This window comes from Lithobates pipiens, unplaced genomic scaffold (genome assembly GCF_037356315.1).
Source record: "Lithobates pipiens isolate NorthernLeopardFrog02 unplaced genomic scaffold, aLitPip1_a1.2 Scaffold_22, whole genome shotgun sequence".
Classification (NCBI taxonomy): domain Eukaryota; kingdom Metazoa; phylum Chordata; class Amphibia; order Anura; family Ranidae; genus Lithobates; species Lithobates pipiens.
Genome location: NW_027507784.1, coordinates 173,136,249 through 173,280,427, shown reverse-complemented (window position 1 = coordinate 173,280,427; position 144,179 = coordinate 173,136,249). Strand labels below are relative to the sequence as shown.

Sequence of the window (144,179 nt, the reverse complement as noted above, 5' to 3'; positions counted from 1 at the left end):
CACTACTGCTGACTGCTGCCCTACTGCTGCTGTAGTCCTTTATCAGTATAGGGACTGAGGTACAGTCTGCTAATCATTCACAAGCTACTTGTTCCACAAAGGTCCTTATAAGGACTGGTAAGGTATAGGGTACTACAGTACATAGGGTTGAGTGAGGTACAGTCTGCTATTCCTTAAGGACTAGTATAGGTCCACAATACATAGGGTTGAGGTGCACTACTGCTGACTGCTGCCCTACTGCTGCAGTAGTCCTTTATCAGTATAGGGACTGAGGTACAGTCTGCTAATCATTCACAACCTACTTGTTCCACAAAGGTCCTTATAAGGACTGGTAAGGTATAGGGTACTACAGTACATAGGGTTGAGTGAGGTACAGTCTGCTATTCCTTAAGGACTGGTATAGGTCCACAATACATAGGGTTGAGGTGCACTACTGCTGACTGCTGCCCTACTGCTGCAGTAGTCCTTTATCAGTATTGGGACTGAGGTACAGTCTGCTAATCATTCGCAACCTACTTGTTCCACAAAGGTCCTTATAAGGACTGGTAAGGTATAGGGTACTACAGTACATAGGGTTGAGTGAGGTACAGTCTGCTATTCCTTAAGGACTGGTATAGGTCCACAATACATAGGTTTGAGGTGCACTACTGCTGACTGCTGCCCTTCTGCTGCAGTAGTCCTTTATCAGTATAGGGACTGAGAGTTTTGTCACAGGGTCATTTAAAAAATGACAGGCAGAGGAAGAGGCAGGCCCTTCCGCAGGGGTGGTAGGGGTAGGGCAGGAGCAACAGGCTTGAGCCAAAGTGGGAAGTTGCAGAAGGTGCGTTCAATTACTTTAAAGGACGCACCAGACTTGGTTGAGTGGCTCACTCAGCCTTACTCTTCTGCACCCTCCTCATCCTCTCGATATGCGCCCTCTTCTTCACTCTCTGCTATGTGCACCCCCAAAGACACTACCACCAACAACACCACCACCACCACCACATACCTTCCGCTTGAGTCACAGGAATTATTTTCCGATCCATATCAAGACATTTCTGATGCGCAGCCACTCTTGGTATTGGATCAGGAAGAGGAGGTAGCAACAACCGCTACTCAGCAGTCTGACGACAGTACCCAGATCAGCCCAAGGAGGAGGTTGGTCCCCGCTGTTGCTGCCTACTCCGAGATCTCTACTTATAGCGGTGGGGAAGGTGACGTCGATGATGACGTGTCTAGTGATGTCACGTGGGTGCCCACAAGTGAGGAAGAGGAGGGGAGTTCAGAGGGAGATATGGACCAGCAGATAGGGAGGAGAAGCAGGAATAACTTACATTGCACAGGAGGGACAAAGCAGACTGCAAATGTATCAGGAGCGAGTCATCGACCGTGTACGGTCACATCTGGCGCTCCCAGGACACCGGCACATGGCTCCGCAGTGTGGGCTTTTTTTAACGTGTCCGCTGCTGACAATAACGTTGCCATCTGCAATCTTTGCAGTCAACGCATTAGTCGCGGTAAGTCCAACACTCACCTAGGGACGACCGCCTTAAGAAGGCACATGAGCAGCCATCACAGAGCCCATTGGGAGCAACGGAACACACAAAGCCACACTCCAGGCTCTCACCATCCAGCCTCGTCTTCTACTTCTCCTTCTCCTCTCTCCGCACAATTGTCCTACACTCCACCTTCCATCACGCCAAGCTCACGTTTTTCTGCAAAAAGGCAGGCTTCCGTGGGCCTAATGTTCGAGCGTAAAAAAATGATGACGCCGGATAACACTCTTGCCCAACGGTTGACGGCTGGTTTGTCATAACTGATAGCCCGCCAACTACTGCCATATAAACTGGTGGACTCCGAGGCCTTTCGAAAATTTGTGGCCATTGGAACACCACAATGGAAGGTCCCAGGAAGGAAGTATTTCTCACAGAAGGGCATCCCAGAGCTATATGGCCATGTTCAGCGGCAAGTGAATGTATCTCTGGCACACAGTGTCGGTGCCAAGATACATCTGACCACAGACACGTGGTCTAGCAAACACGGGCAGGGAAGGTATATCACTTTTACTGCCCACTGGGTGAACCTTCTGACGGCCGTCAAGCATGTAACCCGTGGCACCCGTGTAGATTTGGTTTTACCGCCACGGATTGCATGCAGGCCTGGCTCTTCTTCTCCTCCTCCTCCTACTCCATTCTCCTCCCTCTCCTCCTCGGCTGACTCCTCCTTTTCCGCTGCTAGCGTCTCTTCGGCTGCGCCGCCCAAGCTCCCCAGAACCTATTCGACATGCCAGGTGAGACGTTGCCATGCCGTGCTGCGTCTGTTGTGCCTGGAAGCCAAGAGCCACACTGGCCTGGCACTCCTTTCAGCTTTGCGTTCACAGGCAGATCAGTGGCTAACACCGCTCAATTTGACAGTTGGTAAAGTGGTGTTTGACAACGGTGCCAATCTGCTTAGCGCATTGAAACAGGGCAAAATTACGCACGTGCCATGCATGGCACATGTCTTAAACTTGGTCGTGCAGCGATTCGTTGCATCTTGCGGCAGGCAAGGAAAATCTCAGCCCATTTCAGAAGATCTTACACGGCCATGGCTCGCCTTGCTGACATTCAGCGGCGAAACAATCTTCCGGTCAGACGTCTTATTTGCGATTGCCCGGCGCGATGGAACTCAACCTTCTATATGCTTGATAGGCTGCTCCAGCAGAAACGTGCAGTTAATGTCTACCTGTATGAACTCTGCGGCAGAACAGGTTCTGGGGAGCTGGTTTTTTTTTCACCGCGCCAGTGGCTGCTCATGCGCGACGCATGCAGACTTTTGCGGCCATTTGAGGAGATCACCAAACTGGTCAGTCACAGCCATGGCGCCATCAGTGACATGGTACCTTATGCCTTCTTTATGGAGTGTGCATTGCGTCGTGTCATTGATCAAGCTGTGGAGGAGCAGGAGCGGGAAGATGAGGAAGTCGCAATGCTGGATGAATTCCCAGGGGGGCTACTCTATCTGAGACAAGTGAACAACAGGAGTCTGAAGAGGAGTCAGAGGAGGATGGTGCCGGGGCGGATGAGGAGGAGCAAGAAGAGCATGCTTTAAACCTTTCTGGGATCCCTGTTGTTGTGCATGGATGGGGAGAGGAGAATGAAGAGGACGACATTATCCTGGATGATGAGCAGGAGCCAGGCCACCACACCACTTCCAGTTTATTGCAAATGGGGGCCTTCATGCTCCAGTGTTTTAATAGGGACCCCCGTATAAAAAGCATAAGGGTCAAGGACCAGAACTGGGTGGCAACGTACTTAGACCCTCGGTACAAACACAAAATGGAGGAAATGTTACCGCCGTCACAGAGGGCTGTCAGAATGGACTACTGGGTGAGCAGGCTTGACCTCTGGCCAGAGCTTGCCCAATTTGCAATCGAACTGTTGGCTTGCCCCTCGTCCAGTGTCCTGTCCGAAAGGACGTTCAGCGCTGCAGGGGGGATCGTGACCGACATTTATTTCTAAAAATGAATGAGGCATGGATCTCGGAGGAATTCAACACATGTGACCAGTAGACCATGTATATGTCTATAAACAATTTTTTTAATCGAGCACACAGACCTTCTTTCTTCATTTGGCTCACTTCCTTGTCCAAAAAAAGCACACCGTACTATATGCCCGTACCCTCCTGTTTGAAAAGGTTGAGCGGTGTCATATTTCTACTGGGGCTGCTTATTATGAGGGGCTCCCACCATCCCTGTGCTGTGCTGACTTCCTCCTGGGGCTGCTTATTATGAGGGGCTCCCACCATCCCTGTGCTGTGCTGACTGCCTCCTGGGGCTGTACCTCTGCTGTGCATATTATGAGGGGCTCCCACCATCCCTGTGCTATGCTCATTATGAGGGGCTCCCACCATCCCTGTGCTGTGCTGACTTCCTCCTGGGGCTGCTTATTATGAGGGGCTCCCACCATCCCTGTGCTATGCTGACATCCTCCTGGGGCTGCTTATTATGAGGGGCTCCCACCATCCCTGTGCTGTGCTGACTTCCTCCTGGGGCTGCTTATTATGAGGGGCTCCCACCATCCCTGTGCTATGCTGACATCCTCTTGGGGCTGCTTATTATGAGGGGCTTTCCCCAATTCCTGTGCTGTGCTGACTTCCTGCTGGGGCTGTACCTCTGCTGTGCATATTATGAGGGACTCCCACCATCCCTGTGCTATGCTCATTATGAGGGGCTCCCACCATCCCTGTGCTATGCTCATTATGAGGGGCTCCCACCATCCCTGTGCTATGCTGACTTCCTCCTGGGGCTGCTTACGCACCGTAAGGTAAGTGCTGTATATCACGGTGCTGGTGTCTGTGCTGTATATCACCCTGCTGGTGTGAGTGCTTTATGTCACGTTGCTGATGTCAGTGCTGTATATCACGGTGCTGGTGTCAGTGCTTTATGTCACGCTGCTGATGTCAGTGCTCTCGATCACGGTGCTGGTGTCAGATGACTCTATCACGGTGCAGGTGTCATTGCTGTATGTCACGCTGCTGATGTCAGTGCTTTCTATCACGGTGCTGGTGTCAGATGACTCTATCACGGTGCAGGTGTCATTGCTGTATGTCACGCTGCTGGTGATCATCTCCTGCACCCTCTTCTTTGCCTACCCTGACCTTCCCTCTCCTCCATTGCCTTCATGCGCTCCACAGTCCTGAATTGTCACAACAATTTCACATATAAAAAAAGAATGCTTGTAGTTGTCGATCCCAGATTCACCTCATACATATGTTATGTCATTGGCCATGTGGTGGGACTATGTTTGCACAGCTAGTAATTATTTTGTGGCTGCAAATTTGACCTGTAGGTTTGCAAAGTTCGCCTCCCATTGAAGTCAATGGGACCCGCCGCAAACGTTACGGTTCGCGAACTATCGGCCGCGTTCGCGGTCCGCGTTCGCGAAACGTTCCGTCAGAAGTTCGTCCATCACTAGTTGCCGCCACACGCTTGACACCATTTGAACCAAATAAGTTTATCTTGCTCTCATTAGACCACAGAACCTGGTTCCAGTAATCCATGTCCTTAGTTTGTTTGTCTTCAGCAAACTGTTTGCAGACTTTTTTGTGCATCATCTTCAGAAGAGGCTTCCTTCAGGGACGACAGCCATGCAGACCAATTCAATTCAGTGTTCGGTGTATGGTCTGAGCACTGACAGGTTGACCCCCACCCCTTCAACCTCTGTAGCAATGCTGGCAGCACTCATACGTCTATTTCCCAAAGACAACCACTGGATATGACGCTGAGCACGTACACTCAACTTCTTTGGTCCACCTTGGCGAGGCCTTTTTCTGAGTGGAATCTGTCCTGTTAAACTGCTGTATGGTCTTGGCTACCATGCTGCTGCTCAGTTTCAGGGTCTTGACAATCTTCTTATAGCCTAGGGCATCTTTATGTAAAGCAATCTTTTTTTTTTCAGATCCTCAGAGAGTTCTTTGCCATGAGGTGCCATGTTGAACTTCCAGGGACCAGTATGAGAGATGGGGAGCGATAACACCAAATTTAACACACCTGCTCCCTATTCACACCTGAGACCTTGTAAGGCCGCGTACACACGGGCGGACTGTCTGACGGACTTGGTCCGCTGAAACGTGTTTCAGCGGACAGTCCGCTCATGTGTGGGCTTCAGCGGACTTTTTCAGCGGACAGTCCACTCGTGAGTAGGCAAGTTGGACGGACTAAGTATGGCGCATGCTCAGAAAGGATTTACACGGCCGAAGGTTGCATTGCAGTGTATTGGACGTCGTATTTCTAGTCCCGTTGTACGTGCTGTACACGTCATCGCGCAAGCTTTCAGCGGACTGTCTGTTCATCGTGTGTGGTCAAGTCCGTTCATTCAAAAGTAGGACGGACTGTCTGTCGGATTGTCTGACGGACTTAGTTGGCCAGACAGTCCACCCGTGTGTACGCGGCCTAACACTAATGAGTTACATGACACTGGGGAAGGAAAATGGCTAATTGACCATAATTTGGATATTTTCACTTTTTACAGTGCCTTGCAAAAGTATTCACCCCCTTGGACTTTACCTATTTTGTTACATTTACAGCCTTTAGTTCAATTCAGTTTTTTAATCTAAATTATATGTGATGAAGAATACAATAGTCTAAGTTGGTAAAGATACCGTATTTTTTGTGGATAGCCAAGGCAGTCAGGCTGATGAAGAGATGTGTAAGCTTCGAACTGCAATCTGACTGTGCATGCGCCACCAGTGATGTTGAGCAGATGAGATTCCTGTCTTGTGGCTCCACTTCCAGGTTCCATTTATTAGCAACAGCGGTTACAGCAGTCTTTTAGAGTAGTGGCTCCAGAGGTAACAAGGTCAAGTCCTATCTCATTTCAGTGATCAAAGCTGGGATTTGTGGATATCGCCCTACTGCTCTCCTGTTTCCATCTGATCTATGCCCACCTACTCATATGTTGTCACCTTTGCTAGTACATTTTTAATCTTTAATACATTTGTATATTTTTGCTACACTATGGAGATGTTGCCCCTTGTTTTTATCTTTTAGTTCTTTTTTTGATTTTAGTTCTTTTTCCTTCTTGTTGTTTTAGTTAGGCCTCTGTCTGATTCTTCATTGCAGCTACTACATGGTAAATGACAGCATTAGGAGCTGAAACAGAAAATTAATTTGGGTTATCTCTGGGAAAAAAAAAAATTCCATGTCCTAAACACTGCTCAGCCATTCACAGAAAGCATTATATTTCATCAATGAATACAAGGCTTCCTCTGATTGGCTGAGATGAAGATTATGATATCAATCCCCCACCTCTCCAACTCAGCCAACCAGAGGAAGCATTTTGTTCATTAATTAAATACAAGGCTTCCTGTGAATGGTTGGCCAGTGCTGAGCCTGGCTCAATTTTGTTCCTGGGAATGGGACAGCAAGTCTTTTTCCTGCTGCTGGAACACAGCACTGTATACTGTATGTGGCTGAAGATACATACTGTTTATATAGCACTGACAGTAGGCACATCTGTCAGTGAGGCTAATGCCGCATACACACAATCAGATTATCCAGTGGACTTGATGTCACAGTCCTGGAGGATGCTGGAACTGTGACATCATAAGGAGCAGGGTCACCATGTGACATCACCCGGTGACCCCACGCCCCTTATGCTTATATAAGTCGCTGCACAATGCGTCCCTGCCATTACAGCCGGAGAGAGCATCGTGTCAACATCGGAAGGAAGAAGAAGAAGAAGGAAGAAGAAGAAGGCGGCGACAGCGTCAAGACGGGGCCAACGCTAGTAAAAGAGCTGTAAGAAGATAGCGGTGGCCCGGCAGAAGAAGCAAAGGGCGGGACAAGACCCCCGAAATCGGAAGAAGACCCCCAAAGTCGGAAGAAGACCACCGGACAGTGGCGACGACAAAGAAGAAAGCCAGGCTCCTCCGTTAGTTAAAGAGTGGCAAAAGAGAAGAAGATAGTGGAGGAGCCTGGCGAGAAGACCCCCGAAGATGGAAGAAGACTCCCGGAGCTATCTAATAAAGTACTTTAAAACCTGTGTTGTGTTTTTTTATTAACACTTATTAAAACTTTTTTCCCCCAAGTGAATGGGTAGGGGTACATTGTACCCCATACTCATACACATAGGGTGGGGGGCCGGAATCTGAGGGCCCCCTTATTAAAGGGGGCTCCCAGATTCCGATAAGGCCCCCGCCCGCAGACCCCGAAACCAACGGCCAGGGTTGTCGGGAAGAGGCCCTTGTCCTCATCAATATGGTGACGAGATTCTTCGGGGTGGGGGGGCCGCAGGGCCCCCTCTTCCCCAAAGCACCCCCCTATGTTGAGGGCACGCGTCCGGGTACGGTTCAGGAGGGGGGCCTCGCTCATCCCCACCCCCTTTCCTGACTGGCCAGGCTGCGTGCTCGGATAAGGGTCTGATATGGACTTTGGGGGGACCCTCAACCTTTTTTTGGCGTAGGGGTTCCCCTTTAAATCCATACCAGGCGATGGAGCTCGTGAGGTGTCAATCTCGCTGATGGAGGTGGCGACATTGACTTCCTTCGCTAGTCCCGTCTACCTGGAGTCACGTTCAAAATGAACGACTTTACTCCATGTGTGGGAAAGTCCGTTCATTTCAAAAGTCTGGCAGACCTCCGCCAAAAGTCAGGCGGATTGTCTGCCGGACCTAGTCTGCCGGAAAAGTCCGGTCGTTTGTGGGCGTGTGTGGGCAGGTCCGCTCGTTTGGAAAGTCCGGCGGACCTCCGCTGCAAAGTCCGGCGGATTGTCTGTTGGACTAAGTCCGCTGGATAGTCTGATCGTGTGTACGCGGCATAATAGTTTGTTTGGACCGGCTTGGTCCAACCAAACTATTTAAAGTGTCATTAATCCTCCAAAAATTCTTTGTATGTGCGTCTTTAAAATTGTGTTTTTTACCTGCGTTCATATGCAAGTTTTCATTCATCTGTTTTTTTTTTTATTTGTTTATTTTATAAATATAAATAACTGGTTGATCCTGTAATTTACATGAACTGCCCCCTTGATGTCCACATCATTGCGGCTGATCATATGATCCCTGCATTGCCACTCTTATTGTGCATGTTCTTCCAACTGACTGTTGGGAGAGGGCTTTCATTTTCTTATTTTGCCTAGTGAAATAATTAATTTCTAACCCTGCAAAACATTATTTATCACAAAAAAACAGAGATATACAATAAATTAAATAATGTTTTAACTGATAGAGGTGGAGTTTGTTCTGAATGCCAGCCACAGTCATCACATAGGGTGAATAGGAGGAAAGAGGAAGTGAATGGGGAGACTCCAGGTGTTGAGTGACATTTGCGTGCACTTTCCTCCTATGAGCCCTACATGATGACTGGGGATGGCCTTCAGTAGGGATGAGCCGAACACCCCCGGTTCGGTTCGCACCAGAACTTGCGAACGACCCCCGCGTTCGGTACGAACGTTAGAACCCCATTGAAGTCTATGGGACTCGAACGTTCGAAATGGAAAGTGCTAATTTTAACGGCTAATATGCAAGATAGTGTCCTAAAAAGGGTTTGGGGACCTGCCTCCTGCCTCAGGGGACATGGGTCACTGCAAAAAAAAGTTTTAAAAACTGCCGTTTTGGCGGGAGCACTGATTTTAATGACGATTAAAGTGAAAAAAAAAGTGAAATATTCCTTTAAATATGGTGCCTGGGGGGTGTCTGTAGTATACCTGTGAAGTGCCACGTGTTTCCCGTGTTTAGAACAGTCCCTGCACAAAATGACATTAAACGGAAATAGCACCATTTAAAACTGCTTACGGTTTTAATGTTATATCTGGTTCCTGCAATATGGTTGAAAATCATTGAGAAACATGGCATGGGTAGCCCTCCCTGCCCATTACCAACCTATTTGGGTCTTGTACGCATATTAAGGGGAACCCCGTACCCATATTAAAAAAAGGAAATGCGTGTGGCCCCCAGGCCCTATATACTCAGAACAGCAGTATACAGGCGGTGCAAACAAGACAGGGACTGTGTAGGCTTGTTGTGTTAAGTTGAATCTGTTTGTCATTTTCAACCGGTACATTTTTAAAGTGTAGCTCCAGTCAAAAAAACGATTTTTAAGCTTTTTGGAAAACATAGGGAAGGGTTATCACCCCTGTATAATTTGTTTTGTCGTCCATCTTTTTTCATCTCACTTGCTGCTGTCTCCTTGCGTTTGCAAGTATGAGATGTTTGTAAGTTGGATGTTTGAAAGTAGGGGCCTGCCCTATATTATAGCGGTATGTACTGGGTACAGAGCACGCAGATAGCACGCACTATCTCCTAAAACTACTGACTGCAAGCTCTATTATTAACCACTTGACCACTGGGCACTTAAACACCCTTAATAACCAGACCAATTTTCAGCTTTCGGTGCCCTCACATTTTGAATGACATTTACTCAGTCATGCAACACTGGACCTATAGGAAATGTTTGTCCTTTTTTCACACAAATAGAGCTTTCTTTTGGTGGTATTTAATCACTGCTGGGTTTTTTATTTTTTGTGCTATAAAAGAAAAAAAGACCGAAAATTCTGCGAAAAAATGAATTTTTCTTCGTTTCTGTTATAAAATTTAGCAGATTAGTCATTTTTTCTTCATAAATTTTGGCCAAAATTCATACTACTACATATCTTTGGTAAAAATAAGTACAAATTGGTGGATATTATTTGGTCTTTGTGAAAGTTATAGAGTCCACAAGCTATGGTGCCAATTACTGAAAATTGATCACACCTGAAGTACTGACGGCCTATTTCCTTTTTTTTTTTTTCCACAAAATTGTCATATTATCAGGTTATTTCACACACACAGCATATGCATACCACAAATTACACCCCAAAACACATTCTGCTATTACTCCAGAGTACGGCGATACCACATGTGTGAGACTTTTACACAGCGTGGCCACATACAGAGGCCCAACATGCAGGGAGCGCCATCAGGCGTTCTGGAGCACCCAGGCCAATTCTGACATTTCTCTCCTACATGTAAAAATCATCATTTATTTGCTAGAAAATTACAGAGAACCCCAAAACATTATATATATATTTTTTTTTTTAGCAAAGACCCTGGAGAATACAATGGTGGTCGTTGCAAATTTTTATCTCACACGGTATTTGCACAGCAATTTTTCAAACGCGTTTTTTGGGGGGAAAAAACAGTTTTGTGCTTAAAAAACAAACAAAAAAAACAGTAAAGTTAGCCCAATGTTTGCATAAAGTGAAAGATGAAGTTATGCTGAGTAAATAGATATCAAACATGTCACTCTTCAAAATTGCACATGCCCGTGGAATGGCGCCAAACGTCGCTACTTAAAAAATCCCCATAGGCGACGCTTTACATTTTTTTTTACTGGTTACATGTTTTGAGTTGCAGAGGAGGTCTAGGACTAGAATTATTGCTCTCGCTCTAACATTCTCGGCGATACCTCACATGTGTGGCACATGCGAGCACATGGGGACATGGGCGCTTTAATTTTTATTTTATTTTTTTATTGTTCATTTTACTTTATTTATTTTAGTTTGACATTTTTTTCCCCAAAAATATATTTTTGATCACTTTTATTCCTATTACAAGAAATGTAAACATCCCTTGTAATAGGAATATGGGGTGACAGGTCCTCTTTACAGTGAAATCTGGGGGGTCAATATGACCCCACATCTCACCTCTAGGCTGGGAAGCCTGAAATAAAAAAAAAAAAAAGGATTCTGGCTTTGATCGTACTGGCGAGTTGGTAGAAGCACCGGAGGGCGGTGAGGGGTGGGGGCGTCTATGGCTGGGTATTTCAGGGTATCACCGAGTATGGCTGGGTATCTCTGAGTATGGCTGGGTATGGCAATTTATGACAGGGTATTACAGAGTATTGGCGGGGTATTGGCGGGGTACTACAGAGTAATAGCAGGGTACTGCAGAGTATTGGGGGGTACTACAGAGTAATGGCAGGGTACTGCAGAGTATTGGGGGTACTGCAGAGTAATGGCGGGTACTGCAGAGTAATGGCGGGTACTGCAGAGTATTGGGGGGTACTGCAGAGTAATGGGGGTTACTGCAGAGTAATGGGGGTTACTGCAGAGTAATGGGGGGTACTGCAGAGTAATGGCAGGGTACTGCAGAGTAATGGGGGGTGCTGCACTGCAGAGTAATGTCAGGGTACTGCAGAGTAATGGCGGGGTACTGCACTGCAGAGTAATGGCGGGGTACTGCAGAGTAATGGCGGGGTACTGCAGAGTAATGGCAGGGTACTGCAGAGTATGCACTGGCATTGCAGAGTATTGGCAGGGAATTGAGGGGTTAAATTCGGTGAGCAGCGATGTGGGCACTGCAGATGCAGCCCACATCGCTGCTGACACCGATCTCTTTCCCCTCCGCTGTACCGATCGGTACAGAGAGGGGAGGGAGGAACCGGCGTCATAACATGACGCCGGTTTGTTTCCAAGTGATCACTCCGTCATTTGCTCATAGCGGCCGTTTACCGTGATCCGTGATGCGCCGGGTCCTGTGGACCCGGCGGTCACGGATGCTCTCGAGTGCGCGCACCTCGGGGCACGCGAGAGCAGAATTCTGGGAGGCCGTTAATTAACGGCCTCTCAGAGTTAAACAACCGCCCTGAAGCCGTTAATCGGCAATGGCCAGTTGTTAAGTGGTTAAAGCTAGATCACTAGCTATATAGGTGAGGTGAATATAGTGGTGTATACTGCAGTCAGGGCACAGACAACAACCACTACACAGCAGCAAGATAGGAAATCAGCCAAAAACGATTGGTGTGTACTGTGTTGAAGGTACACAGAACACCCACTGCTTCAGATGCTAAGTAACACACTACACGAGGCCGCCTCAAAGGCGGCCTTATATAGTGTGGGGCGTGCGCTACACAGCCTGAGCTATGATTGGCCACAGGCAGGATGCCTGTGGCCAATCATGGCTCTCCTCGCTGCCGGCGCTGCGATTGGCCAAGCATGCGGGGTCACAGTGCATGCTTGGCCAATCATGGGGCAGCAATGCACTGCGCCACCGCAGTGCATTGTGGTCCGCGCGTGCGTCACTCGAATTTTGACGCGAACGGGCCAAACGTTCGGAATTCGCCGAACGTCCGAACAGCCAATGTTCGAGTCGAACGTACGTTCGACTCGAACACGAAGCTCATCCCTAGCCTTCAGAACAACTCTGTCTCCACCAGTTAAAATATTATTATTTAATTATTTGTATCACAGCTAGTTATTATTTTTGGGATGAATAATGGCTTGCAGGATTGGCAGTTAATTATATTTTACCAAATGTGGTATACTGTTTTTTTTTTTTACAATGAAACCATGTGACTGCAACACCGCAAATGGTGCTGGGCAGAAAGCTTGCTGCAGTGATGTCTCCAGGATACATCAGAAGCTTACCACTGGCTCTACCTGCCGATTGCACACTGTGGTGCAGAGCAAATGAATAAAGGTCACATAACCAGCATCTATAAAGAACAAATTAGGGTATGTGGACATTTTTTTAAAAGTCTTAATTACATTCGATTATATTGCTACGTTAACTTAAACCATACATGTGAAAGGGTGACTGTGGGTTTAATGGCACTTTAAAGTCACAAGAAAACTGGAATTAGGCCTTAAGAGGATGAGTAGAGGTGCAAGCACTTTTGTTAATATACTTGAGTGCAGAGAATGGGTCAAATGGCAGTATGACAGATTGGAAATATTTGTCTCCTACTGCAAAGCCCAGAAAGTGCTGAGGTAGGTAAATGGGAATATGGTGGTAGACATCTTGAATTTATACTAATTCAAAGTAGTTTCCTTGTCTCAAAGAGGCAATAACTGACCTTGCAGAATCCAGGTTGCTTATTCCAAGCTCTTTCCCCCAATGCAGGATAGAGAAACCGGAACTGAAGATTTGCAGCTGTAAATAATGAGCCATCGCTTTCTTTTTAAAAGGCCTATTTCATCATCATTTATCAACACTACCGCCGGGAGCATCTCATGGTTCCTTTTGCTTGGTTAATCTTTTAAGCGAACACCCACACTCTGTCAGTTAAGATTAACAGATTTGTATTTCTACCTTGAACAGAGATATTTAAATCATTACATTTTTCAATAATGTCTGTAAGATAGAGAGCATTGCCAGCAACTCTTCACCCATAAAATATTGGGAAATAACTAGATTATGTTATAGGAGATAAATGACAAACTTACCTTTAAATTTTCCATTTACATTGGCTAAATACAGTCCAGGTAAATCTAAGCAAAAGATGTGAACATTTTTTTTTTTTTATTTATTTTTTTTTAAAAGAAGCTACAGCTTGGGTAGAAAAGCCTGTCTTCTGCTAGCATGAAACAGGGAACAACCCTTGCTCTGTGTGTATTCAGTGTTCTGACATACATCCTGCTAACTGCAGATTTATAGGTCTAATTTAGCAGGGGTTGTGTCAGACCTCTGCAGAGAGACTATTACTTGCACATAGAAAATGAGGGTTCCACTCTACAGTGTGTTTACTAAAGCTTTAAAAGGATGGGAGCGCCACACCAGCATAGACCTTGAAAAGATTTGTATTTATTTTGTAACAGCCAATGTATTTCAGGGGTTCAGAACTCCACCTTCCTCAGGGCTAAAAACTAGACGGAAAAATATAAAAAGTCTTTAAAATGTGTTAAATGCTATATATAACTATATGCACTATATTGTCAAAAGTGTTGGGACACATTCCTTTACATGCACATGAACTTTAATGATGTCCCAGTCTTATTCCATAGGGTTCAATATTAAGTTGGCCCACCTGTTGCAGCTATAACAGCTTCAAACCTTCTGAGAAGGCTGTCCACAAGGTTTAGGGGTGTGTCTATAGCAATATTAGACCATTCTTCAAAAGCACATTTGTCAGATCAAGCACTGATGTTGGAGGGGAAGGCCTGGATCGCAGTCTCTGCTCTAATTCATCCCAAAGGTGTTGGGGTCAGGACTCGGGTTGTGCAGGCCAGTCAAGTTCCTCCACCCCAAACTTGCTCATCCATGTCTTTATGGACCTTGCTTTGTGCGCTTCTGGAAGAAGGACCAAGCATTCCCATAGACACCCCTAAACCTTGAGAAAAGCCTTCCCAGAAGAGTTGAAGCTGCTAAAGCTGCAAAGGGTGGGCCAACTCAATATTGAACCCTACAAACTAAAACTGGTATGTCATTAAAGTTCATGTGCGTGGAAAGGCAGGCGTCCCAATACATTTGGTAATATAGTGTACATCACCATCAAGAACTATATCCCATAAACAAGAAGTTGTGACAGTAAGAACATATTTACTTATATATAAGTGACCAGAAATCAATCAGCGCAATCCATGTGTGAAAAACATGAAAATATTGAAAAAAACAGTAGCCGCTATCATTAAAAGTGCTTTCACTCCACTTATAATAAAACAAGTAAAAACAGTGCTGCATGACTCAAATTAAATGTCTCAAAACTTTGTAATCAGGTGTTTAAATTAACTACAATCCTAATAACCATAAAAAATGTATAATAAAGTGAAAAGTTTATAAAGTTATATAAAGTCCAGAAATATAATAGATGACTGATTGCAGTAAATTGGTTCACCAAACAAGTGCAAACAATGATTCCAAAAAGTGCTCATGCTCACCTCCACCAGTGTCAAAGGCTGCTCACCTCACATTTTGATCCCTGTTTCACCAGCGGATCAAAAACAGCAGTTTTCCCCTCTGGGGATGACCAATATCTCTGGCGTGGTGCTGCTGCTTTAAATCCTCCATCTCTCACACTCCCTTCAATAGGCTCAGGGGAGCCCCAATACCTCTCACCCAATGAAAGATATATAAGGAAAGAGAATGGCAGAATCTAGTGCTTTCCGTTTTTAAAACATTTATTTCTCAGAGCAGAAATAGGTAAAACACTTCAAGCCGTGCTAGCTGAACAAGCATAAAATCAAAGATTCCACAAGATGGCGAGATGTGATGTCAGTATATAGGCTCCGTCCCCCCCCCTATACGCGTTACGTCAAGGCATAGACTTCTTCAGTAGTAGTGCCTGCGCTAACTAATACATGTATTGTTTGTGCTCAAATATGACACAGGTATTCTGAACAAATGTAAATATTATATCCAAACATTATAGCTCAACACTAGGGATGAGCTCTCATGTTCGACTCGAACATTGTCTGTTCGCCTGTTCAGCGAACAGTGAACAATTTGGGCTGTTCGCAGCAAATTCGAAAAGCCGGAACACCCTATACAAGTCTATGGGAGAAATCTAAAGTGCTCATTTTAAAGGGTAATATGCAAGTTACTGTCCTAAAAAGTGTTTGGGGACCCGGGTCCTGCCCCAGGGGACATGGATCAATGCAAAAAAAAGTTTTAAAAACTGCAGTTTTTTCAGGAGCAGTGATTTTAATAATGATTAAAGTGAAACAATAAAAGTGTAATATTACTTTAAATTTCGTAGCTGGGGGGTATCTATAGTATGCCTGTGAAGAGGCGCATGTTTCTGGTGCTTAGAACTATCCCTGCACAAAGTGTCATTTGTGCAGGAAAAAAGTCTTTTAAAATCACTTGCGGCTAAATTGTCGGCTCCCCGTAATACAGAGAACACTCAATGAGTGTTCTCTGTATTAGCCGACAATTCATTCATTCATTGATAAAAAAAAAAAAAAAAAAGCGTGGGGGTTCCCCTAAATTCAATTACCAGGCCCTTCAGGTCTGACATGGATATTAAGGGTAACCCCGTGTCAAATTAAAAAAAAAATTGACGTGGGGGTCCCCCTAAAAATCCATACCAGACCCTTTATCCGAGCACGCAACCTGGCAGGCCGCAGGAAAAGAGGGGGGGCGAGAGAGCGGCCCCCCCTCCCTCCTGAACCGTACCAGGCCACATACCCTCAACATTGGGAGGATGCTTTGGGGGTCTGTGACCCCTCAAAGCACCTTGTCCCCATGTTGATGAGGACAAGGGCCTCATCCTCACAACCCTGGCCGGTGGTTGTGAGGGTCTGCGGGCGGGGGGCTTATCAGAATCTAGAAGCCCCCTTTAACAAGGGGACCCCCAGATCCCGCCCCCCGTTTGAAATGGTAAGGGGGTACAAAAGTACCCCTACCATTTCACAAAGAAAGTGTAAAAATGGTTAAATAAGACAAACACACATTTGAAAAAATCCTTTATTAAAAATAAAAAAAATAAAAAAAAGATTCCAGCGGTGCTAATCCACTCTTGCTATCCAGCGACGAATCTCCGGGGTCCAGCGATGGATGATCATATCCAGCGACGGGGGATCTCTCAGTCCAGCGCTGTCCATACATCGATCTTCTGTCTCCACTCCGGAGACACTGCAGAGATCCCAGCGCTGACGTTTCTTATATTAGGAGGGCGGGGCCAACCGTCACCTGACCCCGCCCCCTCTGACGCTGGTGAAGGGAGCCAGGGGTTCCCCAGTGACGTATGGGTGACCCCGCCCCCTCTGATGTAACGGAAACCTGCGTTACATCAGAGGGGGCAGGGTCACCCACACGTCACTGGGGAACCCCTGGCTTCCCTCTTTTGTACCCCCTTACCATTTCAAACAGGGGGGGCGGGATCTGGGGGTCCCCTTGTTAAAGGGGGCTTCCAGATTCTGATAAGCCCCCCGCCCACAAACCCTCACAACCACCGGCCAGGATGAGGCCCTTGTCCTCATCAACATGGGGACAAGGTGCTTTGAGGGGTCACAGACCCCCAAAGCATCCTCACAATGTTGAGGGTATGTGGTCTGGTATGGTTCAGGAGGGAGGGGGGGCGCTGTCTCGTCCCCCCCCCCTCTTTTCCTGCGACCTGCCAGGTTGTGTGCTCGGATAAAGGGTCTGGTATGGATTTTTAGGGGGACCCCACGTCAATTTTTTTTTTTTATTTGATGCGGGGTTCCCCTTAATATCCATATCAGACCTGAAGGGTCTGGTATGGATATTTAGGGGGACCCCCACGTCAATTTTTTTTTTTAATTTGACACGGGGTTCCCCTTAATATCCATGTCAGACCTGAAGGGCCTGATAATTGAATTTAGGGGAACCCCCACGCTTTTTTTTTTTTTTAATCAATGAATGAATGAATTGTCGGCTAATACAGAGAACACTCATTGAGTGTTCTCTGTATTACGGGGAGCCGACAATTTAGCCGCAAGTGATTTTAAAAGACTTTTTTTCCTGCACAAATGACACTTTGTGCAGGGACAGTTCTAAGCACCAGAAACATGCGCCCCTTCACAGGCATACTATAGATACCCCCCAGCTACCAAATTTAAAGGAATATTACACTTTTATTGTTTCACTTTAATCATTCTTAAAATCACTGCTCCTGAAAAAACTGCAGTTTTTAAAACTTTTTTTTGCATTGATCCATGTCCCCTGGGGCAGGACCCAGGTCCCCAAACACTTTTTAGGACAGTAACTTGCATATTACCCTTTAAAATGAGCACTTTAGATCGTGAACGTTCGAGTCCCATAGACTTTAATAGGGTTCTAAAGTTCACACGAAGTTTAGGTCTGTTCGCAGGTTCTGGTACCAGAAACAAATATTTTCATATTAAACAAAATAACAAAAGTAAAAAAGTCTATTGCAAAGTTCTTTCCAGCAAAGGTTACTCCGTGCCAATGCTATCTTTCATAAAATTGCTTCTATGGGGATTCACCCAAATTAGCCATGACTATATCCACCCCCACCTTCCAAAGTTCACACTCGCCAGATAGCAATGTAGTTTGAGCCTGGTTAATTTGTGGGTCTATGGTTCTCTATTTAGATCTTATCCTTTGGCTCCAGATATATGCATCGTTATTCTTCTGTGTCCTATATTCACTTCACCAAGCTCCCCTCTCATGCATTCATGTAATCATATAAATAGCCATTAGGGATGAGTCAAACACCCCCCCGGTTCGGTTTACACCAGAACTTGTGAACAGGCAAAAAGTCCTCATTGTAAAGGGTTATATGCATGTTATTGCCATAAAGACCCAGGGGACATGTATTGATGCAAAAAAAAGTTTTAAAAACTGACATTTTTTCAGGAGCAGTAATATTAAGAATGCTTAAAGTGAAACAATAAAAATAAAATATTCCTTTAAATATCATGCCTAGGGGGTGTCTTTAGTATACCTGTAAAGTAGCGCATCTTTCTCGTATCTAGAACTGTACCACAGTAAAATGACATTTCTAAAGGAAAAAATTTAAAACTGCTTTAGTACTACTAAATTTAATACTACACCACAAACTAGACACCATATTGTTGCCATAAACCAGAACTCAGCTTGGAGGGAGTCTATACCACATTTTCACAGCTCTTACTGTGAAAACAACTTTCCATATTTGGAGATGAAATCTCTTTTCCTCTAGACGTAAAGAGTGCCCCCTAGTCCTCTGTGATGACCTTAAAGTGAATAACTCAAAACCAAGTTCACGATATGGACCACTTATGTATTTCTACATGTTGATCATACCCCCCCCCCCCCCCCCCCCCTAATCTCCTCTTCTCAAGAGGGAATATATTCAGTTGCTCTAATCTTTCCTCATAGCTGAGCTGCCCCATGCCTCTTATCAGTTTGGTTGTCTTTCGCGAACTGGTGCCCAAAACCGAACTACATATTCCAGATGAGGTCTTACTAATGATTTGTATAGAGGCAAAATGATATCTCTCTCTCTGGAGTCCATACCTCTCTTAATACAAGAAAGGACTTTGCTCACTTTGGAAACCGCAGCTTGGCATTGCATGCTATTATTGAGCTTATGATCTACCAAAACCCCCAGATCCTTCTCCACCATTGATTCTCCAAGTTGTACTTCCCCTAGTATGTATGATGCATGTATATTATTATCCCCAAAGTGCATTACTTTACATTTATCAACATTAAACCTCATTTGCCACTTAGTTGCCCAATTAGACAGAGCATTGAGGTCGGCTTGTAAATTGGAGACATCCTGTAAGGACGTTATTCCACTGTATAGCTTAGTGTCACCTGCAAAGATAGAAATTTTACTTTTAAACCATCAGGAATGATCATTAGATTGATATACATAAGTCATTAATCTCAATAAAACAATTTGTGTCTAATTCCACGTTCAATCCATGTGGATTCATTGTAAATTAAATATCCAGTAATTTTCTTTACGTGAAACTTCCCTTTTTAATTTGAATTTCTTCAGTGTTGATCTACTTTATCTATAGCATAACATTTTAAAAATTGTGGCTCCCTGTTGTGTTTATGCCTGAAATGGTTTGACACACTATGGTGTCTAAACCCTATCTTTATGTTATTAACATGCTCTCCTATCCTGGTGGAAAGTTTTCTGGTTGTCCTACCTACGTACTAGAGCCCACAACTGCACTCCAGTACATGTGTGTTTTCCGGAAAATAAGACCTACCCCGAAAATAAGACCTAGCGTTATTTTCCAGGAGGGCTGCAATATAAACCCTACCCCAAAAATAAGCCCTAGTTTAAAATGGTTGTAAAATCCTATAATCCACTCTATTACAGTAGTATATAATGTACAATGTGTGTGTTTCTGTAATATAACTGCGGGGAAGAGCGCTCTGGGGAGTCACAGAAGCACAAAGCGGCGCTATAACTAAGGTATTTGGCACAATTATATTACAGAAACACACATTGTACATTATATAATACTGTACATTATAAAATGCTTTTACAAGCATTTTAACTCGGTTCACACTGGGGATTCCTGACAGGCAGGAAGGGAGAGGGGAGGGAGGACAGCACATTACATGGTAAGATCTACCCCGAAAATAAGCCCTACTGTGTCTTTTGTTGCCAAAATTAATATAAGATCCAGGCTTATTTTTAGGGAAACACGATAGGTAACATGGGAACTATGGCATGTAAGAAGTTTTTTACATCATATATTAGCTTGGTTTTGTTTGACTGAAATTGTGATAGTCTCCCAACTCCCTTTTTAGTGGTCTTACAAGATTTGCATTTACCGCATTTGAAAAAAATGTTTTCATTAACCACCTGTCGACCAGCTCACGCAGATATACTGAGGCAGGTTGGCAGCGCTACGACGGCATGTTCTCGCCACGTGCTGCGGTAGCATGCCCATGGGTCTGGCAGACTCGGTGTCTGCCAAGTGCCCGCGATCGCCTAGTACAGAGGCAGAACAGGGATCTGCCAGTGTAAACAAGGCGGATCCTCGTTCTGACAGGAGACATGACAGAGATCTACTGTTCCCAGTGATCAGGAACAGTGAGCTCTGTCATGTCCCAGTGATCTCACCTAGGGAACAGACTTAACCCCTTGATTGCCCCCTAGTGTTAACCCCTTCCTTGCCAGTGTCATTTTTACATTGATATGTGCATTTTTATAGCACTAATCAATGTAATAATGTCACTGGTCCCCAAAAAGTGTAATTTGGGGTCAGATCTGTTGCCGTCATTACTAGTAAAAACTAGTAATTACTAGTATAAACAATAAAAAATAAATTAAAGTCCCCAAATCTATCCCATAGTTTGTAGACTTTTGCGCAAACCAATCAATATACACCTATTGCGATATTTTTTTTTAACAAAAATATGTAGAAGAATAAAAATCAGCCTAAACTGATGAATAATTTTTTTAGAATTTTTGCTTTTTTGGGATATGTATTATAACAAAAAGTAAAAAAAAAAAGTATTTTTTTTCACAATTGTCACTCTTTGTCAATAGCGCAAAAAATAAAATCCGCAGGACGTGATCAAATACCACCAAAAGAAAGCTCTATTTGTGGGGAAAAAAGCATGAAAGAAGGACATTTTGTTTGGACACAGCGTTGCTCGACCACGCAATTGTCAGTTAAATCGATGCAGTGCCGTATCGTTAAAAAATGGCCTAGTCATTAAGGGGGAAAACCCTTCCAGGTTTGCAGTGGTTAAAAAAGATGGTCATTTTCTTGGGTGGCTGTGGTACATCTTTTACTATGCTATCTCTAATTCTTCTTGCCCTCCTGTAAATAAACTATGGTTTATGTGGCAGTATTTTATTTAAGTGGGGATCTATACAATTGGCCAATACTTTTTTATGATTTTCTCCAAAGTTTTATATTCGGTGTTAAATTCTGTTTTGTTTCTGTATGTTTTTGATCAGTTTTTCTGGTTTGTTTCTAAGCAATCTCTCTTCCCATGTTTTCTATCTCATCCCTTGTGTGTCCAACATATTCCTTTTGTACCCCTTACTGACAAACCTCTCAATTAACATGTCAGTCTGGGTGCGATAGTCCTCTAATGGGTCACGATTTCACTTTATTTTAATGAATTAGCCCTTGGATATAGCCCACTGGAGGTGGTGGCAACTGTTGTAGGGGATATTCCCATTCCTATCCGTATATTTAAAATGTGTACAGGTATTTAATTTATTTCCATTTTTGAAAAATTACAAATCCAGGCAATTGATGCTGTTCCTGTGTGTATTCACCGTAAATTTTATTCCATATTTGTTGGTATTTATGAAATGTATAAATTTATTTAATTCTTCCTGGCTACCTTTCCATATAAAAGTAATATCAACTATAAATCATCTGTGGCCAGGGCTTTCCAAAAATCTCCTCCTCCTCCCACTTGTTAAGGAATATGTTGGCTACACTTGGGGCATATTTATTAACAATCCCTGTCCCGCCCACATCTAATTCCCCCATCTGCCCCTTCCTTTTCTGAATGGACACAGTAAGCAATTGGTACCAATTGTTCCTGTGTCCATTCAAAACGGAAGTTTTGAAACTGTGTTTACTATGCTTCAGTTCATGAACGAGCAGGAGCCTCTGTCTCCTGTTCATTCATCTTCAGTGCAGCTGAGGCTGCAGAGAAAAGAATTTAAGAATCTGCATCCTTAGCTACTTTCTATGTCTCAAAGGTGAGGTCTAAACAGACCCCTAATATTTCACCCAAGCCCCCCCCCCCCCCAAGAGCATTAGAGCATTTTGAAAAAAAAAGTAAAAATATTTCAAGATGCATACGTGGTGGCTCTTGAGATGGCACTCTGATCCACCCTGGCTGTTTAACTGCCTTCCAGACAACTACCATGAGCGGCCCTTTCTCACACCTGTGCCCCGGAAGCCAAGGCACATCTCCCACATGTTGGGTGGCTCGACCACAAGGCAAGTTTCTTGCCATCTCAGTTTCGGCAAGCCATCCCCAGAGACAGCCAAGATAGTGGTCGCGGCTCCGCCATGTGTGAAAGCACACTGACTCCATTGTGATAACCTCTTCTCCACCCTGCGCCATTGCCAGCCTCCACAGAGTTTCTCCTAGACAACTTGGAAAGCTGCTAAGATCTCCTGCTGGGGACAGCACTGCATGCCTTGTTGCGTTAAACCAAGCCTCTCCCACACATCCAGTCCATCAGCCTGATATGGCCCACATCTTTGCTAAATTTTCTGAAATGTAAGCTAATGACTTAGCTCAAACAGGGGCTCAAATCACAACTACCATCAAAGCTGATATACAGAGCCTGGGTGCACGGGCTAACTAGAATATAGTATACAGAATTTTCAAGATCAACTTGATCCTGTAAAAATTGACGATCACGAAAACAGGAATAGATGTTATAATTTCTGCATCAGGGGTCTTTCCGAATCTGTTACAGATGTTCACATGACAGTTAAATATTTTATCAAAGATCCTATTCTGAACATCACAGACCACAGGCTGGAACTGGACACAGCTCATAGAGCCTTACAACCCCATTGTCAGCACGGTCTTCCCAAAAACATTGTGATGAAACCGGATTTCTATGTAGTGAAGGAAGACATTATGAAACTCTCCCAAGAAACTGAGCAACTTACCATGCAGGGTCATCCCATTCAAATCTTTGCGGACCTTTCTACCATCCAAAAACGGAAGTCCCTGAAGCTATTACTGACAGCCTTATCTCAAAAGGCAGTGAATAACTGGTGGTCTTTTCCCTTTTGCCTGCAATTTCAATTTCCGGAAAACAAATCCTATAGCTGCTCAACTTTCCAGGAGGGAGAACACCTGCTTCCTCAACTGTGTATCATCTCTCAAGCTCCTTCATCGCTGTTTTCCAACAGACACCACGGCTTTGCTAAGCGCCCTCCTCTGATCATCCCTTTCACTCCAGTCTGGCAAAAATAGAAACCAAAGAGATCCAGAGACTCTCATCCTCCTTGATAGTGGTTCTCACCTGTGGATGTTAGTCAGTTCATCCATTGACCCCATCTAATTGAAAGGATATTCTTCTTTCCACCTCCTTTCAGTTGTGATTCCATGACTTACTATTCCCTCAGTGGGGATACTCAGTAACACCTGGTTTCCCCACACTGCTTGTGGTTCTCAGTTTTGCTAATGTTTTCATTTTAAACATCATTGGTTTTTCTTGATGTAGTATTTACTCTTCCTTCATCAAGATTTTCGCTCTTTACGTTGTGACCTTGATGGGAAGTTATTTTTTTTTCATATGAATTTTTATAGAACATTTTTCAAAATATAATTCACAGTGGAACACAATATAAAACGATTGTCAGTACAGGTATTGCATTGTAATGCATAGCTTAACTTATAACAAGGAGTTAAAGGCTTTATTCCACGTGGAATGAGTTAAGAAACCGTTTGAATGTATATGCGATTTACTACACTTATAACAGTATGTATATAAACCAAGAGACTGCAATCTTAGAAATATAAAAACAACAAAAATGAAAGGCATAAGTACTCACTACCAAAACTTGTTCTTGAGGCTTATTTGACATATTACCATCATTTTTTCAGCATTGTGATCTACGCACCGGGTTCCCACTGTTTGTAGAAGTGGGCTGCGGTTCCATATTTTGCTCATATCTGTAGGTTAGCTGCGTAGTTACTTCAATAATGTTTGGGGACATATCAGATTTCCATTTCCTGGTCACTATTAATCTGGCTGCTAGGAGAATGTGTGTCAGGGAACTCACCATACGTATGCCCGTCCCCGTATAGCGACAGTTTCCCTTCGTTCCAGGCGGCATGCGCGGTGTCCCCGTCAGAGGCGTACGAATTCCAGGACGAACGGATGTATGCTAATCCGAACACGTGGACGTACGCCAATCCGAACACGTGGACGTACGCCAATCCGAACACGCGAAGACACCCGCGCAAACTGAACGGATGTACGTATTCACGCACGGACGGCCACTTCCACCAATCCTGGCTCACTCCCCTCTATATAAACAGGATCCTGGCCTGACATCAGTGCTGGATCGTCTTCAGCTACTCCTGTAGACCTGATCGTTGCTCCTGTGACCTTGCTCCCGTGATCCTTGTTCCTGTGACCCGTTCCTGACACCCGCTCTTTGGATACCCTGTGCTACTATCTCCTGGACTACCTTTGACCCCGGCTTGGACTTCGACTTTGGCTTGTCTCCTGAATCTGTACCTCGTTTGCTTGCACGTTGCCAGACCCTTGCTTGTTCCTGATTACGCACCTGCCTCCTGTTATTGTACCGCATTGCCTGCCAGTTGCCGACCTTGCCTGTTACAGACACGCAGTGCTTCCTGCACACCTGCTGATCTTCCGGTGCCTACCTACAACATCTCTTCTACCGTGAGGACCCAGCATCTCCAAGGTCTGCTACTTCCACCTTCAGGCACCTGCACCCTTTCGTGTCCTCACGCGCCCTGTCCCCATCCTCAGGGGCGTGGAGACCGGAACCGTGCGAGAGGCCACCCTCAGCAGTCTGACTCCACTGTAAGGTACGTGACAATGTGTATTACTGTTGGTCTAAATGTCGGCGGAAATTACCCACTAATGTCCCAGTAGACGACTTTGCGGTCGAAACGCGTGGGGATAGCGTTTCCTGCTCCCTATATTGCTTTTCTTTTAAATTTATTTATTTTTGTATCACGTGATTCTATGCATATTTGTGCATTTTTTTTTACAAATAAACCTTCAGTGGTTGGACTTCACTATGAGAAGCACTTTTTGTGCTTTCCCCCCTATGGTGAGCCTTTTTGGAGTCATTCCGGATTAGGCTCTGTGGAGGTCTGTGGATATCTGTGGAGGTCTGTGGAGATCTGTGGAGGTCTACACCCTGGAAAGCCGACCGATTAAAATTGGAGATCAAGGAGAGTGACGGTCAACCCTGAGGAGATTCATCATCTGCTGCGAATTTGCTTCATTGGGCCATCAGAGCCCCTCTGAGCCTTCATGACAAATTTCTATACGGTATTTGTGTCCACCCTCTCTGGTAAGAGTACCTACCTCTTTCAGTGAATATCCTGTAGACGATTATAAGTTTTGCTGTGGTCTGGGTACTGGAGTATCTGAACCACCTGTTTTCAAACTGACATCAGTGGATATTTCATAGTTATTATTTTAGAGACTTTCGTCACTGTTATTTTCATATTTTGATTGATTTCATTTTTGCTTGTTGATTGCATATAAGCATACCCAAGCATTTATCTTGAGCTTGGGGTATAGTATTCACTATATATGATATCACTCAAGAGAATTTTTATGATTAATCCCATCTGGGATAAGAGCCACCTATCACATTGATTTCATACACACTTATTTTTATGTATAGGTGTATTTAGTGCTGCACTTTTTGTTATATTAAAAATTGGTAGTACTCGTCCCCGACCGCAAATCGCAGAAACCTCTGATGCTTGATGCATATGAGGACATGCAAGTATGCATCCTTGATGTCCAGGGATGCCAGAAAATCCCCCTGATGGAGTGCAACGACCACTGAGTGAACTGATTCCATCCTCAACCTTTGTACCTTCACAAAGATGTTGAGGGCCTTGGAGTAGAATCCCTGAAACCTTTCTGGCATCGGTACAGGTACTATCACCCCACGCAACAGCAGGTCCTGTACTACCCCGAACAGGGCCTCCCGATGATTGAAGAAGATGAAGGTTGGAGGGAAAAAATATGTTTGGCAGACAAGAAAGAAACTCTATCTTGTATCCTGATGAAACCAGTTCGCAGACCCACTGGTCGGAAAGCAGGGAGGACCACTGGGCTACAAACTCCTGAAGGTGACCCCCCCACCTGAGAGTCAGGTGGGGGCAAACCTTCATGTGGTAACAGATTTGCTTGCAGTCTTGTTTGGCTTGTGAAACCAGGGAAGCTTTTGTCCCTCAGCAGGCACATTGTCGGACTGGGAAACGCTTACCTGCCGACTCGGGCAGGCGAAAAATCTGCTTCCAAATGGAAAAGGAGGGCCCTTGCCTATGGCATGGCTCCTTACATATTCTGGACTGTGGGAGCAATGTACTCTTGCCCCCAGTAACATTCTTAATAATGTCATCCAGTGAGGCTCCAAATAGCCTCTCTTCCTGGAAGGGCAAGTCCGCCAGTGCTTTCTTAGATGCCTGGTCTGCAGACCAGCATTTCAGCCAAATCAGGCGACGTAGCACTACTGCTGATACAGGGGCTCTAGAGAGCAAGGGGAGCGTATCTAAGGCCGCATCACAGACATACTTAAGGCACTGCACCAACTGGTCAGCCAGCTCCACGCAGACCGGGGAAGCCTGTTGCTTCTCCAACTCACAGTGCAACAATTTTGTCCATTCAGTAAGCGTCTGTGACACCAGGGCCATGGCTAACACTGGCTGCAATGCTGACCCCACCACCGTAAACATGGACCGAGCAACCGCCTTGGCCCTTCTGTCGACAAGGTCCTTGAAAGCAGGAGTCTCTTCCACCGGAATCGTGGTTACCTTATTTAACCTGGATACCAGGGGCTCAACAATCGGAGGAGATGTCCATTTCTTCAGGAAAACTCTCCTCAAAGGGCTAACGCACCACCATGCATTTTGTGACTGAAAAGGCCAACTGTGGTTTTCCCCTCTCCTTGTAAATAAACTTATCAAAATAAGTTGGGTAAGGAAAAACCTTAGCTGTGGGGGCCGGCTTGTGGGACCCTAAAGGGACCGACACCTCTGTAGATGCCCCCGCTGTATCCTCCATCACTAGGGTATCCCGCACCACTGTAATAAGTGCTCCTACAAGCGCATCCTCTGATATGTTAGAACAGGGGTCACCTATCACAGCAGGGCCCGAGTCTGAATCAGAGCTTTCCCCAGAAGATGGTGGGTGGAGGGGCCACTTTTTAACCCCCTTGCGCCAGCACGCTGCTTCCACCCTGGCAACAAAGGCCTCCAAGACTGCCGACAGAGCGTCCATAGGCACCGCAGGTGCAGGGTAACCAGTTGCAATAACAGGGATGTCTGGGGAAGAAGCATCAGCTTCTGACGTCATGCTGACCCACACTCGCCTGTCACCACTTAGGGACCTAAGGCAAGTCACACAAAATGTCCACCCTCCTAGCTGCCACAGACTGAGGGGCCCCCGAAGGACTCACCACCCTGACCCAGGTACTTGCGCTGTGCTGTTGCTGTTCGCTCTCCAATGACAAAGAAAAGGGAAAGTGGTCAGCGGGACTTTAAATTAGGCCAATCACTGTATAAAGTAAACATGTAGGATATAAAACAGTGTTGCTTTTATGGGTTCCAACAAAAAAGGGGGAAATTTGAGTGAGAGATGTATACCAAAAGCATTCTTGGCAAAGAACATTTTATTATACCATGTAAAATCATGTATAACATATTGAATACCACAAAAATGCATTTTCAGAATCGCATATACGCAGGGTATGCTGAAAACTGCATATAGATATAAAGTAAAAACAAGTCCTGCACAACATGGGCCACTGGAAGGGCTGAATGATGTTAAAAAGTCTAGAATAAAACAAAATCATCTGTATGGACATCATGCATCTATGTAAGCCTGATGTGTTTCGTTGGGGTATACCAGTCACTAACGGCTCTGATCCTCTGTTCACATCTATGCAGCAGATGTGACTACCTATAGGGATGTTCATCCTGTCCCTTACACATTATTTATTCCTATTACCCAGTTACAATATTAAACCATATGGTTATGTTTCTTTATAGATCACCATTGCATTCGTCCCTGAAGAGATGGTATACCCCAATGAAACACATAGGGCTTACATAGGTGCATGAAATTTTATACAAATTTTGAGCTTGGGGTAGTCAGAAATATCCCCAGGTATTGTATTGGCTAAAGCCCCGTACACACGAGCGGACTTTTCAACATCCAAAGTCTGACGGACTGATTCCGTCAGACTATTCGATCGTGTGTGGGCTGCAACGGACTTTTGACTCGCCAAAGTCCGAAGGACTTTAGAACATGGAACATGCTTCAAATTTTTCCGAAGGAACTCCGCCGGACCCGGTCCCTTCGAAAAGTTCGCTCGTGTGTATGCTATTCCGACGGACTAAAACCGACGCTAGGGCAGCTATTGGCTACTGGCTATGAACTTCCTTATTCGAATCCAGTCGTACGTCATCACGTTCGAATCCGTCGGAGTTTAGTGTGATTGTGTGTGGCCAAGTCCGCTCAGCCGAAAAGTCCGTCAGAACTCTGTCGGAACTCCGGCAGAACTCCGACGGAACTCCTTCGGAAGTCTGTCGGACATAAGTCCTCTCGTGTGTACGGGGCTTTATTGGGCCGGGGTAAGGGAATTGTAACATTAGGTTTTGCTTAAATGTATGCTCTGTAGCTATTGCTAATATATTAGATTTAGAAGTGTTCATTTTATAGTAGGATGATCTGCTGAACTGACCCAGAATGTAAAGCACTACAAGAAGGGGTTACTTGGGTTTGTTATAGAGAGAATCACATCATCTGCGAAAAGCGATATATAATGACAATGGTGTGAGGAGGCAATACCACTAACATCTGGGTGGGATCTTATTTTTTCAGCAAGTGGCTCCATTAGTAGGGAAAATTTCAGTGGTTACAATGGGCACCCCGCTTCGTTAGTTACGTTGTTTATGCGAAAATTATCCGAAAACATGCCCTCTGTGAATACCATCGCTGATGGGTTAGTGTATAAAGCTGTTGTGACAGACCTAGCCGGCATACAGGCTTTTTGAGAGGACTGAGTGCGAGCCTCTTGCCGATCGATTATGGGCCCTGGATTTTAAGGGGCACAGGGTGAATGAGAACCCCACTATAATCTGTGCTAGTCAGATTCAATGCTGTATATATGTATATATAATGTGTGTTGTCCCATGCTGTTGGGACACACGCTGTCATGCTAATGTCATTAACTCCAGACACCTGTCTCTTGTGTAAATGAATCTAGTCTGGCTTGTAAGGACATTCCAAACATTGTTGTTTGTGCTAATTAACCCTTTGTTTATGTTTATAGTAATGTTTATTGAATTGTGAGCTAGGAGCCGAAAAGTCATATCCCTTCAATCAAACTAGTCTGAGTGTTGAATAGATAATTAGCTCATGCTAATTAGGTTAGGTTTTAGTCACCCCACTGTATATATATTGTGTGTGAGATCTCAAATAAAGGTCATTCCTGATGTCCTCCAAGGCTGGTGTCGTCTAGTGCTTGGGGGTTCCTATAGCCAGATCCATTGGACTTGTGTTCCAGGACTTAGGAAGCGGTATATAGACGGAAGCACTCAATCGGAGTGTGGGATCGGTTCCGTCACAGCTGTGATAGCTGAATTAATTGATCCCAATATGCCTAATTTATCTAGGACTTGCTGAAGGTCTCCCCAATGTATCCTGTCTAATGCCTTCTCTGCGTCCAAAGATAGGAGCAGAGAAGGCATTCTGGGCGACTCCGCTACATGCAGGAGGTTGAGAATTCTATGTGTGGCATCTGGTGCTTCCGGACCCGGTATGAAGCCAACCTGATCTTGTCTCACCAGGGTAGGCAAAAATTGGGCTAATCTGTTTACAATGATTTTAGCGTATATGTTTAAATCCACATTTAGTAGTGAACTAGGTCTGAAGTTTTTGGGAGAATCTGGTGTTTTACCTGGTTTAGGAAGCGTTACAATTGTGGCGGTCAACATTTCTGGTGGGAATGAAGTTTTGGAAACAGCAGCTTCATATATTTTCAATAAGTAAGGTTTCAATATATTTTGGTACAGTATCTTACAAAAGTGAGTACACCTCTTACATTTTTGTAAATATTTTATTCTATCTTTTCATGTGACAACACTGAAGAAATGACACTTTGCTACAATGTAAAGTAGTGAGTGTACGGTTTGTATAACAGTGTAAATTTGCTGTCCCCTCAAAATAACTCAACACACGGCCATTAATGTCTAAACCGCTCCCAACAAAAGTGAGTACACTCTTTAAGTGAAAATGCCAAAATTGGGTGCAAAGCGTGAATATTTTGTGTGGCCACCATTATTTTCCAGCACTGCCTTAACCCCCTTGGACATGGAGTTCGCCAGAGCTTCATATCTTGACACTGGAGTCCTCTTCCACTCCTTCATGACGACATCACGGAGCTGGTGGATGTTAGAGACCTTGCGCTCCTCCACCTTCCATTTGGGGATGCCCCACAGATGCTCAATAGGTTTTAGGTCTGGAGACATGCTTGGTCAGTCTATCACCTTTACCCTTAGCTTCTTTAGCAAGGCAGTGGTCGTCTTGGAGGGGTGTTTGGGGTCATTATGCTAGAATACTGCCCTGCGGCCCAGTCTCCAAAGGGAGGGGTTCATGCTCTGCTTCAGTATGTCACATTACATGTTGGCATTCATGGTTCCCTCAACGAACTGTAGCTCCCCAATGCCGGAAGCACTCCTGCAGCCCCAGATCATGACACTCCCACCACCATGCTTGACTGTAGGCAAGACACACTTGTCTTTGCACTTCTCACCTCGTTGCCACAACACACACTTGACACCATCTGAACCAAATAAGTTTATCTTGGTCTAACCATCCCACAGGACAGGTTCCAGTAATCCATGTCCTTAGTTTGCTTGTCATCAGCAAACTGTTTGCAGGCTTTCTTGTGCATCATCTTTAAAGGAGTCTTCCTTCTGGGATAACAGCCATGCAGACCAATTTGATGCAGTGTGCGGTGTATGGTCTGAGTACTGACAGGCGGACTCCCCACCCCTTCAACCTCTGCAGCAATGCTGGCAGCACTCATGCATCTATTTCCCAAAGACAACCTCTGGATATGACGCTAAGCATGTGCACTCAACTTCTTTGATTGACCATGGTGAGACCTGTTCTGAGTGGAACCTGTCCTGTTAAACTGCCGTTTGGCCTTGGCCACCGTGCTGCAGCTCAGTTTCAGGGTGTTGGTAATCTTCTTATAGCCTAGGCCATCTTTATGTAGAGCAACAATTCTTTTTTTTAGATCCTCAGAGAGTTCTTTGCCATGAGGTGCCATGTTGAACTTCCAGTGACCAGTATGAGAGAGTGAGAGTGATAACACCAAATTTAACACACGTGCTTCCCATTCACACCTGAGACCTTGTAACACTAACGTGTCACATGACACTGGGGAGAGAAAATGGCTAATTGGGCCCAATTTGGACATTTTCACTTAGGGGTGCACTCACTTCTGTTGCCATGATTTAGAGATTAATGGCTGTGTGTTGAGTTATTTTGAGGGGACAGCAAATTTACACTGTTATACAAACTGTACACTCACTACTTTAAATTGTAGCAAATAGGGATGAGCCGAACACCCCAGGTTCGGTTCGCACCAGAACCTTCGAACGGACCTAAAATTCATACGAACTTTAGAACCCTATTAAAGTCTATGGGACTCGAACGTTCGAAATCAAAAGTGCTAATTTTAAAGGCTAATATGCAAGATATGCAACAGAACAACACCAGCAATAAGGGGTATCTTTAGGTGTATACTGTGCAGGAGGCACACAACACCCACTTTAACTGCTGCAGATGCCTGTATTACAGAAACAGAACAACACCAGCAATAAGGGGTATCTGCAGGTGTATAATGTGCAGGAGGCACACAACACCCACTGTAAATGCTGCAGATGCCTGTATTACAGAAACAGAACAACACCAGCAATAAGGGGTAGCTTCAGGTGTATACTGTGCAGGAGGCACACAACATCCACTGTAACAGCGCTAGGTTTCCAAGCAAAAAGACACTGTCCCTGCCTATCTTGCTCTTTCCCTGCACGCCAACACACTACACAAGGCCACCGCGCTGGCGGCCTTATATAGTGTGCGGCGTATACTAAACCCCCCTGAGCTATAATTGGCCACAGGCATCCTGCCTGTGGCCAATTATGGCTCTCCTCGCTGCCGGCGATATGATTGGCCAAGAATGAGGGGTCACAGTGCATGCTTGGCCAATCATGAGCCAGCAATGCACTGCGATGACATAGTGCATTGTGGGGCGTTTGTGCCACACGAATTTGATGTGAACGGTCCACAAAGTTCTGAATTCGCCGAACAGGCGAACGGCCCATGTTCGTGTCAAACATGACATGCGTTCGAGTCGAACACTGAGCTCATCCCTAGTAGCGAATTGTGGTGTATCTGCGTCATCTTTTAAATTATATAGGCTACTGTAGTAGTCACATAATGCATTAGCAATTTCTTTGGGATTTAATAATTTAGCCTTTAACCTTAATGTCATTTTTTTTTGTTTACTGATTCCAACTTTTTGGATCCTACATAATAAGTCAGAAAGCTGCTGGTTCCTCTTTCTCTTAAGAACATTACTTAGTTTAATAAGGACACCTCTCGTGCACGCTTTGAAGGGGTTGGATACAGACGGGGCGTTAATGTGAAAAATTCTAGTAGTGTTATAGCAATTTTGGATTTATATTCTGGGTGGTCAAAAAGAAAGACATCATTTTTCCATCTATTTGCTATAGTTTCTGTGCGGGCCCCCTCCATCGTGATTGTAACTGGAGCATGGTCAGACCATGTAATGTTGTCTATGGTGGATACACTAATGTTTTGTAGTAAAAATGTGTCGACCAAGAAGAGATCGATTCCTGAGTATGTGTGGTGCACACCCGAGAAATAAGAGTAGTCTCTCTCCCTCGAAAGCTGGCAACGACATTCATCATAGAGATTTGAAAGTGCGAAAGGGTAGCCCTAATGTAGCGGTTTTGTGACACATCTGATACATCTAGTTGTATGTTGGGGATAGCATTGAAGTCACCACAAAGAATGGTATTACTCTGTATAATACTAATATATGAAGTTAATAATGTAATATATACTGTTGTAAATGCGTATCTACCAAATGTAAAACAAATGACCTGTTTGAAAGAAATATGGAATCTGGTACCAAGAGTACCAGATTCCATATTTTTTTCAAACATGTAATTTGTTTTACATTTGGTAGATACACATTTACAAAAGTATATATTACATAATTAACTTCACATATTAGTATTATATATCTACCCATTGCGTCAATTTCAGTGTGGATAGCATTGAAGGATGTCCTAAGGTGTCCTTAATGATAATGGCTACACTACGTTTTTTCTTAGGAGTATTGGAACAAATTATTGTGGAAAAGACTGGGTGCTGAAATTTTGGTGGTTTTTGTGAGGAGAAATGTAGGATTTGCACTTTCTTCCATAGCATACTTCTCTTAGCTAGGCTGTTCAGTCCTTGAACATTAAATGAGAAGATTTTGAAACTCATATCGCAGATAAAGTGTGGCGAACAGAGAATCCGCTGTTATAAAGTTCAACAAATCCCAGATAGTCTGTATAAAGCCCCATACACACTATCAGTTTTTCTGCTGAGTTTTTCCTTCAGAATTACCAAAGCCATATAATATGAGGTCAAACCTTAGGAGTTTAGGAGTTTCAATTTGTATGCAATCAGGCAGACCCTTGCACTACATGGTTTTGCTAAATCTGAAGGAAAAACTGACAGTGTGTATGGGGCTTAAGAGTAGAAGTTGTGATGGTAATATAAGTGAAAAAGTATTTGATTTTGGTAGTGAGTTAGCGACACAAAGTTTAATAGTAGAAATTCACCTCTGTGGATAAAATAAGATACACCAGAGAAAAAATAAAACTCTGAACTTCTGGTGTATCAACACTAAAAAAATACAATTCGAATCTGAAGGGAGTTTATCCCACAATATCAAAGAAGGGGGAAGACAGGGCTAGTATGTGTTCCATTAGCTTAACGGGGCTGTAATGGAGTAGTTGGACATTTAATATCCTGAGCCTTCTAACATCCATTATATCACCTCAAGTAGGAGAGTGTGGATTTGGTAATGTCGTAGCTGCCTGTGGGCTATCATGTGGATCCAGGATGTTCCACTCACGCAGTAGATGTATGCCTGTCAGGTCACCTGAGACCAGGTGACAGATGCACTCCGTAGGAGTCGGAAGTGCACCGCTAGGTAGTGGACCTTAGGACTGACTGCTGCGGATTGTACCCAGGGAGATTCATGACACAGGTCTACTGGATCACTAACACAGATCCCAGTAGGAGCTAGAGCATAGATTTCCCAGGGTGCGGAGTCTAAGAGCCAGCAGGTGTTCACCAGAGCCTCGAGTGGTGAGGATGGACTTCGCTGCAGTCTGGCTCCAGGTCGTGGCCCCTAGGGTCTCACAGCTCACACTCACAGTAGACTACAGGAGAAGGAAGCAGCAGGCTGGAACAACAAGAATAGTAAGGGGATAAGGCAGAGGTCAGGGCAACTAGCAGACAGGAACAACAGAGTAGACACCAAAGGTTCAGGGTCACAGGCAGACAGGGATGGTCGGGGACATGCAAAAGGTCAAGGTCACAAGCAGCCAGGAATCATTGAGAACACACCAAGGTCGGTAACAGAGTCAAACGTAGAGCACACGGCAAACAGGAAACAGGAAGCCTAAATACACAATGGTACACAATGGTTGATCATCACCGCTGGCTTGAAGTGCACAGGTTAATATAGGGTTCCCTGATAGGGCCTGGGGTGGAGCCACGCTTAGAGGAGAGGTTATAAAAACCACCAGGTGGAAGTGGCTGGCCTCTTAGTCTGAACACATGAGGGGAGGTAAGCAAACAGAGGAAGATCACTGTATAACATGACAATGCCTTCCTCTAAGGAGCTGATGTTAAATGAATTCCCATCTTTTGTAATCTGGAGTTTAAGTGGTGTAGGCTCATCTGTATATGATCTGATGGTTTCTCAATGGCTTAGTTATGGTGGCCATGTTTGTTTGTCTTTACTTCGTATATGCGGATAAGTCAGGGTAGAATGATAGGCCCTGGGTGCAGGGTAGGGCAGTATTAGTGTTCCTTGTGCACATTAGGAATTCATCCTTGGTTTAAAAAAAATTTATTCAAGCAATCGTGTCCCTTGGCAATTGCTCTGGCAGATGTCTCGGCTTGGGTAATCTATGAATCCTGTTGATAGTTCACCCATAGGAATGTCAGGGAGTACTTCCTGTAGTATGCTCTGGAAGTGTGCATATAGATCAATCATTTTAATCGTTTCTGGTATCTCACGGATTTTAATATTATTTCATCTTGATCAATCCTCGAGATCGGCCAGTTTGGATTTGAACGATTGAAGTTCATCTTCCCTGTCATTATGGGCATCGATAACTTCATTATTCGTATCAGGAAACTCTCCCATTTTATTTTCAATATGGGTTACTCTTCCAGTAACTTCTTTGATTTCAGACTTGAAATAACTTGTGAGGGACATTATATCAGCATGGATTGTGCTGTGCAGCGAGACAAACATATCTTTTAACTGTGTGTCAATTACAGGCTCATTTTTAGTTGGGAACTCCAAGATGAAGTCCTGCAGTTCCCTGGTGTCATATAGTGAGGAATCAAATTCTTCTCTCACTCCTTCAGTGTTAGTCTGCTGCAAGTTCTGATTTTTAGCTTTAACCGGGCTGGAGGAGGAAGAGGAATATTGAGACCAGTCACTATACCCCTAATTAGGTCTGGGTTTATATGCAGGAGAATTGTATGAGCTGTCTATCTGCCCCAAGCTTCTGTCATGTGTTTTGTCATTCTGCTTACCACACCATCTTGGGAATGCAGGTGGCAGGACTGCTGAAAGAAGTCCGTCATTCTGGTCAGTTTCTCAGCGTCTTTTCTCTTCCTTGACTTGTGGCCAGGGGTTGCCCGAGTCTCTGTGTCCAAAAACCACAGTGTTTAGAGGTTCAGGAAAGCTGTCGAATTGACTCCACAGACAATTCCCCTTATATGCTAGGGTGGGATAGAGCCCTAGAGATCGATTGGGACCTGGAAACCTGACTTCACGGTTTTATCCCATTCATTCAAGGGGTTGCATAATATCTCCTTGATTGAAGCCAATTTGAAAGTCATATCTTGTTGATATCTAGTCCCTACCCGCCTGGCTAAATTGTATCCTGAGGCCTCCCCTCTGTGCTTCCATGGAAAAGGGCAGGAGGGCTCCTTGCACCACATTTTGTAGCTATGCCCTAAAAAGTTCTGGAACCAAATTTTTCATCTGATTTGCAAAAGTGTGAAATCTTGTGGATAACGTCTCAGGAAAAAAAAAATGCGTGTACTCCATAGTAGCAGCATGAAATTTGATTCAATCTGGGAACCCTGGGTCAGTTGCATGAAGGATGACACCCTGACACCCTGATTGAATACCTTCTTAGCGTTGGTTTTCTGCACCAGAGACTCTGTCTCTCTCATCTTTCTTTTTTTCCTCTTCTCTTCAGGTTACCCTTTTAACAACTGATATGTTGAGATACATATGGATACACAAATGAGGTCTTGGCCCTCATAAGGCACCCTATGATTTTACCATGATAGTCGAGCACACTCCCTCATTTGGTATGGGAATCTGACACTTGCCCCGTGAGAATTAATCTCCTCCCAAGGTTATTTGTTATACCTCTAGTAGATCTTACTCTTCCTTTTACTAATTATTTCTCTGTTCCTTGATCTGTTATTGTCTTCTCTTTTATAACTGTGGTTTTGGATCACCCCCTCCTTTGGCCTATGCCTAAGCACAGTCACCCCTGAGGTTTTCCTTGGAGCTATGTTTGAAGAGGAAAGATGATGTAACAGTTTTACATACTCTTATTTTTGCTTTTTTTTTTTTTGGAAGCTTCCTGGTACAGGTTTTAGTTACACTCTTAAATGCATAATAGGGCCTCTCTAGTTCAGTTAATGATCTTATGCTTATTGTTATAACCCCCGAGGCGTTTTGTTACCTACCACAGCGTAATATGTTCTTTATGTCCGTGTCCTTTCTGACTGACTTTTATCAATCAGTTTGTATTCTGATACTATTATGCATTTGCTTTATGTTTATACCTCTTCAATGAAAAGATTGAAAGTAAAAAAACAAAACATATCTTAACCACTTCATCCCCGGACCATTTGGCTGGCCAGAGACCAGAGCATTTTTTGCGATTCAGCACAGCGTCACTTCAACTGACAATTGCATGGTCATGCAATGTGGCTCCCAAACAAAATTGATGTCCTTTATCCCCACAAATAGAGCTTTCTTTTGGTGGTATTTGATCACCTCTGCGTTTTTTTATTTTTTGTGCTATAAACAAAAAAAGAGTGACAATTTTGAAAAAAACTAAATATTTTTTACTTTTTGCTATAATAAATATCCCAAAAAATCACAATAAGTGTGTATTGATTGGTTTGCTCAAAAGTTATAGCATCTACAAAATAGGGGATAGTTTTATGGCATTTTTATTAATAATTTTTTTTTCTTACTAGTAATGGCGGCAATCTGTGATTTTTATCGTGACTGCGACATTATTTGACACTTTTGGTGCTATTTTGGTGCGATTAAAAATGCACTGATTACTGTGTAAATGTGACTGGTAGTGAAGGGGTTAACCAGTAGGGGGGTGCTGCAGGGGTTAAGTGTGTCCTAGGGATGTGTTCTAACTGTGGGGGGGTTGGGCTACATGTCTCACGACACTGATCACCACTCCCGATCACAGGGAGCGGTGTTCTGTGTCCTGTTACCAGGAAGAATGGGGAAATGCTTGTTTACATCAGCATTCCCCGGTTCTTCTTCTCATTGAGACAATCGTAAGTATCCCTGCAGACATCGAGTCCGCGGGACCTGCAATCACAATCACGGAGCTCATGGCGCGCCCGCGCCCACAATGCCACGTCTTAAAGGGCAACGTACAGGTACGTTAACCACTTAAGGAAAGAGCCTCTTTCTGAGATTTGCTGTTTACAAGTTAAAAACAGGTTTTTTTACTATAAAATTACTCAGAACCCCCAAACATTATACTTTTTTTCTCTAACACCCTAGAGAATAAAATGGCAGTTATTGCAATACTTTCTGTCACACCGTATTTGTGCAGCGGTCTTACAAGCGTACTTTTTTTGGAAAAAAATACACATTTTTGAATAACAAAATAAGACAAAAGTAAAGTTAGCCCAATTATTTTTTTCTTTTGTAAAAGATAATGTTACGCCGAGTAAATTGATACCCAACATGTCCTGCTTCAAATTGCGGCCGTCTCCATAGGCGACGTTTAAAAAATTCTACAGGTTGCATGTTTTAAGTTACGGAGGAGGTCTAGGACTAGAATTATTGCCCTCACTCCGATCGTGGCGATATCTCACATGTATGGTTTGAACACCGTTTTCATATGTGGGTGCTACTCACGAATGTGTTCACTTCTGCACGTGAGCTCGTCGGGATGGGGTGCGTTTAAAATGTTTTTTTCTTTTATTATTACACAGTTTAAAAATAAAAATAAAAGTGTCACTTTTATTCCTATTACAAGGAATATAAACATTCCTTGTAATATAAAAAAGCATGACAGGACCTCTAGCGCTTTCAGTGACAATTGCGTGGTCATGCTACACTGTACCCAAATGAAATTTTTATCATTTTGTTCGCACAAATAGAGCTTTATTTTGGTGGTATTTATTCACGACTCCGTTTTTTATTTTTTGCGATATAAGCGCAAAAAAAGCGGAAATTTGGAAAAAAAACAATATTTTCTTTTTTCTATTTTAAAAGAAATCCAATAAAATCAAATTTTGTCATAAATTTAAGCCAACATGTATTCTGCTACATGTTTTTGGTAAAAAAAAATCCGTTAAGTGTATAATAATTGGTTTGTGTGATCACGGACATATGTATGCAAATGATCATGTACATATGTGTGCAGGTTATCATGTATATATGTGTGCAGATAATAATTGGAACATGTGATTTTAGTGGGACATATGTGGGGGACATGTTTTTATTATTAGGGACATGTGTTTTTATTATTTGGGGACATGTATGTTTTGGGGACATGTATGTTTTGGGGACATATGTGGGGACTGTGTTTATACTGTGTGGTGTGTTGTGTATTACACTAGACTGGTGATCAGTGAGTAAAAAGCTGTAAAAAACAGCTCATACTCACTGATCATCAGCCGGCTGCAGCGATCTGCTCTCCTCTTTTCAGCGATGACTTCTGTGTGAGGAGAGGAGGAGCTGATTGCCTAGCAACCGGCTGTTTGTTTACATCACATGACGGCCGTGATTGGACACGGCCGTCATGTGATCAGGAGGGCCAATCAGAGAGCCCTCCTGCTGATCTGAGATGCGCCGTGTCCGGGTGACACGGGCGCATCGGGATCGCGCCACTGCGTGGGCACGCGCGCACGCGATCCCGCTCCTTCTGATGGACGTTCCTGAACGTCCTATCAGAAGTAGACGGCTCCCACCCGGCCGTATATGTGCACTGGCCCGGGTGGGAAGTGGTTAAAAAAAAAAACCCTTTAAGAGCTGTGGGCGGAAGTGACGTTTTGCTAACAGGTGGATCAGACTTCAGAGATAGCCACAGATGTGTAGCAATCGCACCCCCCTTCTATAAACAATATTAGGAAGGGTGGACCCAAAGGAAGCAGTCGCGGCTAAATACCGGCTCCGAATCAAGCTATGCACATTAGCAACAGGCACTCCATGCATTGTTCCTACTGCATCAATTGTTGATGAATTACTCCAGAAATTCCAACTTGCCATCTAATTATTGCTCTTCACCCCTGATGAAAGTTCTGTGATACCAGCAACTAGAAACACGTCGGGTATGGGTCTATAAGTTAAGAGTATGTTTAACACTCGTTGGTTGGTTTATTTTATGTAATCATGTATATACACACTTGTAGATATACCTCAGGGACACCGTCCGCCTAGCAGTACCTTGGGTTTAATTTGTTTTGTATTTTGTCAATAAAGTATTTTTTATGGTTCCAATTGTTGTGTGGTGTTGGTGGTCACTTATAATCCCACTCCTATAGGGGGACTTTCTTCTTTGAATATTTATTAGGGATGAGACCACCGCACAAAAAGTTTTTTGATCCACTGAGAACCCCCTCTTATTGAAAAGTTATTTGTGGGTTTTTCTTTGCATCCCGAACAATTTTCCTGGCAGTTGTGGCTAAAATCTTAGTTGGTCTACCTGACCGTGGCTTGGTTTCAACAGAACCCATCATTTTCCACTCCTTAATTAGAGTTTGAAAACTGCTGATTGGCATTCTCAATTACTTGGATATCTTTTTATATCCCATTCCTGTTTACAGGACTACATTTTCCCCCAGATCCTTTGACAATTATTTTGCTTTCCCCATGACTCAGAATCCAGAAATGTCAGTGCAACACTGGATGAAAGATGCAAGGGTCTGTCAGGAGTCCAGAAACGCATTGACCTTATACACACACACACACACTAATTACAAGCAAAGAGATCGCAGGTGAGGATGGTTACCTTTAATAGCCATTCAAACCCCTTTGTGTTAACTTCTGCGCATGTTATCAGGCCAAAATCACCAGGGTATGTAAACTTTTGATCAGGTTTCTGTTGTGATGATTTAAAAAGAGTAAACACAGTTGATTGATAATACATGGCTTCAGCCAAACACTAACCATGAGTGAAAAAAATATTTGTGTTGTCATTCATATTCTCTGAAAAATGTAGACTTATGAGCACAAATGTATATATAGTATCGCACAAAAGTGAAAATGTCTAAATTGGGCCCAAAGTGTCAATACTTTGTGTGGCCACCATTATTTTTACAGCACTGCTTTAACCCTCTTGTGCATGGAGTTCATCAGAGCTTCACAGGTCCTCTTCTACTCCTCCATGATGACATTATGGAGCTGGTGGATGTTAGAGATCTTGCGCTCCTCCACCTTCCATTTGAGGATGCCCCACAGATGCTCAATAGGGTTTAGGTCTGGAGACATGGAGTCCATCACCTTTACCCTCAGCTTCTTTAGCAAGGCAGTGGTCATCTTGGAGGTGTGTTTGGGGTCGTTATGTTGGAATACTGGCCTGCTGCCCAGTCTCCAAAGGGAGGGGATCATGCTCTGCTTCAGTATGTCACAGTACATGTTGGCATTCATGATTCCCTCAATGAACTGTAGCTCCCTTGTGCCGGCAGCACTCATGCAGCTCAAGACCATGACACTCCCACCGCCATGCTTGACTGTAGGCAAGACATACTTGTCTTTGTACTCCTCACCTGGTTTCTGCAACACACGCTTGACACCATCTGAACCAAATAAGTTTATCCCCCCACCCTTTCAACCTCTGCAGCAAGGCTGGCAGCACTCATACCTCTATTTCCCAAAGACAACCTCTGGATATGACACCAAGCTTGTGCACTCAACTTCTTTGGTCGACCATGGCAGTTTCAGGGTCTTGGTAATCTTCTTATATCCTAGGCCATCTTTTTGTAGAGCAACAATTCTCTTTTTCCTCAGAGGGTTCTTTGCCGCCATCAGGTACCAGGTTGAACTTATAGTGGCCAGTATGAGAGAGTGAGAGTGATAACACCAAATTTAACACACTTGTTTCCCATTCACACCTGAGACCTTGTAACACTAACGAGTCACATGACACCGGGGAGGGAAAATGGCTAATTGGGCCCAATTTGGACATTTTCACTTAGGGGTGTACTCGCTTTTGTTGCCAGCGGTTTAGACATTAATGGCTTTGTGTTGGGTTATTTTGAGGACACAGCAAATTTACACTGTTATACAAGCTGTACACTCACTACTTTATATAACAGAGAACACAAAACATGCCATTTCACTTGTATAACATTTTTATATATATAAAAAAAAAAAAATACATCCTACTCCATAAATTATTCATGTTAATGGTATGTTATTCAGTAAAATAGCTATCTGCTGAAAGCCAACAAAAACATTAAATTACATGACAGACTGTTCTTGTTTGCTTCTGATAATTTATCAGTACATTAATCTATCTGGTCAATTAGTAAAATGACTTCATGGCCCATTTACCATGACGAGCAAGAAACATTTACTTATTGATTACTGAAACAAATTACAAAAAGATGTTTTCTGTAAGCTACTATACCTTTAGGGATTAACGATGTAATGTCCTTCAGTACATTGACAAAGGCATTGACAAAGAGCACATGGAGCAGTTTGATTACATTTCAAGTCAACTATCACTTGTTACTTAGACTTGGGCCTAACGTAAATAAACTATCTAGCCTGTTTAAAGCAAGATAAATGAATCTTTTTTTTTTTTTTTACCACAGGTACACCAACATCTACAATATATGAAGGTCAATCATAAGGATTCTATAGCACATATTAACAGTTATCATACTCCTTTCCATAACAAGATACATTTTTTAGTTGGATTGCTCATACTTGGTTGACTGTGCGAGAGCAATTTCTTTTCACACGTACTTCGATCTGGAGGAAACAAACACTATGTGCTGCAGGTGTCGCAATGTAATCTACAAGGCCAAGTTAAAAAGAGTATATAGTAGAGATACAATCCTGTGATTATCACTGTAGCTGGGTTGAGCTGGTTGAATATACTATGTATAAATTGGTTCGCTGGTGTACCCATGAGATATACAGTATCTCACAAAAGTGAGTACACCCCTCATCTTTTCATGTGACAACACTGAAGAAATTATGCTTTGCTACAATGTAAATGTAACGCCGGTACTCGTGAAGAGTACCCGCTATATCTGTAAATTACATTTTTCCCAAGACTATACTATAGAGTCATGGGGTTAATTGTTCTAAATTGTGGTTTTGGCATCAGTTTAGCTGGGCTGTACTAATGTTCTGCCTGGTCATAGGTGCAGTTAACACCTTTGACAGGCATTGGAATGCAGTCTGGTTGGACGCATTGGGTACCAATCTCTCTCTCTGAGCCAATCAGTGGGTGCGTTGTCTGGCTGTGTATTCCGGGAGAGGGTACTTAAGGTGCTAAAGTCACGTGGTTCTAAGGTTCTAAGAGCCTGGATGCTGAGCTGTATGGATACTAATTGAATCCACATTTCTTACAGTATCACCAGACCGGCTGCAAGATACTGGTACTGCAAGAAAGTTCCTCTTCCTATACTTCTATTACAACTAAGTTCCTGTGAGAGACTTTCTGTGTTCGTCTAAAAGTTTGCAACCAAGTCTGTGCCAGAGACTTTGCTAAGTTTTATTCATGTGTTGGCTGCTAAGTCCCTAAAGCCAGGACTTATCTGACGGTGAAAATATCCAGCTGCAATTGGCTACTCCCTGGATTACCTAGAGAGAGACATTTATTAAGTGTCAGCAGTTTCACAGTGCCCGAGCTTCCATACCTATACCCTCTATTCCCAACTGAGAGACTCTGTTTCTGTTCAACACTTTAAGCAAATAAAAATTCCAAAAGGAATGCAAGTGTTGGTCTCTGCAGTTATTGGGCCATCAACCTCGGGAACCCCTAGACAAGAACGACGAGCTACAAGGCGGAGGAGGTAAATGGTAAGCCCAAATGAAACCAGCCGCTCCTTCGGGGGTCAGTGCTACATAAAGTAGTGAGTGTACAGCTTGCATAACATTGTAAATGTGCTGTCCCCTCAAACTAACTCAAGTGAAAATGTCCAAATTGGGCCCAATTAGTTATTTTTCCTCCCCGATATCATGTGACTCGCTAGTGTTACAAGGTCTCAGGTGTGAATGGGGAGCAGGTGTGTTAAATTTGGTGTTATCACTCTCACTTAATCATACATGTGGCGGCACAGTGGTGTAGTGGTTAGCACTCTCACCTAGCAGTAAGAAGGGTCGCTGGTTCGAATCCCAACCACGACACTACCTGCCTGGAGTATGCATGTTCTCCCTGTGCCTGTGTGGGTTTCCTCCGGGTACTCCAGTTTCCTTCCACAATCCAAAGACATGCAGGTAGGTTAATTGGCTTCTGTCCAAAAAATTGGCCCTAGTATATGAATGGGGACCTTGGATTGTGGGCTCTTCGAGGGTAGGGACTGATGTGAGTGTGCAATATACAGGGACAATTGTAGACACTCACTCAGGTTGAACTGGATGGACTGGTGTCTTTATTCCACCTTACTAACTATGAAACGATACTGGCCACTGAATGTTCAACATGGCACCTCATGGCAAAGAACTCTCTGAGGATCTGAAAAATAGGATTTTTAAAACAGCTTACCTGTAAAATCCTTTTCTTGGAGTACATCATAGGACACAGAGTCTCAAGTAATTACTTGGTGGGTTATAGGCCTACCTTCAGGTGTTGACACTGGTATAACCAATACAGGAAGTCGACTCATCTATATAACCTCTCCGCTCTTCCAGGAGCACTCAGTTTTTGTAGCCAAGCAATATAAGTAATATACTCTCACCCCATAAAACAGAGGGGTGGGAGCTCTGTGTCCTATGATGTACTCCAAGAAAAGGATTTTACAGGTAAGCTGTTTTAAAAATCTTATTTTCTTTATCGTACATCATATGACACAGAGACTCAAGTAATTACTTGGTGGGATGTCCCATAGCAATGCTACTTGAGGAGAGGGAGACACAACCCGTAGGGTAACCCCCAGACCTGAGGACTTGTACTGCTGCCTGCAGCACACTGCGCCCGAAGGCGATATCCTCATTCCATCTTACATGCACTTGATAAAATGTTGCAAATGTATGTACTGAAGGCCAAGTCGCAGCCTTGCAGATTTGAGACCTGGAGGCCTGGTGACGCACTGCCCAAGAAGCACCAACCGCTCTGGTAGAGTGCACCTTAACTTGAAAAGGGGGAATCTTTCCCTTTAAATCATAAGTTTGAATTATAACTTGACAAATGGACTTAGCGACAGTGGATTTTGACGCTGCTTGTCCCTTCTTCCTTCACCCTCTGGCAGAAGAAATAGGACATCAGTCTTACGAATCGGAGCAGTTTTCTTAAATACATTTTCACTGCTCTCACTACATCAAGACAATGTAGTGACATTTCTTCCCTGGAACAAGGTCTTGGGAAAAAACCCTGGCAGGACAATATCTTTATTCAGATGAAAGCCTGAAACCACTTTTGGCAAAAAACCTGGACGAGGGCGTAACACCACTCTGTCCTCATGAATAATCAAATATGACTCCTTACAAGAAAGAGCAGCCAATTCTGAAATCCTCCTTGCTGAGGATATAGCAAACGAAAATATCAGCTTCCTAGTCAGAAGGACTAAGGGAACATGCTGCAACGGTTCAAATGGCTGTTTTTGTAACACTGACAAAAACTAAATTTAAGTCCCAAGGGCTTAAGAGTGATTTAACTGGCGGATTAATCCACAGCACCCCTTGCATGAAACCCTGGACTAAAGAATGCATAGCAAGCAGTCTTTGAAATAAAAATTGATAAGGCTGAGACTTGGCCCTTAATAGTACTCAGGGCCAACTTCATCTCTACGCTTAATTGTAGAAAGGTAAGAATTCTGCCTATGATATATCTCTGAGGGTACCAACCCTTGGACTCACACCAGGAAACATAAGCTTTCCAGGCTCTATAATATAAATCTCTAGAAGCTGGCTTCATAGCATTAATCAAAGTAGAGATAACTGACCTGGAAAGCCCACGTTTATTCAGAATTTGGGTCTCAATAGCCAAGCCGTTAAATTTAGCGTTGGTAAAGTAGGATGGAATATCAGCCCCTGAGATAGCAGGTCTGGCCTTAGTGGGAAGAGCCCTGGATCCTCCACTGCCATCCTTACGATCTCTGTGTACCATGACCTTCTGGGCCATGCTGGTGCTACCAGTATTACCTATTTTCTTTCCAGTTTGATCCTGCAAAGAACTTGAGGTAGCAACTAAATCGGGGAAAAGTGCATAGCTCAGTAAAAACTGATCCCACGGGGTCGCCAATGCATCTGTTCCGTATGCGAGTGGGTCCCCTGTCCTGGATACAAAGTTGACTAGTTTAGTGTTGAATCTGGAGGCTAGGTCTATGTCCGGAGTCCCCCATCTTTGGCAAACAGCCTGAAACACCTTGGGGTGAAGAGACCATTCTCCTGGGAATAACTGCCGGCGACTTAGATAGTCCACCTGCCAATTCTCTACTCCCAGAATGAAAACTGCCGATAGGCATGGGACATTCTCTTCTCTTGGTGACCCCCTTGTGATTGATACATGCCACAGCTGTGGCATTGTCGGACTGGATCCTGGCAGGACAATTCTTTAACCTGGAGGTCCAAGTTTCTAGAGCCAAATACACTGCCAGAATATCTAGGATGTCGATGGGCAAGACTCCTACTCCCCAGCCTAAAAAGGCTGGCATCTGTCGTTACTACCTTCCAGATAATTGATCTGAAGGACTTTCCCTTCAGCAGGTTCCAAGATAGTAACCGCCAACTGAGGCTTTGGGACACTCATGGGGACAGCCACATTGGCAAGTCCAAAGCTTGAATCGTTTTGTTCCAAGCAGACAGAATACTGCTTTCAGTTTCGAATGGAATTGAGCATAGGGAACTGCTTTGAATGAAGCTACCATCTTCCCCAACAACCTCATGCAAAGGCGAATTGAAGGATTTCTCTTCGACCTGATCATCCTCACCAGCTCCTGTATGGAGCTGATCCTTGCGGGAGGCAAGAACACCCCTTTTCTGGGCTGTGTCTATGATCAGGCCCAGATACTCCAGCCTTCTTAGTGGCTTTAAGAAGGATTGTTTAGGTTGAGAATCCAACCCAAACCTTCCAGGTAACTGCTTGTGATGGCTACACCTTGCTTCAAGCAAGCCACTGACTGGTCTATTAACAATAGATTGTCCAAGTAAACCAAGACAGTTATGCCCTGTGCCCTTAACCTGACTAGAGGTGGGGCTAATACCTCAGTGAATACCTGAGGTGCTGTAGCAAGCCCGAAGGGCAAGGCTATAACTGAAAATGCTTTGGCACCGTAATTAGGTTTGAGTAAAACCTCAAACCTTGCTCTTGTTTGGGAATCTGTCTGATCACCCCTTGAGCGAATAATCGGTCTAATGCTTGCAACAGGGATTGCCTTTTCCCTGGATCCTTGGGAACGTTTGATCTCAGAAAAGGAGATGGTGGAAACTCTCAAAGCTCTAGCTTGTATCCTAGAGACACTGTCAGAAGTCTTCCCCCCCACCTTGGTGAGGGGAGATGCCTCTTCATAGTTACATAGTTACATAGTTAGTCAGGTTGAAAAAAGACACAAGTCCATCAAGTTCAACTGTAAAAAAAAATATATATATATATAATAAATATCATACCAGCCCATATACCCAATTCTATACCTACAGTTGATCCAGAGGAAGGCAAAAAAAAAACAGCAGAGCATGATCCAATTTGCTAAAGCAGGGGAAAAAATTCCTTCCTGATCCCCCGAGAGGCAATCGGATTTTCCCCGGATCAACTTTACCTATAAATGTCAGTACCTAGTTATATTATGTACACTTAGGAAATAATCCAGGCCTTTCTTAAAGCAATCCATTAAGCTGGCCATAACCACCTCTGCAGGAAGTCTATTCCACATTTTCACAGCTCTTACTGTGAAGAAACCTTTCCGTATTTGGAAATGAAATCTCTTTTCCTCTAGACGTAAAGAGTGCCCCCTTGTCCTCTTTGTTGACTGTAAAGTGAATAACTCAACACCAAGCTCCCTATATGGACCCCTTATATATTTGTACATGTTGATCATATTCCCCCTTTAATCTCCTCTTATCAAGAGTGAATAAATTCAGTTCCTCTAATCTTTGCTCATAGCCGAGTTCCTCCATGCCTCTTATCAGTTTGGTTGCCCTTCTCTGCACTTTCTCCAGTTCCCCGATATCCTTTTTGAGAACTGGTGCCCAAAACTGAACTGCATATTCCAGATGAGGTCTTACTAATGATTTGTACAGGGGCAAAATGATATCTCTCTCTCTGGAGTCCATACCTCTCTTAATACAGGAAAGGACTTTGCTCGCTTTGGAAACCGCAGCTTGGCATTGCATGCTATTATTGAGCTTATGATCTACCAAAACCCCCAGATCCTTCTCCACTATGGATTCCCCCAGTTGTACTCCCCCTAGCATGTATGATGCATGCACATTCTTAGCCCCCAAGTGCATAACTTTACATTTCTCAACATTAAACCTCATCTGCCACATAGTCGCCCAATTAGACAGAGCATTGAGGTTGGCTTGTAAATTGGAGACATCCTGTAAGGACCTTATTCCACTGCATAGCTTGGTGTCATCTGCAAACACGGAAATGTTACTTTTGATCCCAGACCCAATATCATTTATAAAGATATTAAAAAGTAAGGGTCCCAACACTGAACCTTGGGGTACACCACTGATAACCTTAGACCATTCAGAGTAAGACTCATTAACCACTACTCTCTGAATTCTGTCTTTTAGCCAGTTTTCTATCCATTTACAAACTGATATTTCCAAACCTGTAGACTTTACCTTACACATGAGCCGTGTGTGCGGAACTGTATCGAAACGCTTTTGCAAAATCCAAATATATCACGTCCACCGCCACCCCTCTGTCCAAGGTTTTACTTACCACCTCATAAAAAGAAATCAGGTTTGTCTGACAACTTCTGTCTTTCATGAATCCATGCTGTCTGTTGCTCAAAATATTTTTTTCCTGCAAGAACTCGTCTATGTGGTCTTTTATTAATCCCTTCAGTATCTTCCCAACTATAGAAGTTAAACTAACGGGTCTATAATTACTTGGTAAAGACTTTGTTCCCTTTTTAAATATAGGCACCACATTGGCCCTGCGCCAATCCAGTGGTACTATTCCTGTCATTGAGTCCCTAAAAATTAGATACAATGGCTTTGAAATTACAGAGCTCCATTCTTTTAGGATCCGTGGGTGGATGCCATCAGGTCCAGGTGCTTTATCCACCTTTATTCTGTCCAAATATTTCTGGACCATATCACTTTTGAGCCATTGTGGATTTGGGGCTGCGTCAGTGCCATAAGGACTGCCTTGTATTCTGCTTTGCAGACTTGTAGCCCCAGGTCTTCCTTTATGCCTGGTCTGATGGCAGAGGCCGAACTGTTTAAATGAAAGACGCTTATATTTTCTTTTGACTGGCAAAAGAGTACTATTTCCGTTGGAAATTGTTTGATTGTATTTATCCAAACTATCGTCAAATAATCGTTCTCCCTTAAAGGGGAAACTAGTTAGAAGGTTCTTACAAGGCGTCTCAGCTGACCAACCCTTTAACCAAAGGGTCCTTCGCATATGTACAAGTACAAACGCAAGGCGTGATGCCTGGTGAATAGAATCTTTCATAGCATCTACAGCAAAGCATAATGCTTTAGGTAGCTCGGCCAGTTCCTGTGCTTGTTGTGCAGGGAGCTCATCTGAGAGCATCTGTGAACTGGTCCTTTAAGGACTGACAGATGCCTATAGCTGCAATTGCAGGCTGAGCAACAGTACCTGCTAAGAAAAAAGGGATTTTAACAGACCTTCCAACTTCTTATCTGTTGGATCTTTAAGCATAAGCGCATTGTCCACTGGGTAAAAAAATAAAAAAATATGTTTTTTTCACATTGGAAATCGCAGCGTCAACTGCTGGAACTTTCCATCTTTTAGTGAATCTTTCTTCCATAGGATAGAGCTTTGCGAGTCTCTTTGGAAGGGAAAAAATGCTTATCCGGATGATCCCATTCGGTATAAATAAGCTTTTTTAGTAATGCGTGGATGGGAAACGCATGCAAAGGCTGTAAAGCTTCAAAGAACCCAAGGAAGAGACCGGCCCTTCAGCTAACTCTGTTAGGAGTAGCATGCAAGTAGAGCGAACCATCTTTGCAAGCCTCTGTACTTCTGATTGTGAAGTAGGGATCCTTGGGAACTTCAAGTATGGTTTCCTCAGCAGAGAAATAATCGAATTTCTTTCCTCCCGATCATCTGTGAGCAGCACGGTGACCATACAGCGATTTAACAGGACAGGTTTCACTCAGAACAGGCCTCTCCATGGTCGGCCAAAGAAGTTGAATGCACGTGCTTAGAGTCATATCCAGAGTTTTTTTTTTTTTTTTTGAGAAATAGACGTATGAGTGCTGCCAGCATTGCTGCAGAGGTTTAAGGGGTGGGGGGGTCAGCATGTCAGTGCTCAGACCATACGCTGTACACTGCATCACATTGGTCTGCATAGCTGTCATCCTCTTCTAAAGATGATGCACAAGAAAACCCGTAAACAGTTTTCTGAAGACAAGCAGACTAAAGCCCCATACACACTATTAGATTTTCTGCAGATTTTTGTCTTCAGATCTACCAAAACCATATAATATGAGGTCAAACCTTAGAAGTTTCAATTTGTATGCAATCAGGCAGGCCCTTGCACTACACGGTTTTGGTAAATCTGAAGACAAAAATCTGCAGAAAATCTAATAGTGTGTATGGGGTCTTAGGACATGGATTACTGGAACCATGTCCTGTGGGATGATGAGACCAAAATAAACTTATTTGGTTCTGATGGTGTCAAGCGTGTGTGGCAGCAACCAGGTGAGGAGTACAAAGACAAGTTTGTCTTGACTACAGTCAAGCATGGTGGTGGGAATGTCATGGTCTGGGGCTGCACAAGTGCTGCCAGCACTGGGGAGCTACAGTTCATTGAGGGAACCATGAATGCCAATATGTACCGTGACATAATGAAGCAAAGCACGATCCCCTCCCTTTGGAGACTGGGCCCCAGGGCAGTATTCTAACATGATAAACACCCCAAACACACCTCCAAGATGACCACTGCCTTGCTAAAGAAGCTGAGGGTAAAGGTGATGAACTGATAAAGCATGTCTCCAGACCTAAACCCTATTGAGCATCTGTGGGGCATCCTCAAATGGAAGGTGGAGGAGCGCAAGGTCTCTAACATCCACCAGCTCTGTGATGTCGTCATGGAGGAGTGGAAGAGGACTTGTGAAGCTCTGGTGAACTCTATGCACAAGAGGGTTAAAGCAGTGCTGGAAAAAATGGTGGCCACACAAACCAATGACACTTTGGGCCCAATTTTGACATTTTCTCTTAGGGGTGTACTCACTTTTGTTGGCAGCAGTTTAGACATCAATGGCTGTGTGCTGAGTTATTTTGAGGAGACAGCAAATTTACACCGTTATACAAGCTGCACACTCACTACTCTACATTGTAGCAGTGTAATTTCTTCAGTGTTGTCACATGAAAAGATATAATAAAATATTTACAAAAATGTGAGGGTTGTATACATTTTTGAGAGATACTGTATGAAGAATAGATAACTTATCACGTTGCCTCTAGTGTGCTAAAAAACATACACAGAACCTTTACCACTTCATTTCTATAGCCTCTTCCCTTTATAGGACCATCATTTATTTCTAATTTGGAGATGCACTGATCTTCCACAAACATTTTCTGATTTATTTTTCTCCATAATATAGAGGAGAGGGGCTAGGTAGTCCTCATAGATACACTGAGCAAAATTATAAACTCAACACTTTTGTGTTTGCCCCTATTTATCATGAGCTGAACGCAAAAATCGATGACTTTTTCTATGTACACAAAAGGTCTATTTCTCTCAAATATTGTTCACAAATCTAAATCTGTGTAAGGCTCGATTCACATCTATGCATGTTGCTTTTGAGCGTTTTTGCAGTACTTGACGCGTTTTTGGACACGCGTTTTACCACGATTTTGCCGCGTTTTGCGGTTTTTCTTTTTTACACTGTGGTTGCTTAGCAACCAGATATATACAGTACTTGCGTTTTTGATGCAGGTTCATTGACTTCTATTACATGCAAAACACTGCATTTTGCATGAAAAAAAGTCCCCGACCCTTTCCAAAAACGCAGAGGCACAAAAATGCATTGATGTGAACGTGTTCCATAGGAACCCATGTTAAAAAATTTCCCTGCATTACTGCAAAATGCATCAAAAAACGCATTAGTGTGAATCAAGCCTTAGACTGGATTCACACCTATGCAGTTTTAGTGCTTTTTGCATATTTGCACTACAGATCGTGTTCCATAGGAGACAATGTTAAATGGACTCTAGTGCAAAAGAATCCATTTAACATTGTTTCTTATGGAACACGATCTGTAGTGCAAATCTGCAAAATGCACAAAAAATGCATAGGTGTGAATCCGGCCTTAGGCCTGATTCACACCTATGCATTTTCAGTGCTTTTTGCATTTTGCAGATTTTCACTACAGAACGCGTTCCATAGGAAACCATGGTGAATGGACTTTTGCAAATCTGCAAAATGCAAAAAACACTAAAAATGCATACTGTAGGTGTGAATCAGGCCTTAGTGAGCACTTCTTCTTTGCCAAAATAATCCATCCACCTCACAGGTCTGGCATATCAAGATGTTGATTAGACAGTATGATTATTGCACAGGTGGCCACAATAAAAGGCCACTCTAAAATGTGAAGTCTTATCAAACAGCACAGTGCCACAGAAGTCGCAAGTTTTGAGGGAGCGTGCAATTGGCATGCTGACTGCAGGAATGTCCACCAGAGATGTTGCCCTTTAATTGAATGTTAATTTCTCTACCATAAGCCGTCTCCAAAGGCATTTCAGAGAATTTGGCAGGACATCCAACTGCCTCACAACCGCAGACCACGTGTAACCACACCAGCCCAGTACTTCCACATCCAGCATCTTCACCTCCAAGATTGTCTGAGACCAGCCACCTGGACAGATGCTGCAACAATCGGTTTGCATAACCAAAGAATTTCTGCACAAACTGTCAGAAACATCTCAGGGAAGCTCATCTGCATACTTGTCATCCTCATCGGGGTCTCGGCGGGACTGCAGTTTGTCATCGTAACTGACTTGAGTGGGAAAATGCTCACATTTGATGGCATCTGGCACTTTGGAGAGGTGTTCTCTTCACGGATGAATCCGGGTTTTTACTGTACAGGACAAATGGCAGACAGCGCGCATGGGTGAGTAGATTTCTGATGTCAACGTTGTGGATCGAGTGGCCCATGTTGACGGTGGGGTTATAGTATGGCCAGGCGTATGCTATGGACAACGAACACAGGTGCATTTTATTGATGGCATTTTGAATGCACAGAGATATCGTGACGAGATCCTGAGGCCCATTGTTGTGCCATTCATCCACATCAATTTCAATAGGGAACAGCGGTGGAGGAGCAGCAAACACCGCTCCTTCACCGCTACAAAGAAGCTGCTGGCAGGACTTTTTCTGACGTCTGCCAGCGCACCGCTCCAGTGTGAAAGTCCTCTGGCTTTCACACTGGAGACAATGGTGCAGCAGTTTGAGGACGGATTGCAAGCGTTATTTTTAACGCTATAGTGCCTGCAAAATGCCCTCGGTGTGAAAGGGGTATAACACAGATTTAGACAGATTTGTGAACAATATTTGAGAGAAATAGGCCTTTTGTGTACATAGAAAAAGTCATAGATCTTTGCGTTCAGCTCATGATAAATAGGGGCAAACACAAAAGTGTTACATTTATAATTTTGCTCAGTGTATTGATGACACTGACAGCCAACACAGGCACAGAGTATTTAAAGTTATTAGCTCACAAGATTCCTGACAGAATCAATAGTTGTTTGCACTTATTGAACAGATATAAGAAAACTATTTCAATGATATATTTAACAAATTGAATACCAAGCCTTTTCTGGCACTTTTTGTTTACAACCACTTCAGCTCCAGAAGATTTGGCTGCTCAATGACCAGGCCATTTTTTGTAATATGGCACTGCGTTGCTTTAACTGACAATCGCGTGGTCCTTCTCTTCCCCACAAATAGAGCTTTATTTTGGTGACATTTGATCACCTCCGCAGTTTTTTTTTTTTTAAACAAAAGAAGAGGGACAATTTAAAAAAAAAAAAAAAAAAACATTATCTTTTATTTTTCCCTATAATACATATCCCAAATTGAATTTTTTTTCCCCCTCAGTTTAGGCTGTATTCTTCTACATATTTTTGGAAAAAATAAATTCACAATAAGCATATATTAATTGGTTTGCGCAAAAGTTATAGCGTCTACAAAACGGGACAGATTCATGGCATTTTTTTTTTTTACTAGAAATTGTGGTGATCTGAGACTTTGGGACTGCGATATTGCGGCAGACAAATTGGACACATTGAGACCATTGACAATTATACAACGATCAGTGCTATAAAAATGCACTGATTACTGTATAAATGACACTGGCGGGGAAGTGGTTATCAATAGGGGCGATCAAGGGGTTAACTGTGTTCTAACTTTAGGAGGGATGGGACTTACTATGGGAGGAGAGAGATCGGTGTTCATACTTAGTATGGACACACAATCTATCTCCTCTCCCCACACACACAGATCCGGGTTTACGCTCTGTCACTGCGGTGGCCGATTGGGAACCGGTTAAATCAGTATTTTTTGCTAGAAAATTACTTATAACCCTCAAACATTATATATATCCTCAAATTTCTCCTTTACCTTTAAAAGAAAAAGGTAAAAAAAAAAAAAAAATGTTACTTCTACTCTGAAGTGAAGACATGACGTCGCTGCGCTCCTCCAAGGCCATAGAGGTGATCAAAGAGGATCTAGTCTTTTATTGCCTCTGTGAACAGCTGGCCGAACTGTCAGACTGTTTCTTGGGCGAGCCCGTAGAAAACGCTAAGACGCTGAAAGCGCTTCAGTGGCTCATGAGCCTCTCGGATCCCTTTTAAGTGAAATCCAGCCACAGGCTGAAAAAAACAATACCGGAGTATTGGCTATCTTCAACCATAATCCAGATAAACCATTTGCAAACCGCAACGTGCATATATGTATTGCGGTCTACAATTGATTAAAGTGATGTTAAAGGGTAATTTTTAAATTTTTCAACATAATAAACATGTTATACTTACCTGCTCTGTGCAATGGTTTTGCACAGAGCTGCCCTGATCCTCCTCTTCTTAAAGGGGTTGTAAAGTTTTGTGTTTTTTCACCTTAATGCATCCTATGCATTAAAGTGAAAAAACACCTTGCACTCTCCGGCCCCCCTGAGCCCCCATTTTAGTTACCTGAGACCAAAATCTCCGGGGGCACAATCCTCCAGCTCTATTGGGCTCTTCATTGGATGATTTATTGCAGCCATTGGCTCCTGCATCTGTCAATCAAATCAATGACGTGGCATGCCGGGGGGGGGGGGGCGGGGCCGAGTGATACACACGGGAGTGCATCCACAAGCTAACCTCCTTGGGAGAGCACTTCCCAGAGGGGGGTTAGCTCTTGCAAGCAGCAGCCAAGACAGCTGCCTAGGGACCCCAGAAGACAAGGATTGGGGCCACTCTGTGCAAAATGAACTGCACAGTGGGGGTAAGTATGATATGTTTGTTATTTAAAAAAATATAAAACCCCTTTAAGTCCCCTGCTGGTGCTCCTGGCCCCTCCCTTCTGCTGAGTGCCCCATAGCAAGCAGGTTGCTATGAGGGCCCCTGAGCCGCTGCTCTGTCTGTCCATTCAGACACAGAGCATGGCTCGGCCCCGCCCCTGCTTTCTCCTCATTGGCTTACTGGCTGTGATTGACAGTAGTGGGAGCCAACACCTCCCACTGCAGTCTAAGCTAATGAGGAGGCTGGGACCCCTGGAGAGCTGCTGCTCTTGTGCACATACTGGATCGAGATGGGGCTCAAATAAGTATGGGAGGGGCTGCTGCACACAGAGGTGTTTTTTACCATCATGCATAGAATGCATGATGGTAAAAAAAAACTTCTGCCTTTACAACCACTTTAAAAAGTCGAATTAACACTAGAGTATATAGTGGCAGGTTTTTCAATTCAGGGAAGAAATTGTGCAGAGCTGTAAAATATATAGAACAGATGTTTGCATTCCCCTTCAGCTAGGATAGACTAGGGTTGTGCAAAGAAACAAAAAAAATTCAAACTAGTACTGCTCTAGGGCAGTTTTTTTTTTATATGTTTATTCAAGTTTGAACAGTCTTGATGAAAAAAAAAGAGGTCAGGAAGCATCAAGAACAGGCAGTACCACCCTCATGGGGCAGTATAAAAACTTATCAAATATTAACCAGTGCAATCAGAGTGCATAGTCACAAGATACAAGAAATCAACTTTGAAAAACCAACAAATTACCGGCGCAAAAGGTTTCGACAGATTATATGTTAGTTTGCTGTAATCAAGTATAAATGTCACTATATGAGTAGACAAATTTAATATAAAATATGCGTGTAATGTGGATTGCGCTAACTACCACCACAATTATTTAGTGTCAGATATCACTTCTACAGTGTTTTATACAAAACCACATAAAGTGCCGTGCCTCAACTCAAATCCTCACTTTACTCTCATCCCCCTATATGAAGTGCAATTAATATAGACAATATGGATAGAAGATACCAGCTTAAAAAAATATGTATACAATATATAAAAAAGAAAAACAATTCCAGTGCCACATGAATGTCCTAAGTGAGTGATCACTCCAGTGCCACTAAATTCCTCCTATTTAAAGTGCTTCTTCTATAAAGTGCTTCTTCTATTCACCAATCGAGTGACTTCACCACCACCTGCCAAAATGTGCACTCACCAGATTGAGTGTGTATATGCGGGGGCGCATGCGTGCGAGCGACGGAGATGGCAGCTTGACTCCCTCGCTCCGCGCCGTCGGATCGTTCACACCGGCCTAATCCGACATAGACGCGATCTTCCCGTGCCATACTCACCCCAGCCGGCCTCGGAACATCCCGCGGGGCCTCCGGTGATGCATCATTCGGCGAAAAAGCCGCCGAGGAGCCAGCAGCATCGCAAGTCCGCACAGGCCTCAGCCAGAGGTACAGTTAAGATGGCGCCGGAGCCTCCGGACCCGGACGACGAAACTCAGCTCTCAGCGGTGAGTCCATCGTCCCCCGCAGACAGCCTGCACCTGTTCCCCATGGATGGGGGAAGCCCCCCCCCGGCTCATACGGACGACCTCCTGGCACGGTTCCGCAGTATCGTACGGGACGAAATCACAGCGGCATCCCGTAAGCTTTCCTCTGAATTCGTGCGGGGCCTTAAAGAGATAGGCCACCGCACCAACCAGCTGGAACACCGCATGGATCTGGCTACCACTGTCCTTGAGGGCCATGAAGAGGAGGTTGATAAACTGTTCTCAGAGCTGGCGGCCTTACGGGACAAGCTAGAAGACGCCGAAAATAGGGCCCGGAGGGATAACCTTCGCATTAGGGGTATCCCTGAATTGCTCACGGATCTTCAAGGTGCCGCCACGGCTTTCTTTCAGGAGTTGGCCCCGGAGATCCCCCTGGAGAGGCTCGAGTTTGACCGCATCCATAGGTCTTTGGCTTCTAAACCCACCGAGGGCCCCCCGAGAGACGTTGTCATTAAGTTTCATTATTATCGTACCAAGGAGAGGCTTCTGCAGGCAGCAAGGGAGCAGCAGACCCTCTCCTTTCAAGGTAATCCTCTCCAGTTGTTTGCGGACCTAGCTCCGGCCACCATTGCTAGACGCCGAGACCTCAAGCCATACCTCCAGGTCCTCCAGTCACAGGGAATCAAGTATCGCTGGGGGTTTCCCTTCAAGCTCACCTTTTCCCACCAAGGTCGGCAATTCCAGGCTTCCTCGCCCTCGGATTTGAGGCGTCATTTTCTTGACCTCCAGCTTGAGATCCCTTCGTCCCCCCCTGAGGCTCCGTCCGGGCCCCCCAGATCGGGCCCCCCCAGGTCGGGGCCCTCCAGACCACCCCGCCAGTCGTCACAGACCTCCCAGCGGTCCCAATCTGGATCCCAGGCACTTCGGGACTTGCAGGCCCAAAGATTCCAGCCGTCTGGTAAAGGATGAAGAGGTTTGCCCCCAATTGTTTGTTGTCCTATTCATTTGGTGACCACCAGCTCCCGTGGTTTGGGGACGTTACATTATAAAAAAAAAAACAAAAAAAAAAAAAAAATTCCCACTGGTATGGTTTGTTTCTTTTCCCCTTGTCGCACTCCACGTGGAGTTCTGGTGAAATGCCCCGGGGCACCCCCCCCATCAGACTATCATTTGCTACTGAACTCTTGCTTTTGCTCATAGGGGACTGCCCCGAGGCGGGATGCCCTGTTGTTATGCTGGCAGCCGAGGACGACACCGACACTGACGTTGCCACCTGGACGCCCACCAGCCAGATACTTTTTTCCCCTTTGAGGGGGTTTTCCTTTTTTCCCCTTTTTTTTTTTTCTCTCTTTATGTATTCCCTGGTGGCTCTATCCGGGTGGGACTCTGGTGGGGGGTTGCGGGCGGGGGTGAGGGGTGAGTGGCGGATGGGTAATTTTTTTTTTTCTCCCACTGATAGCCCACAGAACTTCTGATTTTTCCCGCATCTCTGGGCCTCTGGACCCCTCTCCCTCCCTTTTGGGGGGGGGGTGGGTGTTGGGGCCCGGCTGTAGGGGTCCGCCCGTCCCCCTGGGGGACGGTGGCTTGCCTGCCCTCTCTGGGGGCTTGGGCGGACCCATGCATCAACTCTTCTGTGGGAGGGGTTTACCCATATTTACCACTGTGTTTTTGTTATACTGTTTTACGTTTCTATGTTTTTGCTAGCTGCTAGTTCTATGTTCATTTAATAATATTGTTTCCATGTGTTTACTCTAGGCCGGTTGGTCCGACGGACCACTGCTCCCCCAGATGTGTGTACACTTGGCTGAGATGGATTTCTCTGCCTTGGTCACACTCCTGAGTGGGCCGTCCAGCCCACGTTCTTGTACATCTTTGAGCTCACTTTTTATGCTCTGTAGAGCTTGTTCTTCTTTTTATGCTTTTCGTACCTCTTTTCTTTTCTCTCTCTTTTTCTCCTCTTGTCCTTACCCTTCTTCCCCTCTCCCCCCACTCCTTCCCCCCTTCCCTTCGCTCCCTGGGGTGTGGGAACAGAAGACGTGCTGCTACATGCAGCCACCATGATGGCGCTTCATTGGCTTTCCCTGAATGTTCAGGGTATGAACTCCCCCCAGAAACGGGTCAAAATATTCAAATACCTCCAGCATCTTAAAATTGGCATTGCATGTCTACAGGAAACTCATTTTTCTTCTTCCTCGTCCCCCAAATATTTTTCTGCGCATTACCCCCAAGTTTACCTAGCAAACGGCCCTACCAAGCAGAAGGGGGTCCTTATCGCCATTCATAAATCGCTCCCGTTTCTTTGCAGTAAACAGCTAGCTGACCCCGACGGCAGGTACCTCCTGCTGCAGGGCACCGTCCAGGGTGTTGAGATTACTATTATGAGTTACTATGCTCCGAATAACAATCCAGGCCCCTTTCTGACCCATGTCTGTTCCCTGCTGAAGACCCACCAGAGAGGTGTTCTCTTTATGGCAGGTGACTCCAATGTGACATTTAACCCCTCTATGGATAATTACCCGCCGGCCCATAAATCCCCTTCCCCATCAGCTAAAAAATTCTTGCAGGCCCTACAAAACCATGATCTTGTTGATGTCTGGCGGGAATATCACCCTATTAGCAGGGATTATACTCACTATTCCCACCCTCATCAGTCCCATTCCAGGATCGATCACATGTTCTTGCTACGTACACATCTCCCTCAGGTAGCCTCTATTTCTATCTTGACGGTCCCCTGGTCTGACCATGATCCAGTGTTAACTATATGCCACTCCCTTTGTGACAAGCCACAGGGCGCCCCTTGGGTTATGAATGACTCTCTTCTTTCTCTGGAACCGATACTTAAGAGCCTTCATGAGGCCTCTGAAGATTATTTTAAAACAAATGTCGGCTCAGTGTCCTCCCCTGTGGTGCTCTGGGAGGCCTATAAAGCCGTTCTTCGGGGACAAGTCATTCGTATAGCGTCCCAGAGGAAGAGAGAGAGGGTCCAGACTCGCTATAGGCTTGAGGAAACGTTGGAGACTCTCTCCACAACTTTTAAACACTCCCCCTCTCTAGCAAACCGTAGGCTATTGGACAAAGCTCGTTTGGACCTGGACCTGTGCCTCACGGATGATGCAGAACGCACTCTCCGTTGGGCTCGTCAGAGGTGGTACGCCAGGGCAAACAAACCCAATGCTATGTTGGCTAAGAGGTTGCGGACCTTCGCTCCGAAATTTCAACCCATCACTCTGCGCACCCGCCATAACACTCTGACGGGTAACCCTCGACTAGTATTGGAGGAATTTCGCTATCGTCTTGCCAAACTTTATTCCGCCCCAACTTACACCTCCTCTCTGGACCTGGGTGCTTTCCTAAAGGAGTTATCCTTGCCTTCTTTAACTGATGCTCAGATGTCGCTTATGGACCGGGACATACAGGTCTCAGAGGTCCTGCAGTGCATTAAAGAATTGAAGGTTGGAAAGCGCCCAGGCCCTGACGGTTTCACCGCTTTGTATTACCGCAAGTTAGCTGCGGTACTGGCCCCCCACTTGGCGGCGGTGTACAATGCGGTGAAGGGAGGTCACTCCTTTTCACCGCTGATGTTAACGGCAAATGTGGTAATGATCCCCAAGCCCGATAGGGACCTCTCTTCTTGGGCCAACTTCCGACCAATTTCCCTGATCAATATTGACGTGAAAATCTTGACAAAAATCCTAGCTACCCGTCTGAATTCCTTCCCCCACCGACTGATCAAAAAAGATCAAGTAGGTTTTGTCCCCCGGAGGCAGGCTGGTGACGCCATTAGACGGCTCGTGCAAGTCCAACATCTGGCGCACACTAGGTCTCTGGAGACAATGTTTCTTTCATTAGACGTGACCAAAGCCTTTGATACCCTGTCCTGGTCTTACCTGCTGCGGGTACTTACCAACTATGGCTTTGGCACTTCCTTTATGGGCTGGATTTCGGCTCTCTATGACTCTCCACAGGCCAAGGTGCGCTACTATGGTTACGACTCGCCGGTCTTCCCCATACGTAGGGGAACTCGCCAGGGGTGCCCACTCTCTCCACTACTATTCATATTAGCATTGGAACCCCTGGCGGAAGCAATTCGGTCGCATGTGGACATTTCGGGAGTGGAAGTTGCGGGTACTATGCATAAACTGTCAATGTTCGCAGATGACATTCTGCTGACACTTACGAACCCCAGGCTTTCCCTTCCCAACTTGTTCTCTCTGTTGGATGCCTTCGCTACGCTGTCTGGTCTGGCAGTTAACCCAGCAAAATCTAGGGCGATGTCCATCAATCTGCAACTTGCGGACATGGAATCCTTACAGGCTGCATTTACTTTTCAGTGGACATCCACTTTGCCGTACTTGGGTATTAGACTTTCACCCAAATACTCAGAGCTTTATCAGGCGAATTACCCCCCTTTATTTCGGAAGTTGACGGGTCTACTTGACTCATGGTCAACTCTCCCAATTTCATGGTTTGGCAGGATAGTGGCAGGTGCGTATGACTTATCTGCCCAAATTGTTATATTATTTTCGGGTGTTGCTGGTTCCTGTACCCCTTCATGTACTTAGAATCCACCAACGCAAAATTATGCGCTTTATCTGGGGCTCTTCGAAGCCTCGGATCAAAAGGCAGGTTCTTTATGCCCGTAAGGCTAATGGCGGTTTGTCTGTCCCTAATATGCATGCATATTATACGGCAGCTGGTATCGCCCCCCTGTCTCGCCTACATGACCGCCATCAAATGCCCCTCTGGGCTATCCTTGATATGGTGGACTCCCATCCGATTCCCCTAGCGTCCCTTCCCTGGCTCCCGAAAGTGCAACGCCCACCGAACATAGGCCCAGGCTTGGCCCATTCTCTTCGCCTCTGGGATTCGGTGAAATACTCCGCAGGTCTCCAATCTCCCCATCTCCCGCTCCTTCGTTTTCTACACTGCCCCCTATTCCCGCCCGGCTGTGATAACCCCGGTCAGTTAGCGTGGTGGACGGATCATGGTTTTGTAGATGTCCATTCCTTGCTCACCCCGACTAAAATTATCCCTTTTGCAACCCTTCGGTCATCCCATGATATTCCCCTTAGGGAATTTTATACTTACCTCCAACTTAAACACTTCCTTCACCAATTGATTGGACCCCAATCTGCTCCATACACACTGTCCCCTTTTGAAAGCCTTTGTAGATCTCGCCCCCACGCCTCAGGGATGATCTCCCTCATTTATGCAGCCATTTTATCAACTACGAAACCGCCGCTCCGACCCTATCACCTTCAATGGGAGGCGGATCTGGGCAGACAGCTTGACCCGGAGGACTGGCAGGCCATGACCAAGGCATTACCTACATGCTCCAGAAATGTTCTCTTTCTGGAGAATGCGTACAAGGTATTCTATAGGTGGTATTACACCCCGGCGAGGCTGGCGACATTTATCCCGTCTTGCTCCCCCCTATGTTTTCGCGGATGCTCGCAGGAGGGCACAATGGCTCACATCTGGTGGACCTGCCCCAGGGTGACTAGATTATGGGTCAGAATATATGCTCTACTGCGTACGCTCTTTCATGCGGATATTAGGAGAGACCCTTTTGAGGCCCTCCTATGGAAACCAATTGCAGAGCTCCTGCGTCCGGAACGTCAGCTAGCTGCACATCTCTTTACTGCAACCAAACTCACCATAGCAAGGGCCTGGAAGACTCCGGTTCTTAGCTATGAAGCAGTTAAGAACTGCATGAACGATATTATGGTGAACGAAAAACTGACGGCGATAACATCGGATACCCATGCTAAATTTCTTCGGGTCTGGCAGCCCTGGGTGGCTTATGCTCGCCCATCCAGATTTGATCCGGTACTCCTCTCCCTTCGTTGGATGTCTCCCCCGCTCCAGGGACCCCCCCGCTCCCCCCTCTTCCCTCCCTCCTCCTCCCCCCCCCGTTTACCCCATTTCTTTTCTTTTCCTCCCCCTTCTCTCTCTTTTCTATACCTCTATCGCTATCTCTCTTCTCATTTGCTCTCCTTTTTTTTTCTCACATCTGTCTCGCAGCGCACCCAGGCTGCCCACTGGCATTTCTGACCAGTAGCGGGGGGTTTTTTTTATTCCCCCTTTTGAAAGCAGCCCAAATCCATCTGCTCGCTGTGTATGAGTCTTGTTTGCCTTTTTTTTTACCCGTTGTGTGGTTTTCCGACATTGGCACCCCATCGAATAAATGGCCTCTGTCCGCCCCCGCGCCCCGTTGGCTATGCTCTGTGGGCTGCGGCTGCGTGCTGAGGCCAGCCTTAGATGTTCCTATATGACTATCTTGGGCCGGACAAGAGTCCAATACTGTTATGTCCATATGTACCTCATCACAGATTTTTGTAATGTTCTTGGCAGATCTATGCTATTCTTGTATTGTCTCACTGATGTGAATTTCTTTCAATAAACCTTTTGTAAAAGAGTGTGTATATGCACCTTTGGTTCATTTAGGATAACCACTCCATTAAAGGTTTCACCAACAGCCTTTCCAAGCAGTATATGGGGCCTCTTGCACTAATTGTTTCTCATAGAGATATATGAATAGCCATCATAGTGTAGTATATAATAAAAGGTTTATTTAAAATGTAAAAAAAAATTAAATTCACATGTGCCTGTGCCTATGCCGGCACCAAGCATGTCCATCCCCATGTGTGAGGATGGTGTTCAGATCTGTCTCGCTATTGCGCCAATCCCCTACCAGTGTCGGGGTATGTCCCACAGTCTGCGAGTGTGTTCCAAGCCTCTTTTTCCCGTGGTGCCAGAAATTACAAAAAACGGAGTTCCCAGCAGCCTCTACGCGTTTTACAAAATGTATTGCGTCATCAGGAAAGCAGTTTTAGTATGTCTTGGAGCTTGGAGAAATCAGATGGGTCAGTGAAGAAGAGCAATATGTCATCAGCAAATAAAGCAAAGCAAAAAGTTTGATTGCCAATCGTGACACCGCTAATCCCTGATGAATTCAGGATTCTAGAGAGTGGTTCAATAGCAAGGTTGAAGTGAAGAGGGGAGAGAGGGCATTCCTGTCTTGCACCCTTAGTGAGTGGAATATTGGTAGACAATTTATGGGTGACAAGTCGAAGAGGCATACATCTTTTGGATAAAGTTCAGATTTGGACTTGACATGCCAAACGCCTTCATGACCATGAATAGCCAAGAGAAGCTGATATTATCAGAAGCCTTTTCGGCATTGAGTGAAATTATAGCTATATCCTAATCTGAGTGGATCTTAGCATGTGCGAGGACCAACAGAACCTTGTGGATATTGAGAGTGGCCGAACGTTCTGGGACAAATCCTGACTGGGCTTGATGGAGGATAGAGGGGAGGAGCTGAGCTAGCCGGGTTTCGAGGATTTTAGAGTGAATTTTAGCATCAATGTTAATGAGGGATATAGGTCTATAAGAGCCTGGGAGTAGAGGGTCCTTTCCTTTCTTGGCAATAAGCTTAATACCAGATGAAAGATATGGTCCCTCAGCCCACATCTTCTTGTAAAACGCAGTGTAGTGTGTCTGGAATAAAATCCACCATCAGCTTAGAAAATTTTGCGAGAAAGCCATTTGGTCCTGGAGCTTTACCTGCCACTAAGGATTTGATCTGATTGTGAGGCGATTGTCTTCCACAGCAATAGGGGCATTGAGCGAATCGAGTTGGGTGGAGGAGAGCGTAGGGAGACGAAGTTCCGTAAGTAACGAGTAGAGGGACGTGTAAAAGGGAAGTAAGGAGAGTGTTGACCTCAGAGGGCAGGTTGACGATAGAGCCAGAAGGGGATCTGAGGGCCTTTATGTGGGTAGGGGTGCAATGCCCAGAACATAGCCTCGCTAATAGTCTACCTGCCTTTATTACCATGCCTATGAATCTGGATATCAAAGTAAGATTGTTTAATTGCATCCTGCTGCGCAGCCCAGTAATCAAGGATGCGCTTAGCAGATTGCCAAGCATTCCAGTTGGCAGGGGTATGATCCTGATTCAAAGCATGATAAGCAGAAGGGATTCACTGGCCTGATGGTAATTGAGGCGGATTTGTTTATTAAATTGGGCAGAGTAGGAGATAATGATTCCTCTTAGAAAGGCCTTGCCAGTTTCCCAAAATAAATTTGGGGCGCTGAGATGGCTCCCGTTGGTCTCAACGAATTCCACCCAGGCCGAGCATACGGTATGTTTGAAAACATTGTTATTAGCTAGGTAAGAGGGAAAGCACCAGACATTCGTGGATTGGGGGCATACAAACCTGGACAGCTGAAGGCTAATAGGGTCATGGTCGGAGATGACCATGTCCTCTATGGCAGAGATGGTGACTAAGGGGATTAAGGCCTGGGAGCAAAATAAATAGTCGATATGGGAAAATAAGTCATGTGCAGCGGAGTAGAAAGTGTACTCACGGTCAGTAGGATGTGCAGTGTGCACATGAGTTGAAGTGTGGATATTGAGTGTGCGAGCATAGTAGTTCTCCCTGAGTGCAACCACCAATAGGTGCATCCTCTGTGGCAGTAACACTCAGACATGCCGAGAAGGGAGGGAAGAAGAATGGATAGGGAAGCAAGAGGAGGGGGGAGAGGAGGAGGAGGGAAGGGAAGAATGAGGGGGGACTCTAATGTCCTGGGTGTCCACATGGCGAGCTGAGTGGCACATGGAAAGGTATAAAAAAAAAAAAAAAAAAAAGAAGGAGGGGGGGTAGTTGTATGTGGGCCCTGAACAGTAGCAGGGCATGAGCCAGAACCCCTTTCTCTCTACCATATCATGTCCGTATGGTGCAGGGAAAGGTCTCACCCCAGATTACTAGCATTTTAAGATCAAGAAAATACATCATATCAAAAGTGCAAGTATAAAGAGCCAAGAGACAAACCATGTGTAGGCTTGGGAGTACCGAGTCAGAAAGTTACAGGATATACGTCCGGAAGGTGGAAGCATATATATTTGTAGGGGCGTTTTAATGGGTTCTGACGATTTTTGAGATGTTGGTGCAGATCTCCTGGAAGAGGAAGGAACGGGTGAAGGGGCAAGGTTCTCCTGCTGCATGGGAGTGATCTGATTGGTATTAAGGCAATGCTCCGATGGAGATGGCGATGTAAAAGAGTAGCCAATTGAATGTGTAGAACAACCGCATATGTGAAGTTGAATTTGACTTGGTTGTGATATAGTGAGGAGCAGACCAATGAGAAGGCCTTGCGCCGATTGGGGGAGGGAGTACCTCAGGCGCTGGCCGGCTTTTGATGCAGGTGTTCGAGGAGCGTGGCGGGAGCTAAAGCCTCCTAGCTCCCATCCATAGGGCACCAGAACCAGAAGTAGGGCAGTTTTTTAGCATGGTGCTTCTTTACAATAAAGTCAACAATCATATTTTTTTAACCAATCTGGTCTAGTTTATTTAATTATTACAACTGGGAATATGTTTCATTGCATAAGAAAATTGTTTTGTTTTACATCAGGCAGCAAAGTACATTATACTAGGCACATTTATGAATTCATCTTCAGCAAATAACAAACTGAAAAATTTTGCACGTTTTATTTTCTCAACAAAAGTCAGCCCCTTAGCAAATAAGACACATACATTTTATTCTATCTGAAATGTATAGGTGCACAATGTGAAATATTGAGTTGTTCCTAAAATGTACCAACTGTGATCTTGCAGAGAAAAAATGCATTGGCAAGCTAATTTTGCTAGATTTGTTTCTCTTAACATCAGCATTCATAAAAAAAAAAAAAAAAATGTATGTATAGTGCGATTATGATCTAGATTGCAGTTTGTCATTGGAATGCTCAAGTTGCAGACAGTTCATGCACCTGCCTCCTTGACACATTTATCTCTCCTGCTGGAGCTCTTTTCTCTGTAGCTGATGAATCCTATTCCCTGCGGTTCTCTGAACAATTTCCAAATCTTCTGTGTCCAGGTCCTTGAGCAGCAGCAAAATTGCATTAAGGACGTTATTCTGATAAGACACAAATGGAATATTAGAAGATTCTTAAAGTGAAAAAGTAGCAACAATAATACCTTGCTCTAATAAAAATTATAAACGCAAAGAGTTTTATTTAGAAAGCTAAAAATAGGTTCTGATGATTACCACACACAATGCATTTCTTACAATAAAGTATATTTAAAGCCAAAACTTTTCCCCCCACATTTTAGATAGAGTGGTGGTGTGGGGGAAGGGTGAACCCACATTAACTAAACTCTGCACTTGCAAAGTGCACAGTCTATTTGCCTTTAAATTGACCACATTGTGCCTTGTTGTTGTATCCAAAAGATTCTTTGCAACGTTTACCAATGATTTTCTGGTAGAGGAAAAGAGAAGTGCTTCTCAATGAACTCTTCGACCCTCTGGCTTTGACAACACTGTACACTTGATAATCTGATTGCGCAATGATTGCATAATCTTTGACAATGAAATCTCTGTATTGTGAAAGTCTATGAAAACAAACAAATCCATTGAACACCCCAAAACTTGAGCAGCATGGGGCGGATCACATTGGTGGGAGTTTTTGTAGCAGGCTTTGGGGATATTGGTTATAGCCTAATGATAAGGCATTAACACCAAGGACACTTGGAAGTTGCACAGTGTTTTTAAACACACTGTGGACCCTGTATAATAACAACTATTTTATTGGACAGGTGCATTTAGCCTGTAAAGTGATACTAAACACAAAAACAGTTTAATGGATAAGTTCACCTTTTAACAATAAATGCACATTTTTTTGCAGGTAAAAAAAATGTGCAGTTTTTATTTTTGGATCCACAGCATTGCTATGCAGGTCTCCTGCAGATCTTTTAGTGTATGTGTGCCTCTACATTCCGTACGGACAAGCAGATACAATCCGACAGGAAGAGAAAATGAACTACCACAGCGATCCACAGCACCATGGTAGTTCACTGAAAACGACAAGCCGACAGCCACAAAGGCTGTTAGACCTCGTAGATTTCCATTCACAGAACACTGCCACGTTTTTTTTTTTTTTATTGCGACAGCTAGCAGGGTCTTCTACCCCCTGCTAGCTGTCGCAATTTAAAAAAAAAAACGTCAATCAAGGAATTGGGGAGTGCGGAGTGCGGAGGCCAGTCCATTCGTGACATGTTACAACCTGAATATTGGTGTAACCTGTAACATGTTACAAAAGGTTAACTTATGCTTTAAAGCGGAACTTCACCCAAAAGCGGAAGTTATTCTTGTTTGCATCCTCCCCCCTCCTCTTTAACAACTGGCCTCTTTTTTGGGGGGTGGGGCGGAGAGCGGGTACCTGGTTTTGAAAGGTACCAGCTCCCACTTGCGGTCGGATCGCTGCAGTGATTCAAACAAACATTCGCTCTCTCCCACAGCCTGATTGGCTGGCGATATTTTATATTCCCATCGCACACATTACTGGATAAGCTCAAGCTGCAGCAACAACCAGCTGGATACTGGTTCAAGTAACAAAGCAGATATTTGTCAACACACAATGGATCGACACAAAGTAGCGTCCAAACTGATTATTTATTGCATGATCACAAAACAAGGAGAGTGCAATGTTTCAGAGTCATGCAAGACCCCTTCGTCAGGCATGTGATATTCACATGCTTGACGAACGGGTCCTACATGACTCTGAAACGTTGCACTCTCCTTGTGTTGTGATCATGCAATAAATAATCTGTTTGGACGCTACTTTGTGTCGATCCATGGTGTGCTGGCAAATATCTACTTTGTGATTGGCTGGTCGAAACACGTTCGGAGATGACGTCACTGGATAGTCCCACCCGACAGTGGAAAGCACACTACCACCGCGTTTCCTGGTCTTGTATCGATTTTTCATACCTTGTACAAGTGCCTGCAAATATGTTTTAAAAGAATCTATTTTAATAAACAGTATTTTACTATGTAAGCTCCCTTTCTGTTCCCCTGTATGAGTACTGAGGAGTGAATACACAGTGGTGTGAGCTGGAGAAGTGGAGGAGCTGCCCTATTCATGCAGAGACCTGGGAGGGTAATATCCACAAGTCTATGGAGACTTTGTAGCTGAAAAGTGCAAAGTCAAACGGATCTGGTGAGTGTTAGAATACACAGAGTGGTGGAGGAGGCATGGAAAGTTTACAAGCTGAACAGAGGCACTTTTTATATAAGCACATATGAACTGCACTGGAGCACTTTGCATAAAGAGCACCATAAGAATTCTTTGAAGCACATTTAATGCATATTTTCTTGATGTATGAATATCACATATTTATATTGGACAATTATTTGAATTGTAAAAGTATTATTGTTTGATGTTACACATCATTTACTGTAGCTGTAGGTCATATTTGATTAATTTCTTTATATAAAGATATATATGTGTATAATACACATTTTTTTCAATAATAGTAAAACTGACAGGATTCTAGGACAGCACTGTGATTTAGAGTAAAAATGTAATATAAAGTGCTACAAGTATGGCTTATCCCCCTTCACACTTAAGCTCCATATACGCTAATCAGATTTTCTGCTGATTTTTGTCTTCAGATTTACCAAAACCATGTAGTGCAAGGGCCTGCCTGATTGCATACAAATTGAAACTCCTAAGGTTTGACCTCATATTATATGGTTTTGGTAAATCTGAAGACAAAAATCAGCAGAAAATCTGATAGCGTGTATGGGGCTTTACAGTTGAAAGCGTCAGACTACTTGAAGAAAAGCTGCCTTTCGGTTCTCCAAGTGTAATGCACTGAGCTGCAGCCCATGTCTGAAGGCTAGAAGATTGGGCTGCTGCGTGCTGGGGTAACACCGAGTGGAATTATCAGTTGGGCTGAGTTGATTATATCTCTATTGTTTGAGCTTCAGCACAACTTTGAAGAACAGTATGCCTACGACAACACACTCATAACACAAACACCTACCCATTCCACAGGAGAAAAACATATCACCACCCGAGGTTCACTTAAAATTCCCCTCTTCCCAGGTCCAAAACACACTTGCTCATTCTCCTTCTGCAGTAGTTAGAGAGCAAATTTCCTAGTCTATGTTTAAATGCTGACAATGAAATCAAGACAAAATTCTTCCATACCTTTTTCTTTCTTCCTGAATCAGTTTCCATTGGGGAAGCAAAGGGAGAAAATTTGTCTCTTGGCAAAGGCTTCATGCCTAGCTGTTCACGTATTTTACTGGGGAAATAAAATTATGCGTTATGCTTTGTGATGCTACAAATAATGCTAATTTGTTATTTCAAAAACGTTCATTAGAATTTAAAATACTCTAGTATCTTAAAATTATTGGGAATCTAACAAAATTAAAATAAATTTTTTCTTAAAATGACTACCCTGACAAGGAATCAATAAGTATTTTTAATCAATTTCCACAGTACATGGTAATGCTTTTGCTTTAAGGAAGGGAGAGTTATTATATTAATGTAACTCAGATTGATTCTTTTTTGTCTGAACACGTCTCCAATTGTTAAGAATGTCAAAAAAGAAAAAAGACAAACCTAGCCTATTCCTAAATGACAGTCACTAAAATTCTTCAATGCTGTATTTAAGATCTATTCAATGTGCAGCTCTTGTCAAAACATAATTTTCAACTCATCCATTACAAAGTACAAATTACTATTACCATTATTAATTCTACTAGAATAGTAAGGGTTATGTACATTTGTGTGATCCCTTGCAGTTATAGCCTGTAAAACGTGATGGAATACAGCATTGTGATCTCTCTGTCAATTGCTCTGTCTGCTTGGTCTCTGTCATATCTGTGCCCCTATTCCTTCATAAATATGGAAAATATCTATTCCACCACATAATACGTGATTGCAAATGACTTCTGTACAGATTTCCTTTGATTAGTTATTTGTTTTTAAAGAACGCTTCTGTGCTATGTTTCTTTGTAAAATAAATCTGACTTTGCTTTCACTATTTGCAAGGTAGCAAATTTTATTGTGTGTAGGTACTTCAACCTGTGTTGGCCTTCAAACAGATTCCTGTGCAGCACCCCTGAATCTCAGGTCCAGGTTGTACATAAGGCTTTGACTTCTGCCCACATGTAATATGAGCAATTTGTATTATCATAACCAATTGATTCCCTTATGTCCTATTTGTTCACCCAGGTTGTCTGTGTTTGCTAAAGGGACAAGCATCCCTCTTGTTCCATGTCACAATCCATGCCTCATGATTTCCTGTGTTGCATCACAAAGGTGGGAGTGCTAATGTGATGAAATACTGCATGGTGATCTCACTGTTAATGCCTCTGCCTGCTTGGTCTTGGTCTCACTTGAAGATCACTAGACTTCGAGACCTAGGGATTGACAGATATGTAGTTTCTTCACAGGAAATGTCAGTTCTTAGACTACAGACATTAACAGTGCATTAACCTGTGCAGTACCATGTGGCATGCCTCATGTTTGAACACAAACAGAAACTCTTGACACTCGAATGTAAAGATTTACTCTATAATATGCTATGGGTACAGGACAACAAATAATACACTGAACTACATCATCAATGCACATATTTTGTAGATGAGAACACAAATTGCAAGTAGGAAGGTTTATAATTCCTATAATGCACTCAAAGATTTTTTTTTTTTTTTTTTTATAAGAAATGTAAAAATAGATGAAAACCTATTCTATGTGACATATTTATCTCTCAAAATAAAGATGTGAAAAAAAAAATATATTACACATATAGAAAAGGGAAATTGAGTCCTAGTGCTAAATCTGTATTTTTGTATATATACAGATTTAAAAAAAAAAACTGTCTATATTATAGAATTTATAAATTGCATCCTACTCTACAAGCTATAACTTTTTCAGGCTATACACTCCATGTTAGAGCTATTAAAGCTGTAATAAACCCAAAAGCAATTACTATATTGCAGTTTAAAGGGATTCTAAAGTCTAATTTTTTTTTTCTATTAAAATAACAAACATGCCATACGTACCTGCTCTGTGTAGTGGTTTTGCACAGAGCAGCCCAGATCCTCCTCTTCTCAGGTCCCTGGCAGGAGCTCCTGGCCCCTCCCTCCTGTCGATAATGGTGAAGGAGCACATCAGGTATTAGTTCCATCTTTTATCACTTTTTTTTTTAACGTTTTCATGTGATTATTGAATGGACTTTTGTTTGATTATTTATGCATATATGCAATATTTCATACTTCATATTTTATCAGGATTTTATGGTTACATAAGTAAATGTTTATCCTTGCACTGAGCACTTTTTTCAGCACAGACTATTTATATGTGTTTAAGATTTGCATTTTATTGATTTATCATGTTGATATAATACTGTTCACGGATTGCAGTTTATACACCATATTTTGCTACTGAGGTTTAATAGTAGGTGTAAATAGGTTGGGTTAAGATACCATAGGAATGCGCTGCTCCTCCTCCTTTTAAGCATGATCAATTGGCCAAACAGCTGCAACAATCACTTTTACAGGTGGCAAAAAGGGGTCCACCCTCCCGCCACCGCCTTTTTCCGGCTCTCCCATCCCACCGGGAAGAAAGGGAATGATGCATCTGGTGGCATCCAATGCACTGCAAGGAGCGGAAAGAACAAAAGTTCCTTCCCCTCTTCTGTGACATCAGAAACCAGAAGACAAGGATTTCTTCACTTCTGATTTCTGCTTATAAAAGCAGTCGACCAAAGCCATCTCAGTTTGATTGGCTGTTTCGGAGGGCAGAGGAAGGATCTGAAGTCTAATAGAATCAAGAAATCTACATAAAGAGGACCTGTTATGGCCCATGCTATCACAAGGGAAGCTGTTCATCCCTTGTGATAGTATTAAAGTTCAATCAAAAAATGTAATGATACAGCGTCAAAAAAAATAACTGCAGTGTAGTGTGATCACTGTTTACATGTGAGAGTAATAATTCTAGCACCAGACCTCCTGTGTAACCCTAAACTGGCAATCTGTAAACTCTTTGAAGCGTTGTCTACTGATATTTTTTAGGTAACGTAATTGGTCACCTTTCCACAGGCATATGCAATTTTTAAGTGTGATAGGCTAGGTATCTATTTACTTGGCGCAACATCATCTTTTATATTTTACCAAAACATTGGGTATTATATTGTGTTTGTGTGCACTAAAATTCATTCAATTGTATTTTTTTTCCCTGAAAATTTGTGTTTGATAAACCACTGCGCAAATATCATGCAACATAAAAAAATGTCAACACCAACCATTTTATTCTCTAGGGACTTTGCTTTCAGGAAATATATACTGTATACATTTTCTAGCAGAAAAAAAGCGGATGTTGACATTTATGTGAGAAATGTCAGAACTGGCCTGGGTGAAACGTGGTTAAAGTGAACCTTACCTAGTCTGAAACATTTCCAAGATAACAGTATATTTACCATGTGGTGTCTGAAAGTACCTGTTTACTCTTCAGATTGACCCCTGAGTGCCTGTGGAGCCCCTTTAATACAGTTCTCAAATTGGGACCAGTGTCTGTGTCCACACAGCTGCTGTATCCCAATAGACATAAATGGGACTGCCTACATGCAAATACACGGAACGCCTGTGTATGCTATGTGGGCAAAGACAACCCACTGGTGCACGGATAGGCATGCCCCTGCGAATGATGTTTTATTAGTTGGTAAAGGGTTTAATAAGGCAACTTCAGTAGCATATAAATAAGGTGAAGAGAATATGTTTAGTTATTCGCTTTGTACAGAAAATGGGGGAAAAAAAAGGTAAGCAGGATTAATGTGGTCTGTTCTGAAGCATGGATAAGCTTTAAGTGATTGTAGCCGTATTAGTACAATTACAACAAAAATAATTGAGTAACACCCATAATACTTTTTTTATTTGCACTAACATTCAAATTTTCAGGCCAAGCTTTTGTGGTGTACCCCTTCTTCAAGGTCCAAGCAGTACTAATATACAAAGTTTTAGCAGAATGTGAAGTAAGACAATCTCGGGGGGGGGGGGGGGGAGAAAGGCACAAAAAAGGCACAATAATTAAACTTTGTAGTTGGTGAGATAAGGCAAGGAGAGGGTTATCACCTGGGAGGGGGAGTAGCAGTCACAGGGGTGAGGACGGCTGTAAAACTATTGGATAATAATTTAGAGAAGCTCCACATTTAGTTTATTATCTTTTGTGTCAAATAGAATTGTCCTAAGTTCAAAAGTTTTCCTTTCCCGAGTAGTTTTGAAGTTGCCTTTAGGAAACAAAACATTTATGTCCTGCATGGTGTGGTCTGGTTGTGAGAAATTATATACCAAAAAGGTGTGCAGAAATCCTCCTCCTTCTGTTTCCTAATGCTAGGTCTGTGTAAATTCATCCTAGTTCGAAATTTCGGTCCTGTTTCACCAACACAAGATCATCTGCTACATTTCTTGCATTGGATGAGGTACACAACTTTATTACATCTGTATGATCCTGTGATATTGAAGGTCCCTTTTGGTTTGAAAATATGCAAGTATTGTTTAAACTTGTTCACAAAGAGTTTTGAATCTTTAGTCACAGGTGAGCAATTTAAAATTAAACTTTTGAACTGCAAAACTTCTTATGTTGTGTACTTAAGTTGCTGTACCACTTGTCGTATACAGTATGTGGGATGCACAATACGTCCCTTGAGGACTCACATTGGCAAGCATTTTTGCAACTCCAGTTATCCACAAGCCAAACAGATATTTAATGACTCACATTTAAAAATAATTAATGGGGGTGGAATGGGATATTTTGGAATAGATAAGAGTGCAAGCATTACCTAGAGGGGGAGATAGACATCAAAAATTATTGCAAAAGGAGGCATGGTGGATTCAGAAATTGCAAACCCAGGTACGCAAAAGGTTAAACATAAGATGGCACCTGGATCTGCATCTGAGTTCATAAGCTATCCAACTGTTTAACTACCTGCACATTATTCAACTGTACATTATCCAATTGTGTGTTAACTAACTACACGCTATCCAACCGTACACTATCTTACTGTATGTTATTGTATGTGCACCATCTTACTGTACATTATCCAACTGTAGATTTTTCAATTGTGTGGTAACTAACTGCACATTATCCAAATGTATATTATAGAATTGAGTGATATTTAACTGCACATTTTCCAACTGTACCCCCCATGAAAATATTAGGTTCTTGTGGCTAAAAAGTTTTTAATTGACCCAACTGATATTCCACTATTAATGTAGTACAGCGAGGGAAAAACGTATTTGATCCCCTGTTGATTTTGTACCTTTGCCCACTGACAAAGAAATGATCAGTCTATAATTTTATTGGAAAGTACATTTTAACAGTAACTAAATAACAAAAAAAATACAGAAAAATGCATTTCAAAAAAGTTATTAATTGATTTGCATTTTAAAAAGTGAAATTATTTGACTCCTTCGCAAAACATGACTTGGTGGCAAAACCCTTGTTGGCAATCACAGAGGTCAGACGTTTCTTGTAGTTGGCCACCAGGTTTTCACAACTCAGGAGGGATTTTGTCCCACTCCTCTTTGAAGGTTCTCTCCAAGTCATTAAAGAGTTACATAGTAGGCGAGGTTGAAAAAAAAAAAAAAGACGACACAAAAGTCCATCAAGTCCAACCTATGTGTGTGATTTCATGTCAGTATTACATTGTATATCTCTGTACGTTGTGGTTGTTCAGGTGTATATCTAATTGTTTTTTGAAATTACTGATGCTCCCCGCTGAAACCACTGCCTGTGGAAGAGAATGCCCATCCTAACCACTCTTACAGTAAAGAGCCTTTTTACGCAGTTTAAGGTTAAACCACTCTTTTTCTAGTTTTAGTGAATGGCCCGTGTCTTATTAAATTCCCTTTCACAGAAAAGTTTTATCCCTATTGTGGAGTCACCAGTACGGTACTTGTACATTGAAATCATATCCTCTCTCAAGTGTCTCCTCTCCAGAGATAACAAGCTCAGTGCTCGTAACCTATACTCATAACTAAGGTCCTCCAGTCCCTTTATTAGTTTTGTTGCCCATCTCTGGACTCTCTCCAGTTCCAGCACATCCTTCCTGAGAACTGGTGCCCAGGACTGGACATAGTCCAGGTGCAGCCAGACCACACTCTTGTAGAGTGGGAGAATTATATTTCATCTCTGGAGTTAATCCCCTTTTTAATGCATGCCAATATTCTGTTTGCTTTGCTTGCATGCCATTGCTGAGCCTGTATCTACTAGGACCCCCAGGTCCTTTTCAATCCTAGATTCCCCCAGAGGTTCACCCCCTAGTGAGTAGATTGCATTCATATTTTTGCCACCCAAATGCATTATTTTCAAATTTTCTACATTAAACCTCATTTACCATTTAGTTGCCCACCCCATTAATTTGTTCAGATCTTCTTGTAAGGTTTCCACATCCTGGGGAGAAGTTATTGCCCTGCTTAGCTTAGTATCATCCACAAATACAGAGATAAAGCTGTTTATCTAATCTTCCCAGTCGTTTATGACTAAATTAAATAGGATTGGTCCCAGCAAAGAAACCGGACCATTCTGAGTACTCCCTATTTATCACTACCCTCTGAACTTGCTACTGTAGCCAGTTTTCAATCCATGTACTCACGCTATGGTCATATATGCCAATGGACCTTACTTTGTACAGTAAAAATTTATGGGGAACTGTATCAAATGCTTCTGAAAAATCCAGATACACCACGTCTACTGACCCTCCTTTACCTAGTTATGGCAGCTCACCTCCTCATAGAAGGTTAATAAATTGGTTTGACAAGAACGATTCTTCATGAATCCACACTGATTACAGCTGATGATACCGTTGTCACTAATAAAATCTTGTATATAGTCCCTTATCATACCCTCCAAGAGCTTGCATACAATTAATGTTAGACTAACTGGTCTGTATTTCTCAGGGATGTAACTTGGCCCTTTTTTAAATACTGGTTCTACATTGGCTTTTCCCCAATCAGCTGGTACCATTCCAGTCAGTAGACTGTTCATAAAAATTAGGAACAATGGTCTGGCAATTACTTGACCAAGTTCCTTAAGGACCCTCAGGTGCAAGCCATCTGGTCCAAGAGACTTATTAATGTTAAGTTTTTCAAGTCTAATTCTAATGCTGTCATCTGTTAGCCATGAGGGTGCTTCCTGTGACATGTCATGAGGATAAACATTGCAGTTTTGGATACTGAATCCCCCCGCATTCCCTCATGAAAACTGAGACCAATATGATCTGACCTCCCTTTCTTACTATTTATGTACTTAAAGAATTTATTGGGATTTTTTTAACTCTCCCTACTATGTGCCATTCGTGTTCTATCTTAGCCGTCCTGATTGCACCCTTACATTTCTTGTTGCATTCTTTGTAAAGTTGGAATGCTGATGATGATCCTTCAGCCTTGTATTTTTTGAAGGCCTTCTCCTTTGCTTTTATATGCATTTTTACATTGGAGTTAAGCCACCCAGGACTTCTATTAGCACTTTTACATTTAATTCCCATTGGGATGCACTGGCTAATGCCCTTATTTAATATGCTCTTAAAGCATACCCATTTTCCACCGTGTTCTTTGTTGCTAAGATTTTATCCCAATTATTATCTTCTAGCAAAGATTGTAGTTTAGGGAAGTTGGCTCTTTTGAAATTCAGTGTCTTTGTATTACCTTTATGTTTCCCATTTGTGTGATTTATACTAAAACGAATTGACCTGTGATCGCTGTTTCCTAAATTGCCCCGTATTTCCACATCCGTGATCGGATCTGTATTGTTGATAATTGGTATGTCTAGTAACGCTTTGTTTCTAGTTGGTGCATTTACCATCTGACCCATGAAATCGTTCTGCAAGACATTTAGGAACTGGCGAGCCTTAGATGAATGTGCGGTTCTTTCCACCCAGTCTATGTCTGGATAATTAAAATCCCCCATTATAATGACACTTCCCATTCTTGCCGCTAATCCAAATTGTGATAGGAGGTCTGCTTCTGCCTCCTCCCAGTATTACTTTCCCCTTAGTTTACTCCCTTTGTAGCTCTACCCATAAGGATTCCACTTCCTCCCTTGCTCCCTTAGTGATGTCATCGCTCACATTCACTTGTACATAATTTTTGATATACAGGCATACCCCTCTGCCTTTTTTTACCCTCTCTATCCCTGCGATATAGGGAATACCCTTGAATGGTTGCCAGCCAAATCATAAGAGCTGTCGAACCAAGTCTCTGTAATTCCTAAAAAATCGAAATCCTCCTCATATAACAGTAGCTCTAGTTCTCCCATTTAGAGGAGTAGCATGCTATATCCTTATTTGGCACTCTGGGGTTGCAAATAGAGTAAGTTCACCTTTACAGAAAAATTTGTAAGGTGAACTTACACAGGACCCCCCCTCGCTCGGTCCCGCACCTGGACCATGGCAATCTCCCGTTCTAAACCCCGGTATATTCACGCCAGGAGTCCGGGGCTTAGAAATTCCAAGCCGAATGTCCAAAATGTACCTCATCAGGAGGAACGTTTTGGAGCATTCAAATTGGTCAGCGCCATCACATGGGCGGTGCTGACCAATCAGCAACCGCATAGTCCCATCTTATCGGCTATGGAGAAGACCCTTGGACGCAGATATACCGTTGCTTAGAAAAAGAGATTGCCGCGGTCCAGGTCAGCGCGACTGGGGGAGGGGGGGTGAGGAGGGGGTCCTGTGTAAGTTCACCTTACAGATTCCACATATTTTCTATGGGATTAAGGTCTGGAGACTGGCTAGGCCACTTCTTCTTGAGCTAGTCCTTTGTTGCCTTGGCTGTGTGTTTTGGGTCAATGTCATGCTGGAATACCCATCCACGACCCATTTTCAATGCCCTGGTTGAGGGAAGGAGGTTCTTACCCAATATTTGACAGTACATGGCCCTTTGATGCATTGAAGTTGTCCTGTCCACTTAGCATAAAAACACCCCCAAAGCATAATGTTTATATCTCCATGTTTGACGGTGGGGGTGTTCTTGGGGTCATAGGCAGCATTCCTTCTCCTCCAAACACAGCAAGCTGAGTTGATGCCAAAGAGCTCGAGTTTGGTCTTATCTGACCCCAACACTTTCACCAGTTCTCCCCTGAATCACTCAGATGTTCATTAGCAAACGTTAGACGGGCCTATACATGTGCTTTCTTGAGCAAGGGGACCTTGCGGGTGCTGAAGAATTTCAGTCCTTCACGGCATAGTGTGTTATCAATCGTTTTCTTAGTGACTATGGTCCCAGCTGCCTTCAGATCATTGACAAGATTCTCTCGTGTAGTTCTGAGCCGATTCCTCACCGTTCTCATGATCATTGAAACTCCACAAGGTGAGATCTTGTATGGAGCCCCAAACCGAGGGAGATTGACAGTTATTTTGTTTTTCTTCCATTCGCACCAGCTGTTGTCACCCTCTCAACGAGCTGCTTGGCGATGGTATTGTAGTCCATTCCAGCCTTGTGTGATCCCAACTGCTATATATCTGTCTAGTTGGGTTATGTCCAACCAACTATTAGTAAGTTAAATAGTAAGTTAGTAACTATTTAGCCATGATAGGCTAAAGCGCATTAGGGTTGGCTCTGTTGGGAACATGTGCACTCCTTGGACCAAATAAAGACATCTTTTCACCCTCACCTGGTTGTCAATTCTATCTACATGGAAGGCCTTTTATGTGTGTAAAGTCCCACACTCAGATTTTCTGCCTATTTTTGTCTTCAGATTTACCAAAACCATGTAGTGCAAGAGCCTGCCTGATTGCATACAAATTCAAACTCCTAAAGTTTGACCTCATATTATATGGTATTGGTAAATCTGAAGGCCTTTTATGTGTGTAAAGTCCCACACTCAGATTTTCTGCCGATTTTTGTCTTCAGATTTACCAAAACCATGTAGTGCAAGAGCCTGCCTGATTGCATACAAATTCAAACTCCTAAAGTTTGACCTCATATTATATGGTATTGGTAAATCTGAAGGAAAAAAATCAGCAGAAAATCTGATCGTGTGTATGGGGCTTAACACTTTTGGGTAGATGGATTAGGCTGCACAGTTTGCAGCATTTTGTGTTGCAGGGCTTGGTTGCTTTTTTGTGACTTCATAAATCAGTCTGAGTACTAGGGGTTGTTAGAATATTTATTTCTGTGTTTCATTCTCTGTTATAATGGGTTGAAAATCTTTGATTATCTTTTTTATCCCTTCTAGTGCTAGATTGTTTTTACTTGTTTTTTTTCCTCTTTGTATGGGAGAAGATTTTCTCGTCAGGTTTTCAGGGTCGTGTATTATGCTTGCATCTCATAATACTAGCAGACTCCTTCCATAAGAAAGGTTACAATAACAAAACCATCAATACAAGCACAAAAAAGGGGGTACAACTCGAAAGCTTTTGCTAAAAAATGCGGATGTTAGAGCAAATAAAAATAAGGTAACATGAACAGTGCTCAATTGTTCTTTTTGCAATTGCACCAATATGGCTACAATTACCTCAAGCCTATCCATGCCTAAAAACAGACTACATGAATCCTGTTTCCTGTACTGAGAGAATGGCTAAACATGTTCTTGTTTTCCCCCCCTAATATTGTCCTGGAAATGTTAATGTAAGTGCAAATAAAAAAAAATAAGCTGGGGGTTTCTGGACCCCCTTCACTCATGCCAAATGGGAAACAATAGCATATGTGCCTGTGATGTCACCAGGCATCAAAAAGAAAAAGTGCTCTGTATACTTTGTCAATGCATTGTATACATGAAAATAATAAAATAAATATTTAAAATAAAAAATCATTTTATACACATACATTATATTTTAGGCTTACTTTGTTTCTTCCATGCTAAAATTTAGCAAGTCACTTTCAGATTCGGTTGTAACTTCAGCCCCATTCTGTTCTGTTGTTGGTCCCGTGTGACCATTTTCTGTGCTGGAAATTACAGTTGGAGGAGCTATAAACTCTTCACCTTCCATAGTGGCTTGGGACACCTCATCTGCTGTCACAGCTGCACACAAGAATAAGCAGTGATTAATATTCAGCAATTCAGTCCACAACTTTGGAAGTCGGTTGTATTTTCTCAGTTTCTCACAGCAGAGTGTCAAATATACAAATCATTTTTTCCCTAATACGTTGTAACAAATTATTATCAAAGCTGCATAAATGCAAGATATGAACATCAAACAAATCACTTGAAAGAAGGAAGCTGGGGAAAAATGTCACAGCGACAAAAGGTGTTATTCTACCTTATTACATTGCGTTTCCCAGGATTTTTTTTTATGTGGCAAGTCATTTCCTTATGTAGGAAATCTAAAAGCAGAGGCACAATTAATTATTTGTCCAATACATGCAAACATTTCCCTGGTGATCCCTAATGTCATATAAAAATACTCTAACCCCTCCTTGCAATGTCCTTGGTCATTTTCATGCAGCATTTCCGTCCCTTTACAACACAAACCCATAACAGACCTGGGAAATTTGGAACTGAAATATTTGGCAGCAGACACCATACACTTTGCAGCTAGCAATTCATTTTTGATCTAATATCCATGAAGAAAAAAGATATTGTACAATGTGCATGATGGTACCAGGCCCATGAAAACGAAACAATCCCAGTCATTGTAACAATGCATGTTGGCACATTTATACTTAACTTTTTTTAGGTGGATTTAGATTTAGCTAATAGAAATCAATTTTTTTTACTAGAAACAATAAGTGAAATCAAAGTTGATGTATAAGAAAGTGGGCTTTTAAAGAGAAATAATGCAATATTTATTTTATCACCTAAAGACCAAGTTCACCTTTTCAGGCAAAATTTCACTTTTCATAATAAAAAGAAGCTTTTTCTAATGTATTTTTTTTCTCTCCAAGCCATCACCACGTGCTTATCTGTCACTTACCTAGTCCATGGGAGCTTTGAATCTTTGAAACCTCTAATCAAAATTTCAAAAAATACGTTCCAACCCCTGACTTCCTGTAGCATCATGTGACCATCCAGGAAATGTCAGGTCCCATTATGCATCGCATTACTGCGTCACAGAATAGAGCGTGTTTTTACCTCTCTAGAAGACACCCCACCCCCCCATTACTCTACCATCTCCTTTTTCTTACTTTCTTCCTTTAACCAATTCAATACCTTAGGGCGTCATATGATGTCCTTGACTTTGTGGGGGGGATATCTGAATAATGCCTGCAGCTACAGGCATCATTCAGATATCATTTTTTCCAGCTGGCAATTCTGTGCACAATAATAACAACCGAAGCGGCAGTTCTGTCACTTTATTGTTCTTAGCCCTTGTACACACGGTCGGAGAATCTGTCGGAATGAGTCTTATCGGACCATGTCGTCAGATAATCTGACTGTGTGTGGTATGCATCGGACTGATTCCGTCCGAATCTCCGTCCGACCCAATTTTCCAACATGTTGGAAATATTTCCCGACCAACTGGGCCGGACGGACCTAATCTGATCATGTGTAGAGCATTTTCATCGGACCAAGTGCCACGCATGCTCAGATCAAATTCCTACATCAAAGCTATTGGCTACTAGCCTGAATTTAATCCCATCGTAACGAAATTACGTCATCACGTTGTGAAAGATCGGATTTTTCGCCAACTTGGCCTGACCGTGTGTATGCAACAGTTTCGGACACAATCCGTCGGACTAAATCCGACGGGCAAAATCCGACGGATTTGGTTGGCAAAATCTCAGACCATGTGTACGTGGGCTCATAGGTGACAGGAGGGGACGTCCCCCCTACCCCCGCCATCCGGTGCTTCTCCGGCCTCTCCCGTGCCATCAGGGACACGAACAAAGAATTGGCCGGCGCCGGGTGACAACTATAGAGATTTCCGGTGACCAGATGGTCACCAGTCATCTCTATGACCGTCAGAGGCCCCGGAAGTAAACAAAGCTGCGACTGCAGGCTCTCAGCATGAGATCTGTGAATTTTTTTTCTCAACCTCATGCTTTGCAGCCTGGAGGAGAGATGTGGGGTCTTATTGACCCTGCATCTCCCCATAAAGCGGACCTGTCACAATAGATTCCTATTACAAGGGATGTTTACATTCCTTGTAATAGGAATAAAAGTGATCAAAAAAAAAAAAAATGCGCCACATGCGCTAGAGCGTGTGCAACAATTCTAGCACTAGACCTCCTCTGTAATTCTAAACTGGTGACCTGTAAAAGTTTTTAAATCGTTACCTATGGAGATTTTTAAGTACTGAAGTTTGGCACCATTCCATGACTGAGCACAATTTTAAAGCGTGACATGTTAGGTATCTATTTACTTGGTGTAACATCATCTTTCACATTATACAAAAAATTGGGCTAACTTTACTAGATATTTAACCACTTGCCAGCCACTTCTGTGTGAATCGATATAGCTGTACGGCGGCTCCTGCTGCCAGAGCGTGCCTGCGGGTTGGGAGGACTCCATGTCCGCCAGCGACCTGCGATCGCCTAGTACAGAGGTAGAATGGGGATCTTCCAGTGTAAACAAGAAAATCCCCGCTTTGCCAGACGACATGTCAGAGATCTACTTTTCCCAGTGGTTGGCAGCAGTGATCTCTGTCATGTCCCAGTGAGCCCATCCCCCCTATAGTTAGAACACACCTAGGGAACACACTTTATCCCTTCCCTGCCAGTGTCATTTTTATATTGATCAGTGCATTTTTATAGCACTGGTCTCCTAAAAGTGTCATTTGGGGTCAGATTTGTCCGCCGCAATGCCGCAATCCCACTAAAAATCTCAGATCGCAGCCTTTACTAGTAAAAAATAAAAAATAAATAAATGTCCCTAAATCTATCCAACAGTTTGTAGACGCGATAACTTTTGTGCAAACCAATCAATATACACCTATTGCGTTTTTTTTACCAACAATATGTAGAAGAATGAATGTGTTTTTTTATATATTTTTTCTGGATATGTATTACAGCAAAAAGTGTGAGTTTTGAGCACTACAGCACTTTGGATTATTGTTTGAACAGGAGCACTTTTGAAGAAAATTGTGTTTGGGACTGTTTCTACAATTTAACACAGACTTTCACTGGCTACATGCTTGTCAGTTTGTTTTGGACATTCTTTGATTTTTTTTTTTCCCACTTGTATTAATGTTATTTGTTTAAGCATAGCACTTGCACTTTAGTAATTCATATTGCCCTTTGGATTTGTTTGTGGCTTGCATTTTTACATTTTTTGACTCTGTCATGAACAGCAGCAGCAAGATAAGTACACATAGGCACTAGTATATTTAGCGCGGGTGATTTGTTTATTATTGTTTTGCTTATAGATTTGATATTTTGATTATTGCAGAATCCTTTTGGATCATTTGTCTCTTTGTTTGGTGCCAAATTTTGGTAATTTTTATGCTTTTATTTCACTTTTGTACATATATCCGAGCGCTGCACCATTGTTTATTTTTATATAATAGGGGGGCACACCTATCTAATCTGCACAGATTTTATAGTGTATGGTGAGCAGGGACACATTTCTCCTGTTTTCAATACTACAGCTCTGCTGCACATGGGCTGTTATGTGATCACTCAGTTATCTTTACTACTTTAGTCTGCCAAATAAATGCTCTGTCCAGGGAGAAGGAAAGGTAATGGTAATCCATCAGCAGAGGAGGCCACTGCAAATCAAAAAGAAAATGCAGGTTGGTGCTAGGGACAGCTATTTTATTTTATTTTATTTTTTTTTGCAACAGAGGTATATTAATGGCAATTGGCACATAAGAAAGCTGTACTTTAGGGGAAAAAAAAAAAAAAAAGGTGAACTTAAAGTGGAAGGCTCGATTCACATCTATGCATGTTGCTTTTGAGCGTTTTTGCAGTGCTTTTTGCGTTTTTGGACACACGTTTTTACCGCGATTTTCTTTTTTTTTTTACACTGTGGTTGCTTAGCAACCAGATATATACAGTGAAAAAAATGAAAAAAAAAAAAACGCAAAACACAAATCACGGTAAAAAAAGTGGTACTTGCGTTTTTGATGCAGGTCCATTGACTTCTATTACATGCAAAACGCTGAATTTTGCATGAAAAAAGTCCCCGACCCTTTCCAAAAATGCAGAGGCACAAAAGTGCATTGATGTGAACATGTTCCATAGGAACCCATGTTAAAAAATTTCCTTGCATTTCTGCAAAATGCATCAAAAAACGCACTAGTGTGAATCAAGCCTCACACTTAAATTATCCCCTTGCTCCTACACTTGCTTCATAAGGATAAACTTAATATCGATTTCAAACAAGAAAACTCCCATACTCGTTTCTACTCCAGATGGTGGGCTTTTATGCAAGCAGAGTTGCAAACTTTTGAAAGCTTCTCATTCTCCTATTATGAGACTCTCACTACTACTACCCCTGAGGATGACGACATCTCCAGCTTTGACCCCACAAGCACGGACCTAGATGCTCCAACTCCCATCCAACCTGTTCACCCTCTCTTATCTCCGGCTATTCCAACAGCTTCTGCCCCATACGTGGACATTCAACACATATCAACCCATTAGCCCTAGATGGCATCTCTATATTTATGGTTTTATTTCTTTTCATTGGCGAATAACGTAATGGTGTTTGATCCCCCCCCCTTATTTTTTCTTTCCCACACCTCCCCCCCCCCCCCACTTTCCTCTCTCTCCCTCCTCTCCTTTCCCTTCCTTCCCTATCCCCCTGGTTACCCCAATGTAATCTGTTTTCTAGGGACCATACGTGTTGATCCATCCAGTTACCTCGTCATGGTGAATGTATCTGAGATACCCGTTTTACCCTACATTTGTTATTTGTTGTTACCCATGTATGCAAGAGCCTAGACTACGGTTTTTGTTTTACATATTGTTTCTTTTTCTTTTTTGAGAAAACTTATATAACCTCTGTAAGGTACTTTGTAACACTTTCTCTTTCAATAAAATCTATTGAAAATAAAAAAATTCTCCCCTGCAATCATTAACCTCCCTGGCGGTATGATTATTTCTGATTTTAGGTGCTGAAAGCAGTACCATTATTTTGCATGGAAATTTGGCGTTTTATATTGTAGGCCTGCAATTCTTAGGAATAACGCATCCTGGGTATGATAGTAGTTTGAAATACAAAATCATAAATTATAATATAATAAATAACTATAAATAATAACAAATAATAATAAAAAATATTCAATAATATAATCAAATCAAAAACACCGAAATTTGCTCAGTTGCAGAATTCGGTCATTAGATTAGATTTAGTGTTTGGTGACAAATTTCCCCAGAAATCGCTATAGCTTAATTCTGCAAGTGGTTCTAATTTACTATCGCTGTTTTCTAGCTGGTCTATAACCACTTTTGACATAAAGGGACACTTTTTGGTTGCTATGGACAATCTCCAAATTCCAGGCAGAAAAAACTGTATTTATAATATAAAACTACATGCAGGGCACTGGACAGACCACTAGGTACAAAGGGGGTGTGTCTTTTTTTATACAGTATTGTAATCTGCAAGATTACTGTATGTGTATTGTGTGTTTTTACTTTTTTTGAATTTGGTGCCGATCTCCACTCCTGTGTGTCGCAACGTCGCAGGGAACAGAGCTCAGCAGCACTCGGGCACTGTAAGAATCGAGCGGAGGATGACTCGCACACACAGCGGGGAGGACATTGCAGGATCCAGGGGACAAGGTAAGTAACTCTCCCTGTATCCTGCAATGCGATCCCGAGTCTGGCTCGGGGTTACCGCTTATGGTACTGAAATTCCACCCCGAGCCACACTCGGGAATACCGCCAGGGGGGTTAATGTGAGCCAAGTTCAGCCTTATGTCTCAAAATGAAAAAAATCCCAGTTTTTCTACCTTTATTTTGCAGTATCCAGTGCTGTCACATGACTTCAATTCTACTTCCTTCTGAGTCCAAAATCAGCCAGTGGGTCTGGTTACTGAAAGCTAGTGACATCACTTCCTGGGAGGGACACTGTTTGTGTGAAGCCAGTGGGCGTAAACAGGATGGGAGGATCTAATGATGGGTTCCTGCCCAGTGTTCTCAAATTGTACATCCTAATTAATGAGAAAATTAAGAAATAAAAAGCCCCATCCACACAGGACAGGGGGGAGGGGGAACTGCCAGTGTAGCTGGAAGTGCTCTGGGGTCTCAGCTCAGCGTCTACAATGATCATAGTAAGGCAGCCACACTAAGGCTCTGTTTCCACTAGTGCAACTTGTCATGTGACTTTGGACACATAAAGTTGCATGACAAGTCACAGCCCATTAATTTTAAGGGTACCGTTCCCATCTATGCGACTTTGTAAATCAGTGACTTTGAAAAGGTACCTGCAATGCTTTGATGTGACTTTGATCCAGAGAGTGTAAATTTGGATCAAAGCTGCACTCAAAATTGCATCAAAGTCACACTCTAGCCTAAGGCTACGTTTCCACTAGTGTGACTCCAAAGATGTGCGATTTAGAGAGTGACTGAGTGCAGCTTTGATCAAATTTTACACTCTGGATCAAAGTCGCATCAAAAGTTGCATCAAAGTAGTGCAGGCACCTTTTCAAAGTCGCTGATTTTCAAAGGTGCATAGCTGGGAATGCTTGCCTTTGAAATTGCCTTGTGAGGCGACTTTGTGTCCAAAGTCGCATGACAAGTTGCACTAGTTGAAACGGAGCCATAAACATATTACTCACATGTAGGCCCCTCAGCTGGGCATGTTCCATGCCATGCACACAGTGCCCATCACAGTGCCATGCAGAAACAACTGCATTTGTGTATACTGTAGAAAATCTACAGCATGTTGCATTGGAATCATACAATTTCTAACATAACATACTTCCAAAGCCTGCCCTCCCCTCCTCTCTCTCTCTTGCAGGAGAAACTTCCAGGAGGAGATCTGTGAAGGAGAGAAGGGATGGGGGCGGGGCTGGGCTAGTCTAGGCATGTCTGTCTAAAAAGGATAGGAGGGATGGGGCGGGGCTGGGTAAGATAGGGGCGGTTAGAATGAACAGTAGGCATGCCTGTGTAGAAAAGGACAACATTTTCAGGAAGTGAGAGGCAGCACGCAGAATTCAGAAATAAAGAAATAAGGTTGTCCCTGAAAAACAGGAAGAAGTCTGGCTTTGATTAGACTTTCTAAGCTTGGCAATCAGCTCTCCAAAAAAATTAATAATGTCAAAGATATTTTACATATAAATTAATAGAAAAATTTTCATTTTTGACTGGACTTCCACTTTAACCTTTAAAATGGCATTGACATTTCATATTAAAAAAAAAAAGTCCATCCTCCCTTGCTCATGATAAAACCTTTGCAGGCTGGCTGTCTTCCAGTTACCAGCACAGGTGTGGGGTCCAGCCACACTGACAATGTAACCAACATTGACTACAGCTGACCCCACTGCATGTACAGGCAGCTCAGAGATAGACCACTGTGAAACGGAATACCGCCGCCTCCTGGATGCCTTTTTTTTTTTTTTTTTTGACAGCCAAACAGGCTGTTTGAATCAGAATACTGCTCCGCAACCGTAAGCCAAATGTTAGGCGTAGCCTTGTTCACTTGAATATTTTGGGGTGGTACTCCCCAATGAACATGACTGGGGGGAAATTTTCTGCTGCACAGCATTTCAACTGCGGCATGTGTACATTGAGGCCATGGTATGTATGCATAGGAACTCAGTCATCTTGGCATACAGGGGACCGTGCCAGTGATGCAAGCTGAGTTGCGCATACACAGTTTAGTTTACATGCCCCAGAAGACTTGCAAACAGACAGGTAGGTTTATTTTATTCCATTAAATACATTGCATGTCTTTGCAAGCATTGATTTTGTACACCTTTTTTATTCTTTGGCCGGGCCTAAAAAAAAAACAAATAAAAAGATATGTTTGCAATTTTTCAGTTGTAAAAATTTCACCCAAATGTACTAAGTCAACACACCTGCAGTGCAATTCACTGCAATGTATCCCATTTCCAAAAAGGGTGTGTGGTTTTGACTACACCAGGGTGCATTGGCAGCTCTTTCAATCTTAATGGGCTGCCTTAATACAATGTGCATTAACACGTGTATGGTAACCATACATGTTTAGTCCCAGCCTTCTGCTTTATTTCATGTTCTCCAAGGACTCCATACCTCTTTATTATGAAAAGCCTGCTATTTACACAGCTCAGTAGCTCTTATGGGGAGAGCATATACAAACGGGGAGAGCAGCGACCCATTCCTCTCCCCGAAACACTTCCTAACTGCCGTACATAAATATACACAGCCTTGTCGGTAAGTGGTTATACCAGACTCTGGATGGCAGCTATGATCCTGGTGTCTTTTTTTTTTTCTTTTAGTCAGTGATAATCTTATGTAAAAGTGAACCGGGTGGCCCATTACCGTCACTAGCTTGTAAAGCAGCCAATTAAACCAATCTCAGTTCTGGAGCCTAAAAGACCACAGATTTCTCCATAAAGAGTACCTGTCACTGACTTGCAATCACAAGGGATCATGCTCGTCCCTTGTGATAGCAATAAACAGTGTAAAAAAACAAACAAAATAAAATAAAAAAATAAATATTTTTTTTAAAGCACCCCAAACCCTATTGCTGCTAGGTGAAAGTGCTAACCACTACACCACTGTGCTGCCCAAGACCTATGTGTGTGTTCACATTTGAATGTAAACATGCACATAGGTCTTGGGCAGCACAGTAGTGTAGTGGTTAGCACTTTCAACTAGCAGCAATAGGGTCGCTGGTTCAGATCCTGACCATGACAACATCTGCCTGAAGTTTGCATGTTATCCCTGTGCCTGTGTGGGTTTCCTCCAGGTACTCCGGTTTCCTCCCACACTCCAAAGACATGTGGGTAGGTAGGTTAATTAGACCCTGTATAAAAATTGGCCAAAATATGTGTATGTGTTTGAAATCGCGGCGGGACCCAAAGGGGTAAAGGACTGTGCTATACCGCAGATGGACACCGGCGGCAAAAAGCGCCCTGAGCCGGCTCAGTTCACATAGGTAGCGCTATACAAGTTCATTCAGCACATGTAAATGGTGATTGCACCATGCAAGTGAGGTATCATCGCAAACATCAGAGTGAGAGCAATAATTCTAGCACCAGACCTCCATTTTATCTCTTAAGAGATAACCTGTAATGGCTTTTAAAGAGTCCCCTATAAAAAAATGTAATGTACCACAGTTTTTCACCATTCCACAGGCGACATATTTGATTTACTTGATGTAGCATCAGCTTTTATATTGTATCAAAAAGTTGAGTAATATATTGGGTGCGCTCACAGGTCAGTTTTTTCACTCCAGCAGCAGTTTGAACAAAACAAAAAAAGAACTGACCAATCCCTCCATCCACACGTTGAAGGTGGATGAGGAAATCCTTCCACTGAACTATTGTATTCTGATGGGGGGTAGAGGAAGCTTCCCTGCCATCAGAATGCACTGAACAACACTGCCAGCTATAGCCTGCAGCACGGACCGAGCAGGGTAAACCAGACAGGACAGCTGTACAGATTGGTAGATCTATTCCCTATAACCACAGTACCCATACATGGAATGAAATTTGGTCAGTCCTTATTGAACCAGCCGAATTTGAACCCATGTATGGCCAGCTTTAATAAGGTGCCGACCGGTGCTAGATTTTTACATCACTAGATCAGAAACAGGTCTATCTGCTCTGTTAAAGTGGCGCACACCATATCTGACACCTTCATAGAGCAGGAAAGCTTACAAAATCCCCCAAGTATGTCACAAAGTCAGAACATTTACTGAACTCTTAGCATAGGGTGATATTAAAAGAAGAAATCAATGCAAGATAAATATACAGCATATAAGTATTATAAACTGCTGCCACCTGCAGACAGCCAAGAAAGCAGAATCAACATATCAAGTCATGCAATTTTCTCTAATCTCTACTGCCTGAAATACATTCAGCTATTTAACACCTGACCCTATACATAAAAATGTGCTTGCTCAAATTACTTCATTATATGAAATTGCACCTCTGCGGCAAAGAAAATCATAAAAAAGGCATATGCACAGGGAATGACACTGTGAACTGAATAAAACAGATTACTACCTACCATGCCATGAAAAATATACCAGACTGAAGTGTAATATATATGATTGAAATTCTTGTCACACCAAGCAACATAGAATTTTGTTTGCATACATCAGTATGGCACATGCTGTGGCTGAACCTTAGTAAAAATGTTTCTCTTGGGTGTTCAGAAGAAATTGTAAAAAATAAAAGGCACAATCCAGAAAAGAAATCACAGAGGTAAAACATCAAATAAATGACTTGAGTTGACGATGATGCACAAAGACAGAATATGCCTTCTGTACAGTTTGTATACCGTACTTCACTGCAATTCACTTAAGTAGCCTTGTTTAAAGTGGAAGTAAACTTGTAATGCAACAATTATGGTAGAAGAAACACACATACACAGACATATACAATACACACACACACACACACACACACACACACACACACTCCAAAGTGGCTTCTTGATTGATCCAAAATCGATTGCAAGCATAGGTGTGTGCAGCCTATTGAATTAGGGTGTGCACCCAAAGCTCAAACACATGTGCCATTCTCTGCAGCCTCAACTGCATGGGACAGTGAGTGCATGGAAAATGTTCTGTGCTGAGTGGCTTGTTGTTAATTGACAAACTGAAGCATACTAAACAAAGTTTAGTATGCTTCAGTTATGAATGGGCACAGTGGGCAAGCGTGTTAACTGTGTTCGTTTAGAAAAAGAAGGGGCCAGTAAATTTTACATTTACTAGCCGCTCTCCCTGCTCTCCATCCTGAAACATCCCCTGCAGCAGCAGGAGAGGAGGAAAGCCAGCAGCTCTGCAGGGCGGGGGGCCAACAGGGGGGGGGGGGCAGTAGGTGTAATCGGCACTGCACATAGTGATTAGGGTGGGCCCAGGCACACCTGGCAAGCCTATGATTGCAAGGAAGAGGAGCAGAGAGTTCTAACATGTTACAGGTGCTTAGTCACAGAATTTATCCTGTAACAGTGATTACCAGTGAGGCCGCGTACACACGGGCGGACTGTTCGCCCAACTTTGTCCGCTGAACAGTGTTTGGGCGGACAGTCCGCTCGTGTGTGGGCTTTCAGCGGACAGTTTCAGCGGACAGTTGGACGGACAAGGTTTTTCGGAAATTCCGAAAAACTGTCCGCTGAAACCTTGTTTCAGCGAACAGCCCGCTCGTGTGTAGGCTTGTTCGTCAAACAAAGTTGCGCGCATGCTCAGAAAGGATTTTCACGCCGAAAGCTATAATGCAGTGTATAGGACGTCGTATTTTTCGTCCCGTCGTACGTGCTGTTCACGTCATCGCGCACGGTTTCAGCAAACTGTTCGTTCGTCGTGTGTGGCCATGTCCGTCCATGCTAATTTTGAGCGGACTGTTTGCTGAAACTGTTGGACGGACAAAGTTGGGCGAACAGTCCGCGCGTGTGTACGCGGCCTGACTAGCTATGCGAACACCCTATCTGGCTGGCAAGCGTGGACTGACCTGAAGAGACACCATGGTTTATTAAAACTATATACATCTTTTGGGCCTTAAAATCTTGCCTGCAGGTGCCACGATGAAACTCCCAGCACATTCTCAGAATGTATGTCACCTCAGCCAAGTAAGACAGCTGAAGATTTCAGACCCTGAAGAAGACAGGACGAGCACTTTGCAACGTAAGAGTGCTGTAATGTGCAAATATGCTGTGTATAATTGTACTTTATGGCAATGCTCCTGCAAGGCCAAAACACAAAAGAAAGCATTTGACAAAATACTCATCTATAAAAAAAAAAAAGAGCCCAGCAGAAAATTTAAACCAATCCAAGCGACTTATATCTAGCCAGGTGCAATTTGACCAGAGACACATTGGAGGCCTGTGTAGGTGGGTTTTGGGCTTGTGTTGACATCAGTTTGGAAAGCTTCTGAGATCATTCTGAATTAGACAGGTGCATTTCTCCTGCAGATTATCCCTTCTGACCTGCATTTAAAAAGGTGATCTCCAGCTTTACTTTTACTAGTTTGTTTGGGCCAGCAAACTGCGTTCCAGCTGTGAGACGTAAACAGCCCGTTCTCTACAAAGAACAAAATTCAACTTCAACTTCTTTTTTCTTTAAATGAATACCCTTCCTCCGACAGGTTAAGGCGGAGAGGGCAGGCAAATGATGTCAGGATCTCTGCCTTGGCCAATCAGTGAAAGCTTTGTATTCATAGAATATTCTTGAAAAGTTTTTTTGGATGAGATTATTTAAGCACCCAATATGACGAAATAATAAAATACTGGCATGTTTTTCTTATTTTATTGATGCAAAACATATACATTAAAAAAAAAAAATTATATATACTGTATCTCATACAAAGCAACATATTTTTAGGAACAGACCACTAAATATGAAATCAACAACCGTTGTTTCTATACAACATGAAGGTCCTGACACGTTTCAACTCCAAAGAGTCTTCATCGGGGACAAACAACATGTTGAAAGGTAAAAGGTAAAATACAAAGGGGAATAATGCGACTGTCATTAGTGATTCCAAACTGGTGCAGCGGTTTTAAGATCCTAACATAATGGTGCCTACCAAAAGGGTACAGCAACCAACAGAAACGTCACACCATACAGCACTCTGTAAGCCAAAGGCAGCCAAAATGCATAAAAAAGCAGCGTCAGCAAGCCAGCACCCTAAAAAAGGCCTTTAAAGAATGTTCACAAAATGTCCCCAAAAAAGGACAGGATTTAGGAGCCAAAAGAATTAAACCAGTGCTGAAAATAAGTAAGGCATGTTTCAAACAACCAGCATGGTGGGCATTCAGAGAATTCAAAGCTGCCTATGAATGGCTGAGCACTGCTCAGCCTGACTCAGTTTTGTTCTAGGTGTAGAACAGTGTTCGCATCCCACAGCCGAAAACACATTTCTGTATATTGTTATGTAGCAGAGGTACACCTTTTAGGTCTCTTACAAACGGACGTTTTTACAGCTGCGTTTTTGAGCTTTTTTTGCAGCTTAAAAATGCCATTCCATGTTATTCAATGGCATCATACACACCATGGTGTTTTTGAGCTTTAACAGGCATTGGCATTTTTAAGCTTAAAAAAAAAAAAAAAAAAAAAAACACAACCCAGGACCAGCGCGTTCTGAGGCTCCAGTGCTAGAGCTGTAAAAATGCCAGATGCCAGTAAAAGGTGTTAAACACGGTTTAATGAGGCTTAACGATGTATATACAGCGTTAAGCTTCATCTGGGTTTTCTATGCCTCTAATCAAAATCAATGGTTCCCTATGGGAGCTAATTGATTTGAATAGAAGTCGCACCGCAACTTGTGTGCTGAGAATCTAAAGAGGAGCCCCGCCAAAATTTAAAAAAAAATAAAAAATAAAAAATCTGGAATTCTTTGTGAGGTTCCCAGATACCAGACCTTTCAGACTGGTATGGATTTTAAGGGAAACCCCCAAGGCAAAAAAAAAAAAAAAGGGGGGGGGGGTCGACTCCCCCCCCCCCCAAGATCCATACAAGACCCTTATCCAAGCACACTGCCCCGCAGGTCAGGAAAGGGGGGGGGCGAGCGAGCACCCCCCAGACCATACCTGGCCACATGCCCTCAATGTGGGGGGGTGCTTTAGGGAAAGGGGGGACTGCGCTCCCCACCCCAAAGAACCTTGTCCCCATGTTGATAACCCTTGCCCAATGGTTTCGGGGTCTGCAGGCGGGGGATTATGGCAATTTGGAAGCCCCTTTTAACAAGAGCTTGGCCCCCCCATCATAGATGAATGGGTATGGGGTACATTGTACCTCTACCCATTCACTCCAAATAAGTGTTAAAAAAAAAAAACCTGTGTAGTGTTTTTGTTCTAGTAGTAAGTAGAGAAATATCACCAAAGCCACAACACCTGTACCAATCGAGACTTTTTACTCCTGGTCTACCTTTTATCTATTGGATACAGTACCTGGCTAAATAATCTACATTTATAAAATATATAGGATTCGCAGTATTGTCAGATGTGGGTAAGTCTTTGAAGGTTTGGAGAAATTACCCACGGGCCAACCAGGCTGTCACCAACTACTATGCAATACTATACAGTATTTAACAGGATCTGAGGCCTCGATGAAGCGAGTCAGTCCGTGAAATGCGTTGGCTTTAAAAAAATCGGATCTCAGGGCCAGGACAACATCATCCTGGACAACTAGTTTGAGAATTTGTTTTTAAAACAAACCTTTTAAAAAAAAAAATATTTAACACTTTGAATAAAGACATTCCATTTTTATAATTGATGGATTAGTGTTCATTAGACAGGTACACGTAGTCCGAAACAACTATATATTTTTATATTTCCAGTAAAAGATAAAGTTAACCGTAGCAGTCATGGGGGACAGAAAAAGCGGTTACACTTACCGTATCGCTTGCTCTTCCTTTTAGCTGCACTGCAAGACCCCTGGAATCACTTCTCTTCACTGTTTCATGGATTGCAGGTACTCTGACCTCATCATGTATAATGCCAAAACAGCAGGGGAAATATCAATGGCCCACCCACAGCCTTGTGTGTTGGAATGTACAGAAGAGCACCAGCTGCTGGGTAAGTGAGGGATCATGCAGGTAAAAATACATTTTTTTCTGTACCCCCAGATAAAAATGAGCATTTAACCCTTGCAGTGTAGGATAAGCTCTATTGCATGGATTCCTTTTTGTTCTACCCGGAGTTCATCTTTAAACTTACTACAGTTTGCTTGCTGTATCATACACTCACCTTAAACAGCCTGTCTAAGGACCAATAGCTGATGTTTTATAAAGTATTGCATCTCCAGTATTTCTCTAGGGTTTTTCTTTTTATGCTATTTTTAGTTTGTTCAGTGGCGCTGACATAATTGTGAAAAGTTTTTCAAGCAGATAAAGCACGTTCCTAAAGTGATATAAAGTATAGCGTAAAAGTTAAAGTAGATTACACTTGGACATTACCTTGATTGTCAAGCTTTTGAAGGTTGGGCAGGTTTCTCAATACTGTCATTCTGTATCTGCAAGGATCTTGGCTACAGCATGGGTTCTCTGATAACCACAGTATTTTCAGTCTTGGTAGCAGCTTAAGGTAGTAAAGTTCGCCCAAGTTGGAGATATCATTTTTTCTTAAATACAACTCGGTCAGATTTTGACAATGGCTTATTGGTTCAAGTGTAGAAATGCTATTTACACTGTAAAAAGTCATAAATCAAAAATTAACATTTTTTAAAACAGAGCATTGCAGTAAGACCAATTGCATTTTTTTTTTATGCCTGTCAATTTTATAAATGGATTTTAAAACTTTTAGCTATCCTTTCCAGCCATTGCCACCTATTATATGAGGCTCATGAATATTAAAGTAGTATTAAACCCTCAGCGTTTTTTAGCTTAACACATTAAGCACAATCAAACATTCACCAATTATTTGTTAACATTCTTACCTCTGCACTTGCATTTGACAACTTTCAATGCTGCTGGCTCCTGCTCGCTCAGTCCTACTTTTCTGAACTTCTGGTCTTTACTGGAAAGAGTTAAGCTGGCCATAGATGGTTCGAATCTCGGCTGGTTCAGCAGAGCCAACTGAGATTCAAACCATCTCTGGGTAGGCTGATTATACTCAAATCAATGTATTGATTAACCTGCGTTCAACTAGCATGTCGGATTTCTAGCATTCGATTATTGTCAGCATCTATATCGCATCTAATCACTGAGCTATTGTGTTTATTGTAATTATTGCGTTCTCACGGCTTGGGCGTTTTTTCCCCAGCACCCACCGGGAGAACACAATAGCTCCACAGGAGTGGGGGTTCAAGAGATTTTCTTTCCTACAATACATGATTGCATACACAATCACAGAGCAGCTAGATGCAGAGATGGCTGCGGAATGACGGCATCCACGTGAAACCTCGTCATCTCGCGGCCATCTCTGACGCTAGCTGCTCGTGATTGTGTATGAGAGACAAGTGATCCACAGTTAGCACTGCCTATAGTGCCATTTTTGTAAGTGTAATATTATTTTATTCCTTTCAATAAATATGAAGTTTAAATGGAGTGCACCAGGTCAGTGTGCTTTTTCTTCCTGCGTTCATACTGTGGGGATTGGAAATCTATCAACCCATCGATCCGAATAAGAGGCACTGGAGACAGTAGCCGCTTTTTTCATCCCCAGAGAGGGAAAAATGTGTGGGGAGACCTGACAAAGCAGGGGTCATGGCAGTGAGGTGAGAGGCTCATCTACAATGGTGGTGGATTCACTTTCCGTATAACGTGTCACAGGGGTGATTGAAGTAGATTCAAGTTGGTTTTTTTCTTGATTTTACTTTATTTTTTATGTTTGGATATTCATTGGACTATACAACAATATTTATTGTACATATTTTTGTGTTTACTTATAGTCTTTATTCCTTTGAGAGTTGTGCTACATCATATTTTGGTATTTAAATTGGAACAAGGATTAAAAGGTAAAGAAGCTGCATACTCCATGAGCGATTCAATCAGCTGCTGAAAGTGCTTTTAAAAAATCTGAGTGTTTAATATTACTTTAGCAATGAATGCGCATAAGGCACTTGTGTCAATGACTTACACTAGCTATTTCCAGTGATCACCGTAAATATGTCCAACTTTCAATTTTGCTGCTGGAGAGATTCAAATAAATCGCCCTACAGATGGCCCTGGGGAAACAGTCCTGGCTTCAAATCAGAGCTATAAGCAAATATGGTAAAATGTATGCAATGTTTATTTAATAAAATGATATTGCTCAGATCTGTGTAAAGAACAACAGTGAGCCACTACAGGTAGATGGACTAAAGATGATATTTCAGAAGGCATTATGAAAAACATTCATTAAATAAATGTCAGAGGGACGTTATATATACAAGGTCTAAACTGTAAATCAAATAACTACCATTCATTCTGGGTTTCATGAAGTGTACTAAAAGTAACAAGGTAAAATGAAAATACATTGCTTTGGGAACCATTGATCTAAAATATAGGGAACGGCTAAATATTAGGAACCGCTGCTCTAGAATATATAACTATATTTTCTTGCCTTCTGATGGCGGTCAGTAGACTGCTAATATTTACACAACTATCTAGTTTTAGATCCAGCATTTGTGCTTCGAAAAGCAATAAGAGCACCTCAATAGATCATAATGACACTCTTACTGGATAGTGGGAAGAAACATTTAAAAGGCTTAGGCCCCTTTCACACTAGTGTGACTTGGCCTGCGACACGAGACTGCAAAGTTACATGACAAGTGGTACCCCATGATTTCCAATGAGTACCATTCATATCTGTGCGACTTCAAGTCGCACCAACTTCACAGTAGTTCCTGTACTACTTTGGTCTTACTTTGATGCGAGTTACACAGGCATTCCCTGAAATAGCAGCAAAATTACACAACTTTGGAGTCGCGGTAGTGTGAAAGGGGCCTTAGTTCTACTGTAGTAGCCAGGGCTTTGCACTCAAGTCAAATAAGTCCAGGTTAAAGTGGCAGAGGGTATCTGAGGGCTTATCCACCAACATACATCAACATCTAGTAGGGTACACTTTGTGGTACATACTCTTGGCATAGGCTTAGGTTCGAAACAATAAGGGCTCTTGTACACAGGCACCTGAGCCCACACAATGTAAATTGTGGCATGCGTTCCACTTTTGGAAAGCCTAGATGCAGCCTACAGCCATCCAGAGACATAAATGGCTGTACTGGGTAAACACTGGTGTATACCCAAGTGCCAGCATATACACTGTATTGTCAAAAGTATTGGGACACCTGCCTTTACACGCACACATGAACTTTAATGACATCCTGGTCTTAGTCTGTAGGGTTCAATACTGAGTCGGCTCACCCTTTAGGAGCGTGGGAATGTTTGACCATTCTTTCAGAAGTGCATTTGTGAAATCAGGCATTGCTGTTGGACGAGAACGCCTGGCTCGCAGTCTCCACTCTAATTCAAGTTCTTCCACCCCAAACTCACTCATCCATGTCTGTATGGACCTTGCTTTGTGCACTGGTACGTAGTCATGTTGGAACAGGAAGGGGGCATTCCCAAACTTTTCCAAGTTGGGGTGAACTTGAGTAGAGGTTACAAGCCAGGCATTCTCGTCCATCATCAGTGCCTGACCTCACAAATGCGCTTCTACAAGAATGGTCAAATATTTCAATAGACACAGTCCTAAACCTTGTGGACAGCCTTACCCGAAGATTTGAAGTTGTTATAGCTGCAAAGGTTGGGCCAACTCACTAATGAACACTACGGACTAAAACTGAGGTGTGATTTAAGTTCATATGCGTGTAAAGACAGTCGTCCTAATATAGTGTACATGTGTACAGCCATTCAAGTCTATGTACACACCACCTGGGCTTTCCAGGCAGGGAAAATATGCTGGAATTTACATTGCACAATCTCAGGTGCCTCTGTGCAAGAGCTTTAAAAAGGCTAACAAGCTTGTTTGAAGCTCTAACTCATTTTTGAAAACCCTTCATTGCAAAGCAACATCACAACAAATTCTGAATGCAGTATTTTTTTTTCTCCATCAACCATTAGCACAGTAAATGCATCATTTCTAGTTTAAAGGGAAATTCCTGACTCTCTCTGGTGCTGGGGAGAGTACTGCAAATCCAACGTTCTATCTTATAAAAAATAAATAAATCACACATTATCTGTAATACAGTAGCAGCACAGATGTAAGATAAAGAACAGAGTATATATCACTACTGGCAAGGTCTGATTAGCATCTGGGTGCACATAAATCTATGTTTCCCTATAACAGAAGGGGTTATGCCATGCTATGAACAAATACATAGCGGACTTACTCAGGAACAAGAGATATTTGACTTTGGAAAAATGTACCAAAATGTCCCTGAAAGGAATACAATGCATATATCTTAATGCTTATAAATATTCTATGGATCACAAAGGTTTTCTAGGACTTAGAAAGAAGAAAAAGACATACAAAAAGAGTATAAATATAATATATCAATGATTTATTTTTCTGTTTACTTGTATATCAAATGAAGGTTATAAGGAAAGTGACTTACCTCAAAGTCATAACTTCGATGTTTGGAAGCTCATGACATATTGAAATCTGGAATAAAAATCATTTACTAACAGTAATGAAGATACAGACAGCAGCTTAAGTTGTTTTTGTTACTCTTTTTAAATCTCCCCTTACCTTTTCATCTCTAAATTATCCCTAAAGCTGACTGGTCAATGCAAAAATGACCATCCCTAAGGCTGGATTCACACCTATGCATTTTTTGTGCTTTTTGCATTTTGCAGATTTGCACTGCAGAACGCGTTCCATAGGAAACCATGGTAAATGGACTGTAGTGCAAAACAGCAAAATGCACAAAGCACTAAAAATGCATTGGTGTGACTCAGGCCTAATCCAGTGTGTTTTATTTATAGTGACTGTTCAGACTAACCTAATTAGAATATGGCCTATATTTATAAAATCTTTATGTGAATATTTACCATATTTTTGTCATATTCTGCAACATTTTCATTGGACAATAAATTATTAATATATGTTTCTGCCCTAGTAAATTGGAGAGCGTGTGCCAGCCATTTGTGGGGCAGCTTGACAAACAGATGAGGATGAATATGATTGGAACATCTATAGCTACAGTATATGTGTAAATAAGTGGCATAGGAAAATCACTGAAACGGCTCTACATAATTAATAGCAACAGGATTTTATACACTAGAATGCTACATGGTGTTCCTTATTTTGGAGGATTTACACAAAATTAACATTTTTCTGGTTTGTTAAATCACCAGAAACATAAGAAACAATAATAACCTTTGTATCAGTTAACAAAAAACCTAAAATAATAATAAACTCCTATACATACCCCCTGAAGCGACTAGCCCTAGGTGATACACAGTGATTAAGCAAACGCTCCCTCGTAAGCTGTACCTGTTTACCCGTAGCTCTCTTTTCTCTACAGCCTTCTAAAGTACAAAGATCAGATAGTAAATTTTCAGCTTTCAGGAGGCAGAAATCTGGTGTCACACACTGCACAGCACAGGAGCAGCGAGCCAAGAGTAATATGACAACTGAGTGAAGGGAATCATCTCCAGTGTCTTCTATTAGAACATATATAAGTTTGGAGGTTTTATGTAATCTTCAGGCCTAAAATTATTTTTTTTAGCCACTTAAGCCCTGCACCATTTTGCTGGCTTGAAGAAGAAGTAAACCCTAATGGGTTTACTTCCTCTTTGTCTCCCTGCAAAGGTAAAGAAAGCATAATGGGCTACTATGCATCGCATAGTAGCCCATTATGTATCACTTACCTGACACAGGAGCCAGCGATGTCACCGCTGTCCCCTGTAGTCCGGAGCATCCATCTTCTTCCGGGTATCGCTGCTCCGGCCACTCACAGCACCGGAGCAGCGACGACGTCACTCCCGCGAATGCGCACGGGAGCCGCCACTAACGGCATATCGTCGTTAGCAGCGGCATGCTGCTAACGGCGATAGTGCGCCTGCGTGCTGCTGTCTACAGAGCATGCGCCATAGATAACTGTCACTGTCTTTTAGGAAATATCTCCTAAACCGTGTAGATTTAGGAGATACAGTGGTGTGAAAAAGTGTTTGCCCCCTTCCTCATTTCCTGTTCCTTTGCATGTTTGTCACACTTAAGTGTTTCGGAACATCAAACCAATTTAAACAATAGTCAAGGACAACACAAGTAAACACAAAATGCAATTAGTAAATGAAGGTGTTTATTATTAAAGGTGAAAAAAAATCCAAACCATCATGGCCCTGTGTGAAAAAGTGATTGCCCCCTAAACCTAATAACTGGTTGGGCCACCCTTAGCAGCAACAACTGCAACCAAGCGTTTGCGATAACGTGCAATGAGGCTTTTACAGCGTCCTGGAGGAATTTTGGCCCACTCATCTTTGCAGAATTGTCCTAATTCAGTTACATTAGAGGGTTTTCGAGCATGAACGGCCTTTTTAAGGTCATACCACAACATCTCAATAGGATTCAGGTCAGGACTTTGGCTAGGCCACTCCAAAGTCTTCATTTTGTTTTTCTTCAGCCATTCGGTGGTGGACTTGCTGGTGTGTTTAGGATCATTGTCCTGCTGCAGAACCCAAGTTCGTTTCAGCTTGAGTACACGAACAGATGGTCGGACATTCTCCTTCAGGATCTCTTGGTAGACAGCAGAATTCATAGTTCCTTTTATCACGGCAAGTCTTCCAGGTCCTGAAGCAGCAAAACAGCCCCAGACCATCACACTACCACCACCATATTTTACTGTTGGTATAATGTTCTTTTTATGAAATGCAGTGTTCCTTCTACGCCAGATATACTTGGACACACACCTTCCAAAGAGTTCCACTTTTGTCTCATCGGTCCACAGAATGTTGTCCCAAAAGTCTTGGGGGTCATCAAGATGTGTTGTGGAGAAATTGAGACGAGCTTTGATGTTCTTTTTGCTCAGCAGTGGTTTTCTCCTTGGAACTCTGTCATGCAGGTCATTTTTGCCCAGTCTTTTCCTGATGGTGGAGGCATGAACGCTGACCTTAACTGAGGCAAGTGAGGCCTGCAGTTCCTTGGACGTTGTTGTGGGGTCTTTTGTGACCTCTTGGATGAGTCGTCGCTGCGCTCTTGGGGTAATTTTGGGCGGCCGGCCACTCCTGGGAAGGTTCACCACTGTTCCATGTCTTCGCCATTTGTGGATAATGGCTCTCACTGTGGTTCGCTGGATTCCCAAAGCTTTGGAAATGGCTTTATAACCCTTTCCAGACTGATAGATCTCAATTACTTTCTTTCTCAATTGTTCCTGAATTTCTTTGGGTCTCGGCATGATGTGTAGCTTTTAAGGATCTTCTGGTGGACCTTATTGTGTCAAGCAGCTCCTATTTAAGTGATGCCTTGATTGTGAACAGGTGTGGCAATAATCAGGCCTGGGTGTGGCTAGAGAAATTGAACTCAGGTCTGGACAACCACAGTTATAGTATGTTTTAACAAGGGGGGCAATCACTTTTTCACAGAGGGCCATGATGGTTTTGATTTTTTTTCACCTTTAATAATAAACACCTTCATTTACAAATTGCATTTTGTGTTTACTTGTGTTGTCCTTGACTATTGTTTAAATTGGTTTGATGTTCCGAAACACTTAAGTGTGACAAACATGCAAAGGAACAGGAAATGAGGAAGGGGGCAAACACTTTTTCACACCACTGTATTTCTTGGACCTACAGGTAAGCCTTAATCTAGGCTTACCTGTAGGTCAAAGTGGTTTGTAAGGGTTTACAACCACTTTAAGAGCAGAGCACTTTTTGTGATTCGGCACTGCGATGCTTTAACTGACACTTGCGTGGTTGTACGACGTGGCTCCCAAACAAAATTTACATCCATTTTTCCCCACAAATAGAGCTTTCTTTTGGTGGTATTTGATCACCTCTGCGATTTTTATTTTTTGCGCTATAAACAAAAAAAGAGCAACAATTTTTTTTTTTTTAAAAAGCATTATTTTTTACTTTTTGCGATAATAAATATCTCCAAAGAAGATATAAAAAAACATTTTTCTCCCTCAGTTTAGGCTGATACATATTCTTCTACATATTTTTGGTAAAAAAAAAAAAAAAAAAACGCAATAAGCGATTATTGATTGGTTGGCGCAAAAGTTATAGCGTTTACAAAATAGGGGATAGTTTTATGCCATTTTGATTAATATTTTTTATTTTTTTACTAGCAATGGTGGCGATCAGTGATTTTTTATTGTGACTGCGACATTATGGCGGACACATCGGACATTTTTGGGACCATTGTCATTTATACAGCAATCAGTGCTATACAAATGCACCGATTCCTGTGTAAATGACACTGGCAGTGAAGGGGTTAACCAGGAGCTGGCAGTGTAGGGGTTAAGTGTGTCCTAGGGGCGTGTTTCTAACTGTGGGAGGCGTGACTGATTTACAGATCACTGATCTCTGCTCCAATCACAGGGAGCAGAGATCATTGTCACTTGTTGCTAGGCAGAACGGAGAGATGCTGTTTCCATTGGCATCTCCCAGTTCTCCCTTCACCGTGAGATGATCGTGGGTATACCCGCAGCGATCGAGTCTGCAGGACCCGCAGTCAGACTCAAGGGGGTCCCGACCGGAGCACACATGATGGCACAGCTGCAATTTTAAATGGATGTACCTGTACGGCAATTTGCCTGTCCCTGCCATTCTGCCGATGTACATTGTCGTGCGCCGGTCGGGAAGAGGTTAAATGTGTGTTAAAAAAAAAAAGCACACACACACACAAAAAACGGCTCTGGCTGTGAAAGGGTTAAAGGATAAGTTTACCTTCAGGAACACGTTACATGTTACACCGTATAATTTGTTAGTTAAAAAAAAAAAACTGGCTCCTATTTTTTTAGCTGGCTCTTAGATTCAAAGCAAGTTTGCCAAGCCCTGTACTGTGGGGATTGTCTAGATCCTATATGAACTCCAGAAAAAACATTTCATACACTTTTCCTGTACATTTTTACACCAGCTACAAGGCAACAATGCTTTTGTGCAAACAGTTAAAATGGTCAGGATTATTATTGATTTGTTGTGAAGGTGAAAGCTCCTGGGCTGTCATTCTTATCCTTCCCTCACTAATTGATGAGTGAACTCAAAGCTAGGATGTACAGTTCCAAATCCCTAGCACGTATGGGCGGACATGTTAAACAGTGAAGGAAGGTTAAAGTGGTTCTAAAGCCTTAAAGGGTAACTCCACTTTCGGGGGGGGGGGGGGGGGGGGGAATAGAAAACAAAGAAAAAAAATAATATAGCGTAAACAATTGCAACACAAATCATATTGCAATTGAAGGTTATTAAAAATTACCTTTCCTATCTGCAGCTCTGGAATTTTTTCAGAAAATGCAATCCAATATGGCTACCTGGAGGTGTTCTGTACACATAATGTGTACAGAACGCCCCCCAGAAACATAATTTCCTGCTTGTGTGATTGGCTCACCAATTTTCATGGCTAAAAGGGATGCAGGCTTAGCAGCCGCAGGTGCACAGCTGGTTAATAATTATGAAACCAATCCCATTAGACTCGCTTTGCACAGGGACACAAAGGAACAAACAGGGATTTTTTCAGAATAACAAAAAGGTAGGAATCTGCAACAAAGTTTGTTAAAATCCTTGCAATGTACATAGATCCCCCAAAGGGGAATTTTTTTTTCCTCAACAAAAGTGGAGTTACGCTTTATTTATTTTTTTAAATGTTTACCTTAAAGAGGAAGTAAACCCTGATGGCTTTACCTCCTCTTTGATTCCCTGCAAAGGTAAAGCATAATGGACTACTATGCATCGCATAGAAGTCCATTATGTGTCACTTACCTGACACAGGAGCCAGCAAAGTCACCGCTGTCCCCTTATGTACGAAGCCTCCATCTTCTTGGTGGGTCTCGCTGCTCCGGCGCTGTCATTCGACGGAGCCGCGATGATGTCACTCCCGTACATGCGCGCGGGAGCCGCCACTCGCGGCATATCACCGTTGACAGCGCCTGCACCCAGTGCGCCTGCCCATGCGCCGTAGACAGCGGTGCCTGTCTTTTGGCAAATATCTCCTAAACCGTTCATGCTTATTGTTTATTTTTTTTTAAAGCAGGCTTTGATATCACTTTAAGGATGACAGTCCTGATGTGTGTACCCTTAGAAACTAGTAAATAATGTGCAAGTGTATCACTGACAGGTATTTAGAACCTTTTAGAGAGAACAGTACTTCCCCTAATGTCTTTATCTAAAAAGAATGATACAAAATAAGACCTCACAACGTGCCACAGCCCTAGGTCTTATCCCTGCGCTACATAGAAACTCAATATAAATGAATAAAGCAGCTACTTTAAAGGAATACTGAAAATAAACAAAATCTTCCAAACATAAAATAGGTTATGTTTGGCAGATTTTGTTTAATGTCTTTAACTTTATTTCCAAAAGACTGGCACCATCTTTGTTCAGGATTTTTTCAGCGTTAGTAGCCACATCCTGGACTGAAATGCTGGCTCGGAGATGTCAATCATTGAAATACTGGTGCGGGCACAATTATCTGTTCTGTTGTCTTAGGCCCCTTTCACACATGCGGACATTATGTCCATATTTCATCCATCCGTTTGCGGATGAATTACGCACATACATGCATTCCTATGGGATAGCGGGTGTCTGCGGATAAACATCCGCAGACACCTGCTATCGTCCGCCTCCGCTATTGTCCGATTCTGCAGACGGAGGAAAATTCTATTTTTCTATCCATCTGCAGAGCGGATCGGATGAACACGGACAGATGGTCCGTGCTCATCCGATCCCCCATAGAGGAGAGCAGAGAGCTGACAGGGCGGTCCCTGCACAGTGTGCAGAGACCGCCCTGTCCACCGCCGGCTCAGCGGGGACAACGGAGCGATCCACGCTGAGCAAGCGGATCATCACAGGGCGGATCATTACAGAAAGGAGTTCTCTAGCTCAGTGGTCATCAACCCTGTCTTCAAGGCCCACTAACAGGCCAGGTTTTATGTATTACTTTTGGGAGATGCAGGCTAGAATACTGCAATCACTGAGCAGAAAATTATATCACCTGTGATGTAATTCAGTTATCTTGTAAACCTGGCCTGTTAGTGGGACCTGAGGACAGGAGTTGATGACCACTGCTCTAGCTTACCGTTAGCTTGTGACTTGCTACAAAGTTACATTGTTACAATCAGAGTGATCCCTGTGGCAGAGAGAAGTAAGGAAGTACTTCTTCCTTCTCGCAGCCAAATGATGACATTATTCTCCCAGATTATTCTCAAATCATTCGAATGGAAACCAAGGAATACTTTGTAAACAATAAAAGATTTTTTTTTTTTTTAAACTATACTTTGGCTGTATATTGTTACATTAGCCATTTATTCACACAGACTGATAGGTATATTTTAAGTATTGGTGTTTGTTTTTTGTTTTAGTTTTTTAACAAATAATATATTTTTCTTAGGATAGCTGGCACATCTGCTAAAATAGTTCCACTTCAAGGAATCTATCCAAAGACATGGTAAACTAATTCCACTTGGATAAATCTATCAAACATGAAATAAGCCAGGCTAGGGATGAAGAGTGGTTGTGCACACATCCCTCATAAAAAATATATCCATTTTTCAATTAATGTCTTTTCAAAACTTGTTTTTCATGTTTCAGAAAAGAAGTATGCAATTTTTCTTTCATTTCTTGAAATGATATTCATACATTCCTTTTTTTCAGTACAAGTCTAATGTGTGGCCCTGATGCTTTTCTGACATAAGGAAAAACGCATTTTAACCTATGAAAAACTAGACAATACTGTAGGACATATTTAGGTCTATTTTTTCATTACAAAGATGCAAATGAAAGATTAACTGCAGAGGGCAGCAAGTGTTGAGAGTTATAGAGATGAAGAAAAAATGGAGGAAATAATTATTTGATCCCTTGCAGATTTTGTTTGCCCACTTACAAAGAAATAAAGGGTCTATAAGAGCACTTTCACACTGGGGTGGGCGGGCGATAGCGATTTACTGACATTTTTGCTTTTAACCCCCGCTAACGGCTGGAAAAAGGGTTAAACGCGCTTTGGCGGTACTGCCTATTGATTTCAATGGGCAGGGACACTTTAAGAGCGGGGTATACCCCTCTCCTACAGCGCCTCAAAGATACTGCTTGCAGGACTTTTTTTGACATCCTGCCAGTGCACCGCTCCAGCGTGAAAGCCCTTTCACACTGGAGTGAGAGGAGAGGCGCTTTACAGGTGCTATCTTTAGCGCTATAGCACCTGTAAAGCGCCTCAGTGTGAAAGCAGCTTAATTGTTATCATAGGTGTATTTTACAGTGCCTTGCGAAAGTATTCGGCCCCCTTGAACTTTTCAACCTTTTGCCACATTTCAGGCTTCAAACATAAAGATATAAAAAATGTTTTTTTTGTGAAGAATCACCAACAAGTGGGACACAATTGTGAAGTGGAACGAAATCTATTGGATATTTGAAACTTTTTTAGCAAATAAAAAACTGAAAAGTGGTGCGTGCAAAATTATTCGGCCCTTTACTTTCAGTGCAGCAAACTCACTCCAGAAGTTCAGCGAGGAACTCTGAATGATCCAATGTTGTCCTAAATGACTGATGGTGATAAATAGAATCCACCTGTGTGTAATCAAGTCTCTGTATAAATGCACCTGCTCTGTGATAGTCTCAGGGTTCTGTTGAAAGCACAGAGAGCATCATGAAGACCAAGGAACACACCAGGTAGGTCCGTAATACTGTTGTGGAGAAGTTTAAAGCCGGATTTGGATACAAAAAGATTTTCCAAGCTTTAAACATCCCAAGGAGCACTGTGCAAGCGATCATTTTGAAATGGAAGGAGTATCAGACCACTGCAAATCTACCAAGACCTGACCGTTCCTCTAAACTTTCAGCTCAGACAAGGAGAAGACTGATCAGAGATGCAGCCAAGAGGCCCATGATCACTCTGGATGAACTGCAGAGAACTACAGCTGAGGTGGGAGAGTCTGTCCATAGGACAACAATCAGTCGTACACTGCACAAATCTGACCTTTATGGAAGAGTGGCAAGAAGAAAGCCATTTCTCAAAGATATCCATAAAAAGTCTCGTCTAAAGTTTGCCACAAGCCACCTGGAAGACACACCCAACATGTGGAAGAAGGTGCTCTGGTCAGATGAAACCAAAATCAAACTTTTTGCTCACAATGCAAAACTATATGTTTGGCGTAAAAGCAACACAGCTCATCACCCTCAACACACCATCCCCACTGTCAAACATGGTGGTGGCAGTATCATGGTTTGGGCCTGCTTTTCTTCAGCAGGGACAGGGAAGATGGTTAAAATTGAGGGGAAGATGGATGCAGCCAAATACAGGACCATTCTGGATGAAAACCTGTTGGAGTCTGCAAAAGACCTGAAACTGGGACGGAGATTTATCTTCCAGCAAGACAACGATCCCAAACATACAGCAAAATCTACAAAGGAATGGTTCACAAATAAACATATCCAGGTGTTAGAATGGCCAAGCCAAAGTCCAGACCTGAATCCAATCGAGAATCTGTGGAAAGAGCTGAAAACTGCTGTTCACAAACGCTCTCCATCCAACCTCACTGAGCTCGAGCTGTTTTGCAAGGAAGAATGGGCAAGAATTTCAGTCTCTCGATGTGCAAAACTGATAGAGACATACCCCAAGCGACTTGCGGCTGTAATCGCAGCAAAAGGTGGCTCTACAAAGTATTAACGCAAGGTGGCCGAATAATTTTACATGCCCCACTTTTCATTTTTTTTATTCGTTAAAAAAGTTTCAAAAATCCAATAGATTTCGCTCCACTTCACAATTGTGTGCCACTTGTTGGTGATTCTTCACAAAAAATAAAAATGTTATATCTTTAAGTTTGAAGCCTGAAATGTGGCAAAAGGTTGAAAAGTTCAAGGGGGCCGAATATTTTCGCAAGGCACTGTAAATGATAGAGACAGAATATCAACCAAAAAAAACAAAAAAACATGATACAAATGTTATAAATTGAGTTGCAGTTCAGGGAGTAAAATAAGTATTTGATCCCCTATCAACCAACAATAATTCTGGCTCCCAGACTGGCTACAGTATGTGCTCATGTGGTACACAGATTAGTCCTGTCAATCTAAGAAAGTGCTCCTAACGACAACGCGTTATGTGTATAAAAGACACCTGTCCACAGAAACTCTTTCTTCCATTCAAACCTCACCATCATGGGCAAGACCAAGGAGCTGTCAAAAGACGTCAGGGACAAGATTGTAGACCTGCACAAGGCTGGAATGGGCTATAAACACCATGAGCAAGAAGCTTGGTAAGAAGGAGATAACTGTTGGAGCGATTATTTGCAAATGGAAGAAATACAAAATAACCATCAATTGCCTTCAGTCTGGAGTTTCATGCAAGATTCTGTCTCATGGGGTAAGGATGATCATGAGAAAAGTGAGGGATCAGCCCAGAATTACGCGCGAGGAGCTTGTAAACGATCTCAAGGCAGGTGGTGCCACAGTCACCAAACAAACCATTGGTAACACAATACGCCACCATGGATTGAGATTGTGCAATGCCTGCAAGGTCCCCCACCTCAAGAAGGCATATGTACAGGCCCGTCTGACATTTGCCAATAAACATCTAAATGATTCAGAGAAGGATTGGACAAAAGCACTGAGGTCAGAGGAGACCAAAATTGAGCTCTTTGGCATTAACTCGACTCGCTGTGTTTGGAGGAAGAAAAATGCTGAATGTGACCCTAAGAAAACCATCCCTACAGTCAAGCACGGAGGTGGAAACATGATGCTTTGGGGCTGTTTTCCTGCTAAAGGTATAGGTCATCTTTGCAGTATTGAGGGGCCAGAGGACGGGGCCATGTATTGTAAAATCTTGGATGAGAACCTTCTTCCCTCAGCCAGAACACTGAAGATGGGTCGTGGATGGGTCTTCCAGCATGACAATGACCCAAAATATACTGCCAAGGCAAAAAGGAGTGGCTCAAGAAAAAGCACATTAGGGTCACGGCGTGGCCTAGAGTCTCCAGACTTTAATCCTATAGAAAATTTATGGAGGAAGCTGAAACTTCGAGTTGCCAAACGACACCCAAGAAACCTTAAAGTGGTTGTAAACCCTTACAAACCACTTTGACCTACAGGTAAGCCTAGATTAAGGCGTACCTGTAGGTCCAAGAAATATCTCCTAAACCTACACGGTTTAGGAGATATTTACAAAAAGACAGGCACCGCTGTCTACGGCGCATGCGCCGTAGACAGCGACGCGCACCGAGCAGGAAGCAGATCACGCGATATGCCGCTCGTTTCGGCTCCCGTGCACATGCACGGGAGTGACGTCATCGCGGCTCCGACGAATCACAGCGCCAGGGGCAGCGAGACCCGGAAGTCACTCCAGGATACATGGCAGCGGTGAAGATGAAGAAGGACCGCTTTGGGGGCTTTGCCTTGCAGGTTGCATAAAAAATAAAAAAATAAACTATAAAAGTGCCTTTACTTCCTCTTTAAGGAGTTAGAGACGATCTGTAAAGAGTCAACCAAAATTTCTCCTGAGATGTGTGCAAACCTGGTCATTAACTACAAGAAACGTCTTATCTCTGTGCTTGCCAACAAGGGTTTCTCCACCAAGTACTAAGTCATGTTTTGCTTGGGGATCAAATACTTATTTTACTCACTGAACTGCAACTCAAATTTAGAACATCTGTAATGTGTTTTTCTAGATTTTTGGTTGATATTCTGTCTCTATCATTTAAAATACGCCTATGATAAAAATGATAGACCCTTCATTTCTTTGTAAGTGGGTAAACTTACAGAATTTCCAGGGCATCAAATAATTATTTTCCCCACTGTACTGTATGTAGTTCAGCAAAAGAAGAGTCTTCAACCAGGGCTGACAACGCTGCCTGGAATTTCAGTTTTGCAGTAACAGGGTTGTCAGCCCAATGCAGGAAGTTAGAAGCCACTACGATACCAAGTTCCTAATTCAATAGCTATTGGACAAAACAACCTCACCCCATCTAGACACTGGTGGGAGGTTGCTCTGTCGAATTTGTATAAATTATCTAGGCCTGTACACTTGCTGATGATTGATGTTCTTTAAATTGTCTGTTCTAATAAGTTGATCTTTGTCAACCATCTGTTGCCTGCTTCCGTACCCTAGTGGGGAAAGCTACAGGTTACACTGCTTGGGTCAAAATTAAGTTCTTCCTATCTGTGCACATTGCCAGTGTGATGCTTGTGTCAGTATATACTGTAGTGCTATACCCTGTGCATCTGAGATAACACACACTGCTATCTTCTATATAGCCTTATGTTTGATTTCAGGGTGTCCCTAAGGTACTGTGAAATCTGCAAACCCACGTGATCTAAAGTGGTATAACCTGAGGTGTCAGAGGGGTTGAGGCCTTTTGCAGAGGGAAGATAAGAATAGAGGACCCAATATTAGCGAATTCTGCAGGTATACCACTACATTTGGCATTTTTACTACACTAAATTATCAATATTTCCAAATTAAAACAGATAGTCTTAATCCCTTAGCGCTTCCTCAAAGGCTATATGATGTATAGCCATCACTACAGCATCTGCAGTATTTCAGGTAGGATTACCGGGAATTTTTCAGTACTTGCAGTTTTTAAAGAGGCATAACAAGAAGAAATATAATGTTGCAGAGAGATGTGCTGAAGACAATTGTTTTAGATTTTATCCACACATGAACTTAACTTAGCTACTGTATTTATCGGCGTATAACACGCACCTTTCTCCCCCTTAAAATAGGGGGCAAATCATGTGTGTGTTATACTCCGATACCTGCCTGCCTCGGAGGGAAGGAAAGGGCAAGTTCTGCCTCCTGGCCCCACTCCTAGCATAGACATCACATGTCCTGGCTTTGGACCGGTGTTCTGACTATCATAGGAGCCGGGCCAGGAGATGGGACTGTGTTTGACTGTGAGTGCCGAGTACACAGGAGATCCCGGCTCTGTGTAATCAAAGGTGAGGCTGCAGATAGGCACTGCTCAGGCTGCAATGGTAAACAATGGCGAGGCTACAGCTGGGCCCTGATCAGGCTGCAAATGGGCACTGGTGAGGCTGCAGATGGGCACTGCTCAGGCTGCATTGATGGGCAATGGTGAGGCTGCAGGTGGGCACTGGTAAGGCAGCATTGATGGAACTGACCCTTATTTTGCTTAGTTCTTTATTTACATCTTTTTTCTTCTGAATCTTCGCTCTTAAAATTAAGGTGCATGTTATACACGGAAAAATATGGTATATTATATTTGTGATTATCTTGTCTAATTATGTTCCATCACAACTCTCCCAGCTTATTAGAATCACCAAGATGCCAATAAATACTGTTACTAATTCTACCTATTCTACCTACAATGATTGCAAAACAGCTAAAATTATTTTTGTTGTGGCTGGGAAGACCAAATGTTTACAAATTCTTATTTAGACACTTTCAGTGCAATGGTCTGAATGAAATAGATTTCCACATTTCTGTAGCCTTATAACTTTTTAATGGGATTCTTAAAAAATGTAACCATTACAAGCTCAAACATTTTGTTAAATTAAAGGAATGTAAAATGATGTTGTATATTTTTTGAAAGTGGTAGTAAAGTTTTTTTGACTTGTACCTACAGGTAAGCCTATAATAAGGCCTTTGGGGGGATGCAAACCCTGTCAGCAGTGACAGTGTGCCGCTGGAGGGCTTTGTTCTAAGGTAAGTATTTCATAATGTGCTAGTACGTGATGCATACTAGCACAAAATGTCATCACCTTTGCGGGGGGAATTTTTTAAATTTATTTTTTTATTTACCAGCCGCGGTTTACTACTGCTTTAAATTATTGTCACTGCAGTCGGAGAGGCCTTGCAGCTGGACTGCCAATGGGAAGTTTCCATGTCACCCAGGAAATGTGGACTCCCAAAAATGGACCCTCAAACTTTTCATCACAGATGATAAAAATGTAAAGAAAGATTTAGGTATTTTTTTTTTTTAAATAACTGCTGCAGCAATTTGTTAGAGTTAGGTGGGGGGATGGTTTATGTGTGAGGCATCGCTGGACATAGTAAGGTTTTAAATAAAATTGACCTAAAACAATTAATTATTTTATTTTTTTTAAAGAATGCTCTGGTACAGTACTTAATGTATTCTGATATAATGGGGTTGATTTACTAAAACTGGGTGTTGCAAAATCTGGTGCAGTTCTGCATAAAAACCAATCAGCTTCCAGGTTTTTTTAGGGGGGGGGGGTTGTCAAGGCTTAATTAACCACTTGCCGACCGCCGCACGACGATATACGTCGGCAGAATGGCACGGGCAAGCATATGGGCGTATATATAAGTCCCTGCCTGCCCGCGGGTGGGGGGCCCGATCGGGCCCCCCCCCGGTGCCTGCGGCGGTCGGCATTCCTTCGAGAGCGATCCGGGATGAGGGGGCGGCCATTCATTCATGGCCACCCCCTCGCGATCGCTCTCGACGAATGGAAATCCCCCGTGACATCACTTCCTCTCCTGTAATGTAAACACAGGAGAGGAAGTGATGTATTCTCTCCTCCGTGTCGGTATTTTTCGTTCCGACACGGAGGAGAGCGGATCAGTGAGTTGCACCAACACTCTACACACACAGTAGAACATGCCAGGCACACTCACACCCCCCCTTTACCCCCCGATCACCCCCCCAATTACCCCTGCCCCCCAGTCACAGTGACACCAATGTCATTTTTTTTTTTTTTTTTTTTTGCATTGGTGTCATTTGTGACTGTAATAACTGTTAGGGCAGTTAGAGTTAGCCCCCTTTAGTTCTAAGGTACCCCCTAACCCCCCCAATAAAGGTTTAACCCCGTGATCACCCCCCGTCGCCAGTGTCACTAAGGCTGGGTTCACATTGCAGCGGTTTATGAGAACGGATGTGATTCGCACCGCACTGCAGTGCAAATCACATCCGATCTCTGTGCGATTCGAGTTCAGCCATTCGCCGCACCCGCCGCACCCGCCGCAAATTCGCACGGGACCCTTTTTTTGGCCCGCAGCAGAATCGGATCGCATGGGTGTTCACACCATGCGATCCGAGTTTGCAGATCGCACTGCGATATGCAAACTGATCTGGGGGTGTCAGTAACATTTCACTGACACTCCCAGCAGTTCGCATAGGGCAGTGTGAACTGCCGCCGGGAGGCATGCGATGCGGGAACCCGCCGCGGATTCGTGGCGTTCCCGCATCGCTCCAGTGTGAACCCAGCCTAATAAGCGATCATTTTTCTGATCGCCGTATTAGTGTCACAGGTGACGCTAGTTAGGCAGGTAGGTATTTAGGTTTGCCGCAGCTTTTTATAGCGCCAGGGACCCCCATATACTACCGCATAAAGCCCCCTGATTGCCCCCTAGTTAACCCTTTCACCAGTGATCACCATATAACTGTTACAGGTGACGCTGGTTGGTTAGTTATTTTTTTATAGTTTCAGGGCACCCGCCATTTATTACCTAGTCTCACTAGTGTACCCCTAAATTTAGGGGTGTCTACTTTCCAAAATGGGGTCATTTGGGGGGGGGGTTTGTGCCATCTTGGCATTTTATGGCCTTCAAAACTGTAACGCCCTTAGAAAGCCTGAAGGCGGTGCTTGGTTTTCGGGGCCCCGTACGCGGCTAGGCTCCCAAAAAGTCCCACATATGTGGTATCCCCGTACTCAGGAGAAGCAGCAGAATTTATTTTGGGGTGTCATTTCACATATGCCCATGGCATGTGTGAGCAATATATCATTTAGTGACAACTTTGTGAAAAAAAAAAAAAAAAAAAAAAAAAGTTTGTAATTTTCCCGCAACTTGTGGCAAAATATAAAATATTCCATGAACTCAACATGCCTCTCAGCAAATAGCTTGGGGTGTCTACTTTCTAAAATGGGGTCATTTGTGGGGGTTTTGTGCCATCTTGGCATTTTATGGCCTTCAAAACTGTAATAGGTAGTGAGAAGTGAACTCAAAAATTTACGCCCTTAGAAAGCCTGAAGGCGGTGCTTGGTTTTCGGGGCCCCGTACGCGGCTAGGCTCCCAAAAAGTCCCACATATGTGGTATCCCCGTACTCAGGAGAAGCAGCAGAATTTATTTTGGGGTGTCATTTCACATACGCCCATAGCATGTGTGAGCAATATATCATTTAGTGACAACTTTGTGTAAAAAAAAAAAAAAAAAATTTTTTTTTGTCATTATTCAATCGCTTGAGGCAAAAAAATAAAATATTCAATGGGCTCAACATGCCTCTTATCAATTTCCTTAGGGGGTCTACTTTCCAAAATGGGGTCATTTGGGGGGGTTTTGTACTGCCCTGCCATTTTAGCACCTCAAGAAATGAGATAGGCAGTCGTAAACTAAAAGCTGCGTAAATTCCAGAAAACGTACCTTAGTTTGTAGATGTGACAACTTTTGCGCAAACCAATAAATATACAATTATTGACTTTTTTTTTACCAAAGACATGTGGCTGAATACATTTTGGCCTAAATGTATGACTAAAATTGAGTTTATTGGATTTTTCTAATAACAAAAAGTAGAAAATATCATTTTTTTTCAAAATTTGCGGTCTTTTTACGTTTATATCGCAAAAAATAAAAATCGCAGAGGCAATCAAATACCATCAAAAGAAAGCTCTATTTGTGGGAAGAAAAGGACGCAAATTTTGTTTGGGTACAACATTGCATGACCGCGCAATTACCAGTTAAAGCAGCGCAGTGCCAAAGTGTAAAAAGACCTCTGGTCATTTACCAGCAAAATGGTCCGGTCTGAAAGTGGTTAAACAAGCTGAAGTTAGAAGCTGATTGGCTACCATGCACAGCTGCACCAGACTTTGCAATCTCCAGGTTTAAAAAAACAAAACAAAAAAACAACCCTCATTGGTCAGCTGCCAAAGATTAGAAATGTATAGATAATGACCAAGCTGTCACAAATTCTGATAGTTGCAGGTTTTGCTATTGAAAAAGAAAAGACCTGTAATAAATTACTAGGGAACGACTGTGATAGATCTAGACACAAGCCATTTCTTAACTGAATGTTTTCATTGCTTCCAATTTTTGATATTGTCTAATGGTCAAGAAAACCTTAGTTTTGTATCACATATTCATAGAACATTTTATCTTACTCTCATGTGTCTTTTCACTTCTATATCAACAGTAGTTGTCACCAAAGCAAGTGATCAATATTTTCCAAATGAAACAGATAATCATCATCCTTTACCTCTTCCTCAGAGGATATATCAGAGCTATTGCTACAGCATTTGTTATCTGCATCATCTATGTCGTAGGTTTCTCATGTTGATGTTGCTAAACTAAGTGCTTTCTCTAGTTCCACTTGAAGATGTCAGCACATGTGGTTTAACATACAGCTACCTCCTAATACAGTACATTATATTATCTAATAATTCTTTCTCCCGTCTTGGTAAAAGAATCAGGCAGCCTGTCATCATACAGAGCAGACAGATTTATGCTTCTTACTACACTATTTATTTTTTATCCTTTAACCTTCTCCCTCTTCATTGATTCCTTTTGTATTTCACTGAACTCTATGTTTCTCATAAAAGCTTTCCTTATATATAAATTACATTCCCACCCTTATCTACTAATGGGAAGCATCCAATGCTATCTATTTATATGTATTCTGGAAGGAAAAAAAATCATACATTACTGAAGATGTATAAGCAATGCATGCATAAGTTACACATCAGCAACATTCTATGGTCATGCAACTGCATGTGGTTTGTCTGTTTTTATATGGTAATGACAATGTAGCAACCTTCTAAGATAAGATAATAGGCCAATTTCAGTTTGACTTCTTCTGTAGTCAAGGGACTGGTGATTAGGGCTTCACAGGCTGAGAGTTTTATTGCTTCTCCCTGCCTCTAGAAGAAAACGTTAGGGTGGGAGATACACATACCCAGTCTAAATATTTATCATGCTCCTGCCAATCCCTGGAAAGGAATGTCTAGCAGGTGGGCAGGGAGAGGATAACTGCCTGAAGCCCTGTTCTTTCCAAGCCTGGGGGGGGGGGCTGCCACCCCTCTGAGGTAGCCTGTGGACTGTATAGCTGTTTTTGAGGCCTTAGCGGTGTCAGGGTTGAGGGCCTGGAGTGAACTTTGAGGAGCTGGCTGCAGGACTTCACCGCGGGGATTGGGTCTAGAGAAGGAGAGTAGGATTGTCTCCCTCACTGGACCCTGTTCGGAGGAAGCTGAAAGGTGTGCAGCTGATGACTGTGTGTGCTTTTGGGATATAAGCACCTGAAGTAGCTTGGACTGAGACAGCTCTCATAAGGGCTCAGGCATTCCTCTGTGCTCAGCAGAATAGAATCCTGGAGTGTGAGCCTAGAGAAAAAGGTGTCCTTTGTTACTGTGCAGTGTTTTGAAGTATTCCATGCCCTAACCCTTCTACTGTTTAAAAGTTCTTCAAGCATTAAACTTCAAAAAGACATCAACTAGACTGGGTTATTGAAGCTGAAGTGTGTGGACTGGTGCTTGTGGTGGCCTCTGTATTATCAAGGAAGAACAAGCTATTACAAGCAGCCCCTACAGGGGTAGCCCTACAAATACACATGTAAATAATTAAAAAATATCTTATTTTTAGTCACGAAGACATAAAACATTACATACATTGTATTTATACTTTTATCTAGCCAGCAAAATGAACTATAGGATCCTTTTTACATGCTTTCCATTTTAAACTTACCATGGTGTTGGGAAAAGTCTGTTTACAGAAATAACAGTTCAAAATAAAATTTACACAGACAAGTGTGTATGTCATAAGAGTGCTTTATTCCTAATTGAACAGTTTGAGTTTGAGGTTTCAATTACATGGGGATAGCCTTAGGCTCCATTCGCATGAATGCATTTTTTGATGCATTTTGCAGAAATGGGACATTTTTTTAACATGGATTCCTATGGAACATGTTCACCTTAATGCATTTTTGTGCCTCGAGTTTTTGGAAAGGGTCAGGGACTTTTTTACCCATAAAATGCAGCATTTTGCATGTAACAGACTTCATTGGACCCGCATCCAAAATGCAAGTAGCACGTTTTTACTGCAATTTTGTCGCGATTTACGTTTTGTCTGAGTTTTTTTTGAGCTGTACATTCACTTTATATAACTGGCTGCTAAGGAGGGGGCCGGGAAGCCGGCCACCACATCCTTAACAACCGATGAGTCATCAGCTGTCAGCAGGCTTCCTTGCTGAATGTAAAAAAAAATGTAATAAAAACATTGAGGTCACCTCCCCAGGTCCTTGGGTATAGTATGGATTTGGAGGGTACTTCCCCAAGCCAACATTTTTTTCTAAAAATGGCGTGGGGTCCCTCCCAAAGTCCATACCAGACCCTTATCCGAGCATGCAGCTCGGCAGGTCAGGAAAGGGAGGGGATGAGAGAGTGACTCCCCTCCTGAACAATACCAGGCCGCATGCCCTCAACATGGGGGGGGGGGTGGTTTGGGGACAAGGGCCTCTTCCCAACAACCCTTTCCCGGTGGTTGTTGGGATCTGCAGGGGGCTTATCAGAATCGGGAAGCCCCCAGATCCCAACCCCCCCCCCCCCCCCCATATGAAAAAAAAAAAAAAAGTAGTGTAGTGTGAAATAAATACAGTAGACAGTCTTTTATTAAAAATATCTTTTTCTTCCCCGCTTCTTCCTCTGTCTTCTCCCGCATCTTCCTCCTCCAGGCTTCTCATTCTCCTACTGCTTCTTTCTCCGATGTTCTCCTTTCTCTGCCGCCGATTACCCTCCTCCAATGCTGCGTCCCACTGAGCTGTCCACGCCAATAACAAGCATGTCCTAGATAGACGTCACCACCCAGATCATGATGGATCCGTGATGTCACCATGGGGCGGGGTCTCCAAATGGTGCCACGCCCCCATTGTTATCTAGGACATGCTTGACATCAGCGAGGACAGATCATCGGAGGAGGGTCGTTGGCGGAAGCGGGGCTCAGCATCGGAGGAGGGTCGTTGTTGGCAGAGGAAGGAGAACACCGGACAAAGAAGACAGGTGAAAACAGAAGAGCAAAAGAAGAAGCAGCGGGAGAAGGAGAAGCCCGGGAGGAGAAAGATGCAGGAGAAGATGGAGGAAGAAGGGAAGAAGAAGACACACGCCATTTTTTTTTATTTTGGTGTGGGGAGTCCCCTCCAAATTCATACTAGACCCAAGGGGCATGTATGGACCTGGGGGGGCACCCCACGCTTTTTTTGCTTTCCCAATAATTTTTTTTTAGCCAGCAAGTCTTTTTTTTTTACATTCAACAGGGAAGCACGCTGTCAGCTGATGACTCATCGGTTGTTAAGGACACGGTGGCCGGATTCCCAGCCCCCTCCTTAGCAACCAGCTATATACAGTGTAAAAAAATAAAATAAAAACAAAAACACGCGTGTCCAAAAACGCAGCAAGCACCATGAAAAAAATTAAAAATAAAAAAAATCACTGCAGAAACACTCAAAAGCAACATGCATAGATGTGAATCGAGCCTTACAGGGGCCTTCTTTGAGCTGACTCTTTAGCTAATCCAATGTACTCTGGGAATCATTTGTTATGTATTAAATAGGAAGTAAACCCAGATGGGTTTCTCTTGCTCTTTGTTTCCCTGCAAAGGTAAAGCATAATGGGCTACTATGCATCGCATTGTAGCCCATTATGCGTCACTTACCTGACACAGGAGCCTGCGATGTCACCGCTGTCCCCTCTGCCACGAAGCGTCCATCTTCCTTCCGGGTATCACGGCTCCGTCGCTGTGATTGGCCGAAGCCACGATGACGTCACTCCTGCGCATGCATGCGGGAGCCGCCACTAACAGCACAATCGCCGTTAGAAACGGCACGCTCAGTGCACCTGCTCGCTGTTGTCTACGGCGCATGCGTCGTAGACATTGGTGCCTGTCTTTTGCAAACATACACGGTTTAGGAGATATTTATTGCACCTACAGGTAAGCCTTAATCTAGGCTTACCTGTAGGTAAAAGTGGTCTGTAAGGGTTTACAACCACGTTAAATGTATATTGACATTTGCTTATATATACACGCACACAACCTAAAAACAGATATACAACATAACCAGGAAACCAGGACCAGTGTAGCAGTGCAGAGGAGTAGAGGATCATGTATGTAAATCTACTTGTTTCTGTCCCCTAGACCTAAATGAGCAGACTCACAGCCAACTATACATAATAAATACATATATTACAGCTGTAGAATCTGTCAAATTATCAGTTTTTCTATCCATTTAGCCTAGAGATTAACACAGCTCTGCCCCAGTCCAACCCTGCTGGCAAAGAATTCAACCTGTATTTTCTCTGCTGGAGTTCAGTAACTGCTCTCTATACCCACCCTGTCACTGGACAGTGAAAAGAGAAGCATCAGATACGCTCATCTCTCCATCACTCTTACTGCCATCCTTTTAGCATGCACCTTGAACTGTAGCCCAACTGCTTAGTACCTTGTGCTGCTTTGCCTTTTCAGTCTGAGCTTGAATGTACAAGGCCTACAAGAAGCTGATACCAATTCAGGATTTAAGAATTTACTACACTGCTTGCATTTAGGAAAATACACGGAATGATGTGTTAACAAAGAGCTGCATTAATTTGTGCATTTTATGTGCCTGGAGGTCAGCTTTAAAAAAGTGACAAGGCTAAAAAAAAAAAAAAATAAGATCTGCTCTACATTTTACTGATATCTAGATAAAAATCAGGATACAAGTCTTTTTTCAGACATTACTTACATCTGTAAGGCGGCTTCCCCTAAAACAAGAAAAAAAAAAAAAAAAGAAAAATCAAACAACATTTATTTCATGGGAGCACAATACTCCAAACAGTACAGGTACAACCCCAATCCAGTCTATAGGGGGGTTACCGTGCAAGCAGTGTAAGGCCGCGTACACACACGCGGACTGTCTGACATACTTGGTCCGCTGAAACGTGTTTCAGCGGACAATCGGCTTGTGTGTGGGCTTCAGCGGACTTTTTCAGCGGACAGTCTGGCGGACTAAGTCTTTCGGAATTTCCGTAATATTGTCCGTCCAAACTTGGTTTCAGCGGACAGTCCGCTCGTGAGTAGGCTAGTTCGACGGACTAAGTATGGCGCATGCTCAGAAAGGATTTACACGGCCGAAGGTTGCATTGCAGTGTATTGGACGTTGTATTTCTAGTCCCCTCGTACGTGCTGTACACGTCATCGCGCAAGCTTTCGACGGACTGTCTGTTCATCGTGTGTGGTCAAGTCCGTTCATTCAAAAGTAGGACGGACTGTCTGTCGGACTTAGTTGGACGGACAATCCTCTCGTGTGTACGCGGCCTAAGAGAAGATTTTGGAAAGAATGCTGTAAACACTGGAGCAGGCCACAACCATGTGGAAGAGGAAAGTAAATCACATAGATGGGGTGAAGTTGAAGTAGGGAACTGGATAGTTCTTTTAACCAACCATGATCTTAAAACAAAAACGACAGCATAGCCTTGCACTGCTCTATACTTTTTACACAAACTTGATTTTCCATTCTGCTCATTAGGCATTAACTGTTATTTCAACCTACACAATGGTGATTATAGGCATATTTAGTGTGCCTATATCAACCATCATACTGCATGTATTGTTGCCTTAAAGATGAATTCTAGGTTAAAATCAAAAGTAACCCTTGCTATCTTGCTTCCCCCACACTGCAAAGGTAACTGCTCATTTTGGTCCTGGGGTAATCTAAACAGAATTTATATACACCTTACCCCTCTATAGTCTGGCAGCCAGCCTCTTCTTTCCGACACTGCAGGTTGTGAGCAGGCCCTCAACATCCTCAATAACAATACAGGACTGCTGGTCCTGCATTGTGCATGATGACATCAGAGTGCTTGCAACTAAAAGGAGCAGCAAGGAGAAGCAGCTTGTAACTATGTAACTATGTAACTATGTGGGGACCAGTCATGCAATGCAGTTTATGCTCTCCCTTGCAGTGTGGGGAGAGCCCTAAAGCAGGGTAACTTTTGATTTTACCTGGAGTTCAGAGATAGGTACAGACGTTAGCAACTGCCCAGATTTTTTGTTTCAATAAGTTTACTTAAGAGTTCAACAAAAGATTACTATATGCATATCATGGGAGTAATAGAACAGGAATCTATCTAGAGAATTCATTACCAATGGTAATACAGCCAACAAAACCATACAAAACATATAATGGGGAATTAAGCTTGTATTTATACTACGCTTCTGTGTCATATGCGATATCAAGTTTATCCTGTCAGCAAGTACATGCTTGCCCAGATTTTTCAATTAATGCAGTTATAGGATAAATAAAAATAAAAATAAAACATTGTTATGCTCATACCCCTGTACCAATTAAAGTGATTGTAAAGTCTCCATTGTTTCTCTATAAAAATAACAAACATGTTATACTTACCTGCTCTGTGCAATGTTTTTGCACAGGGTAGCCCCGATCCTCCTCTTCTCTGGGTGCCTCTTCGGCTCTCCTGGCCCCTCCCTCCATTTGAGTGCCCCCCCCCCCCCCCATAGCAAGCGGCTTGCAATGGGGGCACCCGAGCCACAGCTTCCTGTGTTCAACCAGAGACAGAACTGCAGTTCGGTGCCATCCCCTCTCTCCCCTGAGTGATTAACTGGCTTTGATCGACAGCAGTGGGAGCCAATGGCACCACTGCTGTGTCTCAGCCAATCAGGAGGGAGAGGCCAGATGGCCTTTAAATCTGCCCACATACAGCATGCTAACTAAAAATAAACAAGATAATAAGAGATCACAAACACTTCAGCTAGCAGATTTTCCTGTATCCATTTCTGATTTCCAGCATGATGGCTTCTTACATGAAAGAATGGCATGATGTGAAAATGTTTTGCAAATAAAAGTCACAAGTACTCTATGCAGACATGTTTTATCAACAGAACCACACAGTCCATACTCACCAGCAGTTCAGTTTCTTCACACTGTCTAACTCGGAAGCCTTTGCCCTGGATAGAACTTGTTTTCGCGTTAACTTCATTACTGTTTCACAGTTAAAGACTGACCTTCCTGTGTGACAAATAAGCTTATGAGAAACAATCCAGGCAAATACGTACATGTAAACAAATTAGGTCATAAAATACAGTATATTATATATATTAATTACCCTCACCCAAATCAGACACCCAAATCTCTCTATAACAAAAAAAAAAAATCATTCACAAAGGCAAAAAGTGGACTCAGCTAGCCCTAAAATATTAGTAATATCTATGAAGAAACATTAGCGGCATAGTAACACTCTATTTCAAATCAAACATGTGTATATATATATATAATAGTCATGTATAAGTCATTAGTGTGCATTCAATTCATAAGAGCGGCACATGCATCCAACTTGTGGTTCCACTCCAATGTTCATCAATTCTCCCTTAATGGTTAATCCAAACAGGGAAAGAAACTCTCTGCCACAGTTCTTTAGATGTATAATATATGGCCCTTCTACCGGGAACTACAAGCTACAACTCTGTGAATGAATGATGCAGCTGGGGGGGTGGAACCATTCACAGCCGTTCATTTAAATTGTGACATCGGGCGCAAGGAGAAGATCCCTTGTAGTTCTCAATAAGCTACCAGGTTCTCCTCACACCTCGGGCTCTCTCAATTTTCCAAGACTTACAGAATCCCTCCAGTTCCCTGGACTCACTAGCTGCCTCAGACCAGAGTCTCATGTAACATATACACATATGCACTGTGCACTCACACTGCCTGCAGGTCTCCAGCAAGACTGTCCCATCCACAACACTTTTAAGCCTTCAAGCTCCAAGCCCCAATCCAGGATTACAAAACCAGGAGAGCAATAAACACATCAAAGCCCCACACTCTGCATCAGTGCAAACCCTGGGGTTTATTTACTAAAGCTAGAGAGTGCAAAATCAGGCTCACTTCTGCAGAGAAACCAATCAGCTTCCAGGTTTTATTGCCAAAGCTTAAAATTTAACAAGCTGAAGTTAGAAGCTGATTGGCCACCATGCACAACTGCACCAGATTCTGAGTGCACCAGTTTTAGTAAATCAACCTCCCCCCGCCCTGTGTCACTCCTTTTATCCATTTTCACAGTGGTAGGGCTTTGTACTGTTACAACATATCGTATATATAAACCCAATCATCAAAATCTCATATGTACTTTAACTAGTTAACGACCGTCCAGCGCAGTTGTACTGAGGCAGGTTGGCTCTTCCATGCGAATTGCTGTCATTGTACGTCGGCTCGTGCAGGCGTAGTTGCAAGCAGGCTCACGTGGCCGGCGGCATGCTCTCACGCCCGCTACAAGCTGCCAGGGACCCGCGATCATCTAGTACAGAGGCAGAATGGGGATCTAGCTTTGTAAAAAAAATACCAGTTGATGCTGTCATGAAAAATTACTTTAACCAAGATTGTGGGAGCTGAACCATGCAGGTTTGGTGCTGTGAAAAAAAGGCCTTTTTTTATTTTTTTATATTTATAATACATAGGGGTTGATTTACTAAAACTGGAGAGTGCAAAATCTGGTGCAGCTGTGCATGATAGCCAGCTTCTTACTTCAGCTTGTTCAATTAAAGGAGTTGTAAAGTATCAAGTTTCTTCATAGAATGCATTAGGGTGAAAAAACTTCTATGCTGCAGCTGCCCTCAAGAGGCCCCCCCTTTTCTTACCTGAACCTGATCGTTCCAGCGATGAAGACAAGTCCAGCAGCTCCAGCCGCTGTCTCTGGTCCTCATTGGATAGACTGACAGCAGCAGAAGCCATTTGCTCCCACTACTGTCAATAAAATCCAGTGACACATGAGCGGGGGGGCCCGGAGTCCTGCTGTCTGTATGGACGCAGCAGCAGGACTTGGGAACACACCTGCACGAGAGCCCCCATGAAAAGCATCTCTCCATGGGGGCGCTCGATGAGGAGGAGGATCGGGGGCTGCTCTCTACAAAACCCTTGCTAAGAGCAGGTAAATATAACTTTTTTTTTTCTTAAAATAAACATAACGAACCTTTACAATCACTTTAACCACTTGCCGACCAGCGCACGACGATGTACGTCGACAGAATGGCACGGGCAGGCAAATGGGCGTACATGTACGTCCCTTTAAATTTGCCACCCTGCCATCGGGAGCGCGCCGCGCTGGTCGGGACCTCCGTGAGTCCGGTCGCGGGACCCGCGGACTGGATCGCCACAGGCATCCCCTTGATCGTCTCACGGAGCGGCCGAATGAAGAAATGCCGTTGTAAACAACATTTCACCATTCTGCCTAGCAACTAGTGACGCTAATCTCTGCTCCATGTGATTGGAGCAGAGATCAGTGTTCACTAAATGAAAGCCCAACCCCCCCACAGTTAGTAACACACCCCTAGGAACACTTAACTCCTACACTGCCACCCACTGGTTAACCCCTTCACTGCCAGTGTCATTTACACAGGAATCACTGCATTTATATAGCAGTGATTACTGTATAAATGACAATGGTCCCAAAAATGTGTCAAAAAATGTCCGATGGGTCCCCCACAATGTCGCAGTCACAATAAAAATCACTGATCGCCGCCATTACTAGTAAAAAAAAAAAATAATAAAAAATTATTAATAAAAATGCTATAAAACTATCCCTATTTTGTAAACGCTATAACTTTTGCGCAAACCAATCAATAATCGCTTATTGCGATTTTTTTACCAAAAATATGTAGAAGAATACGTATCGGCCTAAACTGAGGGAAAAAAATGTTTTTTTATATATTTTTGGGGGATATTTATTATAACAAAAAGTAAAAAATAATGTGTTTTTTTAAAAATTGTCGCTCTATTTTTGTTTATAGCGCAAAAAATAAAAACCGCAGAGGTGATCAAATACCACCAAAAGAAAGCTCTATTTGTGGGAAAAAAAAGGACGTCAATTTTGTTTGGGAGCCACGTCGCATGACTGCGCAATTGTCACTTAAAGCGACGCAGTGCCGAATCGCAAAAAGTGTCTGGTCTTTGACCAGCAAAATGGTCCGGTCTGAAAGTGGTTAATCTTTGACAAAAAAAAAAAAAAAAAAAAAAAAAAGCTTATTGGTTTCTATGCAGAGCTGTACCAGATGTTGCACTCAGTTTTAGTAAATAAACCTCCATAGTGCTTAAACTAACTAACTGTCATGCATCTACTTTGGTGCTGGTTACACTTATATTGTACTGTATCCTGGATCTAGCACTGCATTCAAATCTTACCTGTCCCTGATCCAGTGAGATTGCATACATACAAATAAGAACATTTAGGCTATGGGGGGGGGGGGGTACCTCATCCTTTTTAAACTTTGCATAGATAGAGAACCAACATGATGGATTATCATGGTACCAGAGAGGAAATATTTCACCAATTACTTCAAAATAGATTTATTATACAAAAAATTCATACATAGAAAAAAAACACAGTAAAATAATCCAAATGATTATAAGGTTCAACAAAATAGCTACACAAGGTATCACAGAGATGGTTGACACGTTTCACTTGTTAGCTTCTTCAGAACTGATTACTCAGTGATTTGTAACAAAAGAACCTTATATTGAAGACTTGGGAGAGAGCAAACAATATTGAGGATACTTCCATGTCATATATTAAATGGGTATAGAGTGAACAGATCTCATTTAGGAAAAATTATAATAATAATCATAGTATACTAAAAATGATCTTTACTTTACTTTAACATACACACTTACATAAGATAGCTTCACCCACTCCACCTATAGATCAATCGATATGCCTATATCAAACGAGGAGGATAGATGGTTGAACAAATGCGGAGATGTTAGTTCATTGCAGCCCCTAGGTGAGAACAGTAACTAGTACAATCTTCCAAAAAATATATTTATAACACAAAACATGTGAGTGATAGAGAGTGAATAATTACTACTGACCTCTGCTGCATAAGATATGGTAGTTCAATGTAATTAAATGGCAGGGTTCCAGCCCAAAGAGGATAGCAATTTTCTTGTCACCTAGACAAGCCACAAGATAGCTCATATTAAATACTTGAATATGTACTTCCAAAACGTCAAAAAGGAGAGGAATGGGCAGACAACAAAGATTATTAATGTACCTGTATAGGTTACCAAAAGAGACAACTGCTATTCTCCAAATGGGAAGCCCAGCATACAAACAGAACCAATCGAATTCAAAGGAAGTAATACAGCTAGTGCATATGGGTTCAGTGGGCACATCAACAGACCACTCCTGCTAATGATATCCAGCTAGGAGAAAAAACAGGTACACAATAGGCCAGGTATATGAAGTCTCAAACGAGATAGTTCCAACTACCAACAACTAAAATAATATTAACCCACAGAAACAGACTTACCATTAGTATCACTACACAGCAGGAAAGGCACAGCTCACCAGACCACGCCGCCAATGCTGACTAAATAGTCAGTTTGGCGCCAAAAAAACGGCATACCAACTGATTACCCACATCTACATCAGCTGGAGCTGTGTTCAGACCAGAAACAGGATGCAGAGTTGATGCCATCCATAGTTTTTTCTATGTATGATTTTTTTGTATAATAAATCTGTTTTGAAGTCATTGGTGAAATAGTTCCTCTCTGGTACCATAATAATCCAGTGAGATAGCACCTGAGCTGCTTGTCAAAACCTTATAAGCAGAGCCCACTCATGTACATTCCATAATTTATGTAATCCTATTCTGAAGTATGGAGCACAAACTCTCCATAGGATTGAATGAAGAGTGCACTGCACAAACTTACGTGGAAGGGGCAGGAGCTTGTATAAAAGTACAATCTAACTGTAACAGCACACACACTAAAACAGAACTGAAGTGTTAACACTCACCTGTCCAATCGTCTTTCACCAGCGCTGGCATCTTCTTTTGACTGTTGGTCTTTGCGCTTCTTTATTGGCAGGCATGGGATGATGTTGCTGCTGCACATGCGCAGCAGGCTGTAATCCCAGCTCTCAGAGACTGGCCCAGTGCTGTAAGCTGACCTGCACATGCACAGCTCAGTTTGCAGCACCATAGAAGACAGTGAGCAGCCTGGTAGGTGGCACTTCCTTGCAGACAAGACATTGGATGTCTCTTCTGCAATAAAAGTCTGTCTGCTATCTGTCTGTTACGGCTTAACTTTAGTTCTGCAAAGTAGAACTAAAACCATTTGATTTAACTGTTGAAGAAAACAGTTATATTCAAAGTGTGCCTTGAATGATAACTGTCACATTTACTTGTACTCTCAAGCAAACTGTGAAACCATGAGATGGCTGGTATCATAACTGATCAAATTTGCAGCAACATGGCAAATGCAGATCAAACAGAAACCAAGATAGCAGCTTCCTTGGCTGTAGAGGATAGAAGGATTTAGTTCTGCTTTAAAGCTCAACTGAACTTTCAATTTAAATGAGATAACTACATTTCAAATTAACAAATCAAAAGTTGTTCCAAGCCTTAAAGTGGTTGTATAGTCATTTTTTTTTACTTTTACCTACAGGAAAGCCTATAAGGCTTACCTGTAGGTAAAAAAAAATATCTCCTAAACCTGTACGGTTCAGGAGATATTCCCCTCGGTATGCGTCGCTGACTGCAGCGGCGCATGCGCACAAGGGGATTCTCGGCTGAAAGCCCGGCAGTCGCGGGACCCTGCCGGGATGAAATCTCCCGCGCAAGTGCCGATATCGCGGCTCCGACCACTCACAGCGCCGGAGCCACGATACCCGGAAGAAACGCTGAGGGAGCATGTCAGCTCCCTTGGCGTGGATCGGGCCAGATGTCGGGGCCTCGTTCTAAGGTATTTCATAATGAGCTAGTATGCGGTGCATACTAGCTCATTATGCCTTTTCCTTTGCAGGTGGCAAAAAGAAAAAAAAAACATTAGCAGGTATACAACCGCTTTAAAGTGGAAGTAAACCTTCCTATCGTTTTCAACCAAGTAAGCTGCCATATTTGGTCTCTGTTTAATCTTCAACTGTCATGATGCTGCACATGTGATCAGTTATGACACCAGCCATTGGAAGGTTTGACAATTTGATTGAGAGCACAACCAATGTGACAGTTATATTCCGGCAAATGCCAGGAATGTAACTGTTTTTTTTTTTTTAACTGTTAAATTGATGGGTTTACTTCCGCTTTAAGCCTCATACACACTATAAGAATGTCCTTTTTTTTTTTTATTTGCATGGTAGTCTCATATTGAAAACCAATAGGTTACTAAAGTGAGATTTCAGATGCGATTGCCATTGTACAGCACTGCACTACAATCAAAATAACATTATTTTCAATGGTGCCCATTCACATCAATGTTGCACAATTGCAGCGTGGTTTTGCAAAAGGTACTAGTGCTACTTTGGTGCTGTCACAATTTTGGACCTACGGGCTTCAATAGAAACCACCAAAAATGCTTGTAAAATGCATGTACATAGGTTTTTAGTAGAGTTTTGTACAGGTTGTTAAGGAGCCGGCACCCGCTGGCATTTTAACAACCAGTGACTCATTCCTGCCCTGCTTTTTCAGCTGTCAACTGCAGATTCCCGGTGAACATGCAAATGTAAACAAAGGAGCAGGAATGTTTAAAAACTAAAAAAGAAGCCTGTGGGAGTTCCTTCACAATCTATACCAGGCCCTGCAGAGCAGAGGAAGCTTCGGAAAATCTCTGAAGATGAATGGCACCTGCGCCGTGAGTCGAGGTGGTAGCCCCACCATCCAAGCGGACATAGGGCTGGCGATATTAGAGGGCCGCTCGCCACGCTTCGGGGCTCGGCCTCGCTGCGCTCGGATCTTTTATATTCCAACTCTATGTCCACTTGGATGGTGGGGCTAGGACCTGGACTCACGGCGCAGGCGCCGTTCATCTTCGGCTATTTTCGGAATCTGTGTGTGCTCTGTACTGCGCATGCGCAGTTCACAGCAGACACTATCCGATGGGGGACTCTATATGATAGGACACCGGGAATCCCTAGCTGACAGCTGAATCAGAAGGCAGGGAGGAGTAACTTGATGTTAGATTGCCAGTGGGTGCCGACTCCTTAGCAACCAGCATCCCTCAGTGCTCAAACTTTGCGTGAGTGCCTATGAAAAGATAAGCAGCTCATATAAATCCCACAGCACCAGAAGATTACTGCTGAGGTGGGTATGCAGTCGGGGGGAGGAAGGGGGTGGGGGCAGAGGACTTAAAGTGGTTCTAAATGCAGAAATGTTTATATCTAAATGCATTCTCTGCATTAAGGTAAAAAAAAACTTCTGCAAGCTGCTCCCCACCATTGGACACACAGAGTGGGGCTCGGAAGTGAGCATGCATGAGCGCCCCCCTAACAAGTGGCTTGCTATGGGGGCACTCTGCGGGGGGCTGGGGGAGTTGGGCCAGGAGCAATATCGTTGCACAGAAAACAGCATTTACAATCACTTGAGGATCTGAAGAAAGAGAGCAGTACACAGGACATATCTCATTCAGTATATGTACTGCCCCTTGTGCTGATTTAGGAAAAAAAAATTAAAGTAGAGCTAAAGGAAGAGATTCTGACCTTTCCAACGGTCCCTCTGATGCCGGTATCTTCTTCTGTGTGCCAGTTTTCAGGCTTCTTCATTGGGGAGCATGGGATTATATCACTACTGCGCATGTGCGGGAGTTAGTTATCCTGGAACACAGGATCAGGCTGGCCGCTGTAGGCTTGCACAGCTCGGCTTACATTACAGGGATCGCTGTGACCAGGAGGGTAGGTGTAGTTTATATTAAAAGACACATTGCATGTCTTTTCTGCAATAAATGCCTGCCTGCATACACTGAGTTGCAGCAAGACTTTATTTCTGCTTTAAATTGGTTGTAAAAGCACAAGTTTTTACCTTCACGATTTCTATGATTCTATGCATGAAGGTAAAAAAAAAAAAAACACTTTCTGTGTGCAGCAGCCCCCCCGTACTTACCTGAGTCCCCTCTTAGTCTAGCGATGTCCACAAGAGCCTCCTGATTGGCTTTTGGCAGTCACAGCCAGTGAGCCAATCAGGAGATGGAGGGGTGGGGCCTGAGCTGCGGCTTCATGTGTGAATGGACACACAGAGCCGTGGCTTGGGAGCGTGCCTGTTTGGGTGCCACCAGAGCAAGATGCTTGCTGTGGGGGCACCCAGCAGGAGGGAGGAGCACCAACGTGGGACCTGAGAAGAGGAGGATCTGGACTGCTCTGTGCAAAATCACTACATAGAACAGGGAAGTACTGTTATTTAAAAAAAGGCTTTAATATCACTTAAAAGTGGCTGTAACGGCAGAAGGTTTTTTTATCTTAATGTATTCTATGCATTGAGATAAAAACTCTTCTGTGTGCAGCAGCCCCCCTCAGCCCCCCTAATACTTACCTGAGCCCCATTTCTATCCAGCGATGTCCACGAGTGCCTTGGCCATCTGGGATTCTCCCCCTTGATTGTCTGAGACACAGCAGTGGCGCCACTGGCTCCCGCTGCTGTCAATCATACTCAGTTAGCCATTGCTTGCTGTTGGGGCACTCAACAGGAGGGAGGGGCCAGGAGCTCCAGCAAGGGACCCAAGGAGAGGAGGATCTGGGCTGCTCTGTGCAAAACCACTATACAGAACAGGGAAGTATAACATGTTTGTTATTTAAAAAAAGGCTTTGATATCGCTTAAAAGTGGTTGTAAAGGCAGAATGTTTTTTATCTTAATGCAGGGCTCGACAAACCCCAGGTGCCAGGTCGCCATGGTGACCAGAAATCACAACCTGGCGCCTAATCTGCCACCAGCCCACTCACTATTGATGCCCCAGACATGCAGAGCATAACACTGACTGCCGTCCTCCTCCCTTCTCCACACTCAGCAGCTCTGGCAAGCATCAAGCGCCGTGCTAAGTGTGTGAAACTGACAAGCAACTGAGAGAGGAGAGAGGAGGATCTGTTAGATTTCAGCTTGATGCCGGGGTGGGCGGGACCCAGCAGCTATCAAACACCAGAAAATGGGATCTGAGCGGGTCGCTACGTGTATGTGGCCCTGCCCCCTTTCTTAAGCAGCCCAATCATTGGCTGGTGTTTGATAGCTGCTGAGTCCCGCCCACCCCGACATTAAGCTCAATTCTGACAGCTCCTGTTACTTTTCAGTAACAGAGTGCTCAGTGTGAGACCTATCAGTGCCACCTGCCAGTGCCACTGCCAACCAGTGCCACTGCCAACCAGTGCCACCACCTGCAACCACCGCCACCACCTGCAACCACCAACCAGTGCCACTACCAATCAGTGCCACCGCCAATCAGTGCCACTTACCAGTGCCCCCTGCCAGTGCCATCCAGTGCCACTGCCAATCAGTGCCACCTGCCAGTGCCGAGTGTCACCGCCAATCAGTGCCACCTGCCAGTGACAACCACTGTCACCGCCAATCAGTGCCACCTGCCACCGCCAATCAGTGCCACCTGCCACTACCAATCAATGCCACCCGTCACTACCAATCAGTGCCACCACCAACCAGTGCCAATCAGTACCACCACCAATCAGTTCCAATTAGTGCCACGCCCAACACCAACCAGTGCCACCGCCAATCAGTGCCATCTGCCAGTAACAAACAGTGCCACCTGCCAGTGACAAACCGTGCCACCACCAACCAGGGCCACCTGCTATCACCAACCAGGGCCAACTGCCAGTTCCAAACCAGTGCCACATGCCAATCTCCTGCCAGTGTCAATCAGTGCCACGTGCCAGCGCCACCTGCCAGTGCCAACGCCAATCAGTGCCACCTGCCAGTGCCAATAGTGCCACCTGCCAGTTCCAAACCAGTGCCACCTGCCAATGCCAACCAGTGTCACCTGCTAATGCCAACCAGTGTCACCTGCCAGTGCCATCTGGCAGTTCCACGTGCCTGCCAGTGGCAACCAGTACCATCTGTCAGTCCAAAACCAGTGCCACCTGCCTAAGCCAACCAGATCCATCTGTTGCCAGCCTTACTCTTTCTGGTCAGTCCATAACCCTGATGTAACAGCGTTACATTGGAGTTATTGACTGGGTGCTCCGTTGTGAGTTAGGGATAGGGGGTGAAAATGACTGGCCTTACCCCGGGAGCTGACAATCCATACCACTCTAAAAAAAAAAAAAAAAAACTGGCTACTAACTTTTTTAACTGGCTCCTAAATTCAAAGCAAATTTGTCAACCCATGTCTTAATGTATTCTATGCATTGAGATACAAACTCTTCTGTGTGCAGCAGCCCCCCTCAGCCTGCCTAATACTTACCTGAGCCCCATCTCTATCCAGCGATGTCCACCAGTGCCTCTTCCATCCGGAACTCTCCCTCCTCATTAGCTGACACACAGCAGCGGCGCCACTAACTCCTGCTGCTGTCAATCACACTCAGTTAGCCAATCAAGAGGAATTGATACATGGAGCTGCAGCTTGGCTCAGGTGTCCCCAAGCACGTTGCTTGCTGTGTGGGCACTCAACAGGAGGGTGGGGCCAGGAGCTCCAGCAAGGGACCCAAGGAGAGGAGGATCTGGGCTGCTCTGTGCAAAACCACTACACAGAGCAGGTATGACATGTTTGTTATTTTAATAGAAAAAAAGTGAGACTTTACAATCACTTAAGGGCCGGTTCACACTGCTGCGGTGCGAACTTGCGGCGCAAATTTGATCCGACTGCGTTGCGAATTCTTTGCGTTCTGGCGAATCTACTGCGATTCTATGGCAAATATTGCATTGAATTTGCATCACACATGGATCAAACTTTCACAGGTCCCTTTTTGTATGCAGCTTAGATTTGCAACGTATTGATGTGAACGGCACTAATGGAAAACGATGTTATTTAAATGACTTGTGAATTTGAGCGATCGCAACGGCTCAAATTCACAATAGAATTTGCAGCAGTGTGGCCCTTAAAGAGGAAGTAAACCCTGATGGGTTTACTTCCTCTTTGATTCCCTGCAAAGGTAAAGCATAATGGACTACTATGCATCGCATAGTAGTCCATTATGTGTCACTTACCTGACACAGGAGCCAGCGAAGTCACCACTGTCCCCTGTAGTTCCGAGCATCCATCTTCTTGGTGGGTCTCTGTGCGTCTCGCTGCTCCAGCACTGTGATTCGCCGGAGCAGCGATGGCGTCACTCCCGCGCATGCACACGGGGCCGACACTCACGGCATATCGCCACGATCTGCGGCTAACCCAGTGCGCCGCTGTCTATGGCGCATGCGCCGTAGACAGCGGTGGCTGTCTTCAGGTAAATATCTCCTAAACCGTGTAGGTTTAGGAGATATTTCTTGGACCTACAGGTAAGCCTTAATCTAGGCTTACCTGTAGGTCAAAGTGGTTTGTAAGGGTTTACAACCACTTTAAGCTTGAAGAACTGGTAAATTGCAATATATTCATTTTTTGTTTTTGGGTTTAGTACCACATTAAAGTGGTTGTAAACCCTTACAAACCACTTTGACCTACATGTAAGCCTAGATTAAGGCTTACCTGTAGATCCAAGAAATATCTCCTAAACCTACACGGTTTAGCAGATAGTTAGAAAAAGACAGGCACCGCTGTCTACAGTGCGCAGATGCACTGGGCATGCCGCTGCTAATGGCGATATGTCGTTAGTGGTGGCTCCCATGCGCATGCGTGGGAATGACATCACCGCTGCTCTGGCGCTGTGAGTGGCCGGAGCAGAGATACCCGGAAGAAGATGGACGCTCGGAACTACAGGGAACAGCGGTGACATCACTGGCTCCTGTGTCAGGTAAGTGACACAAAATGGGTTACTATGCGATGCATAGTAGCCCATTATGCTTTACCTTTGCAGGGAGACAAAGAGGAAGAAACCCCATCAGGGAACCACTGCACAGATTATATACAAACCCAATAAAAGAAGAAAGACACGTACACAGAGATACTAGTTTAGTACTAATGAGAATAAAATAGGCAGCTCTGCTCAAATAGAGGGATGCCCTGATGAATAATCCCAATATAAACTTCTGGTGGGATCCCACCACTTCAATAAGCAAAAACAGAGAAACGAAGATTCCTCAGTGCCTATTCCTGAGAGAGGTGGGTGGACTATCCACTGGAAACACACATGGCTGACCCTGGCATTGGGTGTACTATACACACATTGTCCATGGTGCCCAGGGATAGGTAGTCAGCCTCGAGTCTTCATCCTCTGACTCACCTGTCTAGGGGGAAGAATATTCAGAGCCCCCTGAGATAACAACGATCGCACACTAATTCTTCTAGTTGCCAGGTAACAAGTTCCAGCAACACCAGCATCTCCTGCTTGTCGATTGGTCGGGCTGTGTGCACTCTTCAAAGCGGCCCCCAGCGTACTATGTCACTGAAAGAAGAGTTCCGGCGCTTCGAGTTACTGTATGTGTTAGCGCGGGGCTGACATGAGCTTTCCTCTTATAGAGCACTGTGTGTTCTATATCTCTGAGGTAGAGGATAATCATTGTGGAACGGCTCTTCCCTCACTGTGAAGTGAAAAGACCAGTCCTTTGTTTTAGTAGTGGAGTTCATGTGAGAGTTATGACTCCAGTGACTTGGAGCTCACCCAGGGCTGTCCTTTCACTCCATGTGGGAAGACAAGTAGGATGTCTGTGGTGGTTTTCAATTATAATGAACCTGTAGCTTTCAACTAGATGCCCACCTTCTTCCGGAATCATTTTTTTCTATTAAAAAATACCCTTAAGGCTCATTTACACTTCGCACATTAAACACTTCAATAGCGGGAGCTTTTACCCCCTTCCTGCCCAGGCCAATTTTCAGCTTTAAGCACTGTCTCACTTTGAATGACAATTGCACGGTCATGCGATCCTGTAGGCAAACAAGATTTTTATCATTTTTTTGAGACAGGGATCTTTCTTTTTTATGTGTGTGGTATTTAATCACCACAAGTTTTTTTTTTCTTGCTAAACACATGAAAAAAAATATATTAATTTCTGTTACAAAATTTTGTAAATAAGAAATATGAACACTGATAGGCTGCACCAATGGGCACTGATGAGGAGGTACTAATATGCAGCACCAGTGGACACTGATATTCAGCACTAATGAGCACTGAGAGGCGGCACTAATGAGGAGGCACTGACAGGCAGCGCTGATGGGCACTCATTGGCATCAATGATGGGCACTGGCACCCCTGGTGGACACAGGTGGGCATCACTGGGGGGGGGAGGGGACACTGCCAGGCATTGCTGATGGGACTGCATTGATAATCAATGCACTGATTATCAGCGCAAACTGCCCTGTTAGGACATCCGCTGATCAGCTCTCCTCTACTCACACCCTGTCAGAGCGAGTAGAGGAATGCCGATAACCAGCACCTCCTATTTACACTGTGAACAGCTGTGATTGGACACAGCTGATCACGTGGTAAAGAGCCCATCTTATAGGCTTTTTTATCATGATCGGAGACCACGAATCGCCACACTGTGTGCCCCTAGGGGGTGCACACAGCAGCTTGTTCTGAAGGACAGCATTTGTCATCCAGTCAGGACAATGGAGCCTCCGCCCGGCTGTCGTTCTGCTATAGGCCGGGCAGGAAGGTGTTAAAGCGCCCACTGCTTCAACATGCTTTTTTTTAATGTGTTTTTGATGTTTCAGTGATGCTTTTTTGAAGCTTTAATGAAGCTTGGCAAATGCCCTATATGTGTGTGTTGATTTTCTATTTGTTTTAAAGGGGCCCAGTAGAACCCCAGCTCAGTAGTACCCCCAATCTGCAGCTCCCCAGCTCATTAGTACCCTCATTCAGCGGATCCCTGGCTCATTAGTACCCTCCCTCATTCAGCAGATCCACAGCTTATTAGTAAATCAAAACCAAAGAAAATTCCCAGCTCAACTCGCCAGCCAATGCTACCAACCAACTCGCCTTCACAGCAAGAAGCACATGGAAGGGCAATGCGTGCAAAACAAAACCAAAAAATTGCCAGGCCAACTCGACAGCCAATCTGCTACCAACCGATTATCCTGGTTTGCGTTAAAAACATGGGTTTAGGGGCTTATTAGTACCCTTGTTCAGCAGTTGACCTGCTCTGTAGTACTCTCAACTCTGCTGATGCCCCATTCAGTAGTAACCCCTAGCTCTGCTGAACCCTTGCTCGTGGCAACCCCCAGCTCTGCTGAACCCCTGTTCAGTAGTAACCTCCAGTTCTGCTGATCCCCCACTCAGTAGTAACCCCCAGCTCTGCTGATCCTCTGGTTTTCTGTTCCTTCACTCTCTCTATTCCTTGCTCATCTCCTGCTATATTGCTCCAACACTGTGCAGCATGTGTGACATTGCAAGTTTCTTCTGCTACATTTCTCCGGTTCTGCTGATCCTCTGCCACTCAGTTCTCTCTCTAGTCCCCACGCAGCTCTGCTCTCGCATTCCCATGTTGCACATCATGTGTGCCATCTGCTCTGTTCTGGGCTGGACCCCACTCACATATATTATTATTTTCCTAAGAAGTACACATATTTTAAAATTAAAAGTCCATCAATGGCTTTATTAGCTTTAAATCTGGATAGAAATGTTTTCTTTTTGGTTTCCCAGTGCTTCATGGGATATCTCATACTTGCAATACCTCCAAAACAAAGCAAAGCTTAAGCTTAATAAAAGCCTCAAAAGCTGCTTCAAGTGAACTTTGTCATACACTTTTATGGAGGCTTCGGAGACACTTTGAAGCACCAAGAAAGCGACTTGCGGTATGATTTTTGAAGCAAAGAAAAAGCAACATGTAAACAGGTCTGTAAGCTAACCATTTTATTTAGTGACAGGAGCTTTGATTGGCATTCAAAGCGTTTAAAGCATGCCCAAAGCCACATTTTGAAGCAAGTGTAAACAAGCCCTAAGCCCCCTTTTCCTGCCTGAATTCCCAATCAAATAGCACAATGTGTTTCTGGTCTTCTGTTAAACATACACTAGAGTAGGTTGGTTGTTTGGGTACCCTAAGTGCTCATTTACACTTGCTTTGACATTAACACACATTAACCACTTAAGGACCGCCTCACGCCGATATACAGAATGGCACTGCTGGGCACAAGCACATATAGGTACGTTGCCCTTTAAGTGCCCAGCCGTGGGTTGCACGTGCGCCGGCGCACTTGCAACCCGGTCCTGAGCTCTGTGACCGTGGCCGCAGGACCCGATTGCCGCCGGTGTCCCACGATCGAGTCACAGAGCTGAAGAACGGGGAGAGGTAAGTGTATACAAACCTCTCCTCGTGCTTCCTAGTGAGCCTGTCACTGATCGTCTGTTCCCTGTCATAGGGAAAGGCGATCAGTGACGTCACACGCCAAGCCACACCCCCCTACAGTAAAAAAAAAAAACACACACACACTTAGCCCCTACACCGCCCCCTAGTAGTTAACCTCTTCACTGCCAGTGACATTTTTACAGTAATCAGTGCATTTTTAATCACACTGATCGCTGTATTAATGCCAGTGGTCCCAAAAATGTGTCAAAATTGTCCGCCATAATGTTGCAGTCACAATAAAAATCGCTGATCGGCGCCATTACTATTAAAAAAAAAAAATATTAATAAAAATGCCATAAAACGATCCCCTATTTTGTAGATGCTATAACTTTTGCGCAAACCAATCAATATACGCTTATTGCGATTTTTTTTTTTTTTACCAAAAATATGTAGAAGAATACGTATCGGCCTAAACTGAGGAAAAAAAATGTTTTTTATATATTTTTGGGGGATATTTATTATAGCAAAATTGTCGCTCTATTTTTTTTTTATAGCACAAAAAATAAAAACCGCAGAGGTGATCAAATACCACCAAAAGAAAGCTCTATTTGTGGGAAAAAAGGACGCCAATTTTGTTTGGGAGCCACGTCGTACGACCGCGCAAATTGTCAGATAAATTGATGCAGTGCCAAATCGCAAAAAGGGGCCTGGTCCTTTAGCTGCAAAATGGTCCAGGGCTTAAGTGGTTAAGGCACCCACTGCCCGGACAAGGCGCATCTCGGATCGGCAGGAGGGCTCTGTGATTGGCCCTCCTGATCACATGATGGCCGTGTCCAATTACAGCCATCATGTGATGTAAACAAACAGCCGGTTGCTAGGCAATCAGCTCTCCTCTCCTCACATGGAAGTTGTCGCTGAGGAGAGGAGAGCAGATCGCTGCAGCCGGCTGGTAATCAGTGAGTATGAGCTGTTTTTTTACAGCTTTTTACTCACTGATCACCAGTCTAGTATAAAACACACATGTCCCCAAAACACACATGTCCCCAAATAAGAAAAACACCTGTCCCCCACATATGTCCCACTAAAATCACATGTCCCAATGATTATCTGCACACATATGTCCGTGATCACCTGCACACATCTGTACATGATCATTTGCGTACATATGTCCAATTATTATACACTTAATGGATTTTTTTTTTTTACCAAAAACATGTAGCAGAATACATTTTGGCATAAATTTATGACAAAATTAGATTTTGTTGGATTCCTTTTAAAAAAGAAAGAAAAAAAATATTGTTTTTTTTTTCCAAATTTCCGCTCTTTTTTCGCTTATATCACAGAAAATAAAAAAAACGGAGTCATGAATAAATACCACCAAAATAAAGGTCTATTTGTCCAAACAAAACGATAAAAATTTCATTTGAGTACAGTGTAGCATGCCTGCACAATTATCATTGAAAGTGCGAGCGTGCTGAAAGCTGAAAATTGGGCTGGGAAGGAAGGGGGCGACAGTGCCCTGTAGGGGTTTATTAAAGCGGAGGGCCGGTTATAAAAACAAAGTCAGCAGCTGCAAACACTGCAGCTGCTGACTTAATAAACACACTCACCTGTCCAGGGCGCCCGCGATGTCGGCCGCCCGAGGCCGACCCGTCCCTCGGGTCTCGGGTCCCGGCGCCGCTATCCCTTGTAAGGGAAACAGGCAGCGGAGCCTTACGGCTTCACTGCCCGTTTCCTACTGCGCATGCGCGAGTCCCGCAGCTACTGCGCATGCGCGAGTCCCGCAGCGCTTTCTGAATGGGACGCGCTGTGTTCTGGAACACACAGTTCCCAGAACACAGCGCGACTCATTACCCAGAAGACGCCGCGACGAAGAGAGAAGACAGAAGATCTCCGCGGAGGAGGAAGAGGAAGATTAGGATAAAGTGCCTAGCAACAGGCATTTCTGGTAAGTAAAAAAAAAATAATTTTTTTCATTTTTTTTTTTTTAGATTTTTTGTAATTTTTAACATTTTTTTTTTTTCAGGGTGGCCCTCCCCTTTAAGCTTGGCAAATGCCCTGTGTGTGTTAATTTTTGATTTGTTTTAAAAGGATCCAGTAGTACCCCCACTCAGCAGATTCTCAGCTCATTAGTACCCCTGTTCAGCAGATCCCCAGCTCATTAGCATCCTTGTTCAGCAGATCCCCAGCTTATTAGTACCCTTGTTCAGCTGATTCCCTGCTCAGCAGTGCTCCCAGCTCTGCTGATGCCCCACACAGTAGTATCCCCAGCTCTGCTGATCCCTCGCTCAGTAGTAACCCCCATCTCTGTAAATCTCCCACTCAGTAATATCCCTGGGCTCGGCTGATCCCCTGCTCAGTAGTAACCTCCATCTCTGTGTATCTCCCACTCAGTAGTAACCCCCAGCTCTCCTCTGGTTTGCTGTTCCTCCTCTCTCTTTGGTCCATGCATACTTCCCACTATTTTTCACACCACTTGTGACATTGCTAGTTTCCCCCACTATATACACATGAACCGGAAGTGACTTCTGATGACATCTTTCCTGTTCACTTGTTGGTTTCCCAGTGCTTCCTGGGATACTGTATCTCATACCTGCAATACCTCCAAAACAAAGCACAGTTAACGCTGAATAAAAGCCTCTCAAAAGCTGCAGGTGCTGCTAGCGATCTTTGTCATAGACTATGGAGGCTTTGGAGATGTTTTGAAGAATCAAGAAAGCGACATGGGGTATAGATTTTGAAGCAAAGCAAACGCAACAACTATAAGCTTACCGTTTGTTTTTTTGTGACTGTGATTGGCATTCAGAGCACTTTAAAAAAGTGTTCCATTGTTACATTTTGAAGTAAGTGTAAATGAGCTCTAACTGTGTTGACACTTACCATTAGTCATCCATCGGTGGGGTCCTCACAGGGCCCTGAAGATCCCATTAGCAACCTACTATGTCACGACCATCACCCATTCTGTTTTCTGTTTTTGTGTGTTAGGAAGCCCATTTATCTATTTGTGGAGGTATGCTAGGAGAAGACAGTATTGGATGATATTCACAGATTGTCGCTAACCTATTATTTTGAGTCACCACCAGCACTCTTCTCCATCACCACTCAAGTCCTCCATCCACAGCCACCCTTGTCAGCTCTCTTCATTATAAGAAAGGTTGCCAAAACCCTACAACAGACAATAAGAGGCAATTGTAATGAGGGACATGCATTTACAGAACAGGTGAGAGTGTGTGTCATGCTAGCTTGATTTAGTATTGGGTATAGCTCACAGGTTGTCCCTAACCTATCAGTCGCACTGCACTCTTCTTAGCCAATTACCTGTGCCAGATGATCTGTCCTCTGCCTCAGCATCACACAAGTCTTCTGCCCATAGCTATCATTCTCAGCTCTCTTGTTTATGAGACATATAGCCAAAAGCCTGCAACAGAAAACAAGAGTCAATTGTAATAACTGCAATGCATTTTGAAAATGGAAGTTTTGGTGCTTACTGTATGTCCTGAAGTGGGCATCTGTCCTTAGCCATAGGTAATTGCTGGCTGTGTGATTACATCTGATTCTGCAGTCAGTCTGTTGTTGCTTTGTATGGGCTCAGCAGCCGCAACTGTCTGCAAAATCCACCTGTACATCCAATCACAGGAATCCCCTGGATTCTGGCTGCAGCTGAAATGTTTTTGCCATGTTAATGAGGCTTTAGACATGTTTCTTGTCTCAAAGACTTTTATATTAATGAATCTTTGAGGCTACATTACCATACCATAACGTTATAGTACTGCCAAATTTTATGTCTGTAGCTATTTTAATTGTTTTATTTCTCAATGCAAATTGCAAAATACAAAAAAATAATAATTATTATTATTATATTATACAGGATTTATATAGCGCCAACAGTTTACTCAGCACTTTTGATATTGGTCAAAATATATGAGTTTCCGTGTGACTACAAATGTATGTTTTAGTTTCTAATGAGGCTCTACAGTAGAAGTACGAAAGTTCAATTGCACCCTCTAGTGTGCATATGAATAACTGAAATGTGTACAAGAAATTTAGAACCAATATAAAAACTGTATATGAATATATGCACTGCACTCCTAAAATATTCCAAAAATATCCTCTATCTCAATGTGCCACTAATTAATACAAACAAAATCAAGCATCAAGGTGAAAAAATAAAAATGAAATATTCCACAGTAGCACACCGATTCAAAATCAAATTAGTATACATCGAAAATATGTGAATGAAAAAAAATGCGAATGGAAAAACAAAGGGGGTTATTTACAAAAGGCAAATCCACTTTGCACTGTAAGTGCACTTGGAAGTAAAGTCACTGTAGATCTGAGGGGGACATGCAGGGAAAATAAAAAACCTGATTTTAGCTTGCACGTGATTGGATGATAAAATCAGTAGAGCTTCCACTAATTTCAGATCTACCCCTTAGATTTAGAGCGACTGCACTTTCAAGTGCACTTGTGGTGCAAAGTGGATTTGTCTTTCACAAATAACCCCCAAAGTTCAATTTGACCTGTAGGGGTATTTGCTGGAGAAAACAATAGTACAATACAGTGCAGCCACTCACAGTACCGGAGCCGCTACCGTGCATGCCACGAGTCATGCTGCACCTTGTGAATGGTCCCTTAGTCTTCTGGGACCTGTGATGTGTCCCAGAAGACTGCGGAAGCAGGAGGGGAGGGCCAAACCTCTGGCTCAGTTCGCCGCAGCGACCTAAGCCAGAAGTGGGAGCGTGTAGCTATAAATCTTTGCTAAAAAACAAGTTTTGTTTTATGAGTTGCAGACCGCTTTATCATAGAATTGGCAAGGTACAATAATAATTCCAAGAATCAGATCCAGGTATTGTTTCAAAACAATAACAAGGACTTCTTCACATGGGCAGCAAGGGGGCATTATAAATAGGTGAGCCATGATTTTTCTGTCCCACGACTACACTCCTTAAAACAGAGCTTCACCCAAAAGGGGAAGCTTTGTTGTTTGCACTCTCCTCCCCCCCCCCCCCCCACTGCCACATTTGGCGCTTTTATGGGGGAGGGGGTACCTGGTTTTGATAGGTACACGCTCACACTTCTGGCTTAGGTCGCTGCGGCGAACTGAGCCAGAGGTTTGGCCCTCCCCTCCTGCTTCTGCAGTCTTCTGGGACACATCACATGTCCCAGAAGGACAGGTAAGTGTCCTTATATTAAAAGTCAGCAGCTACCGAAGGAGCCTGAAGCATTGCAATGGTTGCAATGATTGGGTTGTATGCAAGTTTTGGCCCCAATGGTTTGTATTGCAGAAACAAATTGTAAGGGTTCGTGCTGCAACTGCCAGTCAAATAATAGCTCACAGTTGTGGCCAAGTACTGTATTTACATATAAACCCCCATTTGGCTGCCAAAAAAAAAAACAGCCATTCAGCCACTTGTTCGCTGCTTTCTTAAAAACGATGCACCACAGATCAGAGAATTGGCTGTCACCTGTGTGAACAAGCCCCAACAGCCACACTAGTGCTTTCGGTAGGTCTTTAAATAAGACTTTTTAAAAATTTAGATACATATGAACACATTTAGATCAGTTAAATGTAAAGAATCG

The 144,179-nt window shown here is 43.3% G+C and overlaps 1 protein-coding gene across 9 annotated transcripts; it reads right to left on the bottom strand.

Moving 5' to 3' along the window:
- Nucleotides 1-66,574: 66,574 nt before the first annotated feature.
- On the bottom strand, nt 66,575-135,757 carry CFAP410 (cilia and flagella associated protein 410). Of its 9 annotated transcripts, none has more exons than XM_077448654.1 (11): nt 135,599-135,735; nt 127,568-127,718; nt 127,386-127,466; nt 127,188-127,293; nt 123,431-123,536; nt 121,254-121,272; nt 100,052-100,098; nt 95,973-96,202; nt 80,887-81,064; nt 70,244-70,340; nt 66,575-67,164 (listed from the first exon to the last, which is right to left on the bottom strand). In XM_077448654.1, the coding sequence occupies exons 5-11, from the start codon at nt 123,505-123,507 to the stop codon at nt 67,036-67,038; spliced, it is 777 nt and encodes a 258-aa protein (XP_077304780.1). In that variant the 5' UTR covers nt 123,508-123,536; nt 127,188-127,293; nt 127,386-127,466; nt 127,568-127,718; nt 135,599-135,735; the 3' UTR covers nt 66,575-67,035. The 9 variants fall into 9 exon arrangements, with proteins under 9 accessions (XP_077304780.1, XP_077304782.1, XP_077304783.1 ...); XM_077448656.1 differs by having other exon boundaries at nt 127,188-127,231; XM_077448657.1 differs by lacking the exon at nt 127,188-127,293.
- Between the last annotated feature and the right edge of the window lie 8,422 nt (nt 135,758-144,179).

Excerpts from the sequence above, each read along its gene's own strand:
- CFAP410 (XM_077448653.1), bottom strand. The coding sequence starts at position 123,507 with ATGAAGTTAACGCGAAAACAAGTTCTATCCAGGGCAAAGGCTTCCGAG. Across the intron at positions 96,203-100,051 it reads ATCGAAGTTATGACTTTGAG|TGTAAATAGCATTTCTACAC; the intron begins GTAAGTCACTTT and ends GACTTTTTACAG. Across the intron at positions 81,065-95,972 it reads TCAAAAGCTTGACAATCAAG|CTGTGACAGCAGATGAGGTG; the intron begins GTAATGTCCAAG and ends TCTTGTGTGCAG.